General features: G+C 41.2%; 1 protein-coding gene across 3 annotated transcripts; it reads left to right on the forward strand.

Annotated features, from left to right (window-relative positions):
• Positions 1-51,063: 51,063 nt before the first annotated feature.
• Ppp4r1 (protein phosphatase 4 regulatory subunit 1) lies at positions 51,064-121,251 on the forward strand. Of its 3 annotated transcripts, XM_090353517.1 has the most exons (20): positions 51,064-51,315; positions 51,526-51,570; positions 71,342-71,426; positions 72,916-73,022; positions 75,969-76,111; positions 76,571-76,717; positions 80,990-81,097; positions 81,929-81,994; positions 83,053-83,211; positions 84,915-85,042; positions 93,683-94,209; positions 101,483-101,655; positions 103,105-103,200; positions 113,558-113,743; positions 114,246-114,407; positions 115,612-115,712; positions 117,635-117,755; positions 117,839-117,973; positions 119,224-119,365; positions 120,227-121,251. In XM_090353517.1, the coding sequence occupies exons 1-20, from the start codon at positions 51,309-51,311 to the stop codon at positions 120,388-120,390; spliced, it is 2,802 nt and encodes a 933-aa protein (XP_090209643.1). In that variant the 5' UTR covers positions 51,064-51,308; the 3' UTR covers positions 120,391-121,251. The 3 variants fall into 3 exon arrangements, with proteins under 3 accessions (XP_090209643.1, XP_090209645.1, XP_090209644.1); XM_090353519.1 differs by lacking the exons at positions 51,064-51,315; positions 51,526-51,570 and adding an exon at positions 64,540-64,646 and having other exon boundaries at positions 71,291-71,426; XM_090353518.1 differs by lacking the exons at positions 51,064-51,315; positions 51,526-51,570 and adding an exon at positions 64,540-64,646.
• The last annotated feature ends 645 nt before the right edge of the window (positions 121,252-121,896 follow it).

A 121,896-nucleotide genomic window follows, 5' to 3' on the forward strand; every position in this document is an offset into this window, starting at 1 on the left:
CCGGGGCCCTGGCCGCCCGGGACGCCCTGACTGTGTCCAGCTCTGGGCGGGTGAGCAGGGCGCGGAGCAGCGGAACGGCGGCTGGCAGGGATCCCGCCTGGCCCTGCCTGCAGGCGGGGCCTCCGGGCCGGCCCGCGGGTCCCTCCACACCTCCTGCTCCAGCTCCAGGCTCGCCCGGCCCTGCCGCCGCGTCCCGGGGCTCGGAGGCCGGCCGGCCACCAGGAGGCGGCAGGCAGCCGCGGACTTCTGGTCCCTGGGCCGCTGGGGAGGGTGGCGGGTGTGTGCAGGTTCACATGGGTTTGACCCTTGGCCTTGGCAGTTGACAGCCCTCCATTTGACAAGTAAGTTAGGGGAAGGTAAGAAGGTGTGGCTTTTATGGCCTGGACTCGGTTAAGGGAACAGGTTTCTTTCATGCATTATGTTCTAAACTCATCCATATCTTCAGATGCTAAGCTTCCTTTTTTTTTTTTTTTTTTTTTTTTTTTTGCCAGTCCTGGGATTGAGCTCAGGGCCTGAGCACTGTCCTTGGACTTTCTCAAGGCTAGAGCTCTACCACTTGAGCCTCAGCACCACTTCCAGCTTTTTCTATATATATAGTACCAAGGAATCGAACCTGGGATTTCGTGCATGCTAGGCAAGCACTCTACCACTAGGCCAAACTCCCGGCCTAAGCTTCCTTTTAAAGAAGCTTTTGTGGGGTTGGGAGAGGGAAATGGGGACAAAATCATAAGAAGGGGTATCAATGTGTGAGAAGTAATGCACCTTCTATCTGACGAATATAACTGTAATCCCTCTATACAATAAAAAAAAATAAAAAGAGGGGCAGGGAGTTTGGCCTAGTGGTAGAGTGCCTGCCTAGCATGCACGAAGACCTGGGTTCAATTCCTTGGTACCACATATACATAGAAAAAGCCAGAAATGGTGTTTATTCATGAAAAGTTGTCATGTTGTGAAGAAGTTTTTCACATTGCATTTCAAGTATTTTCTCAGGCCACTTACCTTCTAATAGCATGCTTAACATATTAAGTCTTAAGACTCTTGCAAGGATTGTAGTGGAGGCTATATTTGTATTTGTGTGTGTGTTTATGCACACTCGTGTGTATGCCCACATTACAAGAACTTATAAGTTGCATTCACTTGAAATTATTTCTGACCCATGAGGAAAATCACTAGGCTTTAAAGTGCATCTTAGGAGTAAAGAGTATGCAAAATGTTTCAAGTCTACTCCACAGACACTTGTGGAACCCTCTGTGAAAATGTGCCAACTTGAGATAATTACTATGATAGAATTGTTGTCTAGCTGGAGAAACCTTTATTAGGAGATTGACAGTGAAAGCATACTATCCTTGAGCCTAGTGCTAAACAGGAGCGGAAGATCTTGAGTTCAAGCCACAATACCAGCACACACACACACACACACACACACACTTTCTTTTTGTGCCAGTCCTGGAGCTTGAACTCACTGGATACTATCCCTGAGTATTTTTGTTCAAGGCTAGCACACTTCTGGCTATTTGCTAGTTAATTGGAGATGAGACACTGGACTATTTATGCTATTTTACTCTTATTTTTAAATTTCTGTTCAAGACTTTGTGAATGGAAGATTTACTCCTTTTTAAAATTTATGATTATATCAAGAAGATGTGAGAATTTATTAGGTGCTAGAAGCTCCAGAAGGAAGAGTTTTAGTTCTATTTGTCCTTAGCCATCAAAGAATGCTGTACAGGGGAATCCACACCTGGGAAACTTTGAACAGTCAGTTGCTAAGCTGCTGGGTCTGGGGACATGTCTATAAAAGGAAGGTTTCCTTGCTGGTGGAGGCCGTATAGGTCCTTAATCATCAGGATAGACAAGAGCCAGACTGCCTTGGCAAAGTCTTAGCCATCTCACTGTGAGTAGACTTTGCCAACTCACTTGGCTCTCCATGCCTCACTTGTGTAAATATTCCCTGCTTTATAGAGTTGTTCACTTGTTCCTAGAATTGTGCGAGTCATTTCCAGTAATACCTGGTAAATAGTAACTCTTAAGTCAAGGGTCCCTATAAGGAAAAGCAGAGAAAGGAATATTAATATTAACCATTATAGAATCAGTGTATGTACAATTGCTGCTCATTTTCATTGAACTTTTTTCCTGTTGAGTTTCGGTTCTTCAGTTTATTTAGGATAAATAAGGTAGCCAGACTAGTTGTTCCACCCTATAATCTGAGGTTCTTGGAGAGAACAAGATTGGGATACCTTGATATAAAAGTTCACAAAACTCTATCTCTACCAATAGCTATGCGTGGTGATATATTCCTGTTATATCATCTACAGAGGAAGCACAATGGCTGGTCACAGTTCATTCCCAGAATGAAGGGGAGGAGGAGGAGGATTGCAGCCAGGCTGGCCTAGGCAAAAAACAATATCCTGCCTGGAAAATTACCACAAAAGGATCCAAGAAGGATCCAAGAAGCACTCCTCATGTGGTAAAATGCCTGCCTTGCAAACTCGAGGCTCTGAGTACAATCTCCCATACCACCAACAGAGAAGCCAAAAATAAACCTTAAGGCCATTTTCAGATACAGTTTATTTGCATATTTTTAATTTTTAATTAGTATAATTTGCTTTCTCTCAGTTGCTGAAGTTTTACCTGGAACACATAGGAAGAAAGAACCTATATAGAACATTATAGAACATTTTCCATGTATGCGAAGAAAAAAGAATGAGGAAGAAATCTGGTTATTTGCCCACATGTGGGGTAAAATGGTAGTCATGAGAGGAAAAAGTTTGTTACAATCTGGAGAAGCTGGGAGAAGAGGCAGAGACTGTAAACAGTGACACTTTGACTTTCCTTTAATTACTAGACTTTTTCTGTCTCAGGAAGAACACAGATGGAAGCAAATCTGCCTCTAAAAGTAGTTGTACTTCAGCCTTAGATAGGAAGAAATTATTTCCTGATGGAGCTCTAGAACCTTGATTGTCTGGCCTTAATGTAGCACCTAGACTGTAACAGAAGAGGATGCGGGAGGGATCCTGGTTTTGAATAGGGAAGGTTTCCAGGCCTTAAGAAGAGTCCCAGGTGTTTTGTTTCAAATGCCAGGATCTTAACAGAGTTTGTAGAATGGGAAAAAGGGTTGACAAAAGATTGACTTGTAGCCAGGCACTGTGGCTCACACCTATAATTCTAACTACTCAGGAAGCTGAGATCTGAGGATCTCAGTTCAAAGTCAGCCTGGGCGCTAAGGTCCATGAGACTCGTATCTCCAATTAACCACTAGAAAACAAGAAGTGGCACTGTGGCTCCAGGGGTAGGGCAGTAGCCTTGAGCTGAAGAGCTTAGGGACAGTGCCCAGGCCCAGAGTTCAAGTCCCATGACTGACCAAAAAAAAAAAAAAAAAGACTGACTTGTTAGATACATTTGGAGAAAACAATTCCTTCCCATCTTTATGAGGGAAAAATAGGTATATTGTATAATACGTAAAAGTCCATATAAGAAAACAGAATCATGGGGCCGGGAGTTTGGCCTAGTGGTAGAGTGCTTGCCTAGTAGGCATGAAGACCTGGGTTCGATTCCTTGGTACCACATACATAGAAAAAAGCTGGAAGTGGTGCTGAGGCTCAAGTGGTAGATCTCTAGCCTTGAGCAAGTCCAAAGACAGTGTTCAGGCCCTGAACTCAAGCCCAAGACTGGCAAAAAAAAAAAGAAAGAAAAAAGAAAAAGAAAACAGAATCATTAGTTCATTTTAAAACCAGATTTGGAAGAACAATACAATAAGAGGTATTTCTAAAGTTTAGGAATGATATTTTAACATATACCTTTATTATTCTTTAAATAATGAAGGACATGCTGGGTGCCATGGTTCATGCCTATAATCCTAGCTACTCAGGAGGCTCAGATCTGAGGATCAAGGTTCAGACCCAGTTCAGGCACAAAAGGACCTGAGACTTATCTCCAATTAAGCACTAGAAAATGGGAAGTGGGGCTTGGCTCAAGGGTAGGGCAGTATCCTTGAGCTGAAGAACTCAGGGACAGTGCCCAGGCCAAGTTCAAGTCCCATGCCCCATGAAGAAGAAGAAAGACATTATAAGCATTTAGGCATTTTTTTTGAGAAATAAATTCTCTTGCAATGTAGAAAATATGCACCTTTTATTTGTGCTGACGTTATTAGATTTCTAAAGTGAGTGGGATAGGGTTTAAAGGTAAAGTAAAATTTGATGAGCAATGGCTATAAATAATTTTGTTGAAGGAATGTGATTAATACCTTTTGAAGAATGTCATTTTCAAACACTTGATAGATAATGGTGGCAGATTGAAAAGTGCTGTATGTATAGTCAGTGATAGTGTATGTTAATAAGTTAATTGATACTCAAGGACACAAAATTACTTCCTCAAGAAAGAAAAATGCCTGCTCACACCAGTAATCCTAGCTACTCAGGAGGCTGAGATCTAAGGATCACAGTTCAAAGCTATCGCAGGCACAAAAGTCCATGAGGACTCTTAACTCCAATTAATGACCAGAAAACTGGAAGTGGCACTGTGGCTCCAAGTGGTAGAGCACTGCTAGCCTTGAGCTGAATTGCTCTGGGACAGTGTCCAAGACTAGAGTTCAAGCCCCATGACCAACAACAAAAGAAATAAAACTCCTTAAATTCAGAAACAATTTTCACCTAGGCCTTTTGGTTTTAAATATCAAATGTTATTTCTTCAGGTGCTCAATTTAGAACACTGAGTTGTCCCAAGTTTTGCTGTATGAGGCAACTTATTTGAGGTCATGCCTAAAATAGCCTAAGTGCTAAGTCTAAGGTGCTGTATGCTTAGCCTGTTTCACCACAGACTTTATGTGTTGCTTTTATTTTTATTTATTTATTTTTGTCAATCCTGTGGTTTGAACTCTGGTCCTGGGTGCTATCCCTAAGCTCTTCAGCTCAAGGCTACCACCCTACCCCTGGAGCCATATCTCTACTTTCCCTTTTCTGGTGGTTAACTGGAGATAAGAGTCTCAGATCCTTTTGTACCCAAGCTGGCTTTGAACCTTGATCCTCAGATCTCAGCCTGTTGAGTAGCTAGGATTACAGGCATTGGCCACCAGGGCCAAGTGTGTTTTACTTTTAGTTACTCTTTGTTCACTTATGCTGTAACTAAGCTTAATGTTGAAGAGCTTTTGAAGTTATATGTGTTAGGAGAAAGGAGGAGAAATGTAGTGTACAGGCCAGACTTGATCTTCCAGAGGTGATGACAAATTATTGAAATATCGTAGCAAGGGGCATAGCCTTTCTGTTGGCTTAGAAACCATGCAAAGGGATGGGCTCAGGAATGGAGTTTCACGAGGTCTGAGAAAGGTCTAGAGGTTAATGAAAAAGCCATTCGGTCTAGGAAGGTGTAGGAGGGCACAATGGAATGTGTGTAGCCAGGCTGCCTGCATCAGGCAGTCTGCGCATATCTTTAGTGGCTTGCCTGATGTTTCTATGTACCTGGGAAAACAGGATGGGGATCAATTCTCTAGTTGGTGTGGAATATACCACACCATTGATTTTCTGTTGTGGAAGTCACACTGCTGCTTTTTTATCTGTTTGGCTTTTTTTTTTTTCCATTCCTGGGGCTTGACACTGTCCTTGGATACTTCTTGCTCAATGGTAGTGGTCTGCCACCTGAGCCAACCACAAGTAAAATTCAAAAAACATTGTTAACAAGAACAGAAAACCTTTAAGACAGTTTTGGTAATGAGACATATAAATTGACCTTTGAACACCTAGAGGAGTGAAGGTAAGCTTGGTGAAAGAGTGGTGGGTTACATGAAAATCTATCATGTGGCCTTTGTCGATCCCTTACCTGGATGTTAGTCTCCAGGACCTGCAGTGAGAATGGGGGGAGGGATTCTTCTAGGGAGCCAACAGCAGCCTCCTAGAGGGGTTTTGCCTTAAGGGAGAGATTAAGAAATCAGATTCTGGGCTAAGAGTTTGGCCTAGTGGTAGAGTGCTTGCCTAGTATGCACGAAGACCTGAGTTCAATTCCTTAGTACCACATACTTAGAAAAAGCCAGAAGTGGTGCTGAAGCTCAAGTGGTAGAGTTCTAGCCTTGAGAAAAATCCAAGGACAGTGCTCAGGCTCTGAGCTTAAGTCCAGGACTGGCAAAAAAAAAAAAAATGAATCCAGATTCTGAAAAAGACTGGTTTATTTTAGGTATGCTATCTGTCTAACTGCTCCCATTATGGGATGCTTGTTGAAGAGTGACAGTTTTACTTAGAAAGTCCAAACTGGCTGCAGAGAGAAAGAATGTTGCAAGGATAGAAAAGATTCAGGCTAGCCACTATAGACAAAGGAGGAGTTATACATAGGTGGCTTCTTCACTTGCCTGAGTGCTTGTAGAAATATATGGGTCCCCTAATATCAGGTGGTGGGGTCCTTCATCCCCAGTCCCTCTCGACTAGTAGGAGGGATGGGGAAAAACACACCCCGACCAGTCCAAGCCTCAAGAGGAGAGACCCACTGTCCTCCCACACTCAGCCTTCCTTCCCCAGAGCATGAACAGAGATGCCACAAGGCTTCATCAAGACAGGAAAATCTCTCTCTCCAAAAAAAACACCCTCCTTATATTTGGTGTGGGAGCCTATCAGCACAACAGGTGGGCAGGATAGAGGTCCGTGTGTTTACTCTTAATACAGGTCTCAGCAGAAAGTTATTAGACATGGCATTACTTGGCCCCTGACATCTCCCCCATTTTTATCTTAGAAAAAGGAAAAAACCTAGGATATGTGGGGCTACCATCATATCAGATCGGCTGTGCCTGTCTTTGGTGTCTCCAAGCTCACTAGTCTTCTTACCCATCATGGGATCTCCAAGTCCTTTTTACTTGGCTCCTGTCTTAGGTGGATAGGCTAACAGCTAGGACTTGCCCGTCTTTGACTACCAGCCATCCATTTAAGCAAGCTACACCTGAGAGGATGCATCTATTTCCATGGGAGCAGATGCCTGTCCCATTACCATTCACTTTCTGCATTGACTTTGTAGGCAAGCAATATAGGCATATTACAATTATAGCACACAAAAATAAATCCAAACTGATCAATCCTGCCCATCTTTGATCAAGTCCCAAAACAGTCTCAAGTATCCAATCACCCAAAGTTAGAATATTAACATGTATCTGATTAACAATAATTATTTGTGTGGCTTATTCAAAGCATTCTCTGCAGGAACCGCAGTAGCAAGGGCAATACTCACAGCAGTAACGGCAGCTAACGATGTGGCAATGGCCACCACCATGGCTAGGAAAATACCAAAGTCTCCTCTACTGATAAGCAGGAAAGCATTCTAATCAAGTCTGTACAGGCACTGGTATATACTGAGGGGCTCTGACTACAACAGCCAGAGAAAACAGGGAAACATTCCAACATTAAGAAAACAACATTATTGAAACCAATAGAAAAAACAAAAACTATCACACAAGCCATAGGGAATAGCAGAGCAATGGAAGAATTAGAAGAGTCTTCCAATCCCCCGCCCGCTTTTGTTTTAAACTACTGTTTCCCATGTCTCTAATTTATCCTATCTCACCTTCCAAAAATGACTCTGGTCCTTCATTTTAAGAGGGTTATGGGCGAAGATCCATTTTCTGTAACTTCTTCAAGCTGACTCAGGGGCGTTGTCTCTATATTTTGCCAGGGACCCTAAAAAGCTTTAGTCTGTTTTCAACTATGAGCAGTGGCTCCCTAATTTGCAATTCTGCACCCGAGCACAGGCTTTCTTTTTTTTTTTTTTTAAATTTTTTTTTTTTGGCCAGTCATGGGGCTTGAACTCAGGGCCTGAGCATTGTCCTTGGACTTTCTCAAGGCTAGAGCTCTACCGCTTGAGCCACAGCACCACTTCCAGCTTTTTCCTATGTATGTGGTACCAAGGAATCGAACCCGGGCCTTCATGCATGCTAGGCAAGCACTTTAACCACTAGGCCAAACTCCCAGCCCCCGAGCACAGGCTTTCTAAATCACTACCACTTAATTCTTTCTCTAGTATTTTTCCAAGCATCTCTGCGCTTCTTTTCACCTGTTCTTAAACTGTCTACTCCCGTATAAGTTGCCACATAGTTTAGACTTAGATTTACCCACATAGCATGCAAACTCTTTAACCTTGAACATGTTCACTCACACCTATTCACACACACATTCATACTCATGCAAAATATCAGTCGTTCTGGTCTGAACCCATTCGGTTCTACTCTAAAATATCAGTCATTCCGGTCTGAACCTATTCGTTTCTATTCTAAAATTGCCTCGCCCCCATACTGCTCTGACCAGAGACTCCCATGAGGTTCCTCCCTTCCGTGCCGAAGTGACCTGCACTTTAGAGGTGATCTGGGAATGATTATTGCCTCGCCCTCCGCAAGATTCCTCAGTTTCCCCACGGTGCCGAAGTGACCTGTGCTTCAGAGGCGGACTGGGAATGATCTATTAAAATCTTTTACTGTTAAAACACCTAGCTGCTTCTGCTGTGTTTGCCTCTGCTTTGACACAGCTGCAGCTTCTTTGTCTTTTTTCTCCTTAGCATTGGGAGGAGTTTGTGGTTTTTCTTTTCCTCAATTTTCTCCTTGTGGGTTGCTTTCTTTATGGGTTTCTCTTTTTATCTTTTGCCTTTTTTATGGGTTTTTCTTTTTCTTTGTGAGCAACTTTAGTTTGTATTTTCCTTTCAGGTTTCTCTGGTTTTTCAGTCTTTTGAGTTTTTCTTACTTCTTTGACTTTTTTATTGTGATTAATAGAAGGGTTACATTATATTCACCACATAAAACGTGCATAACTTCACAAACATTGATACCCTTTCTCATGACACGGTCCCCATTTCCCTCCCCCCACTTATCTTGATTTTCCTCCTTCCCTATCCAATTTCAAATAACCAATTAAGCACATATAAAATATATCAGATAACAAGGTGAAATATTGTAACAATGAGATAACCAAGGGATGGCAAAAGAGATGAGAGATTACATAGTACATAAAGAACAAGTCACTCATTATATGGCTTTTGTTTCCTTATCCTGGAGGTCCTTACATTTAGTGTCATACTATTTGGCCTAATGTCTCTAGATTTTGTTCTATTTTAAATCTCTGCTAGGAGAGCCCAAGGTTTCTGCTGATTATGACAAATGAGGGAGACTATGGGGCCAATGTTCCTTTGAGTCTGGCTTACTTCACTTAAAATGATTTTTTCTAAGTCTTTCCATTTCCTTACAAATGGGGCCATGTCATTCTTTCTGACAGCAGCATAGAATTCCATTGTGTACAAATACCACATCTTGTTGATCTTCTTTGACTTTTGTAGGTAGTTGCTTGTATTTTCCTTTCAGGTTTCTCTGGTTTTTCAGTCTTTGAGGAGTTTTTCTTACTTCTTTGACTTTTGCAGGTAGTTGCTTCCCTTTCTCGTTTACCACTTTTTCTTTGTCTTTTTCTTTTTCCCTGTAAGCAATTTCAGTCTGCATTTTCCCTTCAGGTTTCCCTGGCCTTTCAGTCCCTCCTTTTTCTTTTTCTTTGTGCCTTTCAGGTTCTCTGGTTTTTCAGTCTTTCCTCCATGTATCTCTCACTTGGTTCAACTCACAGTCGTGCCCCACGTTGAGTGCCAGTATATTGGGGTCCTTCGTCCCCAGTCCCTCTCGACTAGTCGGAGGGATGGGGAAAAACACACCCCAACCAGTCAAAGCCAGGAGAGGAGAGACCCACTGTCCTCCCGCACTCAGCCTTCCTTCCCTGGAGCACGAACAGAGATGTCACGCAGCTTCATCAAGGCAGGAAAATCTCTCTCTCCAAAAAAATAAAAATAAAAAACCCTCTTTATATTCAGTGCAGGAGCCTATCAGCACAACAGGTGGGTGGGATAAAGAGGTCCACGTGTTTACCCCTACTACAGGTCTCAGCAGAGTGATAAACAATAACACATCTGTAATCAATGGTAATTAAGTCTTGCACCCTGCCTCTTGCGCCTTGCCTTGTCTCAGCAGAAAGTTATTAGACATAGTGTTCCTCAGCCCCCGACAATCAGGGTCAAATATTCCATGGAAGGTCCACATGGACTCATTAGCCAATTAATATTGAGGCCAAATTTATTATATAAGCATGTAAGCTTATGAGGCTAAAGACTGGGCTCAAATCTGAGTGGTTTTAGGTTGTGTCCTGAGGAATTTTAGACTGTACTGTATCACCTTCATGATGAGCAACCAACCAATGGAGCTGACACTAGAGTTACCACAGGCACAGAGGGAAAAGCAGCAAGAGGGGTCATCACCATCCCTTGCCCTATCTGGCCTGGTGGGCTAGGCCAGAGGAAGCGTGCTTGGAACTTGGTGCCAAGGGTTTTCTAGCCTATAATGAAGGGGACTCCAAGCCCCCAACTGTGGGAAATGATCACTCATCCAGGAAGAAGGACCAGTTGGCCTCTAAAGTGCTGACTGAGCACTCCTGACTAGGAAAAAGTCATTTCAGTGGTTGTCTGGGTGGGCCTGAGACTGGCTTAACGTCCTTGGGGTAGCTCAAATCCCCATGGGGGAAAAGCAGAAGCACCTGATCCAAGTCATGGCACCAATGAAAGCATCAGGCCAGAAAACTTTCATGATTTAATTCATTATTTTTTTAAATGGGTAGTTCCATTTCCTGCTAACAATGGGCCCCTGCCCTGTATCAATTCTGTCTGATTCCTTCCCTCTCCTTCCTTCCACACACTTGTGTCTCTGTCACTTTATTCTATGACCTCAGCCTTTCTTTCAGCACCAACCATCACTAAATGGCACAGGGATATGTGTACAGGCCAGCAATGAGACTTGAACTCTGGATCAGCAACTTTTGCTCTCATCGGTCAGACTACAACTTGAGATAAACCTCGAATTCCAGCTTTTTGCTAGTGTTAGTAGTATATATTTCTAGCTGTACCTCCACACAGACTTGAAGTCCATGCTGCCCTTCACGAATAAAAGAGAACTCTCCCGGGATAAGTCCACACACTCCCTGCCCAAATATAGCTGCACACACAGAATGCCTTCTGCCTTTAACCCTAATGTTATAAGGATGCCCCTGAAAAGGGATAGGCACCATTTCCCTTCTCCCATGGGGGAAGGTGGCCTTGTCAGTCTAAACTACTTTTCCTAGACATGATTATGTCCGTGTGGTCTTCTGGGATAAGTACTTTCAGCTAGTTAATTGGAGATAAGTCGCACAGATTTGTGTGATGGCTTTAGATCTTAAGCATCAGATCTCAGCCTTTTGAGTTAGCTAGGATTACAGGCATGCACACCCAGCATCAAGTTTGATACCCACACCATTTTTTTTTTTTTTTGCTAATCCTGGGGCTTGAACTCAGGGCCTGATCACTGTCCTTGGACACTTTTTGCTCAAGGTTAGCACTCTGCCACTTGAGCCACAGCACCACTTCTGGCTTTTTCTGGTATTAAGTAATCAAACCCAGGGCTTCATGTATGCTAGGAAAGCACTCTACTACTAGGCTACACTCCCAGCCTGGCACATGCAACAGTAAGGTCTTTAAAGTAGAATCCTTTGGACAAGCATTTGTGGGACATTTACTCACAGATGGTCCCTGCGTTTCAAGCTATGGGATACTTACAAAGAGAAAAATGGCAAGAAATTACAGATTATGATTGGCTTTGTGAGTCTAGAAACTACATTAGACAAAAAGTGGATCAGAAAAGTCTTTTCTAGCATACTTGATGGTTGTACTCAGAGAAAAATAATCTTGGATGATTGGTTATGTCCCATCCCCCTTCCAACAGTTGGCTATTTATGATTGACTGAGACTCAGCTATTTATTACAAGAATACATTGCTGTTGTTTAGGCTCAATTTAGGTTACAATTCACTATTTGCTAAAAGAAATGAATAACAAAAGTCCCCCAAAACCCTTTAGGCCAACTATAATATGAAAAAAGTAAGATACCTAGATCATCTAGTAGTTGCTATGAGTCAAACAGATTTAATCAGGCAATTCACAAGAAGTACATACATACAGAAAGAATGGGGAGCCAGGTGCAGTGGCTACTGCTTGTGATCCTAGCTACTTAGGAGGGTGAGATCTGAGGATTGCAGTTCAAAGCCAGTTCGGGCACTGAGGTCTGTGAGGCAATATTTTTTTTGCAAGTCCTGGGGCTTGAACTCAGGGCTTGAGTGCTGCCCTTTGGCTCTCAAGGCTAGAGCTCTACCACTTGAGCCATGTCCAGCTTTTTTTAGATGTGTGATAAGTGAGGACTCAATCTTGGGTCCTCGTGCACGCTAGGCAAGCACTCTACCACTAGGCCAAGCTCCTGGCCTCCATGAGACTCTTCTCTCCAATTAACCACCAGAAAAGCAGAAGTGATATTGTGGTTCAAAGTGGTAAAGCACTATTCTTGAGTTGAAGAGGTTGGGGACAGTGCCCAGGCACTGAGTTCAAACCCCATGACCAACCAACAAACAACAGCAACAAAAATTAGCATCAAGAATAACCAAATTTAGGTTGCTATAATCACATATTGTTATTGGTACAGATACAATGTCTCCTGTTGGCCAGTAACGTATAGGGCATTAAAAAATTATAACCCAACATTTTGATAGATCATCTAGGAGTGAGAAATTTTAACTCCCTAAATAATAAGTTAACTGACCACAAGAGGTCATTTCTAGGAAACACGTCTTCCATTCAACTATATTATCATTCTTAGGGCATTTATCAGGGCAGTATTATCATTTCTTAGAGTACTGCTAATACTGTAGAGTTTATACATTAATAATTACAACAATGTTTGTAATTGTGTGTTTTATGTTTCAGCTTGGCTAGCCTACAGATCTGTGCTAATAGATATTTATCATGAATGTGTTGTACCCGAATTCTGAAGACCCCCAAAAGGACCACCAGAGACCGAAGTCAAAGCAAAGCAGCAAGGTTCATTTATTGCGAGTTTGAACTCGGTCCTCCGAGCACTCATTGCTGGTGACACTAAGAGGCTTTGAGCAGAGATTACATACAGCTTTTATCGAACCACTGGTCGCTTCAGGGTTGGCCAGAGCTCAGGTGTCTAACCGCGGGGCGATGAACCATTGCCACCTGGGCTTCAAGTCCTGGTTAATAAGTGTTTTCTGTGGTTTTTTTGATTCCCAGAACAAGGCCTGGGAGAGGGAGGTCATTTCACCAACAAGTATTTTTCCATTCTTCAAATGTTTCTGTGAAGATTATGTAGCCAAGATTAACATTTATATCAGTAAATTCTGAGAAAAGCAGAATGTTGGCAAAATGTGGTAGGGCTCATGCAATCAGTGGAAGGAGTTCAATGAAAAGATGTGACCCACAGAGAGGATTCTGCTAGCAGAATCCATCCTCACACTCTAACTGCAATGCCAATATTTCCTTGGATTCTTCTGCCTAGTCTTGCCAGCCTCTACAATAGTATGAGGTAATTCCATAAAATCCTCTAGCTACCCATGTAGTGACCCATCCATCTATCTCCTGTCTCCTGTCTCCTTCATATTTCTCAGAAGAATGCTGACAAATACAATATTAAAATACTTTTTGTCTTGTCTCACATCCAGCATGCACATCTAGAAACCCTGAGTTTATTCCCTAAATAATAATAAGACCCCAATCTGTGCCAGACTGAAGGCCAGCTGATAAGGATTTTTTGGAAGTCACAAGAAACACTGGCATTAGGAAGTCCCAGTCTGAGTGTACTGTCAACCACAACCTTTTTAGGAAACATTTCTCTTACTGTGCCCCAATGTGAGAATTCATAGGTATGGTTTGTTTCATTTTTTAATTTTCCTTTTCTTTTTTGTGCTGGTACTGGAACTCAAGGCCTTGGGCTCTTTGCTTGGCTTTTTCAGCTCAAGCCTAACAATCAATCACTTGAACCACACCTCCACTTTCAGCTTTTTGATGATTTGTTGGACATAAGAGCCTTGTGGACTTATCTGCCTAGGCAGGATTTCAACCTTGTTCCTCAGAACTCAGCCTCTTGAACAGTAAGCATTGCAGTGGTGAACCACTGGTGCCTGCCGTGAGCCATAATCAGGTTGTGAAGGAGAAAGACAACTAAAAAATAACTACAGATGAGCCAGGAGAGTAGCCTAATGGTAGAGTGCTCGCCTAGCATGCATGAAGCCCTCAGTTCCACATACACAGAAAAATCTGGAAGTGACACTGTGGCTCAAGTGGCACAATATTAGCCTTGAGTAAAACCTGTTCAAGGGCAGTGCCCAGCCCCTGAGGTCAAGCCCCAGGACTGGCAAAAAAAAAAAAATCTACAGACGATAGATCCAGGTAAAAGTCAGAAAAAAAATGTGATCCATAAGAAGTAGCAGAACTGTGGGCGGGGAGTTTGGCCTAGTGATAGCGTGCTTGCCTAGCATGCATGAAGACCTGGTTCGATTCCTCAGTACTACATACATAGAAAAAAGCCAGAAGTGGTGCTGAGGCTCAAGTGGTAGAGCTCTAGCCTTGAGAAAGTCCAAGGACAGTGCTCAGGCCCTGAGTTCAAGCCCAGGACTGGAAAAAAAAAAAGAAAGAAAGAAAGGAAGGAAGGAAGGAAGAAAGAAAGAGAAGTGGCAGAACTAGAAAGCCAAGCTGATGGAAAAGCAGAGATGTGAGAACAAAAGATTGTGGTTGAGAACAGGTCAGTGAGACCTCTGCATAAAGCCAACCCCTGGGGAAGAGATCCATTTTGGGGAGGCCATACCTGAGCATGCTGCCATTATCTAACCTGTCTCAAAGGCATAGGCAGGCATCTGGGTTCATACCTGTAATGCTAGCTACTCAGAGGGCTGAGATCTGAGGATCCAAGTTCACAGCCAGCACAATGGAGAAGTCTATGAGACTCTGTCTCCAATTAGCCAACAATAAACCTGAAGTGGAGCTATGGCTCAAGTGGTAGAGAGCTAGCCCTAAGCAAAATAGCTCAGGGACAGTGCCCAAGTCCTGAGTTCAAGTACTATTATGGGGTCAACAACACCAACAAAAATGGAGCACAGCAAGGGGTAACGGTGTCTCAAAAGAAATGTATTCATTACCTGACTATGTAACCGCTCTGCACATCACCTTTATAATAACATTTATTTTTGCCAGTCCTGGGGCTTGAACTCAGGGCCTGAGCACTATATTTTGGCTTTCTCAAGGCTAGAGCTCTACCACTTGAGCCACAGCACCATTTCGGGCTTTTTCTATGTATGTGGTACCGAGAACCAAACCCAGATCTTTGTACATGCTGGGCAAGCATTCTACCACTAGGCCTAACTCCCGGTCCTAATAACATTTTTTTTTTAAGTTTAAAAATGTATGGTCCAGAAAAATAAAACAAAAAAGGCCTTACTTCTTCCTTGTCCAGAGGAACAAAGAGGAAAAACTGAATTCAGTCTAAGACTAGGAAACAAGCCTAACACCTAAGAGAAAAAAATCCACAAAGATTTGTGGATTAACCAATTCCCGGTCTGTTAGAACTGTGAGTCTGCAAGTTAGCTACATTGACCATGGAGCTGTACTGGGACAATGAGTAGATACTCAGTAAATGTCAGGGACATTCTCCCCCTCCCTGAATTCTTAGTGTAAGAATGTGCCTGCATCTTGTAATTAGGTCACTAAGCAACACATGCCTGCTTGCATTGATATGCAAACATCCTACCACCTGGCCTCTACCCTGAGCAAACACCCTACTACCGGACCCCCTACCCTGAGCAATTCCTATACCCCAATCCCCTCCTACCTCTCCTGAAGAGGCATATAAACCCCTGTGTGAAAAATAAAATTTGCAGCTTGAGCAGAATGCTTGTCTTGCTGCCTTCTTCGTGTCTTCTGTCCCTCTCATTCCTCCCTCTAGGTTCTTGGCCCTAGTTGACGTCCGCTGGAAAGGACAAATGATGCCCAACATGAGGCCCGGGAGCCCGCAAGGCTGAGGAACACTGTCTTCCAGGAAAACTTGGATCCAAGTGATTGTGTGACCGGCTCGGAGCTGAGGAGTGAAGACGGCGCAAGGTAAGTGACTGGCCATGGACAGGCATCATTGTCACAGGAATTGTTCATCTCAGGTTTAAAAGAGGCCCTCAAGACATGAGGAACTCGGGTTAAAAGGAAAGATTTAAAGGCATTTTTTGATCATGTGAAAGAATTATGTCCTTGGTTCCCCAAGGAGGGAACGATTAATGAGATTAAGTGGCAGAGAGTTGGAGATTGTTTATTAAGAAGATTCATGTTTTTATAAGAATTTTCATGTAATTATTGCAATTGTGGTCAAATAAGGAACATTTTCTGCTTGAAACTATAAATAGTGCATGCTTGGCCATGTACACTGTAAATAGCCTTTACCAAATGTGTTTGACAAGAAATTGTTTTTATGTGGATAAAATGATCATTGAGCTTAAAGATTGCTTTTTTACAATTCCCCTACACCCTGATAATATTTTGTTGGCGGCTCAGGACAGGCCAGATCTACAAAATTGTTTTGTGGAACTTTCTAAAGCCTCTCTTAACCTTGGTTTGCAAATAACGCCTGATAAAATCCAGTTACAAGACCCCTTTACCTATTTGGGTTTAAAATTACAGCAGGAATTAGTTTTAAACACCTCACATTCAATTTCATGTCGCTCTATATCTTTAGATATTCAATGGCTCGGGCCTTATTTAAAATTGCCTAATAATATCCTATTGCCCCTCAATGATATTCAGATACGGATGCTGTGACATTCTATGATGACTGCATTAGTTATGAAAAAATTGGCATAGAACTGCTCCCCCAATTCTAGGGGCCACAGTCTAATCACATGGGGAGCAGTGGCCTATTGGCGGGAAAAACAATTAGAGCTACTAAAATTAATAAGGATCAGCAAATACAAGTTTCAAATACAGGTTTCTTCATGATCTCTCTGCAGTAAATATGCTCATGGGAGCCACCCAACCAGGGCTCCCAAGACTTTCATCAATTCCTAATAATTTGTATATTTATGCTATTGAGATAAAAGATTGCTTTTTTCTAGAAACAGTGGTTTTCCCTTAACAACCTTTTTTGGAAAAGATGCCCAGGTTTAAAGCAAAGGCCTCGGAGGTAAGTAAGAGTCGGCCGACCACCCTGTATGTCTGCCTAAAAAGTGCACTGTGGGCCAAAAAGCTGGATGCAGCAAGCTCTGTAAGGCCTGGGTGGTCAAGGGACACCTTGACCCCCTTCTGGATTTCTTGTCAGTAACAGGGCATGCCTGAGTCTCACTGGCAAGACATGTCTAAGTAAGTTGTTTGGTGAGAATGTTCATCTGAGTTTGTGTTGTTGTGTTAAGTGTATCCAATTGAGTCCCATTTTCTGTTGTAAGTCAATGTCTGGTTCTGTTTGAGAGTAGGTTAGGATGGCCTCCACCGGCCAGCTACCAAGGAATGGAAATTTCCATAGGGGAGGCGCGCCCCCTGAATTCCCGATTTCAGGGCCCTACGGTCTTTCTGTCACTCTGGTAGTTTAAGGCCAGGCATGCCATCAGAAGTTTAGGAGTTACTTAAAAGTCTCTGCTTCTCTGTCTTGTTCGTGTTACATATTTTTCCTTGTCCAGTTTTGTCTTTAAAATTGGTACCAGTTCTAAATATGGATCCTTATGGTTTTTCTGTATGTACTCAAGCACACATCCTTGTTATCTATTTCAATATTTCTGGGAAGTAAAAGTTTTGGCCCCGCTCGAGCCTGGTATGGCCCCTCCCAATCGGCTGCAGTTGAGATGAGCACGCCCAATATTAATTTTGCTTGTTTTTAAGATCTTTGAGTATGAATGTGTATAATTGGATGTGAGTGAAATTGTTCAAGGTTAAATTATCAGCATGCTATGTAAAACAATGGATAAATTTATACTTAAACACAAAGGTAATTGGGTAATTCTAAGTTTAAACTTCAAGAAAAGTATTAGGTTTAAATGTTTCCTATGTCTCAAAGGATTATTGCATTGTTTTAAAGAGAAATTGCTAAAAAGTATTTTTCTAAAGATCCTGAAATCTGCATTTTAAAAATCTGGTATTGCAATGCATACAGCTGTTTACATTGTAAACATTGTATCCTGTTTAGCTCAGAAGTATTAGGGAATTTGGAATTTATTACCTTAAAAGTTAAAGTTTGGAGACATGTATTAGAGATTTAAATGTAAATTGGTTTATTAATGTCAGAAACTTTGCCTATCTGTCTTTTCTTGCAGACTGACACTAGAATCTGATGGTAAAATGTGGATAATGTGATTAGTATTTTAAAGGAATGTTTAAAGGTTTATCTCCATGTAATTGGGTGTATTTTAAAAAAGGAAGGAAACTAAGTCCAGACTTAGACTTTTGGTGCACTGATGTCTGTAGTTCTTGCATTAGGGAAAAACTGTTATTTGAGTTTAAACTGTTGTTGGAATTCTAGGCAGTAATCTAAACTGCAGGAAAAAACAAAAAGCCTCTTCTAAAGGCAAAGGTAGTGCCTTGAGCCCTAGGGGGCCTGGAGACAAAAGGAGTTTCTTGGGCCCTTAAAGGTTTTTCAAATGCAAATAAAGGCTAAAGTGTTAATTGTTTAAGCAAATATCAGTAAAATTTTAAAAAACATTGGAAATGGGTTTCTGAACAAAATTTGAAAGTGAAGTTGCCCTAAATGTTTGTTTCCAGAGAGAGAAAGAAAAAAAAGGAAAATTAGGACTACCAAAATGATTGCTTAATTGCTATTTAGCCTGCTCTTGTAAAGTCTCCTTATAGCAATTTCCAGCTGGCCCATGGAGAAGGACAGCAATCTTTATTCAGATGTAACTTTGGCTCTTACCAGGTTCCAGGTAAGATCATGCTTAGAGATTATTTCTGTGTTGACCACCTTGTTGCTTTAATTGGAGTTACATGGCCTTTTGTAGGACTCATTGATCTGAAAGCTGCAGTTTCGAGCCAGCAAAGCAAAGTCCCTGTGAGACTGTGGTGTCTAATCTGCCAGCAGAATGCTGGGGCAGAGTTGCTTTGGAGCTGAAAGTGGCAGAGTGCTAGCCTTGAGCTGGAGAGCTGAGGGACAGCACCCAGGCCCCCGAGTTCAAATCCAGCAACCAACAAAGTGAAATGCCAATGGGATGTTCATCCCTGTGTGGAGAGACATCACTGGGACAAAAGAAATAAAGCATCCAGATGCAGAAAGCCTCTGCTTGGATGGCAGAGATGGTGTCAGATCCTAGAGTCACTTGTGCTTGGCCATTCAATATTTAATCAGAGCCGGGAGGTCATAGAATAGTTTGTAAGCATGTTTTACTAATGCCCATGTCTTTCATAACTGGGCAGGAATTTGTCAATCATCTGTGATAGTGGGTAGTTTAAAGTTCTAACTGAGTGAATTTTGATTTGACACCAGCCACAAATTCAGGAAAGTTTGTGGATCTGAGGCTTGTGTCTCTGTTGATCTGTTTAGATCTGGCAACTTAAGTATAGTTAGAGTCGCGGGGATTAAGTTCCCCAGACAATCAGGAAAATGCCTTTGCAAATGGGTGCTAAGTAAGCTACACTGTTGTAGCCAAAGAAAAAGTTTGTGCAGTTGTTAAATGTTTTATATGATCTCCAATTTGGAGTAAATTATCACTCCTGATATATAATCTTGGCAACCTCTTGGTAAAATAGGCTAAGTTTTTAGGGTCCCTAGGTAGGACAGACAACGCCCCTGAGTCAGCTTGAAGAAGTTACAGAAGTGAATCTCCGCCCATCAATCCCCTTTAGATGAAGGGACCAAAAAGTCATTTTTGAAAAATTAAGACAGGATAAGTTAGAGGCATGGAAAAAATAGTAACAGATGTGCAAGGGTGGAGACTGCACTTGTGGGGAATGGCTTCAAGTCTTCTGTGCCTGTCTAGAGAATCCTAGCCTTGTTTAATCTGGTTACTAAAAGTTGTCACCCTGGTATTACTTTGGATTCTCAACCCTATACTGTCTTAAAAACTAATGGGTAGTCAGCCTGACAAAATGAGTGTGCTCAGGAATCATTGGGAGAATTCACCGAAGAAAGGCCTTAGGTTAAGCTTCTTTAACCAGTTTGTGCAGAAATTTGCAGGCAACCCAGCAGGAGGTGTGACATTCCATTGGAGTTGCTGAGAGATGAAGCTGCTGCCACACATTCTGCCCTGCCTGATTCCACCACCACCTCACAACCATTTCCTGAGAGGACTGGAACCAAAAACTCTTGGTGATGGGACGTTCTGTGCTAAATTCAAAGTCCCCTAGGTGGTTGCAGCCATTATGGTGACTCTGGATGGGTGAATTTTCCATCCAGTGCTGAACAGCCTACATGTGGGAGACGCTAAATGGGTATGAGGACCATGAGGCCCCCAGAGGCACCGTAATCCCCACCTGAGGGATACGCACCTGCAGTTGACAGGTGTAGGCATCTGCGTGAGGTGCAGCTAAGACTGCAAGGAGACGGCCTAAACGCCCATCAGTCTCGGGGTCTCCTGTGGGACACCCCAGATAGCATGGAGGTTGGCACCTATTAAAACTCTCCCCCCGCAAAAAAATGCTTGGCCTCAGCAGAAAGACAGACACATCAGTTAGTGTGTCTCGCTTCTTGCTCAACATGGTCTCCTTTCTAGGGGTCAGGGCCTCTGTCCCCCCTCTCAGATTAATGCCTACCATAATTAAGATACTGCCTAAATCCTTGCCCCTCACTTATTTTAAGATGAAGGGAGGACAAGTAAATTTTGTTGAGCAATAAATGGGTGGATGAATAAAATCTGTCGAAGACATGACATGAATTAAAGGAGAAAATGAAAAGGAGCAAAAGAGAGAGAAGCAGTGCTGAGGAGACAAACAGGGATGCTTGGGTAGGGCAGTGAGTGGTCACCACTTCTGCTCCAGGACATCTGCATCTGTCATCTGCTCTCCTTCCTCTCCCCAGAGCCAGTCCCCTTCTCCACTCAAACCAAGTCACAGCAGTTTCCTCCTGCTCAGGAATCTTGACTATTTTCCTAGTCCAGATTAGGTTATTCTCAAGCTGAGTGTGGTGGCTCACACATGTAATGCTAGCTACTTAGGAGGCTGAGATCTGAGGATCAAGGTTCAAAGCCAGCCTGGGCATTAATGTCTGTGAGACTTTTATCTCCGATTAACCATCAGAAAACTGGAAGTGGTGCTATGGGGCAGCAAGGGGTAGGGAAATAGCATACAGCTGAAAAGCTCAGGGACAACATCCAGGACCAGAGTTCAAGTCCCACGACTGACAAATATATGTGTGTGTGTGTGTGTGTGTGTGTGTGTGTATGTATATATATTACAATTTATGTCCTTCCTTAACCTTTCCTTCAACAAACTAGAACTTGAGATTGATTATTTATGTCCTTCCTTAACCTTTCCTTCAACAAACTAGAACTTGAGATTGATTTAACCAACAAAAGCATGTGGCTGCTCTATCTTCAATCTCTCTACTCCTGGAATTTCCTGTATTGTCTTTTACAAAGGTCAAGACACCTTTGGCGATGCTGCTTTTTGATTCTGGACACTTGAAATGGGCCCCTTTCCAGGCGTAGATCGTAATTCCCCTATGGTGGATCTTTCTTATTCTGACAGGATCTTCTGGGTAGGGGGTAGGGTTCCCTACAATATAGGAAACTTTAAATTGCATTCTCTGTATCACTGAAAAATGTTGTTGGGATTTTGATGGGTATAATTTGAAAATAACTTTGGGTAGCATTACAATTTACATGATGTTAATCTTTCCAATCCAGGAGTGTAAACGGCTCAGGAAGAATTCTTGGGACTCTAATCTCCAATTAACCACTAAAAAAAAAAATGAGAAGTGAAGCTGAAACTTACATGATAGAATGTTAGCCTTGACCAAAACACCTCAGGGACAGTGAAACATCTCAGGGACAGTACCCAGGCAATTGAGTTCTAGCTCCAGAAATGGAAGACAGAGAACAGGGATGTGGGGGAAGGGGAGAGAGAGAGAATGACAGAGAGACAGAAGAGAACTAAATATTCACTTGCCTTGTGTGATCATGCAGAGTTCTAAGGCTGTAAATGCTAGGAAAGAGTGTGACTGACACAATGGAGAAGAAACCTGCCTGCCCTCCAACAGAGCTTAAGTAAAGTTCTAGTCCTTCACATACATTTTGTTGGTGGTGGTGGTTTTTAGAGGTTTGAACTCTAGGCCTAGGCACTGTACCTGAACTCTTGAGCTCAAGGCTGCCACCCAACCCCTGGGCCTGGGCCTTGTCCTTTAGCCGTTCAGCTTAAGGCTATCACCCTACCCTTGAGCCACAGCCCCACTTTCCTTTTTCTAAAGTTAATTGGAGATGAGTCTCTCATTTTAGTGCCCAGGCTGGCTTTGAACTGCAATCTTCAGATCTCAGCCTCCTGACTAGTTAGGATTATAGGCATGGGCCACCCCATCAGGCCACAAACTATCTTTATCCACCCATCTATTCAGACATCTCTTGAATTTACAGGTTTCTGCCTAGAGCTTGAGCTCTCTATTCAAGTTTCTTTGACATCTCTAAACTCAGAGTAGGTTGGGTGATGGCACAGCATCACTACCACAATATTGCTCAGAAATTCAGGAGCTCTGAGCCATCACTCTCCATGGCACTGACTCAGTCTTTCTTGTTCTGACTAGATTTCCCAAGGATATGCACTGGTCACTAATTTCTGGTCTTTGGAACACTGTATATTGCCATTATTTACCAGCCCTTATCTTAGCATTAAAAATCTATGTAATTTCTTTTCCATGAATGTCATTATATTTCAAGGAATTTTGAAGCAAAAGAATGCTCAGAGCCAGAGTGACTGCCTGTGGCTCAGAGCTCTGCAGTGCCCTCACCTTGACATTGTAACTGTCCCCAAACTTCAGCTATCCTTGCTTAGACTCTAAACTATGGTGAGAGAGGCCAGGGTTCCTGTGCTCCTGTTATTTAAGATTGTTGCAAGACATGAGAAGGAAATTATAATTTTTTTCAACTGATTATTAGATCTTGGAACTTTCTTTTTTCCTCCCCCAGTCCTGGCTTGAACTCAGGGCCTGAGCATTGTCCTCGGATTTCCTCAAGGCTTAAGAGCAAAACCATTTGAGCCACAGAACCACTTGCAATTTTTTTCTATATATGGGTTACCAAGGAATTAAATACTCTCCAAAATCTGAATGCTACCTGAGAGATAGCCACATCTCAAGCCAGGGTGTCAAGAAAGGTTTGGGGGTGAGATTGGCAGAGATTATAGACAGGGTCCCTCAGCTCTGACAGTCAAATATAATGTGACACCTGTCCAGGGCTCAGATGAAGCCAATGAGAAAAACTGTGTAATGTAATTCTTGCTGCTGACAAACCCACCATGCCTAGTACAGTGTTGGTGTCAAATGTTTGGATCCTTCAGGCAAATTCACCAGAGGGAGCAGAGGGTAAGTATATAATAAGGGCAGAGAGGAGACAAAGGCTCTCAGACCCAAAGCCTTCCCAGAAGGCCTGCTGTCTAGCTCCCTCCCCTGTCTCCCAGGTGATTGGAAAACACACAGGAGAAACTCTGTGACTCACAGGCTGCGTATTTGCATGGCTCATCAGTTTCTTCTAGAAGAGTGCTCATCACCCTGCACTGAGGTCTAGTCTTAGAAAAAGAAGCCCCTTCAGCAAAGCTGTTGTGCTGTGGCTCCCTGCTTGGCTCAGCCCGAGCAGAAGCGAGCTTTACCACATCTCAGGTCCAGGCAACAGCCAGTCCTCCATGTCACACTCCTTTGGCAACTTCTGGGGTTCTGCCATGTCTCCTTTCCAGACCCCCAGTTGCCTGTGTGACCCTCCTCTACTGTCTGCCAGAGACACTTTTGTGCTTCCTGGTTTGTGTCTATGGCCTGCTCCCCACCACTCACCCTGCCCAGACCCTGTGCTGCTAGCCTGCTTGGTGTGGAAGATTTCAGAGATGATCACCTCCCACAGCGAGGGAAAGTGTCCATTACAAGCATGGAGGGAGGGATCAGAAGCATGGCCTAACACTAGAGTGCTTGTCTAGCATGCAGGAAGCCCTAGACTTTATTCCTCAGTATGACAAATACAGAAAATGGTGGGAGTGGTACTGCGGCTCAAGTGGTAGAGACCTGGATTTGAGATACCCCAAGAACAGCCCTGAGTTCAAGCCCCAGGACACAGGGGAAAAAGGGATGTAGGGAGAGGAAGCAGCAGGAGCACTGTAAGGTTGGGTGTCTGCCTGAGATCTGGATACCAGGAGCAGAGCACAGACACAGCATTACTCAGGTGGGAGGTGGGGAGGTGTTGATGACCCATGAGTGGTAGAAGCCTCCCCACAAGTGTCAGATCATGAGGGTGAGAGATACAAGCGTGAGTCACACATGTGTGAGCTACACAATCAGGAGCCACACAGGGGTTTCTAGGGTCACTATGCCTCGCCTCCTGGTGTCTTGCTTCCAATGAGTCATTTTACAAGTCTCATCTCTGCAGGTCTACAGAGACAAAAGTTATGATCAGAGTCATAAAAACCAGGGTCCAGGAGCCTAGCCTGCCAGGTCTTGCTGGGCGTGACAGTGACACATTTGTTCTCAAGGGGCCTGCTTGGCTGGCAGATGCTCTGCCTTAGGGGAAGAAAATGGAAACACACCCTGCCCATGTGGTCTGCTCTGGGGTCTCCCCGTCCCCGATCTCTTGAGTACAGGCACCCTCCGTGGCACAGATGCTTCTGTGGCACAAATGCTTCCATGGCTCTGGGTGCTGAGCATCCAGGGGTCTTGAAGAGACAGGACAGACACCTTACCTGCTGCGCCCAGCCTCCAGCTCTCCTGTGTGAGGTAAGGGAGAGCCACACAACTCGAATGGTGATCATGCATTCACGGACACACACTTCTGCTTCCTTCAAAGAATCTCTCATGTCCTTCACATAACCAGGTCCTTGGATCCTGGAGCAGGAGCCTCCCCTCCCCCCAGACTGCAGAAAACCCCTTCCAAGACCTCTCCCTCTCTCATCTGCAGTCTGATATTCTTCCTTGGGCTCCAAAGTCCGCAGGCCTGGAACATTCCCCAATCTCCCTCCTCAGCCTGGAACCCCCATCTCCTTTTCTCAGGGTCCTTTAATGGGGAAAGACAGGGATCGTCAACCAGCTTCCTTCTGCTTGTGTCCCCCTTTCCTCCTGCTCCATATCTTCTTCCCTGGGGATGCCTGTGCCTGAGAGGCAGCAATGAGGCTGCCTTACCATACACTTCCAGGGCTGAGTCTCAAATACTTTTCTTAAAACCAGGAACTGCCAGGGGTTACATTCATTCAAAACAGCAATCAAGTCTCAGATAAGTTGGAGAAGCGATTGACATAGCCCAAAGTCATCATGATAACAGCTTACTTCCTTGTGTACTCAGTAGTGCAGGTACAAGGTCACTCTGACCCCATACTCATTCCCCAACAGGTACAGAGCACCCACCGGCCCTTTCCTGGCAAGGAATGTGGCCAGTAGATGTCACTATTGTTGGAAGGGGCTGAGGAATGTTCTATACCCATAGGATGACTGTGACAGGGTGACTGTCCAGATTGGTGGGGCAGGCAGGAGTGTGAGCTCAATGGAGGTGTCACTCCTGTGCGGGGAGCTCTCAAGCTCATGTGCTATGCCAGACACTCCTCATCCTCCTCCGTGGACACTGGGCTCGCACACACCTGTCTCATCTGCACATCAAGCCATCAGTGGTAAATAAGCACAGACTGGGAGGGGTGAAGGCCACTGGTGAGGTCCTGAGAGGCCATTTGCGATTTGAGTTGAAGGCCTCCTTGTCCCCAGGAAGGGGTCTAAGAAGCCCCTTCTGATGACTGCTAGTGTCACCCCTCGTTATCATGCAGTAGGCACAGCCTGAAGGTCTCGTCGGGATGCAGACGTGAGATTCAGTTCAGAGCATGTGCTGGGCCACGGTATTCTCACAGTGGACTCCATGTCTGTGTCAAATTCTCTGTCAAGTTTACCAGCCTATATCCATCTGTATTTGGTCATGTGGTTTAGATAGTTCATTCCTGTTCCCATCCCCCTAGTGAAGACCAGAACATTCTCACCCCAGACCAGTATGCCCAGAATAAACCAACAGCATCTCAAGAAAAACATGTTTGGGGCCTGGAGCATGGCCTAGTGGTAGAGTGCCTGCCTAGCATACCTGAAGCCCTGGTTTGGGATTCCTCAGGACCACATACACAGAAAAAGCTGGTCGTGGTGCTGTGGCTCAAGTGGTACAACACTAGCTGTGGTAGATGTCATATCTGTTTATTTCAAATTTTGACTTGCTTGTTCTAAATGTGCTAATCGCCACATATCCTTTGATTCTTATGTTTCTGTTTCTAACAGCTGCTTCTTGGTGTGTGTGTGTGTGTGTGTGTGTGTGTGTGTGTGTGTGTGTGTGTGTCCTCAGCATTATTTGGGCCGCAGGACTTCTAAGTATAAAATCTTCAATCCATCTTCTTTCTCTCCTGACCATTGAACATATTCTCTGTACCTTAAAGATCCTAAATTATAGATCACAGCAGAACAGAGAACAAGACTAAGAAGTAATCAAAAATTGCTAGACAGGGGCCGGGAGTTTGGCCTAGTGGTAGAGTGCTTGCCTAGCATGCACGAAGACCCAGGTTCGATTCCTTGGTACCACATACTTAGAAAAAGCCGGAAGTGGTGCTGACGCTTAAGTGGTAGAGCTCTAGTCTTGAGAAAAATCCAAGGACAATGCTCAGGCCCTGAGCTTAAGCCCAGGACTGGCAAAAAAAATTGCTAGACACTCAACAGTTAAAGACAAAATTGCATAGATACCATGTCTTCTCCACCTTAACATATACAAGCAATGCAAGATATTCAAATGGAAAAAGAAAGAAATTACACAAGGAAATCAAAGTTTTTAAAGCTTGAGTGGAAATATTCTAACAAATATGTTAAAATGTAAAAAGCATAAAGAAAATGTTATGAGGTGCAAAAGCAGAAGATTAAGAACAAGAACCTTTCTTACTGCTTTTCCCTCAAGCTTCATTATGAGAGTCGGATCTTCTCACCAACCCCATCTGAGGATGCAGAAAGTTCTACTGCCATAGAAAAGGACCAGTATCTAGAAAGTTAAATATTTTAGCGTCAATGGTGGAGTCCCAGGAAAGAACTTTCCCTCTCTGATGCCTTGATAACATGATTTCCAGGCACAGCAGGCTTCTGGTAATGCAGAGAGCTTTCTGTGAGCCCTGGCCTCCTGAAAACAAGTCCAAAAACCATCAAGGGACTGTTCTTGACTCAGGCTTCATGCACTGAGTTGCAGGAGCTTCCAATCCAGTGAGCCCCAAGCAAGCAGCAAGTCTTGCTTTTGGGTGCTTCTTTCTCCATCACCTCTGGCCTGATGTCTGCTGCCAACTAACTGCAGGCTGCACTCAACTCCTATGAACCTTGTAGTTTCTCATTCTAGTTCATTACCCTCCCCAGGCCTCTGAATTTCTTTCCTATAAGGGAAGAACCCATACTACTTACATAATGAGAATAGTGCTGGAAGGTAGGAAATTAGTTATGACCTATCTCTAGGGAAGTTATGATCAATTCTACACAAAGAATTTGTTGGGTTCTTCAGCAACACACAGCAATGACAAAATGCATGACAGTTTTTGTGGTCCAGATATATATGATCCCTGTCTGTCTTTATAGCTATCTGCTTTTCTGTATTTATGTGTCTGTCTCTACCTCTCTGTGTCTGTGTGCCTGTTCGCCTGTCAGTCGATCTGTCAGTTTCTCTGTCTCTCTCTTTCTCACTATGTTATCAACCTAAGCTATTGGTGATGCCTTTCAACTCCTTTATTTTTATTTATCCATTTATTTTTGATATAGTTCCTAGGCTGTAACTCGGCTGGGTACCTATCCCTGAACTTTTTGCTCAAGAATAGCACTCTATCACTTATCCATAGCTCTATTTCTGGCTTTTAGGTGGTTGATTGGAAACAGAATTCATAGCCTTTCTTGCCCAAACTGACTTCAAAGCTTGTCCTCAGATCTCAGTCTCCCGAGTAGCTAGGAAAGTGGCTTTCTGTTTTGAAGAGGATCCCATAGGCAGAGAAGATTGAGAACTTTCCTATGGTCTCTGTGATATCACTAGCTTTCTCTGGGCCTTTCTGTACTTTTCTGTTTTTATTCCTCTTTCTAGAACATTGACTCAGATCTGTAATGTGTGCTTTCAGTGTCACTTGCATAAACTTGTAATATGATCTTTGGTATTTGGGAATTGCATTTCTGGGTGTTTGGGATCACATTTTTTTTTCAATGGGTTGGGGATAAATGAAGGCTCGTAGGAGTGCTAGGCAAGCGCTTTTCCACAGCCCACATCCTAGTCTCAGATTCTTTCTGAAACCATTTTTCTACATTTTAGCAAGGCAAAGTCTCTTGTAGAAGGCCATCAGTAGACCCTGCCACTTGGAGCTACATTCTTCCCACTTCTCATAGGTAGTCTTTGCAATGCCTGTTTCCACTCCAGGCAGGACAAGGATAGGTATGTCCATTTTCCTTTGGGCAGTGATGAGACCTGGAGCATCCAATGCTGGCTTGGGGCTTGGTGCCCAATGTCCACCCTTATGCTGTTACACCTTGAACATGCGGCCTTTATGTCCTGCTGGCCCTCTTAGGTCCTTTCCCTGGTTGTTTTGATCCTTTGATCCTTCGAGATGATCTGCACCAGCTCCTTTCTTCCTGAAGTGTTCAGTCTTCATGGGATAAAGATGGTTCTTTCCAAGCTATCTTTTTTTTCTTTTGTATTTTGTTGTCAGGGTGATGTATAGAGAGGTTATAGTTACATTCATCAGGTAGTGGGTACGTTACTTATTTAACACTGATACCCCTTCCTATGTTTTTCTCCCATGTTTCCTCTCCCTACCCCCTCCCTATCCTAGCTATTTTTAGTCCCAGCTTCACAGTAGTCTTTTACTGTGGAGAGATAACAGTATCATTTTACATAGCAAAAGGATACACAACACACCCTCCTCTAATCCCAAGAAAGGGAGGAGCCAGCCAGGTGCCCAGTGCCAAGCCAGGCATGCTCTGGGATCCAGGATCCAGTGGTGGTGACATAGCCTGGACCCTTGTCCATGGCCCTGAGGTTCAAAGCATAGGAGAAAGGAAGACACAGACTCCCAGGTAGCTTCCTGCTGTGAGAGGACTGAGTGGGATGGAGTGTTCTGGACACGGGAACCAGCATGAGGAAGGGGGGCCTGCAAATGGCTCCTTCTTGGCAGAGGAAAGAGGCCTCTCCACTGTTCAGTTGGAAGTAGATCCTATTGGCTCCAAGTTGAATGACACCTACTCTCAAACAATCATGATTATCTCCAGGGCCACCTTATTAAGGCCCCTGGCCTGCCCCTCAATCTAAATGTGATAGTGATTACAGCCTACAAAGCATCTACCATGTCTGAGACAGCAAATTCTCTCTCAATTTCATTCACTTCTAATCCCTCTAGGGTCTACATCTTCCTGAAAGAAAGTCAAGAATATCAATGTGACTGTCCTACAGATTCCCAGACTTCATCTACCTCATCCTGTGTCTTACCCTCGGGACTCCTCACTCTCCCCAGTCAGAGGTTCCATTCTTGCCTGGAAGCTGGGCAGTTTTCCATCTTTCCTTTCAAGTCTGGCCCTAAGCACTGCCTTCAATCTGCACCGTGTTCTAACCTTTACCACCCACAAGAAGGTTGGCTTCAGGAGGGAAGGGAAGGTCCATGGGGAATCACTCAGGTCTGTGTGTCCTGGCTGACAGAGGACACCAAGAAAATGCTACGCTGCCCTACTTACCATGATGCTCTGGCATATCCATCTTCATTCCAGAGGCAGGATCACGCTGAAGACACAAGACTCTCCCTGCCTGTTCTAGGGAGGCACAGAGGAGCGGTTACTTGTCTCCCTGATACTCAGCTCTGGCTGTTGCCTGTGGTGGTCTCAGGTATGCTGGAAGTCAAGGAGATGATTTGGTTGGCAGAAGCCAAGGTGATTCTGGAATTCCCTGGAGACAATTGGAGGTCTAGTCCACTGACCTGTGGCAGATAGCAACATCAAGAGAAGCCAGCACACTGAAAGAGAGCCCCAGCCTGGAGCCTGGTCTAGGATTTTCAGAAACCATGTGTAGGAGTTGGGTTTCCCGGGCTCCTTGAATGGACCTTGCATGGAGAAGGCTAGCAATGGAAAGGAGGACCATGGTAAAGGTAGGAAGTTCCCTTCTCCTGGTCTTCAGAGGATTTTTCCTATGAGGCTCCTGTTGAGCTCCAGGACAGAGCTGGGTGATCCATCTGACTGCATGCTGCTGTGAGTGCATTGCAGTGAGGAGAGGACCCTGCTGCTGCTGCTATTAGGCCCACACTTGTTCTGCCCCAGTGGCTTGGATTGGGAGCAGCCACTGCTACTGAGGCCAGTGTTCTGGGCCTGACAGCTTCAATGATGGGCCAGCTTGCTGGAGGGAACTCCCCAAGGCCACACATTAGCTCCTTCTCCCCAGTACCCTGTGACCCCTATACTCCATTCTACAGTCTTGGTCTATCACTAGTCCCCCATTGCTCTCAGTCATGTGAGGGATCACAGACATATGAAAGAAGAGGAAACTCCTAACCCTGTCTGGCTCCAGGCTCTTTCCTGGCACCTACCCATCAGGACCCAGGGATGTTCACAGTACCTCGGTGCTTCTTGGTAGGAAAGCTTTGATTGGCAATTTGGGTCTGGGACTCCAGTGCCAAGTGAGTGGCTGGGAGGTGACCTGGCTTCCTTGCTGAGCTACTCTGGGCCCCTGAACCAGGCAAGAAAATTTTCTTTGGGATGATACTGTCATAGCAGCAGCTCGACTGTAGCTGCTTTAGCTCAGTGTTCTGACAGCTCTGGATGTGCCCCGGGATGATAGGCACAGTGACTGCCCTGAGGTCTGGAATGTGCTAGAGCTCAGGACTCAGCTTGGGACCTTCTCTCTTAGACCCAGATGCCAGCTAGGCTGAGGCTACTCACACCCAGGAAGTCCCTAAAAGGCATGTCAAGCATGAAATCTGACAGGAATGTTTCCAAGGGAATGGGATGGGATCGGCTGATGAGCAAAGGCCTAGGGTCCCTCCTCCCAGGGCTTTGTAGCCAATCTCCATCCTCACAGGCCTTTCCGTGTTAGAATAGCTTGAGGAACCTATTGCCACCTCTGTCCAGAGTCCCTTCTCTGCTCTTGGGATTCTAACGTGCATCTGGTCACATTCCAGACTGGCATTTTCACATCCCAAGTTATATAGTCTCCTAAGGCCACCTTGTTTACAGGCTTTGCCATACTCTGGGTCTGGTGGGTTCCATGCCTCCTGTCCCTCTGACAGCTTCTCAGGACAAGGAATTTCCAGAATCAGAAGCCCATGTCTATGGGGTTATTTCACACAGGGGAACAAGAGGTGAGAAGGGCAGGCAGACATCTCTTCTCTCCTCTCACAAACACCGTTGGTATCTTTAGGGCATCATCTCTCATCATCTCCTCAGCCTGCCTCTGCCCTCTCTTGGTCTTCTTCTCCTTGGGGGCACACTTGCCAGGCTCCTGTCATGATTGAAAGGAGAGCTACTGAGGCATGTGTCCTCTCAACCTTTGTCCCTGACCTTGAAAATGGAGATCCCTGGTTCTTTGTGCCAAAGCTCCTGCCATCTGGCTGTTTAGCACTAGTTCAGACTCTGCCCCAGTAGATCTGTGGGATCCTAGGGTGGTGCTCTGGTCTCTCTCTGCCTGCTTCCTCATCTGCAAGATGTTCATGAGACTACACCTGCCTCAGGAGGGATGCAGGGTCTCCTCTCACCATTTGTACTAATCTGAGTCAACACTAAAGCTTCCTAAGAACTCCTGGACCTCCTCATCTCCTGGATGCCAGCCCTCCAAAATCCTCATCTCTCCACAGATGAGACAAAAATGCTGAGGTAGAGGGAGGGAAGATGGTGTGTCCAGTTCACTGCAGGTTATCATGGAAAAGAGATCTTAAGCCTCTGGGCAGGGCCCAGTCAGCTAGCCCTGGCTGTCAGGATCCTGAGAGGAGAGGCGCCTCAGAGAGAGAGGACCATGGTCTTTCAGACATTCTCCTGGCCACAAAGGTACTGGAATTATTTTCCTGGGAAGGAATCATGACCATTAGTAATCTTTCTCCCTCAACCAAATCGCTCACCCCCCACCTCCCTGCCAAAAGATATCTGCCTCTGTGTATCTGGTAATGGAGACTTTCCAATGGCATATTCCTGCAGACCAATATCCAGATTTTGTTGTTGTTTTTGTTTTTGTTTTCTTTGGTTGTTCGTGAGACATGAACTCTGGGCCTGGGCACTGTCCCTGAGCTCTTCAGCTCAAGGCTAGCACTTGAGGTACAATGCCACTTCCCAATATCCAGGTTTATGAAGCTGTGCACTCTGCTTCCTTTTTCCATGGAAGTATACACACATGCTCAGTGATTTTGCCCCTTTTTCTTGGTACATTGTTTTGGTTCTGATAACATCACTTGAGTACCATCTACAGTTTCAAGTTTCATGGATCTCTGAATGGCTTTGAACGGCGGTCCTCAGATCTCATCCTTCTGATTATTGAGGGTTCCAGGCTTTGAGCCATCAGGGCTCAACCACTCATATTTGAAGCATCTGTGCTGTGCATAGTTCCAGCTATGTGGTATTATCTCATTTTTTTTCTCTGACTACCAGCAGCCATGTGCTCTAGGCAAGAGCATGAGTCACCCAATGCCTGAGATGAGCATCTTGGACCTGGAAGGTTGGATCCAAACCTTGGCTTCTAGGGCAGAACTAAAATATCCCAATTCAGAGCAGGCCTTGTTTCTTGGTTGTGCAGCTAACAAACTAGGCCAAGGAGTTCCAGGCTTCCCGGAAACAGTCCAGCATGGTTTGTGGAAAGGCATGCACATACCCTAGGGCCTATATAAAATTCTGGTGTATAGTCAATCCCTGAAGGTAGCAGAAATCCTCAATCCTGGAGTTCAGCTGTTTCCCTGGAGTTCAGCCTGTTTTCCCTTACACCATCCCATTGCCAAAGACTTTCTATTATTCAAAGTGCCCTCACCTGTATCTGTGGCACACAACTCCTCTCTTCCCTCATCCAGATAGGGAAGGAATGACATTTCTCCAAACCATTCAGGATGGAACTGATCTCTGCTGTACCTCCCTAGTCATCTTTCCTGTGCCCTTTCCCTAACCTGGAACAGCAGCACTTTGGTCCTGAAAGTAGTAGAGTGTGGGAGAAATGAGGCAAGGGGTAAGATGGCTCCAAGTCACACTGCAGACTGGTGCTCCCTCAGGCATGATCACTGGAGCCAAGCTGGGGAGACGGCTCCAAGTTATGCCTGGATGCTACTGTTTCTTCAGGTCTTGGCACCAAAGCCAATGTGGGAGATGGCTCAAAACTATTGCTGGAGGCCCGTGTCCCTTTGTGTCTGAGCACCAAAGTCCAAGTTGGTGATGGTTCCAAATCAGAACTGGGTACCGTTACACCCAAAGTAAGTAGCACCAGAGCTGAGGTGAGAAATGGCTCTACCACTTGATAGCAGCATTCCACATTAGAGTAGGGGCTGGATTTGGCTGTTGCTTTGTGACTGAGGATGGTTCCTCCCGCTGGTTTAGGTGCAGTGTCAGTGATGGAGCTAAATGCAGCTCTGGACTTGGATTTAGAAGAAGCACTGAGGCTGGTGGTAGATCTGCAAGAGGAGACAAAGTCATCTACATTATTGCTTTATTCTGAGTCTTTGAAAAGACAGAAAAGACCCTTTTCCCTGTGATATCCCAACCTGTATCCATCCACCAATCTTATTCTTCAACTTCTCTGCACCCTCTGTGCAGGCTCTGCACCCTCTGTGCAGGCTCCTCCTCTCTCCTTGCACAAGGCCAATTTTGGAGCCTCCTTCCTCTGGTAGGTCACACTATTTACACTCTATTTTCTCTGTGTTTCAGCTGCAGATTCCACACCTGGCTGGGCTCTTGGGCCTCCAACTTGACCCAGGTCAAGTTGTAAACTGTTGTGACTTCCTGTCCCTGCACTAAAAGGCTGCATTAGGTATATGCCTAACTGTGCCTGTGGGCCAGGGGGTGGGGAAGGGTCATCTCTCTTTTCCAGAACACATCTGACAAGCAGAGATATGAGCCTATGTCTGGGAGACTAGAGATCCTTATTCCATCCTTCTCCATCATTCATCTGTTGCCTCGTGTTGGGGTGTCACTATCCAGGACATCTGTGCTGGGACAGCCCTGTGGTGAAGAGTGCAAAAGATGGGTTGGTCCTGAGCAGAGAGGAGCTTCAGTGAGAAGGCCACGTCTAAGGCCTTCAGGGCATGCTGCAGATCTCTCCTACTTCAGAGTGAGAGGAGCTGGCTATGTGCACACAGGCCCCTGCAGCTGATGAAGCCTGCAATGGAAGCTGTCAGAATGGAAGACAGAATGGGAGCTGCTGCTGGTTTGGGGCCCATGTTGAGATCCAGACATGAAAGAACTGGCTTTGCCTGGTTGGACAACTGGGTGAGATGGTGACAGTAGACACAGAGGGCAGTGGACCTATTTAAAAGGACTGGACTGGGCACAGGTTGGCTCTGAACAGGATGGCAGTGCACCTGGTCTAAGGTCAGTGAGTTGTCCAGTTCCCACATCACAGGAGGTGCCTCCAGTTACCAGGAGTCCACAGAGGCGCCCTGAATGTCAGGTGTCACGCTTGTGGCAGGTGAGGCTCAGGTGAAACTGGAGGGTGGTCTTATAAGTTTGTGCCCAAGTCTACTGGCCAGAGGCTCTGAGAGGGCAGTTCTTTGATGAGCAATGGAAACAGCTGAGTAGATGCTCTTGGCAATCTAAAGATCCCCTACTCCTTGTGAGGGGGGTTAAGCTGGTTCCATGTCTGATATTCAATCTTAAGTTAGGGTCATTTCCATAGTCGGTTTATGACATATATACTGGTGGCCAAGTAGCCATTAGTCCTATGGGAGGGCAGAGGCATAGTCAGCTATGCTCTTGATCAGTCCCTGGGTCAAGAAAAGGGAAATCCGGAGAGGCAGGCCCAGATGAGGGGTTGTTAGGGTGAGGTCATGGCCTAATTTGGACAGGGACATTTATAATAGACATGTCTTCCTGCCAAAGAGAAGGGACAGCTGAAGTCCACTGTGACTGCACTGACCACCCCTGACATGTGCAGCTGTGCCCTTGAGATGACCTAGCTTTAGTTCCTATGATATATAAAATCCGATACCAAACAATCCCACCATGAGAAAGAATCAGAACTAACCAAGACACAATCTCAGGGAGGGGGAGGAAAAAGGGAGTGCTGAAGAAGGTCCTGTGAGGAGTTCAGGAACTCTGGTGACCAATCTGCCAGATCTGGGTGGATTCTGTGCTTATACAGGCTCTGTCTTACAGAAGTAATTCCAGATTTGCACTAGAGATAACTATACTACCCTCACTGTGGTGTGAGTGAGCTTTGAGGAGGAAAGTTTCATGTTTTATTACAGATGGTGCTATTCCAGGTGACAGTAAACAGATGCCTGCTGCTGCATGCATATATGAATAAATGAATGAATGAATGGATGAGTGGATGGATGCATGAATGGGAGAACGGAGAAACTCAAGTCTTTGTGGAATCAGTTTTCCATCTGTAAAATTAAAGCATCCACCTCCTACTGCTCTTGGAAAGTTCACATTGATTTATTTTTCCATTGATTATGCAAATAATAAGTGCCTCTTGTTTGCCAGACTGCTCTGTACACTTGAGGATATGTCACTGATACATGTGCATAGACTCCATTCATGAAGAGCTGACCAGAGCAGGGGTTAAATAAAGGAATACAGTTCAGCTGGGACAGACACTGGGATCACCATTCACATAAAGTTTGTGTTCAAAAGTCAGAACCAGCCCATGTGGGTCCCCTCTTGAGGAGGGGAGGTGGAGCCTAGGTATGAACAGCCATGCTACCCATGATTCCCTTGGCCTTCCTACCACTGGTTCTCAAGTTCCCCATCTTCCTAATCATCCCTTGCTTCCTTTGATCTTCAGGGAAAAGAACATGGCTTATCCTCTCCAGCTAACCAGAGGGGATTAAGATTTGAATTTACACAGAAACTGGGCTATGTCCCCACAGGGCACTGATTTTTCTCAGCAAGACTTGCAGCTTCTAATCCAGCAGCCATGGATACAGGGCAGCTGAGCCCTAAACCCAAGCTTTCTTCCTTGGCCATAGCCCTCTTCCAATAGCCTTCCTCCCATCCCAGACTCCATCCACACATGAACAGAGGAGCTTCTATGGTGGGGGGGGAGGTTAAAACAAATAATAAAGAAGCATGTTTATTCATTGAAAACAAAAACAAAGTACAGGACCAAGAGTTTGGCCTAGTGGTAGAGTGTTTGCCTAGAATGTATGAGACCCAGGTTTGATTCCTCAGTAGCATATATATATATAGAAAGGCCGGAAGTAGTGCTGTGGCTCAAGTGGTAGAGCACTAGCCTAGAAGAAAGCCCAAGACAGTGCTCAGGCCCTGAGTTCAGTCCCTGGGACTGGAAAAAAAACAAAGCAAAAAACCAAGTACATATTCTCTGTAGTGAGGAGTTCCAGAGATTGGAATCCACTAAAGGCTTACTGACTTTTACTATTTTTTGTTGTTGTTTTTTATTCTAGTACTGGAGTTTGAACTCATTTCCTAGGGCATGTCCCTTAAATTTTGCTCAAGGCTGGTGCTTTACCACTTAAGTCAAATCTCCACTTTTGAATTTTTGGTGGGAGAAAGTGGAGACAAAAGTCTCATGGTCTTTCTCACTTGGGCTGGCTTGGAACTACTGTTGTCAAATTTCAACTACCGGAGTAACTAGGAACCAGGCATGAGCCACCAACACCTGATTCTTCTTTTATTAATTTTATAAAAATGTACATCACATTGTATATATTTGTTCATATTGCTAACCACTCTCCTCCCCAAGGCTTTTCATGGGACTTAAGTTTCTTTAGCTTTCTACAAAACTCCCCACTGACACTTTCTTTTTTTTTCTTTTTTAATTTTTTAAAATAATTTTTATTATGATTAATAGAAGTGTTACATTATATTCACCAGATAGAAGGTGCATTACTTCACAAACATTGATACCCTTTCTCATGACATGGTCCCCATTTCCCTCCCACTCTTCCCCCGCTTATTTTGATTTCCCCTCTTCCCTATCCAATTTCAAATAACCAATTAAGCACATATAAAATATATCAGATAACAAGGTGAAATATTGTAACAATATGAGATAACCAAGGGATGGCAAAAGAGATGAGAGATAACATAGTACATTAAGAACAACAGTCACTCATATGGCTTTTGTTTCCTTATCTGGAGGTCCTTTCATTTAGTGTTATACTATTTGGCCTAATGTCTCTAGATTTTGTTCTATTGTAAATCTCTGCTAGGAGAGCCTAAGGTTTCTGCTGATTATGACAAATGAGGGAGACTATTGGGCCTATCTTCCTTTGAGTCTGGCTTACTTCACTTAATATGATTTTTTCTAAGTCTTTCCATTTCCTTACAAATGGGGCGATGTCGTTCTTTCCGACAGTACCATAGAATTCCATTGTGTATAAATACCACATCTTGTTGATCCATTCATCAACTGAGGGACATCTGGTTTGGTTCCATATCTTTACTATGATAAATAGTGCTGCAATGAACATCATTGTGCTAGTGGATTTAGTATGCCCTTGTTTTTGGACAGTTGGGTAAATGCCAAGTAGTGGAATTTCTGGGTCAAAGGGGAGCTAGCTCTATGTTTAATCTTTTGAGGAACTGCCATATTGCTTTCCATAGTGGTTGAACGACTTTGTACTCCCACCAACAGTGTAGTAGTGATCCCTCCCGGCCACATCCCCTCCAGCATCTGTTATTAGATTTCTTGATCCTGGCCATTCTAACTGGAGTGAGGTGGAATCTCAAAAGTTGTTTTGATTTGCATTTCTTTTATGACCAGAGATGTGGAGCATTTCTTCATGTGTCTATAGGCCATTTTTATTTCTTCTTCAGAGAAGACTCTAAGTCTTTGGCCCATCTTTTAATGGGATGGTTGTTACTTTGGAGATTAGTTTTGAAGTGATTCAATTTTTTGAACTGTTGATATAGTTTAGATATGAGGCCTTTGTCCATTGTATGGTTAGTGAAGATCTTCTCCCATTCTGTAGGCTTCCTAATTAATTTACTAGCTATGTCCTTTGCCATACAGAAGCTCTGCAGTTTAATGCAGTCCCATTTATCCAGCCTTTCTCTGATTTGTTGTGTTTCTTGGTCCTTATTGAGAAAGTTTCGACCTGTGCCAAGGAAGCCTAATGTATCTCCTATTCCTTCTTGTAAAGTTTTCAGTGCCCACTAACACTTTCTTATTGGTGATTTCTTATATGGTGATTCCTATGTGTGGTGCTAAAACTCAAGAGGTAGGGCTATAGCCTTGAAATAAAGAGCTCAGGACAGCACCCAGGCCCAGGGTCTAAGACTCATGACTGACAAAAAAAAAAAAAAATGTGTGCGTGTTGTACGTACAACTGAGTCTGTGTATATTAGCACAGATAAATTTAAAAAGATGAGAAATGAGCTATTTAATATTCAACGCACATAAGGTTAGTTACTTCTGTCTTTGTTATTGTTCATGTACCCACTTTACCCACTTTAAATGTCTGTAGCTGCTTTAAAATAAACCACCTACTCCTAAACTTCTGTGTGTGTGTGTGTGTGTGTGTGTGTGTGTGTGTGTGTGTGTGTGTACCAGTACTGTGTCTTGAACTCAGGGCCTCATACTCTCACTTGGGATTTTTACTCAAGGCTAATGCGCTAACCCTTGAGCTATATATTCACTTCCAGCTTTCTGCTAGTTAACAGAGACAAGAATCTCATGAAATTTCATGCCCAGGGAAGTTAGAAAGAATAGGAGGGAAGGAAAAGGGAGGGAAGGAGGGAGAAGGATGGACAGGGACAGAGACAGAGATTTTCTACCATTGGTTACTGGCTTATAAATCCCTTCCAGGCAGATCACAGAACTCTAATATTCTTCTGCTTTTGGCTGGCCATAATTTTCCCGATCTACCTTTTCTGATCATATCATAACATCCTTTGAATTCTTGAGGAGTCCTACCCTATGCCCCATAGGAAGAAACACCTCCCAGAGTCTCCAAGGAGAATCTGACCTTTCCTGTTTGTTAACCTGAGACTGGTTTACCCCTAATCTACCAGAAGTCTGCATAATAAAGTCTCCTTAAGAAACCCAAAAGAGCCAGCTGCTAGGGGGAGGGTGTTGGTACTGGGCCTTGAATTAAGGGCCTCACACTCTGGCTGAACTTTTTCACTCAAGAGTGGTGCTCTGCCACTTGAGCCACATCTCCAGTTCCAAGCACCATTCTTTTTTTATTTGTAATTAATAGAAGGGTTACATGATATTTGCCAGATAGATGGTGCAATAATTCCCATACATTGATACCCTTTCACATGTCTTGGTCCCCATTTCCCTTCCCCCCACCCCCAGCACCATTCTTTTTTTTTTTTAATTTTGTGTTGGTACTGGAGCTTGAACTCCAGATCTGGGTGCTGTCCCTTAGCATTTCTGTGCAAGGCTGATGCTTTATCACAGCTACACTTCCAGATTCTTTGCTAGTTATTTAGAGATAAGAGTCTCAGGGACTTTCCTGTTTGGACTGGCTTCAGCTACCATCCTCAGACTTCCCAGTAGCTAGGATTACAGGGATAAGCTACTGTCACTTGTCCATGAGAACTGGTCTAGGAGTTCTCAGTGACTTCTCTGACCCATTTAGAAAAATCTGAGATCTGGCCAAGTGCCGGGGGCTCATATCTGTAATCCTACCTACTCAGGAGGCTGAGATCTGAGGACAGTGATTCAAGGCCAGCCTAGGCATGAAAGTCAGTGAGATTCTTAACACCAATTAACCACCTGAAAAGTGGCACTGTGGCTCAAGTGGTAGAGTGGTAGCCTTGAGCAGAGAAGCTCAGGGACAGCATCCAGGCCCAGAGTTCAAACCCCACAACTGACAAAAACAACAATAACAACAGCAACAACAATAACTACAAAACACAGAAATGTCTGGGATCTGTGATTCATAAACCCGTATACGTTTCTGATGCAGCTGCAGTCGTCTGAGGATACGGGGGCTGCATGTGAGCTCGTAATCTTTTGGGGACAAATCCAAAAGATTGCGCCTCAGAGTCTTGTTTGTTGGGAAAGATAGAAGGATATTTTGTACAACTTGATAACACTTTCCTTGGTGAGTACAGTTACAAGCTGCATTTCAAGGCTGACAGGATTCAGCCAGCCAAGACTGTGGGCGAATTCCCTGTCTCTCTTTTTATTCTCTTTGTCTCTTTGAAGAGAGTTACTTTACTGTCAGTAACATTGACCCCAGGAGGTTTCAGGAAGATCTCATGAGAAAGCTACAGTACAAGGCGGCCAATGCTAATAGGCTCATTCATCACTGACTGGCTAATAGGTTCACAGACACTATAGTTGAGCTGACCTTGGGACTGGGCCCAGAGGGTGGGGACCTAGAAGCAAGCTCTGAGCCACTTGTCTCTGAGGCACTGTGTTTTTATAAATCCACTATATGTAATGAGCAGATTAGCAAGTACTAAATCTTCTCTCCTAAGTTTCATTCCCCTCACACAGTGTGGACACAACAAACTGACAGTAGCCACTGGAAGCATCACATGCTACCCCGCCCAGGGGGAGCTTTTCCTACTTGCTCACTTTTTTTCCTTAAATGAAACACATAGAAGGCACTGACTATTCTTCTCATGAACAAATGAATGGCAATGGTCTGCTTCATTGAATAGCCTACTTCAAAATGAAGGCTTATTTGTCCTTCAGAGTCTCCAGTGAATACTGGTGCTTTTAAACCAGAGCAGTAACTCTAAACCCTAGGGGCAGGGCAGGCTTCTCCGATGGGGGTCCTAGAGTTTCTGAATCTGAGATCAGAGATCTGCAAAGACCTGAGATACAGCATTGGAGGTGGTGCTGACTTACAAAGTCCTAGAGACTGGCCTGGAGTTTGGCTTAGTGGTATAGTGCTTGCCTAGCATGCAGGAAGACCGGGTATCGATTCCTTAGTACCACGTACAGAGAAAAGAAGCCAGCAGTGGTGCTGTGGCTCAAGTGGTAGAGCTCTGTACTTGAGAAAGCCCAAGGACTGCTCAGGGACTGATAATATTAAGGTGGTTCTTAAATTGGAGAACATTTCTTCATGAGCCAGATAATATCAGCACTGATGATGCATTTGTATGGGTCATCATATTCACAATTTTCACAGTTTATCAAATCTGGCACAAAGTGTAAAATGTACATTTGCTACTGAGTCATGGTGTGCTATTGGCATGTTTTTTGTAGGCATGAAACAATCCTATTTTCTAGGTGTGCAAATGCTTTAAAATATGTAGTAGGGCTGGGAGTTTGGCCTAGTGGTATGCATGCATGAAGACACGGATTCAATTCCTCGGTACCACATATACAGAAAAAAGCCTAAGTGGTGCTGAGGCTCAAACGATAGAACTCTAGCCTTGAGAAAGCTCAAGGACAGTGCTCAGGCCCTGAGCTCAGGCCAGGACTGGGAATAAATAAATAAATAAATAAATTGTAGTAAAACAATGGAAACATTGATATTAACACGTGTACAATTATTTTCTCATCTATTATACTCACAAGATATCTGAATACAGGAAGAGTCTAAGATACTTTCTACCAACAGAAGCAGAAAGACAAACCTCCCCCAGAGATTGCTACTACACTGTTGGTGGGAGTGTAAACTCATTCAACCACTATTGAAAGTAGTATGGCGGTTCCTCAAAAGACTAAACATAGAACTCCCCTATGTCCCAGCAATTCCACTCCTTGGCATTTACCAAATGTCCAGAAACAAGGACATACTAAATCCACTAGCACAGCAATGTTCTTTGCAGCACTATTTAACATAGCAAAGATATGGAACCAACCCAGTTGCCCCTCAGCAGATTATTGGATCAAGAAGATGTGGTACTACATGGAATTCTATGCTTCCATCAGAAAGAATGACATTGCCCCATTTGGAAAGTCTTGGAAAAAAATTATATTAAGTGAAGTAAGCCAGACCCAAAGGTACACAGGCTCTATGGTTTCCCTCATTTGTAATAATTAGTACACATCTAGGACTCTCCCAGCAGAGGATTACAATAGCTCAAAACCTAGATACATAAGGTCATTTAGGATGAGACTAAATGAAAGGATCTCTAGGATATGGAAACCAGAGCTTAACAGATCTTTCTACCTTGCAAGGTAAATACACTTATTGTTGTTGTTTTTTTTAAATAAGGATCTGACAATAGGAAAATCTATTGACTAATTGATTCTCCACACAGTGAATGGCCTTGTATTCTGTACACATGAGAAATTACATCCTCCAGAAAACTGGTTTATTGTATATGAACAAAAAACACACATGAACAAAGATAAAAAGTATTAAAAGGGATAAATAATAGTTGTCATAGCAAACTAATAGTCCATTATTTTCTACTAATACTACTTATATAGCTAATCAGAACATGAAGTTTTTAAGAATTTTACAAACAATATATTAAAATAGCAAGGTAATTTACTATCATGACTTTTTTTGCCAGTCCTGGGCTTGAGCTCAGGGCCTGAGCCCTGTCCTTGGACTTTCTCAAGGCTAGAGCTCTACCACTTGAGTCTCAGCACCACTTCCAGCTTTTTTCATGCATGTGGTACCAAGGAATCGAACCCGGGTCTTCGTGCATACTAGGCAAGCACTCTACCACTAGGCCAAACGCCTGGCCCCACTATCATGATTTTTGTGAGATAAATGTATAATTATAACGTCCACTTGTATTCACTTCTTGTTTTTCTTTTTTTTTTTTTTTTTTTTTTTGCCAGTCCCAGGCTTGAGCTCAGGATATGAGCACTGTTCTTGGGCCTTCTCAAGGCTAGAGCTCTACCACTTGAGCCAAAGCACCACTTCTGGCTTTTTCTATGTATGTAGTACTGAAGAGTCAAATCTGGGTCTTCATGCATGCTAGGCAAGTACTCTACAACTAGGCTAAACTCCCGGCCTGAATTCACTTTTTACACTTAGTTGAGCTGTGATTTTTATATGTCTCCACTGGTATGAAATTCCTGCTTTTATCTCTCCTGATTCCACCTACTAAATTGCTGTAATAAAAAATAAAACTATCTGGGTGCTGATGGCTCACATCTATAATCCTAGCTACTCTGAGGATCATGCTTCAAAGCCAGCCAGCCAGCTGGGGCCCAAAAGTCCACGAGACAGACTCTTATCTCCAATTAACCACCAGAAAATTAGAAGTGGCCCTGTGGCTCAAAGTAGTAGAGCACTAGCCTTTGAGCTGAAGAGCTTACGGACAACACCCAGGCCCTGAGTTCAAGCCCCACAACTGAAAAAAAAATCTAACCAAGATTGGGTGCTGGTACCTCATGCCTGCAACACTAGCTACTCTGGAGGCTGAGCTCCAAGAATCTTGGTTGGTTCTAAGCCAGCAAGAGCAGAAAGGTTTGTGAGATTTGTGAGATTCTAATCTCTAGTTAGCCACCAAAAAGCCAGAAGTGGAGCTGAGGCTTAAGAGTGCCAGTCTTCACATAGCCAGTTGACAAGAAATGGCAAATAAGCGACACACTAAGGAAATGGTAAATAAGTAACACACTAAAGAAAATGATAAAATTTATGTCTTATGCTCAGTTTCATTAGATGGAAATCATTGGCACTGCTGAATAGTAGTTTTCATGAAAAACATTGGCTGATTACAGTTAGCAAAAAAAAAAAAAAAAAAGAGCCAGTCTTGCTGGGCATGATGGCTCACGCCTGTAATCCTAACTACTCAGGAGGATAAGATCTGAGGATCGGCATTCAAAGCCAGTCTGGGCACTAAAGTCCATGAGACTCTTATCTCCAATAAACCACTAGAAAACCAGAAGTGGCACTGTGGCTCAAGAAGTTGGGCAGAAGACTTGAGCTGAAGAGCTCAGGGACAGTCCTCAGGCCCAGAGTTCAAGTCCCATGACCAACAAAAAAAGAAAAAGAAGAGAGAGTACCAGCCTGGAAAGAAAAAAGCTAAGAGATGGTGTCCAGCCTTGAGCTCAAGCCCCATGACCACCACCACCACCACCATCAGAACCAGAGGCTGATGTGGTAGCACATACCTATAATCTTGGCACAAAAGAAAAGTATGAGACTGAACCAGGTACTGATGCAAACTCTCTTTTCTGTGGGGAAGATTCTGTGGGGGAGTTAGACTCAGGGCCTGTCAGATACTGTACCACTTAAACTATCTATCTATCTATCTATCTATCTATCTATCTATCTATCTATCTATTTATCTAGTTTTGAACTCAAGGTCTCACACTTGTTTAGCTAGTTGATTTAAAATGTGAGAATGCTAACATGCCTTGAGGCTGACTTATTGCTGATTATTCTGGAAATAGGGTCAAGTGAACTTTTCTATCCAAGCTGCTTTAGAACTGTGGTCTACTAAATCTCAGTCTCCTGAGCAGATAGTACTGCAGTTGTGAGCCATTGGTATCTGGTTTATCGTGTTTTTTATTTTATTTTATTTTTCGAACTCAGGGCCTGAGCACTGTCCTTGGGCTTTCTCAAGGCTAAAACTCTACCACTTGTGCCTCAGTACCACTTCTGGCTTTTTTCTATGCATGTGGTGCCGAGGAATTGAAACCTGGTCTTCGTGCATGCTAGGCAAGCACTCTACCACCAGGCCAAACTCCCAGCCACTAGTTTGTTTTATAGACAGTCTTACCCCAACTTTGTTCATACTGGTCAGACCACTGTTTTCCCATCTCTATTTCCTGAGTAGCTGGGACTGTAGAAATGTCCTACTAATCCCAGCCTATATTTATTTCTTGACTTAAATGCTTTACATGTAGGTCTTTGTATTTTACACATACATAATTATATCATTGAGAGTAACTTTGAGAGGCACATTTCATATAGGAGAAGTGAATAAATTAGAACCCATATACATTGCTCATGGGAATGCAAAACTGCATTGCTTTGGATTATAGTTGACAGTTTCTCAAAGTATCATGGAGTTATCATATGACCAAACATTCCCATTTCTTGGTATCAATGCAAGAGAACTGAAAGCATATATCTACACCAAAAGCTTGTAGATATTATTCATAACAGCTGATATGTGAGAACAATTCAATTTTCTTATGTTTCCTTCTTTTTTTTTGTCAGTCATGGGGCTTGGTGTGGCGATGTTCCTGAGCTCTTCAGCTCAAGGCTACTGACCTAGCTCTTGAATCACAGTGCCACATCCATGGATGTCCCATGGAGAGTCCCATGGACTTTAGTGCCCAGGCTGACTTTGAACCACGATCCTCAGATCTCAGCCTCCTGAGTAGCTAGGATTACAGGTGTGAGCCACCATGCCCAGCAACAATCCAAATTTCTATCAGCCTACAAATGGATAGATAAAATCTAATATAGCTATATAATAGACTATTATTTATCAATATAAAAGGGAAATACTGAACATGCTATAACATATGTGACCCTTGAAAACATATATGCTAAGTGAAAGAAGTCCTTCATTTAAAAACATGCATTATTTGAATCTATTTGCAGAATAAGAAGCTTAGGCCAGGAGTTTGACCTAGTAGTAAGTGCTTGTCTAGCACTTGTCTAGACCTGGGTTCGATTCCTTGGTATCATGTACATAGAAAAAGCCAGAAGTGGTTCTTTGGCTCGGGTGGTAGAGCTCTAGCCTTGAGAAAGCCCAAGGACAGTGCTCAGGCCCTGAGTTCAAGCTCTGGGACCGGCAAAAATAAAATAGCTTTATTGAGATATAGCTCAAGGGGGCCGGGAGTTTGGCTTAGGGGTAGAGTGCTTGCCTAGCATGCACGAAGACCCGGGTTTGATTCCTCGGTACCCCACATACATATCAAAAAGCCAGAAGTGGTGCTGAGGCTCAAGTGGTAGAGTGCTAGCCTTGAGAAAGTCCAAGGACAGTGCTCAAGCCCTGAGCTCAAGCCCAGGACTGGCAAAAAAAAAAAAAAAAAAAAGAGATATAGCTCAAATGCACAATTCACTAGTTTTTAGTATATTTACAAGAGTTGTGCAATCATATTTGAGAATATTTTATTCCTAGTGCACGTAAAATCTCTATTTAAGCCAGGGCTCCAGTGGTTTATGCTTTTAATCCTGGCATCTGAAGATCACAGATTCATGCCAGCCTGGGCAGGAAAATCCATAATACTCCTACCTCCAATTAGTTAGGGGGGAAAAAAATAAACCTGAAAACAGAATTCTGATTCCAGGGGTAGAGTACCAGCTTTCTGTAGGATAGCCAATGGCTCACACCTATAATCCTAGCAACTCAGTAGTTTGAAAACAGAGTATCATCAAAGCCATCCCAGCAGGAAAATTTGTGAGACTACCTCCAATTAACCTGTAAAAAGGCAGGAAGTGGAGCTGTGACTTAAATAGCAGTGCACTAGCCTTGAACGGGTCTTTGTGCATGCTAGGCAAGCACTCTACCACTAGGCCAAACTCCCAGCCAATAAAGCTATTTTGTAATATACACATGTATCAAACTGTGAAGCTTAAAAAAAGCAAAGTGATATTAGTTTTCCTCAGTATAATCTGTATATGAGTCCTTTTGGTGATTTTACTCAATACAATTTTCTGGATTTCACAAGAAAATGCGTTATCATTGAAAGGCCAGAGATGTATAAATGTTATAAAGACATTGAGTCTTCCAAATTGTTTCAAATAGCAAAAATAAAATAAGCCTCCTAAAATACAAAAAGATGCTTTGAGGGCAAAGTGACCATAGCACTATATTGGCTGGGCAGGCTTTTTGGTTTCAGAAAGGAAAGAAGTAGGGGCAAACAGTGGCCAAATGCTGTGTGCACATTTTCTGTATTTTCATAGAACTGTTATGAACAAAATGTTATACAAGATAATTTTTTGGGTTTTGTTTTTTTGTGTGTGTGCGCCAGTAGCAGGGCTTGAACTCAGGGCCTCTTATTCTTAAGGCAGGTGCTTTATATCTCCAATTCTGGCTTCTGGTGTTAACTAGCTAATTGGAGAAAAGTGTTTTTTTATTTCTGTCCAGTCTAGCTTCAAGTATTGCAGGTGTGAGTCAATGGTGCACAGCTGTTTTTACATTCTTGAATAGATTGAAAAAGGCAAATAGGAAAGTTAGTAGTGTGGCTTTCAGGCGAATATCTTGGGTAGGATTTTTGGATGGAGCAGAGTAAAAGAGTAATGACTTTATTCCTGTAATTGGAAACACTAATTACTAATTATGCCCAGTGTGATTAGGGATGACGTTGGTGTCACTGAGGATGACCCTATGTGAGGTAGGACTAGCTTTCTTTGACATCTGCGAGGGTGGCTATGGGACAATTTGATGGAAAAGTAACAAACATGATTATCTACAAATTCTACCATTCTGAAGAGAATCAGGATTCTAGTATTTGAATTCTAACGTCCCTATTTTTTGTTGAGCTTTGTTGATATACTTGATTTCTGGTTTTATTTTAGCAATGGTAATGTCCACCTCTACTTCATGAGACTATTAGTAATTAAATTACAAAGCACACGGGGAAAGGAATACAACATAGTTTTTTTCAATGTCCTGTAAATCTGTAATAATTTTGAAAGTAAAACCTAAAATATGTATCAGCTTGGATATTAACTGTATTTTTATGCTAAAATTCTTCTATGTGAAATGTACTGTATATGAACTATATTATCTCATCATGCTAAAATTCTTACCAAAGAAGGAATCAAGGACAGTAGTGACAAAGAGTTAACTGAAATGAAACTTGAATAGAAACAAATTCTCCAGGCCTGTAATCCTAGCTACAGAGGCTGGGCACTAAAGTCTGTGAGACCCTTATTTCCAATTAACAACTAGAAAATGGGAAGTAGCGCTGTGGCTTAAGGGGTAGGGCAGTAGCCTTGAGCTGAAGAGCTGAGGGGCAATGCCTAGGCCCAGAATTGAACTCAGCCTTGAGCTCTTCGATATTTAGAAGACAAAAACCTTTCATTTCATATGTAGTTTACTACATCTCATAAACTTTCCTGCCTGGGTTGGCTTTGAACCATGATCCTCAGATCTCAGCCTCTTGAATAGCTAGGATTACATGTGTGAGCCACTCATGTGGCTATGAGGTCTACAGACATGACCTGAGGAGTTATAAACCTGTGAAAATTCTTCACAGATTAGTCTGCCATTTTTTTAAAGCAGAGAACAAGACTTAAGGTAGCTTTCAATGGAATTGGCAATGGAGAGATGAACAAACAAGTCAAGATCGGGTCTGGAAGGGCTTTTAGGAAATCCTAGAAGCTGTGTGAGCACCTTAGTCACTGGCCAAGTGAAGAAGAAAGCAGTGTGGAAGGAATGATGAAAAAACACAGGGAGAAGGGGAATCTGCCTGCTCACATCTGTCTGGGCATGAGTCACTGTCTAGGATTACATTCCTCAGCCACTGGCACCCAGGTCAAATCAGCTCTACCATTTGGATTCCACTTTCTTAGCACACACTCCACAATATATCTCAGCAGATTCTTTTGTGGTGGCCTCATACTTCCTAAGCAAGTGCTCTATTTCTAAGCAAGATCTCTATACCTTTGTATGCAAGTTATTTTTGAGGTAAGGTCTCCCTTCCTGATGGGGGTAAACTTCGAAGAAGCCTGATTTAGGCTTCTGATCACAGCTGGGATAACAGGCTTTTGCACTACCATGCCTAGCTTCTTTCCCTTGAGAAGGGAGTCTCACATCAAATCGTGTCAATTTCCCAAGGATTCCAATGTGAGCAAGTGGTATCTGAAATTCATACAATTTAACAAAATGTAGACAGGACTTTTAGATTAAAAAACAAAAAAGTTCAGGGCCAGGTTTTAAAAAAGAAAGAGTTCAGGGCTGAGAGTTTGGCCTAATGGTAGAGTGCTTGCCTAGCATGTATGGAGACCAGGTGTTCAATTCCTGGGTACCACGTACATAGAAAAAAGCTGGAAGGGGTGCTGTGGCTCAAGTGGTAGAGCTCTAGCCTTGAGAAAGCCCCCGGACAGTGCTCAGGTCCTGAGTCCAAGCCCCAGGACTGGCCAAAAAAAAAAAAAAAAAAAGTTCATTATACTCTACTAGGAATAGTCACTAAGCTCTAAACACTGGGGTGAGAAAAAAAAAATTCATTTTCTTTTTTTCAGGACTGAGGCTTGAAAACCAGGGCCAAATTCTCTTCCACTGAGCCACATCTGATTTTTTTTTTTTTTTTTTGCTTTTAGTTTCTTACCTCATATGTAGCTGGGATTAGAGCACCACCACACCTGATCCCACTCAAGTCTTCTAACTAAGGATTCTGACCAGGCATTTGTTGATTTCAGGATTTTTATTAGTTAAATTCATGGGATAGTGTCCTGCAAATGCATAGTATCAGATGAGTTTCCTCTTTTTATTGTTACTTGCAACTTATTTGTGTTTTGAGTGTTTGAAGAGCTAAATATATTAATTTCCAAGTGTCATTTGTCATTTGGAGAACTTTCATAATTTCTAGCCTTCATATTTATATAATTAATCAGATGGTATTTTTTTTTTAAAGTTTGACTTGTGACACTTTTGTACTTGATAGATTTCAGTAGCAGAGCTAGATAAGAATCTGTAGCTCGGCCAGGAGTTTGGCCTAGTGGTGGAGTGCTTGCCTAGCATGCATGAAGACCCAGGTTCGATTCCTCGGTACCATGTACATAGAAAAAAGCTAGAAATGGTGCTGAGGCTCAAGTGGTAGAGCTCTAGCCTTGAGAAAGTCCAAGGACAGTGCTCAGGCCCTGAGCTCAAGACCAGGACTGGCAAAAAAAAAAAAAAAAAAAAGAATCTGTAGCTCCTACTTTGCACTGACCATTCGACAAAAACGGTCTCCGGGCATCCACAGGCAACACTAAAAGCGAAAATAGAGTATAGGTACATAGACCAATGATCACTGTTTTGTCTAAATATAGTTTTTATAAGGTGAGAATAAAAGTGCATTTTATATAGACAGAACCATTTATCTTCACAAAGCAGACGGCACAAGAAAATTAAATGTAAAATCATGAGTAAAGTCACCCTTATCCACCCAGAGCTTTACAGAGTCAGGGGCTCCTGCTCTCATCTGGCTTTTCACTTCCCACTTGTAAAATTCTAGCTCCTGAGGAGTCTGTGGTCTGAAGATCAAGGGCTCAATGCCAGACCAATTGGGGAAGTCCCTGAGACTTTTATTATTATTCTGGCCAATCCTGAGGGCTTGAGCTCAGGGCCTGAGCACTGTCCTTGGACTTTCTCAAGGCTAGAGCTCTACCACTTGAGCCTCAGCACCACTTCCGGCTTTTTTTTTTTCTATGTATGTGGTACCGAGGAATCGAACCCGGGACTTCGTGCATGCTAGGCAAGCACTTTAACCACTAGGCCACACTCCCGGCCCTTAATGAGACTTTTATGTCCAATCAACCACCAAAAAGCCCCAAGTGGCGCCGCGGCTCACGTGATAGACGGCTAGCCTGGCGCAGACCAGCTAAGGCAGCATGCCCAGGCCGAGTTCGAGCCCCCTGCCCCGCTCCCACATCTGTGGTACAAACTTCAGTGGAGAAGAGTGCTGCCAAAATTACTGGACAAAGGAAGGAAAGGGAGGGACGAGGCGAGCCCTGGGCGCAGCACCCTCGAGTCACCGGGCTCGTCCTAGCCATCAGGTCCGGCTCCATTCTCGCGTCGTCTACCTTCGGGCCCGGACGTCGTCCTTCTCCTCGCCGGGCGGAGGGCAGGATTGGCCCGGTACGGGCGGCCACGGATGGCCGGAGGAGCCGGCGAGGCTCCGCCACTCCACGGCCGCCCAGCCCGAGCCGGGGCTTTGTTCGCCTGGGCTCCGCGCGGCCGGGGCGGGCGGAGGCGGCGCTTCCTCCCTCCGGAGGCGGGAGCTCCGGCCGCCGCCCGCCGGCGACGCCCGAGCAGGTCTGGGAGGGGCGCGGAGCGCGGCCCAGCAGGCGGCAGCCGCCCGGACGGTGGGCGAGGCCGGTGACCCAATAGAGCCGCAGTCCGCGGGGGACCCCACCCGGCCGGGCTCCCGCACTCGCCGCTAGTCCGGGCCGGCCAGCTCGCGCGCCGGGGCCGTACGCTCGGCGACAGGGCGGCTCTGGCCGAGGGAGTGGACGCGCCGCGGGGCCGGGCGCGGAAGGCGGAAGGTGGGCGCGGCGGGCGTCCCGGAGCCGCCGCCACCGCGGCCGCCGCAGGCCCGGACTACCGACGCGCCCCGCGCGCGCCCCCGCCGGTCCTCCTCGCCGGCCCGCGCGCCTTCGCAGCTCCCGGCTCGCGCCGCCCGCGTAGCCGGATCCGGGGAGGCGAGGAGGCGGGGGCGACACAAGATGGCGGGTACGTGGCCCCTGGTTCGCGGGCGGCGCTGGCGGCGGCGGCGGCGGCGGCGTCTCCCCGCGCCCGTCCGCCCTCCGCGCAGCCCGGGAGGCGGCCAGGCGAGGCCGGAGCGGGGGCCCGGCGGGGCGGGGGCCGGGGGAGGGCGGCGGGGGGGGGGGGCGCCGCGCCGGGCCTCGGCGCTGACCGGCCTTTCTTCTCTCTCCGGCGCAGACCTGTCGCTGCTCCAGGAGGATCTGCAGGAGGACGCGGACGGACGTGAGTGGCCCGGCCCGGCCGTCGCGGGTGGCTGTGGGGAGCGGCGCGGGGCGACCGGAGGCGGGCTGGACGGACTCGGGGACTCGCCGCGGAGCGGGAGCCGGCCCGCGTGGCCCGACCGCGGCCTCCACCCCGCAGGGGCCCGCGGCCGCCGGCGGCTGTTGGGGTCGCCGCGGCCGGCGGGGCTGAGGTGGGAGTGGAGACGCGCGGTGTGTGGTGCCGTGTGTTTCCCGCAGCCCTCGGCCCTGAGCCGGAGGCCGGCCTTCCTGCCCCGCTCCCGGGGCCGGCGCCGCGGCCATGCTCCGGCGTCCGTCCGAGGATCGAGGCGGCCCGGCCCGGCCTCGGAGGGAGTTGACATCACCTGGGGTTTCACCCTGGGCTCTGGGGAGCTCTGCCCACCCCACCCCCCGGGACTTGTAAATTACGGGGAGGTTGGAAGGTGTGGCCGCCGGGACTCGGCTCAGCGAGCGTATTTTCTTTCTTGCAGAACACTGAAAACTTGCTAAGATCGCAGCTTCCTTTGAGATACTGACGTTTTTTGCTTTTTTTTTTTAAAGAGTTAATTCATTTAAAAAAAAAAATCCGGCTTTGTATGGTTTCCATCTCGCTTGACAACTTGGGTTGATGACAGAAAAGGAGTGAATCAGCTGTATAGGGAAAGTTTATACGTTGTATTTCATTTGGAATAATTTCTGTTCATGCGAAAGTAGTGACCTCTGTGTTTTACCCACGTGCATCTTAGGAGAAAAGAGTGTGTAAAACATTCTCTACTCCATGGACCCTTCAAGAAGCCAATACATTGTGCTGAGTTGAGATGCTTACCGTCGTGGAATTGCTGTGTAGTTGGGGAAAGATTGCTTGACAGTGGCCTAATACCTGTGTAAATAATTCAGAGATAGCCAGGTTTAAAATGGTTCTTCTAAATAAGTGTAGTTAGCCCTTCACATCTAATGTAGTTCCCCTGGCCCCAATTAAACTCAAATTTTACTAATTTTAAAGAGTTGTAAAAAGGGGTTTCAATTCACCAAGTCAGTTTGCAAGTACAATGCATGTTGGTCAGTGTCATCCCTCTCATGATTTCCCCCTTCTCTTCCAGCTCCACCCATCTCTTCCGTTTTCCCAGTTGAGTTTTCACGTAGGGATCTTGAATTACTGCCTTTTCCCTTCCTCTTCACAAACTTCTAACTCCACCTCCTTGACTTCACTCCCCTACGCCATAAATTTCAGCTTCTGGGTATTCGTTTTCCAAAATTTTTAAAGTCCTAGTTGTTTTGAGCGAAGTAAGGGAGATTTTCTAATTTAGGATTCTTGAAAGAGTCTTTTTCAGAATATATTATTATAAAGGTGATGAATGGGGGTTACAGTTACATAAGTAAGGTCATGAGTACATTTCTCTTTGAACACTGTTACCCGCCCCCATTCTCCACTTTCCTCACCCCTCCCTTCTCCCCTCCAGGTTATAATGTTCATTTACAACATAGTGTCTAGTGAGAATCATTGTTGCAGTCCTTCATACTTTATCCTGTTTCTTTGATTCCCTTTCCCTTCAGTAAATCAGATAAATTTATACAAGACAAAGGGTGCAGAAAACTAAGACAAAAAAAATAGAAATAACTGCAAACAACATAATAAGAACTAGTTCTTGGAATTCAGTCTGATACACTTCATTATATATGGTCCTTTGCACTTAGGGATTGGGCTATTGTGATCCCCTAGACATGTTCTAGTTATTAAAAATGAGGGAAGCCAGAGCCCGGAGTTTGGCCTAGTGGGAGAGTACTTGCCTACCACAAAGCCCTGGGTTCCATTCCTCTGTACCACATACACAGAAAAAAGCTGGAGGTGGTGCTGTGACTTGGGTGGAGGAACACTAGCCTTGAGAAAGCCCGAGGACAGTGCCCACACCCTGAGTTCAAGGCCCAGGATTGGCAAAAAAAAAAAAAAAAAAGAGGGAAACCATGCAACCTACATTTCTTTGGGCCAGGCTTGCTTTACTTAATACATTTTTTCCAGGTTTTCCATTTCCTTACAAATGGGGCAATGCCATTCTTTTTGAAGGAGGCATAGAACTCTCCATTGTGTGTATATACCACATTTTCTTGATCCGTTTGTTTACTGAGGGGCATCTGGGTTGGGTCCATATCTTAACTACAGTACATAATGCTGCAGTGAACATAATTGTGCTGGTAATTTTAGTATGGCCTTGTTTGTGGTCATTTGGGTAAATGCCCAGGAGTGGGATTGGTGTTTCATAGGGGAGTTCTCTATGTTTAGTCTTTTGAGAAACCTCCATACTGCTTCCAGAACGGGGGGGGGGTTATACTCCAATGGTGTAGTAGTTCCCTTCTGACTACATTCTTATCAGCATCTATTGTTACTAGATTTCTTGATCATAGCCATTCTAACAGGAGTAAAGTGGAATCTCAATGTTGTCTTGATTTGCATTTCTTTTGTGTCCAGAGATACTGAGCATTTCTTCATGTATCTATTGGCCATTCTTATTTCCTCTTCTGAGAAGTCTCTAAGTATTTTTTTAAGCAAATGAATTATATTCAAACTTTTTCTAGAGAGGTAAGGTTTTTGGGAGTAGTGCAGATAATTTTCATAGACAGTTATCTTTATGGAATTAATAATACTTGAGTAGAGAAGGACTTTTTTTTTTTTTACCAGTCCTGGGGCTTGAACTCAGGGCCTGAGCACTGTCCTTGGGTTTTCTCAAGGCTACAGCTCTACCACTTGAGCCATAGCATCTTTTCCAGCTTTTTTCTATGTATGTGGTACAAAGGAATCGAACCCGAGTCTTCGTGCATGCTAGTCAAGCACTCTACCACTAGACCAAATTCCCAGCCCCTAGAAGGACTTTTTTTTTTACATTGCATTTCCTGTTTTTGTTGTTTTTCCTTTTTCTTTCTTTTTTTTTTTTTTTTTTTGCCAGTCCTGGGGACTGAACTCAGGGCTTGAGTACTGTCCTTGTGCTTTTCTCAAAGCTAGTGTGCTACCACTTGAACCACAGTACCACTTTTGTTTTTTTCTATGTTTTTTTCTAAGGTTACTTACCTGCCTACTAGCATGCTTAGCATCTTAGTTTCAGATCTCTTGCAAGGTTTGGGTCAGAGAGGTGGCTGTTTTTTAATTTTTGTTTGGTTCTATTTCTTTGGTTGGTCTGGGTGCTCATCTTCAGCTCTAGGCTAGTGCTCTTACCACTTCAAGCCACAGTGCCATAGTGTGTGTGTATGTGTGTGTGTGTCTAGGGCTTGAACTCAAGGTCTGAGTGCTGTATCTGAGCTTTTTCGCTTAAGAGTAACACTCTGCCCCTTGAGCTATAGTGCTACTTAAGGCTTTTTCATAGTTGTTTTTTTTTTTTTTTTTTTTTTGCCAGCCTCAGCTAGAGCTCTACCACTTGAACCACAGCACCACTTCCAGCTTTTTCTTTGTATGTTGTACTAAGGAATTGAACCCAGGTCTTCATGCATGCTAGGCAAGCACTGTACCACTAGATCAAACTCCCAGCCCCCAAAATGTGATATTTTGTTTTTTTAACTTTTTGTCTATCAGTATTCATTCATTTTCTTTCTTTCTTTCTTTCGTCAACGAGTCATGGGGCTTGAACTCTGGGCCTGGGCACTGTCCCTGAGCTCTTCAGCTTGAAGCTAGTGCTCTATCACTTGAACCTCAGCACCACTTCATAGTTTTGGAGATAGGAGTCTCATGGACTTTCCTGTCTGACTTTGAATCCCTATAATCAGATCTCAGCCTCCTGAGTAGCTAGGATTATAGACATAGGCCACTAGCACCCGGCTGTTTATGCTCTTAATCCTGTTTTGAGATTCATGTTTTAAGAAGATTCACTTCTTGAGGACTTATGACTATTTTAAAAATATTTGAGTATGTATTAGGTGCAAAGCACCCAGAAGGAAGAAATGCAGTTCATTTGTCCTTGAGCCACTAGGGAATAGTATTGGGGTAGGGAGGGAAGGCACACCTGAGAAACTAAATAATGAGCTGCCAAGCCCCTTGTTCTGGGGATATGGGTGTAGAAGGATTTCCTTGCTGGTGGAGGCTGTTTAATATCTTAGCTATCAGCACAGACAGAAGTCAGATTGACTTATTGCAGTCTTGACACTGTCACTTTGGATAGACTTTGCCAACTCATTTGACCTCTCTATGCCTAATTTAGACCTTTTTAAAATGATAAATGCTCCCTACTTTATAGAGTTGTTCCTAGACTAATATGAGTATGTGTGAAGCACTTGTTAAATAGCAATTTTTATGTTTAAATAGCACAGATCCCTTAAAGGAGAAGCAGAGAAAGGATTACTAATACTGACCATTACAGAATGTATGAGTATAAAATTGTTGCTAATGCGTTCATTGAACTTTCTTTTTCTTTTAAAGTCTGTTCCTTCTTCAGTTTTATTTAGGATAAACCTTAAGGTAGCCAAACAAAGATGCTTACACTTGTACTCCTTGGCTTTTGGAAGGGTTGGGTTGGGACATCTTTGCTCAGGGCTAGTCTGGGGATAAAAGTTCATGGACTCTTATCCCTGCCAGTGTCTGAGTGCAGTGACGAACTCCTGTACACCAACTTCTGGTGCACACCAACTACAGGGAAAGAAAGCACAGCGCCTGGGCATTTTGGCATATGGCTGTCATTCATGGTAGGATGATTACATCCCAGGCAAGACCTTCCTTGGAAAATAACCAAAGCAAAAATGGTCTAAGAGGTGCTGTTCAAGTAGTTAAAGTTCTGTCTTGGAAGCATTAGGCCTGGAGTTCAAATCTCTAGTACCACCAAAACACACACAAAAAACAACTATTCCTCAAGTCCTTTGTAGACAGTTTATTTACATATTTATAGTTTGATTGAAGACTTAGTATTAACTGCTAATTATCCTCAGTTGCTAAAGTTTTACCAGGAATATTCAGGAACAGATTTTTTTTTTCCTTTTTAAATTGTTATTATAAAGGGGATGTACAGAGTGTGAGAGTTAGTTAAGTCAGATAATGGGTGCATTTCTTTTCAGACAATATCATACAGGATCTTTAAAAAAATGTGTTACTATAAGTTGATGTACAGAGGAGTTACAGTTACTAAGTTAGGTAAAGAGTGTATTTCTTTTTGGACAATATCACCCCTTCCCTTGCTCTTTCCAAGTTTTCTCTTCCATTACCACCCACACATTGTATAGTTTATTTTCTGCATAGTTTACACACACACTGAATCTTTATGGAACATTTGCCATGTATGTGGAGGGGAAAATAATGAGAAAGAAACCTGGTTCTGGTGCCCACATACAGTGCAAGATGGTGGCCAGGGAATGAAAAGGCTTGTCACAATCTGGAGAAGTCAGAGAGAGAAGAAGGACAGGGACTGTAGACAGAGGTGTTCTGGCTGCCCTTACATCTAAACTTTTTCTGTCTCAGGCAAAACAAATGGTAGCCAGTCTGTCGCCAGAAGTAATTGTACCACAAATGCTCCCATAAGATCCACAATAGGGCTTAGGTAGCCCTTGGACAGGGAGAAGTCATTTGCTGATGAAGCTCTAGAACCATGGTGCTGCCTATACTTAATGGAGAGCCTAGAATATGACAGAAGAGAGAGTAAAGTTATTGGTAGATAATATGTGGCTGTGGAGACCAGTAGAAGATGTGGGTGGGGTCCAGCCTTTGGACAGGGAAGGCTGTCAGATTTTAAGAAGAATCCAGGTCTTTTTGTTGTTGTTATTTCCAGTGCCTATGTATGAACAGTGTGTAGCATATGGGAAAGGTTTGTAAGACAACTTGGCTGATAACTTTGGAGAAAAATCTTCCTTCTGTCTAATAAGTGAAAAATAATATAGTTGAAAAGGCTGTAAGGATAAATACAGTTATTTTTAGGCAATTTTAAAATTTAGTTTAGAAGACTGATACAGTAAATTTTAGAAATACTTTGAGACTACATTAAAAAATATACTCTGAATTTAAAAGTGAAGGCAGAGCAGTGATTCCGTTTGAATAGATGTCTCAGCAAATTTCATAGTTGGATAAAAACCCTTTCATGTTTTATGACAATTCTGTTCCTTGAGTAATGGAAGATAAAACAAAATTATAGATGAATTTTTGATTATTTTTAGGTAATTTTAAAGTTTAGAAGACTGCTAGAATAAACTTTAGAAATACTTTGAGACTACATTATAAAATATACTCTAAATTTGAAAGTTAAGGCAAACCAGTGATTCCATTTGAATAGATGTCTCAGCAAATTTCATAGTTGGATAAAAACCCTTTTATGTTTTAAGACAATTCTGTTCTTTGAGTAATGGGAGATAATACAAAATCATAGATGATTTTTTTGAGAAATATTTCAAATTCTTTTGTCATATACAAAAACCTTTGATTTATGCTGAAGTTATTAGATTTCTGAACTGAATCAGATGGGACTTAAATGTATAATAAGATTCAATGAGCGAATGGCTATAAAATAATTTTTACAACTTACCAGAGTAACATTTTCAAAGGATGTTATACAACACTTGATAGATTTTGGTGGCAGATTGTAAAGTTCTGTGTGTATGTGTGTAGGCTGTGATAAGTCAATTGATGCCTAAAGGATACCAGCTTTGTTTCTTCAAATCCAACTCCTTAGTTCAGAAAGAATTTTCACCTAGGCCTTCTGATTTTAAATATTTAATGTTAAATGATATTTCCTCAGTTTCTCAACTTTATTATATTGAGCAGACTAGACTTGATATATTAAGTGATTGTGACGAGTTAATCTAAGGTGCTGTGTGTTTAACCCAGGTGGAGTGGGCTTTGGGTGTAATTTTAGTTTCATTTAGACTTCGTTCACTTATGTTTCCTTTGTAATTAAGCACACTGTTGAGCTTTTGATGTGCTTCAGTCAGCTGAAGTGGGATTATACTCCACCACTGATTTTTCCATTGTTGGAATTTAAAAATCATTGCACACTGTTTTTTGGGCTTACTGTCAATGTTGAAATTGAGTACAGAAATGAAAGCTCCAGAACCGAGTAAGAGTGATTGCCCTGGGTGCTTTCCGTTCAGTTGGCAAGACTTCTAGCTGCTTTTGAAAAACAGTTCTAAAAAGCTTTCTATGTAGTCTTTGCCACTGGGAGAGGTGAGAAATAGGAAATTAGGGTTGTGTCCAGTGACAGATGGAATAATTCACACAGTCTAGTACAATGCCCTTGATAGATGACACTTACGTGTTAGAAATATTTGAAGAGTGGAGCATGGTGGTACAGTCCTTAATCTTAGTGAGGTGAGAGGAGGAAGGAGATTCTGGAATCTAGAGATTCAGTCCAGTTACAAAAAAAAAAAAGCAAAAAATAACAAAAGCAAAAATGAAATTTGATAATAAGTTATGGGATATTCTAGGAAGGAGTGGTTTTTTTTGTTTGAATTATTTTATTTTATTTTTTATTGTCTGGTAATATATAGGGGGTTACAGTTACATTCACCAGATAGTAGGTGCATTATTTCTCACATGTTGATACCCCTTCTCATGTTTTTGTCCCCATTTGCCTCCCCCACCCCCTCCCAATTGGAAGGAGTGTTTTAATGATATTTACATATGTTTAGAATCAGTTGATGACACTGTGACTGCCAGCTTCTCAACAATAACTTTTATTTTTATTTATTTATTTATTTTTTTTAAAGAAGAGAGGAAGCCAGGTCCTTGGGCTCACGCCTGTAATCCTAGCTATGCAGGAGGTTGAGATGTGAGGATCATGGTTCAAAGCCAACCCAGGCAGGAAAGTGTGAGACTGTTATCTCCACTCAAAAACTGGAAGTGGTGCTGTGGCTAAAAGTGATAGAGTGCTAGCTTTGAGCAAAAGAACTCAGGAACAGAGCCCAAGCCCCAAGTTAAGCCCCATGGCTGATAGTCCTTTGTACCTGTGACTGAGTTTGTAGCTACTTGGGGGAAAAGTTTGCTTATTAAACTATTCTTAAGTCTACATTTGTATTGTATATTTACTTATTTCCTAATTTATAGTATTGGAATTACAGATTTTTCTCTCTCTAGAAATATTTTTTTGTTGTTGTTTTTTGTTTTTTTTTGCCAGTCCTGGCCTTCAGCTCAGGGCCTGAGCACTTTCCTTGGACTTTCTCAAGGCTAGAGCTCTACCACTTGAGCCTCAGCACCACTTCCACCTTTTTTCTATGTATGTGGTACCGAGGAATCGAACCCAGGTCTTTGGGCATGCAAGGCAAGCACTCTACCACTAGGCCAAACTCCCGCGCCCTCTAGAAATATATATTTTTTTCCTTTGTATTGTCCTGGGGCTTAAACTCAATGTCTAGGTATTGTCTCTAAGCTTTTTTTGCTGAAAGCTAGTGTTCAACCACTGGAGCCACATCTCCACGCCTTTTTTTTGTTTGTTTGTTTTGTGGTGGGTCATGGGGCACCAAACTCAGAACTCAGCCTGCTTGAGTTCTTGAGCTCAAGGCTACTGTCCTACCCTTGAGCCAAGCCCCATTTCCCATTTTCTAGAGGTTAATAGGAGATAAGAGTCTCAGGTCCTTTTGTGCCAGGGGTGGCTTCGAACCTTGATCCTCAGATCTCAGCCTCCTGAGTAGTTAGGATTACAGGTGTGAACCACCAGAACCCTGTAGTCAAGAGTTTTTGTTATCATATCCCAGTTGGGTTGGCAGTCCCTAAATTTGAGTTAGGGTTAAGTTTTGATTTTGAGTTGTATGTAAGAATAAATCTAATTTAATGTTTTGGGCACAAGAGTAAGTGCCATACCTTGCCATGGTGGTTAAAATGCCTATCTTTCTCATCACATGGGCCAAGGGGTCTAGAGCCTGCTCACTTTTTAGCACATATCTTTTAGTTTGAGACAGATCACCTTATAGCCATTCCCTGCTGCCTCCTACCTTCTATGTGAGCTCCCTAGAATTAGGAGCAAACATTTGCTGTCATGATAGCAGTTTGGTTGTATTTGAGCACTTCTCATGCCATAATTCTGGAAGGTACTATAGTGTGGTTTTGTGGGAAAGGAACTTTAGATTTCTGTTCATATTCTGGCCCTGCCATTTAAACTCTTGATAATTTTGAGCAAGTTACTTAACTTTTTTCCAGCCTGTTTGTTTTTAAGACAGATTATCACTGTGTAGCCTAGGCTTCATATGAACTCTGGATCCTCCTGCCTCAGCCTTCTGATTACTAGGATTATAAGTGTAAACCCCTGTAAACCCAGCTCAAGCTTCTGCTAGAAATAAAGCTTTTGCTGACGTTCCATGTACAATATCTTGTAAAGATAAGTATATTCTTTCTCTTGGATATGTATTTTGCTGTAAAATGGCTGCTTAATTCCTTGAGAAAATGCAAGTCTTTTCTAGGGTCTTTGTACCATGTACACATACTAGTAGCAGGGTGAGAGCTAGCTAGGCCTATGTCTTTTCTTGCCAGCCCTTTATAAATAGTCTTAACTTTGACTTGCTGGTTTGAATCTACTTGTGGTCTGAATTTGCCTTTTTGTTGTTTTATTTTATCTCACCTATCTTTTGTGGAGGAGGATTCATTCACATCTTTAACTCATTTTTTTGAGAGGTTTTTATATATTCTGAAACAAGTCCTTTCAGATAGGTGCTTTGCATATGTTTTCCAGTATCTGTATCTTGTCCATTTTCTTCATTGTATGTTTAGGGGAGAAGTTTTGAATTTTGGCGTTTAACTATTTCCCTTGATCAGGCTGAGAAAGTTATTGAGCTTGTTGGAAATTAGGAATGGGTGTTAGATGTTGTCAGAGACTTTTCTGTCTTTATTAAAAGGACTAAACATATCTTTTCTATTTGAGTTTTTCAGTATATTGTTCTTTTGCTTTCTTGAATAAGCATTATTTGTTTGGGGCAAAATTTTGAACTTAGACAAAAGCTACTGCCATATGTTGCCTCTCAGCTTTGAGAAATGGAGGTCAGCTGAGTGCTGCTTGCAGGAAGAGGATGCTCCACAGTGCCACCACTGAGGTTTGAATTCAGTTTCAAACTCACTTTGGATATAGACCTCATGTATATTGATTTTGTACAAATAGTGCACTTTGTTCATCACTTCAGTTGATGAGGATTGGTAGCAATTTGGACCTGAGGGAGCTTTTGGACTACCTATGGAAAAATTAGTAAGCAGTCATTGGGTTAGTAAGCCTGGAAGGAAAAAGGTTTCTCAGGGAAGGGAACAAACAGCAGGACTATGATACGTAGTATCCATACTCTGCAAAGGCTTTCGAATAGGCTTCAGCCTTCGCGATCAAGTTGTATTGAGAAAGTAATGATTTTACCTCATTTAGAAATAAACATACTACCGCCTTTTTTTTCTTTTTTCTTTTTTTTTTTTTTTTGCCAGTCCTGGGCTTGGGCTCAGGGCCTGAGCACTGTCCTTGGACTTTCTCAAGGCTAGAGCTCTACCACTTGAGCCTCAGCACCACTTCTGGCTTTTTTCTATGTATGTGGTACCAAGGAATTGAACCCGGGTCTTCGTGCATGCTAGGCAAGCACTTTTAACCACTAGGCCAAACTCCAGGCCCACCACTGCCTTTTTATACAGTCTTCTCTCTTTACCTAGTGGGTGTTTTTTTCCTAAGACTGCCTTTGGGCCCCAAAATCTAATCTCAGATACTCACAACCCTTTTTATTAAATGACATGTTTGCATACACTTTGAATCATTGCTAGATTAGTTGCTTTTACTATCTAGTACAGTGTAAATGCTGTCTAGTTGTTGTTAGATTCCATTATTCAAGGAGTAATGGTGAGAACCAAAGTTCTTATACACAGTACAGAAGTAGGCTATAAAAAAATAGTTTTGAACTGGGTTAAATACGCTAATGTGTAGAGCCCACGGACATTGGAGGCCAACTGTATTATATATGATTCTTATTGGCCAGATATGTTGGTGACATTTATAATCCCAGCATTCAGGAGGCTAAGGCAAGAGGATCATGAATTTGAGGCCATAGCAAGTTTTAGTTGAACTTAGACTAAATAGACTCTGTTTCTAAAAACAAAATTACTGTCTTATATATACTTATAAAATTTAGCAAGCTATAGGACAATTTTACACTTACTCATAAAAATTGTTTTTGAAGGGCTTAGTGGCTTTTAGTACTTATATTTGAAAGTTTCCTGATAAACATTAGTTTTTTTACAAAGTCTAATTCAAACATGACATATTTGTTGCTTACAGCTCTCTTTGTGAGTACAGTAGTACATGCTCTTCAGATTTGTTTCTTTTTCCATTAATTTTCTATTTGAGGACAAAAAAGGTAGGATTAAAAACTAAGAGTGGGGAAGTGGTATTGTTTCTCAAGGGGTAGGGCAGTAGTCTTGAGCTGAAGAGCTCAGAGACAGTGTCCAAGCCCAGAGTTCAAGCCCATGACTGACCAAAAAAAAAAAAAAAAAGCAGAAAAACAAAACCCTAAGAGTAGGGCAGGAGCTGGAGGTTCACGCCTAGGTAGGTACTCAGGAGGCTGAGATTTAAGGATCGTGTTTGGAAGCCAGCCAGAGCAGGAAGGTCCATGAAACTCTTATCACCAGAACACTGGAAGTAGAGCTGTGGCTCAAAGTGGTAAAGTTGCTAGCTTTGAGCAAAAGGAGCTCAAGGACAGTGTCTGGACCTTGAGTTCAAGCCCCATGATGGACTCCCCCAAAAAGTAAAAAACTTGGTTTTCAATAATTGAAACTGTGCAAGAAAATAGTAGTGATTGGAGAGTCAGGAGGAGGAGCTGATTTTATATGGTTAACTTAGACAGTTAGGTTTTTACAATAATACCAGAATGGCAGTTCAGTGATATATTTCCATACAGGCAAAGGAAAATTAGGCACATTTGTACCGTGATAGATAAGACACAGTTTACCAAAGAGAGGGAGAGGTATCTATTTTGTGCTCCTTCATCAGAATACCCACATGTGGGGAATTCTTAAAAAATAGGAATTTATAGATATTAGCCATGCACTAGCCGATCAGTCCTGTAATCCCACTCTGGAGCCTGAGATGTGAGGATTATTTGGAAGCAGGAAAATCCTGAGACTCCTTATCTACAGTTGGTTGCTAAAAATGCTAGGAAGTTCAGGAACAGCACTCAGGCACCAGGACCAGCTTGTGCACATGTTTGCACGCACGCGCACACACACGCGCACACACACACGGATATTGCTAGTTATGCCTTCCCTTAGGATATATATGATACTGAGGTTTTTTTTTTTCCCCCAAGCTGTAGTAGTTTCTGTAAATACTATTTGTGAGTTTTTCCTTGTAACCTGTGACAAGCATTAGCAGTATGGCTGAGTAAGACTTAAAGTTGAAATCCATAGTCTGTCAATGTAATCACAGATTGGTAAGGAAGTAGTTGTGCTGACACTAATCCCAGCACTCAGATTGAGATAGAAGGATCCTGAATTCATGGCCAGTGCCACGTACAGAAACTCTGGCTTATAGAAACTAAAGAGAAAGAAGTTGGTGAGAAAATATTAGAAATAGCTTGACATGACCAGAATGACTCAGTGGCTAGTAGTTCTAGGAAATAGAAGTGAATTAGAAGTGAACCTTGTCACCAGTGTCTGTGCCAACGTGAAACACACCACTTTGTAGAAGTGTTGCCAACCAGGATTGATACAGTAGTAACAAAAAATGCAACAAAATGTATTTGGTTACATTGTAGGATTACATTTTTTCAATATAGTTGTAAAACAGTGAGTTTATTTATTAAAAATAGAAGTTCCTAGACTCCCTCTGGAGATACATAGTTACTCTCTAAGTGTGAGATTTAGGACTCTACATTTTAGCTAGTGTTCCAAGCTTGTCTTAAACATAGTAATGTGTAACACCAGCCACCTCAAGTCTTGACCACAATTCCTTATCTTGTATAGATAACCATCACTATTATTAATCTCTGTCTTTAAGATGAACTTGAGTGAGGCTCTATGAAACAGTTTGGTCATAGTCATAGAATTCTAGAGCCTGCATAAAGGTGCCTTAAGAAGCCATGCTAGCTCAACAGTCTTAACATTATCAAGGAGAAAACTGAGCCCCAATGAGTGTCCCAGTGGTTTTTACAGCCTCTCAATTCATAATGAATAAGGTAATTTTCTATGAATTGAAGATAAGAAGTTCTGTAATTTTTTTCTGGGCTATGTAATTATATATGTGGTTAGGTGTTAGTTTTAGTCCTATTTGACTTTTAATTTGCCTTTTAATTGGAATTACAAACTGAGACCAATAGCCCTTAAAGTACTTCATGATCAGATTTAACTCTCTTATTGTGCTTTTTTTCGGGGGGAGGTACAGGGTGTCATGGGGCTTGAACTCTGGGCCTGGGCGCTGTCCCTGAGCTCTTTAGTTCAAGGCTATCACCCTACCTCTGGAGCCATAGCCCCACTTCCCATTTCTAGCAGTTAATTGGAGATAAAAGTCTCGTGAGCTTTAGTGCTCGGGCTGGCTTTGAACCACAATCCTCAGATCTCAGCCTCCTGAGTAACTAGGATTACGGGCGTGAGCCACAGTGCCCAGCTTCTTCTTGTGCTATTTTTCTATCTGTTATCTCATATCTTCTTTATACTCTTTTTCTTTATTCTTTTGAGTTGAATACTTATGGCCTTTATTGATTTATTTTTATGTCCTTGGTGATTTAGAAAAATAGTGGCTGCTTTAGAGTTTATAATTTTTATGTATCTACTTTTGTATCTCTTCACACAGTATAAGGAATTTACAAGGATAAAACTTTATATCTTTGTTGCTTTGTGATGATTGTCATTTTCCTACTTCATATGTTATGAATTAGACAGTACATTTTCTGTTTTTGGTTTTTTTTTTTTTTTGCCAGTCCTGGGCTTGACCTCAGGGCCTGAGCACTGTCCTTGGACTTTCTCAAGGCTAGAGCTCTACCACTTGAGCCTCAGCACCACTTCCGGCTTTTTTCTATGTATGTGGTACTGAGGAATCGAACCCAGGTCTTCGTGCATGCTAGGCAAACACTCTACCACTAGGCCAAACTCCCAGCCCTAGACAGTACATTTTCTCACAACACAATAAATACTTAATTCTATATATATTTTTTTGTCAGTTGTGGGACTTGAACTCTGGGCCTGGACGTTGTCCCTGAGCTCTTCAGCCCCACCCCTTGAGTCACAGCTCCACTTCTAGTTTTCTGGTGGTTAATTGGAGATAAGAGTCTCACAGAGTTTAGTGCCCAGGCTGGCTTTGAACCATGACCCTTAGATCTCAGCTTCCTGAATAGCTAGGATTGCAGGCATGAGCCACTGCGCCTGGCTTGAATTCTGTTTTAAAAGGTTAAAAAAATGGGGCCGGGAGTTTGGCCTAGTGGTAGAATGCTTGCCTAGCATGTACAAAGACCTGGGTTCGATTCCTCCAGAAGTGGTGGTGAGGCTCAAGTGTTAGAGCTGTAGCCTTGAAAGAGTCCAAGGACAGTGCTTGGGCCCTGAGCTCAAGCCCAGGACTGCCCCCCCCCCCAAAAAAAGCCCATATTCTTGATATTTCTAACAATCTTTGTATGTTTTGTTTTTTTTTAATTTTTTTCTGTTATAAAAGTGATATACCAGAGGGGTTACAGTTATAAAGCTCAGGTAATGAATGCATTTCTTTTTAGACAGTATCACCTCTTTCCCTTACTCTGCCCTAGTTTTTCCCTTTGTTTTGTTTTCTAAAACCAGATTCCCATGTGGTATAATTTTCTTTTTTAGGGGTTGGGGAGTACTTTAATATTAATTTTCTGTTGCTCCTGATGTCAGCTTTTGCATATCTTAAGAAAAGCCTTGGGCCGGGAATTTAGCTTAGTACTAGTAGTAGAGTGCTTGCCTAGCATGCACAAAGACTGTGGTTCAATTCCTCGGTACCATATCTAAAGGGAAAAAAAAAAAACTGGAAGTATGCTGTGGCTTAAGTGGTAGAACTCTAGCCTTGAAAAAGCACAAGGACAGTGCTCCGGCCCTGAGTTCAAGGCCCAGGACTGCCCCCCCCCCCCCCCCCCAAAAAAAAAGAAGAAGAAAGGAAAGAAACATCTCAGTTTTTAAGATTGGTAGGTAGGTTGACTACTTTGAATTTGTTGTACTGTCTTTGATATTGGCTTAAAGACTCTTTTATTTTTATTGTTCTCTGTATAAGCTGAGTTTTTCTGGGGTGAAGGAGATTTTTCTTTTATTGTCAGGATAATGTATAGAGGGGTTATTGTTCTGTTCATTAGGTAGTAGGTGCATTACTTCTCATACATTGATACCCCTTCTCATGTTTCTGTCCCCATTTCCCTCCTCCCCCCTCCCAATCATTTTGTTTTCCTCCCTTCCCTTTCCTGTTTCAAATAAACAAATAAATGTATATATAATATACCAGGTAACAAAGTCAGATACAGTAACAATATGAGATTAACTATAAGGGCAAAAAAAAGAAGAAAAATAGCATAGTACATTAAGAACAATCACACAAGATAAAGCTCTTGTTTCCATATCCTAGAGTTCATTTCACTTTTTTTTTTTTTTTTTTTTTTTTTGCCAGTCCTGGGCTTGAGCTCAGGGCCTGAGCACTGTCCTTGGACTTTCTCAAGGCTAGAGCTCTACCACTTGAGCCTCAGCACCACTTCTGGCTTTTTTTCTATATGTGGTACCGAGGAATCGAACCCGGGTCTTCATGTATGTTAGGCAAGCACTTTAACCACTAGGCCAAACTCCCGGCCCCTAATTTCACATTTTTATTACTAGCTGTACTTGTTGGTATATTTTCGTTGCTCGTGGGATTTACTGAATCATTTGATTAATAGTTTTCACCAAGTTTGGAAACATTCTGTTCAATATTTCTTTTAATTTTCTCCCCTCCTTTCCTTCCTTTCCTTCTTTTATGTGAGTCCGGGGGCCTGAACACAGGAATACAGGCCCTGGGTGCTGTCCCTGAATTATTTTTGCTCAAGGCTAGTGTTCTGCCACTTGACCCACAGCTCTGCTTTTGGTATTTTCATGGTTACAGACATGTCTTAGACTTTTTGCCCAGGTTGGCCTTCTGAGTAGCTAGAATTACAGGCATGAAGCACAGATGCCCCACTTCTTCAATATATTTCTTTTTCTTCTTCTTCTTCTTCTTTTTTTTTTTTTTTTTTTTTTTTTTTGGCCAGTCCTGGGGCTTGAACTCAGGGCCTGAGCACTGTCCTTGGGCCTTCTCAATTAGTACTCTACCACTTAAATCTATAGCACCACGCCTGGCCTTTTCTATGTATGTGGTACCAGGGAATCAATTCCAGGGTTTCATGCATGCTAGTCAAGCACTACATTCCCGGCCGTCAATATTTCTTATACTTCCTTTTCTTGAAGTTGTCCTTTCGGTTAAATAGTGTCCTTTCGGTTAAATAGTGCCCTGTCGCCATCTGTGTTTTTGTTTCATTTAGGATATTTTCCTCATGCTATAGCATTAGGATTACTGATACTTTCTTCTGTATTGCTAATTTACTCTTAATTTCATCCATGTGGCATTTTCATCTCATTATTTTTAGGTGCTTTGTTTGTAGTGGTACTTTGGTTTGAACTCAGGTTTGCACATTTGCTAGACAAGTACTTGAACCATACCTTTCCCCCTCTTTTTTTGTGCTGGTCCTTGAACTTTATTCATGGCCTGGATGTTGATCTTGAGGTGTTTTTTGTTTTTGTCAGTTATGGAGCTTGAACTTTGGGCCTGGGCACTATCCCTGAGCTCTTTAGCTCTAGGCTACCGCCCTACCCCTTGAGCCACAGTGCCACATCTGTTCCTAAGCTTTTTAAGTCTACTAGTCTACCACTTGAGCCATAGCTCACTTTTTTTTTTTGATGGCTAATTTAAGGTCTTGTGGACTTTCCTTTCAATGCTCGCTTTGAATCTTGAGTCTTAGATCTCAGCTCCTGAGTAGCTACAATTATAGGAGTAAGCCCTGTTCATTATAAAAACAAGATCAATTAATGATTTTAAAATGCATTTCATGTTTCTACTTACTATGTCCATGTTTTCTTCTACCTTCCTGAACATATGAAAGAGTATTTCATTGTCTTTCTCATCTGATTCATCTTTATTACTTCCAGATCTGTTTCTTTTTAAGTTTTTATTCTTTGTCTTTCCTGCTTTTGGCATGTCTAGACTTTAAAAATTGAATCCTATACTTTTTATTTTATTGATTGCCAAGTAATTTCTTTCTTTCTTATTTTGGCCAGTCCTGGTGCTTGAACTCAGGACCTGGGCACTGTCCTTGGACTTTCTCAAGGCCAATGCTCTACCACTTGAGCCACAGCACCACTTCCTGCTTTTTCTGTATATGTGGTACTGAGAAATGGGACCCAGGTTTTCCTGTATGCTAGGCAAGCACTTGACCAGCTGGCCATGTATCTGGCCTTTACATTAATTTTTATACTCTTGGATGTTATTCTGAGATGTAGATCAGTTACTAGAAAACAGTCCATCATTTGTAGATAGCCTGATTCCTTGTTAGAGAAACTAGGGCTGCCATTAGTGTAAGACTTAATTATTTGACAAATGCAAGGACAAACCTCTTCAAGTACTGTTTTTTGTTCTTTTTTTATTGTGAATGGTGGAGAAATAAACTACTTCTGGTCCTTTGTGATCATCAGAGTTCTGTTCATGTAAACTTTTAGAGAACTTTCCCAGGATTCTCACAAATATACAGTTCTAATACTTAAAGAGGTAAAGAAAGGGAATTTTTATGTAGTAAAAGATAATAGTGCTGCATGCCTGTAATCCCAGCACTCAAGACTAAGGCAGGAAGTTTGAGAGTTTGAGACTAGCCAAGGTTAAATAGGAAGACCTTGTTTTAAAAGAAAAAAAAAAAAAGGAGGAGGAAGAAAAAGAGGAGGTGAAGGGACCTTGTACAAACTCATTGAAGCTTTTCCTTTCTGAATCTGTCCTCTCTTTGTTTTTCTGCCCTGCAAGTTTTCACTGCCTTGGCTTCCTGACTTCTACTGGGATATGAGGGGATCCCTCTTTTTAGGTAGTCAATTAGGGCATATTATTTGTTTCCTCTGTCAAGTACCATTGTCCAGTTTCTGAAACCATTATTGTATGTGGTCTTTTTTTTTGTTTCCTTCTATCTTTTCATTCCTAAGGTATGAAGGTAAATTTGCTCCTTGATATTTCATCTTTATCAGCAGCGGAATAGCATTTTTAGTTTTAAATTCGGTGCTTTATTTTAGCAAGTCAAATATTTAAAAGTAACCATGTTGCATTTTGTAGGATTTCTGATAGTGTAGTGTTTAGAGTAAAACAGCTGTTTAGTCAATTCTTTTGCCACCCACTTAACCTTAAAAATAAACATTTTTAAATATCAAAGCAATAGCATTGGAAATTTGATCAGAAAATGTGTTGTTTTTCTCCTAAGGAAAGTGGGTTTTAAAGATAAAGTCTTTGAGTGAAGAACAAATTCATTTTTTTTTTTGCCAGTCCTGGGCTTGAGCTCAGGGCCTGAGCACTGTCCTTGGACTTTCTCAAGGTTAGAGCTCTACCACTTGAGCCTCAGCACCACTTCCAGCTTTTTCTATGTATGTGGTACTGAGGAATCGAACCCAGGTCTTCGTGCATGCTAGGCAAGCACTCTACCACTAGGCCAAACTCCCAGCCCCAAATTCATTTTTTTAATATAAAGTGTTTACTTTGTGCGAGGCAACATTCCTGGAGATTAAGTGAAATTTCAACCCAGATCTTAATGTGGATTACTAGATTATTGACTTATGAGGTAGTGACATACACTGATTGGGAAAAGTCTGCCAGAAACACAGAGTATGAATAAGAAAAAGGTAGCTTAGGGATTAAAGGGCCTTAGGTTCTGGGCTCTTTTTCTCCTGGTGTTACGAGTGTTCTGTCAGTTATATTTGCTTATTTCTAGAACTTCTACTTATACTTACTTGTCTGTTCCAAATATTTCTGCTCTTTTAGATATTGGAAACAAAATCTTCCCCAAGGCTGTATGCTCAATAAGTGAATCCACTGGATTCTCACACAGCCACAAGCTAGAAATAGTATAAAACAAAAGTTGGACACCTTGTTTTATATGTAATATGTAGTATCTTCTTTTACATTTTCCTTGATCTCTTCAGTTAATATGATTTTACTTCACTTTCATACCAGGAAAATTGCCACGGCACAGGAGTCCACATTCAGTATCAGTCTTCTGATCTTCCCAGCCTTCATAAGCAGTAGATGCTCTTTAGTCACACCTTCCAACTGTGTTCACTTACTCCCTTCGAAATGATGGTGTCCTGGTTAGGTTTTTACCAATTCTTTCTTGGTCTTCTCTTCATCTTCCTACAATTCAAGCATATTCCTGGTCTTTTGTAGTTGGCGCATGATTCCATATTTTAAAATAGATTTTCTCTACAGAGATTTTGTTCTAAGGCCAGATACATTAGTCATTATAGTTTCCCCAGCATCTAGCCTAGTAATTGGCACAAGTATATTGGACAAATGTAAATACTAGTAATTTTCAGCTTTTCCTCTAGTAAGTGAAGTCAGAAACTATTTCATTTGCTTCTTCTTCTACATTGAGTTTCTTCAGTCTTTAGCTTTTTTGCTTAGAGGCAGTGATAACATTTGTAGCAAGAAGAAACCTTTCCTGGCATCTAAGTTGAGCTTAAGATTCTCTTGCAGTTGTTTGCATCTTTCTAGAAACATTTATGCTGCTTTCAACAGGCAAGGAATTCTTTTTTAGCTTCAGAGTGTTATAAGGAGTATTTCTGGTGTCTCTGATAGTTGGTGTGGATGACTACAGCTCAGAGTCTGATGTGATTATTATACCTTCAGCCCTGGACTTCATCTCACAAGATGAAATGTTGACGCCACTGGGAAGATTGGACAAGTATGCTGCAAGTGAGAACGTATTTAACAGGTATTTATACATTCTTTTCATTACTGTGAATGAGAAAGTGGAAAGAGGGATATTCTCTAGAGAGAATAACATCAGCTTAAAGAAGATACTAATGTGCGTACATTTTATTACTAATCACAACATGACCCGATTGTAGATACTGATTCCTTGATCCTAATAAGTACATATGACTAACTGCTTTTTTGGCAAAAAATAACCCCTTGCCTTTCTTGCTGTTGAGCACAATTTTGATTTCCATGTACATTGTTTATTAGCAAGCAGAATAGTGCTATTCTATTCTCCCCATCTGTTCTCTGCTGGCCACTGTAGACTAAAGATCTTTTAAAAGGTTTTGTCTGATTTTTTTTGTGTGTGTCGGTCCTGGGACTTGAACTCTGGCCTTGGGTATTGTCCCTGAGCTCTTCAGCTCAAGGCTAGCCCTACCTCTTGAGCTGCAGTGCCACTTCCAGTATTCTGGTGATTAATTGGAAATAAGAATCTCATGGACTTTTTAGTGCCCTGGCTGGCTTTAAACAGTGATCCTCAGATCTCAGTCTCCTGAGTAGGTAGAATTACAGGTGTGAGTCACTGCTCCTGGCTCAAGATTTTTTGAGTTGTTATATAAAACTCCTGTTAGCGAAGATAACATTTTTTGCACAAGTAAGAATGAATATATGTTCCCAATTTTAGAATAATTAAAGGAAAACTGAAATGAATTGCCAGTGATTTTAAGATTTGCCAAATCTGTTTAGATGAAGATAAAAATATTTCGATAGTACTCATTCTCATTAACGGAGTTAATACTAGCATTTTGCCTTTTTGAAAGTTACAGGTTTGATATAAAAAATTGTCCGTAAAAATAATACGGATGCTGCCGGATGCTGCCGAGCTCAGTGGCTCATGCCTGTAATCCTAGCTACTCATGAGGCTGAGATCTGAGGATCAAGGTTCAAAGCCAACCTGGGACAAAAGGACCAGAGACTCTTTATCTCCAGTTAATCTCTAGAAAATGGGAAATGGAGCTTGGCTCAAGGGTAGGGTGGTAGCCTTGAGCTGAAGAACTCAGGCCCAGGCTGAGTTCAAGCCCCATATGACCCACCAAAAAAAAAAAAAAAGTATGGATGCTAACTGTAAAAAATATTTGCCATACTGCCAGATGTCTGATGGACTCAATCACATTCCATATTGTTATCACATCCTATTTACTTGTGGAATCAGAATTCAGAAGGGCTCAATGTTGAGCCCAAACTGACTCAGCTATTGACTACAAATGACAGCCAGCACATGGAATCCTATCAGATTGTGATTTGCAAACTGATTTAAATCAGTTGGATTACGTCATTATCAAAATAGCCCCCAAATATCTCTAGTTTAAATCACCTCTAGAAATGTGTGTGCAGTTGGACTTGGTACAATAAATAACACTTGTTATTTCTTCATCACATATATATGTATATATATATATATATATTTGCCATAGAATATAATCTAATTTTCCTTTTTTGTGTAGACAAATGGTGGCCCGGAGTTTGCTGGATACATTGAGGGAAGTCTGCGATGATGAAAGAGATTGTATTGCTGTTTTGGAAAGAATTAGCAGATTAGCTGATGATTCAGGTATGTTTATGTAGAGAAAGTGAATTTACTCCTTCTGGGAAGATACCTTTTACCAAATTTGTGGCATTCGTTTGTTTTGTGCTAGTACCAGGACTTGGCTGGTGTTCTCCTACTTTAGCCACAGTTTCACTTGCAGCTTTTTGTTTTTTTGAGCTCAAACTTGAATATTTATTTATTTTTTAATTTTTTAAAATTGTAATTAATAGAAGGGTTACATTATATTCACCAGATAGAAGGTACATTACTTCACAAATATTGATACCCTTTCTCATGACATGGTCCCCATTTCCCCCCCTCCCTCCCCCTGCTCATCTTGATTTCCCCCCTTCCCTATCCAATTTCAAATAACCTACTTGCAGTTTTTTTGATGGTTATTTGGAGATGAGAGTCTCATGCACTTTCCTGTCAGTGCTGGCTTTGAACAGCAATCCTTAGATCTCAGTCTCCTGAGTAGCTGGGATCACAAGTTTGGGTCACCAGTGCCTGCCAAAAAAATTGTGTTTTAAAACTAATGGAAAAATTAGTGTGATATAAAATTTCTTGGAAATATTTTTGAAGGACCAGTCATGGTAGCATATGCCTAGCATTAGTGATGCTGATGCAAAAAGATTGGGAATTTGAGACCAGCCTAGGCTACAGACTAAAACCCTATATTAAAAATAAAGGGAGGGAAGAAGGGAGGAAAGGAAAATTTGAATAATTATTAAGCTTACTAATAACAAAAAAAGAAAATTGTTACTAAAACCCAACAGTTTTAAGCAAGCCCATTTGGCAGAAAATTCTCCCTAAAGTAAATCTAAGAACACTCAGGCTAATACTTTAGGTTAATTATTTTATTTATTTATTATTTTTTTTTGATCATGGGACTTGAACTCTGGGCCTGAGTATCATCTCTGAGCTCTTCAGCTCAAAGGTACCACCCTACCCCTTGAGCCACAGTGCTACTTCTGGACTTTCTAGTGGTTAATTGGAGATAAGAGTCTCAGGAGGAATTTCTTGCCTGGGCTCGCTTTGAACTATGATCCTTAGATCTCAGCCTCTTGGGTAGCTAGGATTACAGATGTAAGCCACCAGCAGCACCTGACTCTTAAGCATATTTTGTTTTTGTTTTTTTGCCATTTTTATTGTAATTAATAGAAGGGTTACATTATATTCACCAGCTACCCCTTCTCATGTTTTTGTCCCCATTCTTAAGCATATTTTTATATTTGATTATACATATAATCCCAAATAAACTTCAAGATCTTTTTTTTTGTTGTTGTTAGTCCCGGGGCTTGAACTCAGGGCCTGGACACAGTTCTTGGACACTTTTTGCTAGCACTTTGCCACCTGATCCATGGCACTACCATCCTTTTCTTCTGAGTATGTGGTACTGAGGAATTGAACCTAGGGCTTCATACATGCTACGCAAGCATTCTACTACTAGGGTATACTCCTGGCCAAGATCTCTTTTTTAAAAAGCCATTATTTAAATACATTTTTAATCTCTGGCAAACTTTTTGGCATGTCATCAAGTCTCATCTTTTAATTTTTACGTGAACTTGTCTTATGGTAAGTTAGTCTTCTCATGGGAATAAGTTAATTATTTATACAAGCTGGTTTAAAATTTAACAGTATAAAGAACATTAGTAAGCTTACTAATAATCCATCTTTGTGTACATATTTCTTGTATATCCTTGTTCTAGAATGGTTTTAGGAGAGTATCATCAAGTATAGTTTTTATTTGTATTTTTGAGTTATGCTAAAAAGTTTAATTTTATTGCCATTTGTGTTAGATTTGAAAAAAAAACTGTAAGTTTAGAAGCTTGACAATTTCAACATGGTAGCCTGTTTTCATTAACTGAGACAAATTTACCAAGTATCTTAGGTCTAGAAGCAGTCGAGGCTAGATTGTATTATGCTAGAGAGTAAATAGAAGGAACTGTCTTGAAAAAGAAGAATGACAGACAGGTAGACTAATTGGAAGGTTGCACGAGAAGCTGTTCCAGACTTGACTCAGTTGCTGTAAGAGCCAAGACCCTGAGATTTCTTCATCTGATTTAATATCCAATTAGGTTAGCTGACTGCTGTAGGAAGCTAGTCATTAACACTTTCAATACTACTCCATTTTTTTCTTCTGAGAAATCTGCAAGTCTAGTTTTGTGTTTTTGTATAATCCTGTTTCTTCCTGCTTTAAAAGTCCCTATTCTTTGCTGTTCTGCAGTTTCATTGTGTGCTTAGATTCATATTTACCTTACTCAGGATTTGTCCTATTTCTTGTTTTTGAGGATTCTCATCTTTCTATCAAGATGGGGTATATTTTCAATTTCCTCCATCTTAAAAACTGTTCAAGAGTCTTACTGTTGAATGTTTTGCTGTTAGCTTTGTTTTTATTTTCAGGAATTTTAGATGCTTTGTTTTCAGATCTTGTTTTTCTTGTCCTAATGTTGTATTCAATTACTTTTCTTTTTATTATATCTTTAATAGAATGTTTTATTCAATTACTTTTCCTTTTATTATTAATAGAATGAGTAAAACCTCCACAGATTGTCTGCAGTAGCTGAAGTGCTAGGCATTCTGATCCTTCTTTTAAGCCCTAACCTTTCTGTTGTTAAGGGATCTTTTTCTTGTCCATTTCCAAGTGTGAGTTCATTAATGGACTTCATAGAATTTTTGATGCTTTGGTTTGGAGCCTGGCTCAAGTGGTAAAGTGGCTGTCTAGTGAGCACAAGGCCTTGAGTTTAGACCACAGTACTGAAAAGAAAAAAAAAAACAAGTATTCATTGCAAGAAATTAGACTGAGGGCATATCATATTGTAACATTGGAAGTAATTTGCTTCTCTCACTCACTGTAAGTTCTTTCTGTGCTGAGGATAACATTTCAAAGTCTTCTAAATAGTCTCAAACCAGATAAAAATGTGCGTAACTATGAGAGAACGTGTGCTCACATTGCTGTTATTTTAATAGAACCGACTGTGAGAGCAGAACTGATGGAACAGGTGCCTCATATCGCACTATTTTGTCAAGAAAACCGGCCTTCAATACCATATGCTTTTTCCAAATACTTACTACCTATTGTGGTTAGATATCTTGCAGATCAAAACAATCAGGTAAGATTTCCATTTACTACTTCTTAAAAGCAGTTTTAAATAGCAGAATGTATATAAAATGACCTAACTTGATTCATCTCTCTTGAATATTTTTTGGCTTAACTTTATTATTCTCTTTTTCAAAACTGACGGATCATGTGAGATATATTAAGATTATCTTTAATAGGATTTATAAGTGACCTAAGTGGGTTCTCTCACTTGGCACCCTGTTAGGCATCCCTCAGAAAGTTACTTTGTGGGCCATGTTTACAAAGATGCCTTTTATGTTCCACTTCATCTGTTACAACATAGAAAGTTTTGTACTTGTAGTAATTGAATAAAATAGTCACAGTATTTATTTGCCAGTTACATTTTTTTTAAGTTGAGAAATCTTGTGTAGTTTATAAATCCAGTGATAGTTTTATTGCTGTGAATGTACTTTGTTTATATTGTTGTTTGTTCAATCCTTTTCTCCTTTAGGTGAGGAAAACAAGTCAGGCAGCTTTGCTGGCTCTGTTGGAACAGGAGCTGATTGAAAGATTTGATGTAGAGACCAAAGTATGCCCCGTCCTCATAGAGCTGACTGCCCCAGATAGTAATGATGATGTGAAAACGGAAGCTGTGGCTGTGAGTAGAATGGCATTTCTCTTCTTAGGCAAATCTGACTTATATAATTCTATTAAAGTAGCCATAAATTATTAAATAGATAAGGACCTCCAAGAGAAAAGGTGTCCACATACTTAAGACAGTTCGAAGTAACTATAAACCTTTACTATGTTAATATGAAAAATAAGATGGTTACTACCAGTGCATTTAAATGAAAAACAACAGCCATATGGATGGATAAATAAAATGGTTATTACCAGTGCATTTAAATTTAAAACATCCGGGGCCAGGAGGCTAGCCTAGTGGTCAGGCGTTTAGCCTAGTGGTAGGTAGAGTGCTTGCCTCGCATTCATGAAGACCCAGGTTTGATTCCTTGGTACCACATACATAGAAAAAGCCAAAAGTGGTACTGTGGCTCAGGTGGTAGAGCTCTAGCCTTAAGAAAGCCCAAGGAGGCCCGGAGTTTGGCCTAGTGGTAAGAGTGCTTGCCTAGCATGCACGAAGACCCAGGTTCAATTCCTCAGTACCACATATATATATATATATATATATATATATATATATAAAAACTGAAAATGGTGCTGTGGTGCCAGTGGTAGAATGCTAGCCTTGAGAAAGCTTAAGGACAGTGCTCCGACCCTGAGTTCAAGGCCCAGGAATGGCAAAAAAAGAAAGAAAGAAAGAAAGAAAGAAAGAAAGAGAAAGAAAGAAAGAAAGAAAGAGAGAAAGAAAGCAAGCCCAAGGACAATGCTCAGCCCCTGAGCTCAAGCTAGGACTGGTAAAAAAAAAAATTATCTGCCATATTGAAGGAAGAAACATGTAAGCAGTTGCTGTTGGACACTTTTCTAGACATTGTATAAGGACAGTGATAAAAAGCAATACTTTGTACTTGGTTCTTCATTGATATTTACAGCACCACATATGTTACATGATGATTTCTTTAACAAAATCAAGTTTTTGAGTTTTTCTTGATGTGGCTAACAAATTTTATTATTTGAAATAATAGAACATGTGTTAGAAATTAGTAAAATATATTGTGATTCAATTTTTACTACCTGCGTTCAGGTAATAAAAATTTTTATAGTAAAATAGAAAAGTCATCAGTTTTCTCTTTATACATAATGTAATGTAATTGTGTCTAATTGAACCCAAAAGTTTATACATCTTCTAAATTGCCAAAGGTAGAAATAAATTATTCTAGTTCAATGATTCTAGCCTCTTTCCTTGAACAGTTTGTTTACTTGATGACTTTATTTTTTTAAAATACCCAATTATCAGTCAATAATAAAATTGAATGCTTTTTTATGGAAATGAAATTTGTATAACAATCATTTTAAAGTGAACAGTGATATTTAGCACATCACTTCTACTTAGCTCAAAACATTTGTAAGTTATAAAAATCCCTTGACAAGCCCCACACAGGTGACTCATCCCTGTAATCCTAGCTACTGAGGAGGCTGAGATCTGAGGATCTAGGTTCAAAGATAGCCCAGGTACTAAAGTCTACGAGACTGTTATCTCTAATTAACCACTAAAGAACCGGAAGTGGTGCTGTAGCTCCAGGGGTAGGGCAGTAGCCTTGAGCTGAAGAGCTCAGGGACAGCTCCCAGGCCCAGAGTTCAAGCCCCATGAGCGACACACACAAAAAAGAAATCCCTTGACAAAATTTGTTTGGGTATGACTCTTGATTTCATATTAAACAGGGTCTAACCTGCTGTGTCATTACTTATGATGGGATTTAAAATTAATAAAAATATTTAGAAAAATAAAATAATTATTACAAACAATATATTTTTAGTCGAACCTTTGTGGCTCTCACAGTTGGTTTCTGTTTACTCTAGGCAAACTTGTTCCATTAATTTCATTTGTCTTAGATTAGTGATCCAGTGGAACTTTGGATTTTTTGGTAATGTTTATTGGAAAAACAAAGCTAGTGTTGGTACTGGGAGATGTTTTGCCCCTCTAGTTCTAGTGTTGGAATCTGAGTAGGGATTGTGCTAAGCCTACAGATGAATTTGAAGAGAATTACCAGCCTAGCTAGCCACAAACCTGATCGATTCCTCCCTTTACCTAAGGATTTGGTTATGTTGTCTCTTTTGTATTTTTCAGGAGAAAAAATTTGTATGTATTTTGCTAGACTTCATGGGTGTGTTTGTGTTTGTGTGTTTTGCTGCACATGGCCATTCTGAGATTTGACTTGTTTAGGACCTCTTACTTGTTAGGTAGATACTCTTCCATGTGAAACTAGTTTTCTTTTGCTATTTTTCTTTTTTTTTGGTCAGTACTGGGGGCTTGAATTCAGGGCCTGAGCACTGTCCTTGGGCTTTCTCAAGGCTAGAGCTCTACCACTTGAACCACAGCATCACTTTCAGGTTTTTTTTTTTTTTTCTATGTATGCAGCAGATACTGAGGAATGTAACCCAGGTCTTCCTACATGCTAGGCAAGCCATCTTCCACTAGGCCAAATGCTGGCCCTGCTTTTGTTGTTTTTTTTAGGTAGGATCTTGTTCTTTTAGATGGGGCTGGCCTCAGCCCATGATTCACCTCTTTAGACCTATGTGGCTGCATTACAGATGTGTGCTGCCACCCCCATTTTCCAGATTTAACTATAGTCTTGCTAACCTTATTGCCAGGGCAAGCTTCAAAAGAAAATTCTCTTGGTCTCTGTCTCTTTAGTAACTAGGACTGCAAGTGTATACTACCTTGCCCAATCCAGATTTTCATGATTTTTTTTTTTTTTTAATTTACTGGTCTTGGTGCTTGAACTCTGGGCCTGGGTGCTATTCCCGAGCTTCTTTTGCTCAAGGCTAGTTCTCTACCACTTGAGCCACAGTGACACTTGTGGCTTTTTCTGAGCAGTTTATTGTAGATAAGAGTCTCTTCCTACTTGGGCTTGCTTCCAACTCTGATTCTCAGATCTCAGCCTCCTGAGGAGCTAAGATTTACTAGTGGGAGCCACCGGTGCCCAGTACTGCTCAGAGCAATTTTTTTTTTTACATCATAGTGAATAGTGCTTTGTCTTTTTAAAAAGCTTTCTAGTTGGTTGTTGCTAATTTATAGAAATAAATTAGTACTCTGTTTATCCCCAACCTTAAATTCATTTACTTGTTTTGGTGGCTTCTTTGTATGTAGATTTTTAGGATATCTAAATAGACAATAATGGATATCTAGTAGATATAACATTATGTTATACAAGACATAACATAATGTTATATCTAATAGATAATAATATTAAGGAATGGTTTCTTCCTTCCCATTTTGAATGTCTTTTTACCTTGTCATATTTTTATAGTCTAGGACTAGATATTAATGGGTAAATGACAGAGCAGATACTTTTTCTCTATTAACTATGGGTTGAATGTACTTCTATAATGGAGAGTTTTGAAATGAAGTTAATCTGCACTTTACTTGGCATATTGTATTAACTGAAACATTGGCTTTTGGAATTCTGTTCCAAAATTGAGACTTTGTATAACTAAAACATAGTTCTCATACTTGATGTTCAGTAAGCATGTGATTTAAAAGTTGAGGATTTGACAGTAAAGAAAACTAGATCAGATCCTTAGGGAAAACTTTCCATTTTTACAGTCACTGTGCTTTTTTTTTTTTTTTTTAGGTCAGTCCTGGGGCTTGAACTCAGAGCCTGGGTTCTGTCCTTGGGCTTTCTCAGGGCTAGCATCTACCACTTGAGCTATAGCACCACTTTGGGCTTTTTCTGTGTATGTGGTACTGAGGAATGGAACCCAGGGCTTCATTCATGCTAGGCAAGCATCTGCCACGCTCCAGGTCCCTTACCATGTTCCTTAATAGGATAAATGTATACTTTTTTTTAAAGCTTTTAAATTATCTGGAAAATATTTTTTTGTTGTTGTTGTTTTTGTTTTTTGTCAGTCATGGGGCTGGTACTCTGTCCCTGAGCCCTGAAGAGATCAAGGCTACCGTCCTACCCCTTGAACCACAGGGCCACTTGCAGTTTTCTGGTAGTTAATTGGAGATAAGAGTCTCAGGTCCTTTTGTGCCCTGGCTGGCTTTGAACTGTGACCCTCAGATCTCATCAGCCTCCTGAGGAGCTAGGATTTCAGGTGTGACTCACCAGCTCTGAAAAATGCTTTAAGTAAATGAGTAATAGGGGAAAGATGTAAGTTCAATAGAGTTGTGGTTTATTGTACATTTAGTATATATTGGTCAATTTGTATTTTCTTAAATTATAGACCTTTATTGCTACCATATTTAACTAGGAAAATTTCTTACCTTAAAGATATTTTTAGTTATTTTTTTCTTATTTTATTGTAGATAATGTGCAGGATGGCTCCCATGGTCGGGAAAGATATTACAGAACGTCTTATCCTCCCTCGATTTTGCGAGATGTGCTGTGATTGTAGAATGTTTCATGTTCGAAAGGTATGATTAATGCAATAAGTATGTGCAATTTAATAAGATTTGTTTTGATTTGCTTTTTTTGGTGCTAATCCTGGGGCTTGAACTCAGGGCCTGGGCACTATCTCTGAGTTTTTGTGCCCAAGGATACTGTTTTATTACTAGAGCCACAGCTCTACTTCTAGCTTCTTTGCTGTTTTGTAAAGTTTTACCAATTTTCCTGCTCAGGCTGTCTTCCAATTATGATCTCTAGATCTCAGCCTCCTCAGTAGCTTGGATTACAGATATACTAGGCCACTGGTACCTGGCTAAGATTGGAATTTTTTTTTCATTTTTTAAAAATGCATTTTTTAAAATACAAGTAAAATGTTTGTTAAACATGACATTTGAAATACGATGTAAAAATCAATGTTAATAAATGCTTTAATAAAAAAATTTAAAAATGCAATTTTTATGTGTGTTACTAGAAATTGAATCCATGGCTTTATTCATGCTAGTTAGAGAAGCATTCTGCCATTGTGCCAAATCCCTAGCCCAGTGTAGATTTTTTTTTCTTTTTTCTTTTTTTGGTGAGTCATGGGGCTTGAACTCGGCCTGGGCACTGTCCCTGAGCTTTTCATTGCAAGGCTACTGCCCTACTCTTGAGCCATGTCCCACTTCCCGTTTTGTAGAGGTTAATTGGAGATTCGAGTCTCGGGTCCTTTTGTGCCCAGGCTGGCTTTGAACCTTGATTCTCAGATTTCACCCTTCTGAGTAGCTAGGATTACAGGCATGAGCCACCGCGCCTGCTGTAGATTGTTTTTAAGGGATTCTATAGTTAATATTTTAAATTGTCAATTACACTTTCGTTTTTAGGTCTGTGCTGCCAATTTTGGAGACATTTGCAGTGTAGTTGGCCAGCAAGCTACTGAGGAAATGTTGGTAGGTATCATAGGTATAACCAATTAGGCAACATATTACAAAGTAGCTTGTAAAGTTTAAAATGTCATCAGTTACCCTATATTTTATTGGCATAGTTCTGGAAGTATAAAGTAGAATATTAATGGTTTTGCTTATTGTACAAGTTCACAGAGTTTTTGGAAACATACAAAATTTTACATAGAGCTCTTGGATAACATTTTTCAACTTTAAAGTTGAAACTGAACTTTATAAGAAGAACGTGACACTCATTTGTAGACTGTCAATTGTGAATTAGAGATGATTCATTAAAAATCACTAAACCGGGCCGGGAGTTTGGCCTAGTGGTAGAGTGCTTGCCTAGCATGCACAAAGACTGGGGTTCAATTCCTCGGTACCACATACATAGAAAAGCCACAAGTGGTGCTATGGCTCAAGTGGTAGAGCACTAGCCTTGAGGAAAAGCCCAAGGACAGTGTTCAGGCCCTGAGTTCAAGGCCCAGGACTGGCAAAAAAAAAAATCACTAAACCTTAGCCCTTGGCTCTGGTGGCTCATGCCTGTAATCCTAGCTACTCAGGAGGCTCAAAGCCAGCCTGGGCACTAAAGTTTGTTCGATTCATCTCCAATTAACTGCCAGAAAATTGGAATTGACACTGTGGCTCAAGTGATAAGAGTGATGGCCTTGAGCTGAAGAACTCAAGAACAGTGCCCAGGGCCAGAGTTCAAGCCCTATGACTGATAAAAGAAAAAAAAAAATGACTGAGTGTTTCGCCTAGTAGTAGAGTGCCTGCCTAGCATGCAGGAAGACCCGGGTTCAATTCCTCAGTACCACATACATAGAAAAAAGCCAGAAATGGTGCTGTGGTTCAAGTGGTAGAGCTCTAGCCTTGAGAAAGCCCAAGGATAGTGCTCAAGCCCTGAGCTCAAGCCCCAGGTCTGGCAAAAAAAAAAATAATAATAATAATCACTGAAGATTAGATTTAAGTAGGTTCTCCAGATTTAAAAGAAAGGAAATGGTTCAAACAGAGCAAATGAAAGACATAAAACTGTGGGACCATCGTCTGTTTTCCTCCCTGTATAGCTGCCCAGGTTTTTCCAGCTGTGTTCTGACAATGTGTGGGGAGTCCGGAAGGCTTGTGCCGAGTGCTTCATGGCAGTTTCATGTGCAACATGTCAGGAGATCCGAAGGACCAAGCTCTCAGCACTGTTTATTAACTTGATCAGTGATCCCTCACGTTGGGTAAGGTTTTTTATAAATTGTACATTTAAATCTATTTTAAGGTAGGTATGATTTTGTACTTTAAGAGACAGTGTTTGTTATTTATTTAGTCATTCATTCTTTCAAAGTTATACAGCGGAAAGGCTGACATCAAAGATTTTTAAATTCTCGTCTGAGAATGTAGCTCAGTGGTAGAGTACTTGGCTATCACGCTCAAGGCCCTGGATTCCATTGCCGCTCCCCCATAAGAATGTGTAGTTTGGGGGTAGGGAAATCCTTGAGTTTTTGTTCCCTCTTCCTCATCCTTATTCCTTCCCCTTTCCTTCCCTCTCATTCTACCTCCTCACCTTTTCTCTCCTATGCTCTCCTTTTCTCCATATCTCTCCTCTTCTCTCCCTCCTCCTTCCTTGTCCCTCTCTCTCACACACACATTAACACACACTTTCCCTTATGATACGTGTGGTTCTAGCTTTTTTAAAAAGCCAGTTGAAGACCTGGTAGGTAAATGCTAGTAGATACATATTACATTTATTTGTCTGTAAAATTCAGTTATACTCATTTATCTGTAAAATATCTAAAATTCACACATCTTTTATTAAAATTTGCAGAAGGAATTAGTTATTATATCCTTAGAGAACTTGATCTATGGCACATTTGGGTTTAATAATATGCCAGTGTTTCTGTCTTTGATGCCTTTATCAGGCTATGTCTATACTTACTTCCTCCCATAAAACGCTTTTCAAATGTCTTATTTTTAGAAATCTTGATCTTGAAAATAATACAGAAATCCACTATAAAATGGAATTCTTCCCACCTTCCTCCACATTTGCTATTTTGATATGTGCTGAAGGCCTCTGTGAGATAATGTTCCCTGTCTGTCAATTGGACTGTGTGCAGTGCAGTTCTGATACAGTGCTGATACATCCATTGCCTCCTTGTTTTTAACAAATTTCTCTTCCTTCCTCAGAACTTTAAATGTATCTGTCACATTTTGTTGATTTTATTCCTTTTTTTTTTTTTTTTTTTTTTTTTTTTTTTTGGTCAGTCATGGGGCTGGAACTCTGGGTGCTGTCCCTGAACTCTTCAGCTCAAGGCTACCACACCTACCTCTTGAGCCACATTTCCACTTCAGGTTTTCTAGTGGTTAATTGGAGATAAGAGTCCTTTTGTGCCCAGGCTGGCTTTGAACCTTGATCCTCAGATCTCAGCCTCCTGAGTAGCTAGGATCACAGGCGTGAGCCACCGTGCCTGCCTTCCTTTTTATTTTATTTGATGTTATTGGCTCTCTTCATTGTTTTTATTCTTGGGACTACAGCAAGATTCTAAAAACTTGTTGATTGCAGATGTTTCATAGGGTCTCATATTCAGATTATCGTGGTTTGAATATTCCAGCCACAATAAAAAAATAATTGAAAGGTAAAAGGAGAAAATAGTTTATAAAGATTTTTAAAGCTAGGTGAAGAATAATAATTTGGAATCTGTATTTCTTTTATCAAAAGCCTTATCCCAAACATGCTTGGGTTTGGTATGACAGGCATTAGCCATCACACACTTGCTTGTTCATTGAGATGAAGTCTTGCTAGTAACGTTCTTTGCTGGAACCGGCTTCAACTATGATCCTTATAGGTATCAGCTACAATGTCCAACCTCACATTTATTAAGACAACAACAACAAAAATCTTGGTGCATATCTTTTATTGCTGTATTTTTTTTTTTCTTCATAGGTTCGCCAAGCAGCTTTTCAGTCTCTGGGACCTTTCATATCTACTTTTGCTAATCCATCTAGCTCAGGCCAATATTTTAAAGAAGAAAGCAAAAGTTCAGAAGATAGGACAGTAGAAGACCAAAATAGGTATAATTTTATAACTTTGTTTTCCAATTTTACCATTTATGGACATCAGTTCCACTATTTTACCTCAGTATTCTCTTTGGAGAGATAATTTGCTCTTGAAAGTAAAAACTTGTTAAATTTGTCTAGCATTTTGTTTTGGACAAGAATGGTCACATTTAGGATAGTATGCTCATAAACTAAAGTTTTATTTTAAATATAGTTTAGTTACTTATTAAATGATAAAATGCATGTAACACTTAGCACATGCCTAGCTAGCATATAGGCTTGAATACTATTTTTAATAAAATTATTAACCTAATAAACTGTTGGTATTTACAATATGAGAGGTGTTAGAGATGATGATTGTGATCAGTATTTAAGGAGTAAAACCTAATCTAAGAATGTATTTGGCTAGAACTGAGCGCAGTGGCTCATGCCTGTAATCCTAGCTACTCAGGAGGCTGAGATCTGAGGATCACAGTTCAAAACCAGCCTGGGCCCTAAAGACCATGAGACTTTTATGGTCTTAACATCTAGAAAACCAGTGCTAAGGCTCAAGGGGTAAGTGTGATAGTCTTGAGCTGAAGAGCTCAGGGATAGTGCCCATATCCAGAGTCCAAGCCCCATGAGTGACAAAAAAGAAAAAAAAAAGAAAGAAAGAAAATGTATTTGGCTGGGTACCAGTGACGTAAGCCTATAATCATAGCTACTCGGGAGGCTGAAACCTGAGAATTGCTGTTTGAAACCAGACCAAGCAGAAAAGCCTGTGAAACTTACTTCCCCCAGCGAAAAGCTGAAAGTGATGATGTGGTTCAAATGGTAGATTGAACCCCCTCCAGTACCCCCCCATGCTTATCCCCCACCCCCAAAAAACAGTATGTAGTCCATTTTGGACTATTTTCCTTGCAGTCAGAAGTGTTTCTTGATTTCTCTGATATGATAATTGTAACCTCCAAACTGAGCATTCTAATGATAAGCCACAAAGATGTTTGCTAAAATGCAAGTTTTACGGTAATCAGTTTTCAAAGTTATCTTAAGATAAGTGATTTTTGTTTTTTAAAATTTGCATTGCTGGGTGCTGGTGGCTAATGCCTGTAATCCTAACTACTCAGGAGGTTGAGATCTAGCCCATGCAGGAAAAATCCATGAGACTTTTATCTCAGATTAACCACTAGAAAACTAGAAGTGGGGCTGTGGTCAAAGTGGTAGAATGCTAGCCTTGAGCAAAAGAGTGGAAGGACAGCGCCAAGGCCCTGAGTTCAAACCCCATGACCAGCCCCTCCCCTCAAAATTTGCATTAAAAACTTGAATTTTCATCCTTAGAAATTATAATCATATATTTAGAGGAAAAACTATTTAGATCTAATTTGGAGCACAGGAAATGTGCATAAATAAACTTCTGTAATTATTCATGGGAGATAGTTTGAGCACATGGTTTTGGAATGGTCTTTACTGTAATGCTTGAGTTACCGTAGTTTCTTGTCCCTCCCTTATGATGATGCTAATGAACATTTTCTTCTGTAGGTCTTGGTACTGTGCTATTTGCTTTCTTGGTGTTTTGATTTGGCAGTTCTTCCTTTCTTCTCTGCTGCCTTGTTTTACCTTTTTGCCCGTTCTCCTACTCTCCTGCTGAATAGCCAAACAAACCTGAGGTACTGTTTTTTGTAAAGGAAGAAAAATCACTTTAACCTTGTCTTCCCAGAACTCTGTCAGTTCTTTTGACAGGAATTTGGCAAAAATGATGAGGGGGGTGGAAATGTTATGTTTTTCACTTTTAAAGTTAGTGTACTTTTTTTGTTGTTTTTACTGTCAACTTCTCTGAAGACGTAAATAACTTTTACTTTGCAATTTGGAAAGTGTGTATTTAGAAAATTGTGAATTACAAGGTATTAATGTCAGGTAGGGGACTGCACCCTTTGGAGGGGAAAAGGCAGATAGTAAAATTTTCATTGTTACTACAAAGGGTCTGCCTTTGTAGTGTGGGAACAGCCATTAGGTTGTAAAGGATGGCTTGGCTGTGTTCCAAGAAAACTTTATTGATAAAAAGTTTGTATGCCTACTAAGGCCAAGCTTGCTGACTGGCAGTATATGGCACTATGGAAAAGCTATTTAAAGATAATTTAATTCCTTTAGTGTTTTTCATTGTAATGAGGTATACCTTGTTTGTACCCCTTGTTGTTAAGTCAATGTTTGTAGTGTTGGATTTTCATTATAGTACTATACTTTATTGACTTGTTAATGGTATGGTGAAGAGAAAGAGTTTCTGGATAAGAAAGAAATTGTCATTAAGTATTATAAAAAGCTTTTAAATACTTTTAACTGTCTAGCTTGATAAAGAGCTAGTCCTATATATTGGTAAAATTCAGAACGATTGGCTTGGTTAGCCTTCCAGAAATACTATACTGGCTTTTGGTTTTAGGGTGTCATAAAACTGTCTGATTGTTGACAATGATTTATTGATTGATTGTGCAAAAAGTAACTGAGCACCTACTATGAACCACATGCTGTAAATAGAACTTGGTTCTTGTACTCAAGCTTTTCTAGAATTAAGATTTCTCAAACCCAATACCTTATAATATAAGCTGTTGATACTGGTTTTGCTCCATTACTTAGTATAGTGTTTCACCTGAGGCTGAAAGTCATATAGTCCTCAAGAATGTGTTTATTGATTGTTAATCTCTGACGATTATCAGCTTTGTCTTTCAGATACCCTAAGTCACTTTATTAATGCTTCTTTGCAAGTGCTGATAAAGGCTACTTACCCAAGCAGAGTAAAACAGTTAGGTTTTTAAAGTGTAAGCGTTCTCTTTTATCTTTCTTGAAAGTTACATTGACTACCCTGTGCTGGTTTGGTTCTCTTTGCCTCTTGTTGCTTTCTTTTAGAAAGACATCACGTTCAGTCTGTACCCTCTTAACAACATGACAGTGTGTTCATTACCTTCCAGAATCCTTCTTTTGACTTATCCAGGAAACTTGGAACTTATTTCCTTGGTTGTCAATGATTTTAGATCATTATTATTATTATTATTTAAATTTTATTATCTCATAGTAGTTGTACAAAAGAATTGCCACTTTTAGCAAAGCAGTTTATTGGATGCAGTGCATCTTGATCTGTGTCACTCCTTTCAGCGTTCTCAGCCACCCCTCCCACCATCCCTCACTTTTCTTAATTTTATAGTATATGCATTGACTTGTTGACTACATCCTGCCCCTTCTCTTTGTTTGCTCCTTTGCCCGGGGTCTCATTCTCCCCCTTTCAGGCATTCATTTCCTAGTGTTTATATTGTTGAACTTTGACTTTGCCTTTCTAAGCAATTACACCATTGGAGTTCTCCCTTGAATCTACCATATTTCAGTTAATACATTTGTATACACTTGCTTACCACCAAACATACTCAGTTAGACGTTTATATACTACTTCTGTCTTAAAAAGTGGGAATATGTTCAACCTTTGTCTCTTGAGGCCTGATTTACTTCACATAATTTTTTTTCAGGTTCTTCCAGATATAATATTCTTTCTAATGAATGAGTAAAATTCCCTTGTATATGTGCTCCTGTGTGTGTGTATACATATCACATTTTCTTGATCCATTTGTCTGTTGAGGGGCATCTGTATGATTCCATACCTTGGCTATGGTGAATAGTGCTGTAGTAAACATGGTTGTGCTGATGGCTTTACTGTATCCTGGGACAGGTGCCCAGGATTAGAACTGCTGAGTAGACCTAGGGTAGTTCTATGGCTTTTTTTTTTTTTTTGGAGGAATCACTGTACTGCTTTCTAGACTGCTTGAATAGGTTTACATTCCTTCTAGCAGTGCATTAGGGTTCCTTTTTGGTCACATCTTCACTAGCGTATTAATTTTTTTTTTTTTTTGTCCATTGTGGGCCTTTAACTCTGGGCCTGGGCTTTAAGCTCTTCAGATAATTTTAGATAAGAGTCACCTGGGCTGGCTTTAAACTTTGATTCTCAGATCTCAGCCTCCTGAGTAGCTAGGATTATAGGAGTAAGCCATCAGCGCTCGGCTATCATACAATTTTATTTATTTATTTTTTTTGCCAGTCCTGGGGCTTGAGCTCTAGGCCTGAGCACTGTCCTTGCACTTTCCTCAAGGCTAGCATTCCACCACTTGAGCCACAGCACCATTTCTGGCTTTTTCTATGTATGTGGTACTGAGGAATTGAACCTGGGTCTTCGTGCATGCTAGGCAAGCACTCTACCACTAGCCCAAACTTCCAGCCTCTTATTTTCTCTTTTTCATTAGTGATAGTAATCATACAAATTAATAAGTTTCAATTTATACATGTATATATATTATTATATTCACCATCCACTGTTCTCTCTTGTCCTTCTTCTGCCATTCCTCATACTAATTTTTTTTATTTTTTGTCTATCCTGGGGCTTAAACTCTGGGCCTGGACGCTGCCCTTGAGGGCTTCAGCTCAAGGCTACCACCCTATCATTGGAGCCACAGTGCCACTTCCACTTTTCTAGTGGTTAATTGGAGATAAGAGTGTCATGGACTGCAGTGCTGGGCTGCTTTTGAACCTCGATCCTCAGATCTCAGTATCCTGAGTAGCTAGGATTACAGGCATGAGCCACCACACCTGGCTATCATACTAAGCTTTAATCCTGTCTTTTAAGTTATATCTTGGTATATGTCATGCAGTAGGCTGTAGACCCATATCATTTCATCTTTGTTTCTGGTGGCTTCTTCACGGGGTCTCTGTAACATGATTGATGTCCTGAATGAGTTATTTTTTTAATTGTAATTAATAGAGGAGTTACAGTTATATTCGCCAGATAGGAGCATTACTTTACACACATTGATACCCCTTCTCAAAATGTTTTTGAGTTATTTTAAAAACCATAGATCTCAGAAACCTTAAGTAACTTGGGCTAGGTTTTGTTCATTGAGCTTAATACCAGCTATACAAGTAAATGCTGTTGCCATAAATTTGAAGGGACTTCATTGCCAAAACTCCATTTAATTAATTCATAGTACAGTACTTGGAAGGTGTGTCCTTCCAAGGTGAGTTTTCTCTGCTTTTCCTTCTTAGAATTCACTCCTTTTTGGGGGAAGTGGGAGAGTGGTCGGTTCTGGGGTTTGACCTCAGGGCCTATGTTCTGTCCCTAAGATTTTTTTCCTCAAGGCTAGTGCTCTGCTGTTTGAGCCACAACACCACTTCTAGATTTTTCTGAGTAGTTTATTGGAGATAAAAGTGTCTTGCTTTGGGCTAGCTGTCAGTCATGATCCTCATATCTCAAAGACTCTTGAGTAGCCGGAATTTCAAATGTGAGCCTTCAGCGTCCAGGGAACCCAGTGCTTTTTTTTTCTTGTTGAGGTAGTGTATAGAGGGTTTACAGTTACGTTCGCCAGATAGTAGGTGCATTACTTCTCACACCTTGATACCTCTTCTCCTGTTTTCGTCCCCATTTCCTTCCCCCCACCCCCTCCCAATCATCTTTTTTCCTCCCCTTCCCTTTCCTATTTCAAATAAACAAATAAATGTATATACAATATACCAAGTGACAAAGTCAGATACACTAACACTATGAGATTAACCAAAGGGCAACAAAAGAGAAGAGAAATAACATAGTACATTAAGAACAACAATCACACATTATATAGCTCTTGTTTCCATATCCTAGAGATCCTTTCATTTGGTCTCATCCTATATGACCTATGAATCTAGATTTTGAGCTATTGTAATCCTCTGCTAGGAGAGCCCTAGATGTGTACTAATTATTACAAATGAGGGAAACCATGGAGCCTATGTTCCTTTAGGTCTGGCTTACTTTATTTAATAGGATTTTTTTCCCCAAGTCTTCCTGTTTCCTTACAAATGGGGCAGTGTCATTCTTTTTGATGGCAGCATAGAATTCCATTGTGTATAAATGCCACATCTTCTTGATCCAATCATCTACTGAAGGGCATCTTGGGTTGGTACCATATCTTTGCTATGGTAAATAGTGCTGCAATGAACATCGCTGTGCTAGTGGATTTAGTATGTCCTCATTTCTGGATGTTTGGGTAAATGCCAAAGAGTGGAATTGCTGGGTCATAGGGGAGATCAATGTTTAGTCTTTTGAGGAACTGCCATAACTGCTTTCCATAGTGATTGAATGAGTTTGCACTCCCACCAACAGTGGAGTTGTGATCCCTCCTGGCCACATCCCCTCCAGCATCTGTTGCTATTAAATTTCTTGATGATGGCCATTCTAACTAGAGTGAGGTAGAATCTCAAAGTTGTTTTGATTGGCATTTCTTTTATGGCCAGAGATGTTGAGCATTTCTTCATGTGTCTATAGGCCATTCTTATTTCCTCTTCAGAGAAGACTCTCTTTAAGTCTTTGGCCCATCTTTTAATGGGATGATTGTTTCTTTGAAGATTTGTTTTTGAGAGATTCATTTTTTTTTAGCTGTAGATATATTTTAGATATGAGGCCTTTGTCTGTTGTATTGTTAGTGAAGATCTTCTCCCACTGTGTGGGCTTTCTATTTAACTTGCTTGCTATGTCCTTTGCCATATAGAAGCTCTGCAGTTTAGTGCAGTCCTGTTTGTCCAAACTTTCTTTAATTTATTGTTTCTGGAACCCCGTGTTTTTGTTTGTTTGTTTGTTTGTTGTTTTTGCCAGTCCTGGGCCTTGAAATCAGGACCTAAGTATTGTCCTTGGGCTTTCTCAAGGCTAGAGCTCCACCACTTGAGCCACAGCACCAATTTATTTATTTAATTTTTTTCTAAATATGTGGTACCAAGAAATCTAACCCAGGTCTTCATGCATGCTAGGCAAGCACTCTACCACTACTCCAGCCCCAACCTAAAGGTGCTGTTTGAGAGAATTTTTTTTACCTACTCTCTAATGTCTCCTGTTTCAGAATCTCTTAGAAGTATTGTGCAGATCACAGTTTTCCCCAGTTTCCAAATCATGTTGGTTTTGTGCAATAGCATTCAGAAGTCTGACCATTGGGAATATTAGAATCTTGATGTTTAGCCAATTGGTCTTGCTCTGACAATTACCCAGTCCAGAAAAAAAATAGTAATTTACAGCATTTAGTGTGTAAATAGGTTAAATCCACACATAAGTAATCCCTCCTGGAACTTAATTTCACAGCAACCTTTTTCTCTATCTTGTAGTTTCTCTTTTTTTTTTTTTTTGCCAGTCCTGGGTTTGAGCTCAGGGCCTGAGCACTGTCCTTGGACTTTCTCAAGGCTAGAGCTCTACCACTTGAGCCTCAGCACCGAGGAATCAAACCCGGGTCTTCATGCATGCTAGGCAAGCACTTTAACCACTAGGCCAAACTCCCAGCCCCTGTAGTTTCTCTTAATGACAAAAAAAACATACTGTGAAATTAAAGTTTAAACTTACTAGTAAGTTTATATTTGTTAGACAAAATTTAACAAAATGATTTTATTGGTAGGAATGTTACAATTCAGTCATAATGCTAAGGTGCTTCAAGTGCCCTCTGGCTTTGAATGACCTTTTAACTAGGGTGTGTGTGTGTGTGTGTTTTAAAAGTTTTCTTAAATGTATCACCTGATAATATACCATATACTAGAAGTAGATTCAATTCATCCAAACATGAATGTATTACCATTTTCATTAAACTGCTTTTGATGATCTCTCATTTGTCTGGAATTTCTACAGCCAGTCTTAGCCTTCAGCTTGTTGTAGGTACTGATTTTAGAATGATCTTGCAAAAAGAATATATTTCTGTTGCCCATCATTTCCTTCTCCTAGTGCTGTTGAAATCGTTGTTGCTTAGAATGGCTATCCTTTTATTAGTTCTTCTCTTTGTATGCTATTTCTTTGAATACTTTTCCTTCCCTTGGCCTCCTAAACATGGTTCTTCTAAATAGAATTCATGTCATTTCCTCTAAGGCCTGTGGACAAGTTTTTTTACTCACTACTCTGGGAATGATTGACTTATTTTTCATGTCTTTTGTTTGCCTCTAATTATAATCTCATTTGCATTGAAATCCTCAAACCTAATATCACTTCCTGGTTCCTAGTAGATGCTCACTAAGTGCTTGTTAAATTTCATTGAGTTTAATTGACAGATAAACAGTAGACTTATGTTAATGGGCAGCTTCTATCAATGGACTTTAATTAGGAATGTGTACCATTTACCAGCTAAATTATTCCTTTTGAGGAACTTTTCTGGGAATAGGGATGAAATTGCAGAAGAAGAAATCTTCTATTTTCTCTTGAGCAGATTTGTAATACATTTTGTGAGATAATAGAGTTTTTTTTCCTTTCCTCTTTTTTTTATAAGCATAGAATCCTTCTCAGCTTTTACCTTAAAGCATAGTGGCAATACAAATCCTAAAAATCAAATAATTTTAAACAAATGTATGTATCTTAAAAGGCATTGTAGGAATTTATTTTTTCCTACTGTTACTGAAATTATCACATTGTTACATTTTCCAACTAATAATATTGCTTGCATGTATATGTAGCATTTATGCTCAGCTGGTGTTTATATCTCTGAACACAGAATAACTGACGGAAAAAGAAGCATTAGGAGTAATATGCATAAACTATTCAAGTTGTATGGATAATTTTTAGTACTTAGCGTGTCTAAACGCTGTATGTAATGTCTTTCATTGATTTTTTCAGTAATTTTTTTATTCTTTTATTTTTCCAAATAAAACAATAAGGATCTGCAGTCAAGATGTCCCAGGGGAAGGACAGGTCAAGCCAGAAGCTGTTACTCCAGATCTCAGTGCGTCCAGTTCCAGTGATCAACTGGAAAACATGCCGGAAGATGGTGCTGCAGAAGCATTCAAGAGCTCTTCAGGTGAAACAAGCATTCCAGTGGATGGCGCTTTACTTTGTACTTTGTCTTCAGAATCTCATCAGGAAGCAACAAGTCATGAGAATGATAAAAAACCTGGAAACTACCAACCTTCATTCCATCCAGAGCTTGGCACCAGTTCACAAGATTCCACTCCCTTAGATCAGGAATTATACAACTCTTTCCATTTCTGGAGGACTCCTCTTCCTGCAATTGATCTGGATAGAGAACTCCAGGAGGACTCTGGGAGAAGTCTCAGCCCAGAGAGAACAGAGGAAGCACTGGAAGTTCCCATGTCAGGCTCTCCAAACATCACCATGGCCACTAGGAAGGAACTAGAAGAAATGATAGAAAACCTGGAGCCCCACCTTGACGATCCAGATGTTAAAGGTATGGAAGAGATAGGCGAGTTTGTTCTTTATTCTAAAATTGATTGAAAAAAAAAATTGGCATTAAAAAAATTTTGTCCCCAGAAAAGTTGCCTTTTCTTTTTTCTTTTTCTTAAAGGGTTGGCAAGATCAGTCTTTACTTTTAGGGAAATTTATTGAAGATTGGTCACTGTAGGAATTCCTGTCTTCCTGATGATTCTGTTCCTAGTCGCTGAAAATATACTTTTTTAAAACAAACAAAACAAAAGACAAAAAATAAATTTTGAAAACTCAGAACTGTCAAGTCTTTTTTTTTTTTTCGGGCATGGGGCTTGAACTGTGGGCCTGGGCACTGTCCTTGAGCTCTTCATCTCAAGGCTATCACCCTACCACATCACCACTTCTGGTTTTCTGGTGGTTAATTGGAGATGGAGTCTCACCAACTTTAGTGCCCAGGCTGGCTTTGAACCATGATCCTCAAATCTCAACCTCATGAGTAGATAGGATTATAGGCATGAGCCACCAGTACCTAGCTTGTCAAGTCTTTTTTTAATTACCTAGACATTTTATCTCATTTATTCTAAAACAGAAAATTTCTTTCTTTCTTTCGCCAGTCCTAGGGCTTGAACTCAGGGCCTGGGCACTGTCCGTGAGCATTTTCAAGGCTAAAGCTCTGTCTTGAGCCACAACACCACTTCCAGCTTTTCTGTGTATTTGGTACCAAAGAATTGAACCTGGGTCTTTGTGCATGCTAGGCAAGCACTCTACCACTAGGTTATACTCCTGGCCCCCAAAATGGAAAATTTCTAAACTATTAATTAGTTCACTTTTAACTAATTAATCTTATTTTGCCAGTACTGGCGCTTAAACTCAGGGCCTGAGCACTGTCCTTGGGCTTTCTCAAGGCTAGCACTCTTCCACTTGAGCCATAGCACCACTTTTGAGTTTTTCTGTGTATGTGGTATTAGGCTATGCTCCTGGCCTTTTTGTGTGTGTGTGTGTGTGTGTGTGTGTGTGTTGTTTTGGGTTTTGTAAGTCATGAGGCTGTGGACCTGAGTGCTATCCCTGCTAGTGCTCTACCACTAGAGTCACAGTGCCACTTTTCATTTTCTGGTGATTAATGGGAGATAAGAGTCTCACAGACTTTTGTGCCCAGGCTGGCTTTGAACCACAGTTCTCAAATCTCAGCCTCCTGAATAGCTAGGGTTACAAGCATGAGCCACCAGGGCCCGGCTTTCCTTTATTTTATGAATTTTTTTTTCCCCTCACTGTACATTATTTTTATTTGTTTGGTTTTGGTGGTACTGAGATTTGAATTCAGGGCTTACACTTGAGAGTGCCACAAGCACTCTTTTCTGCAGGTTATTATTATTTTTCTAATTATTTTTTTGCCAGTTCTGGGGCTTGAACTCAGAACCTGAATACTGTCTTTGGCCTTTCTCAAGGCTATCTGCAGGTTATTTTTGAGACAGAACCTCACTTTCTATAATCCACCTGCTTCCTGTCAATCTTAAGATCACAGTACATGTACTATACCTTGCTTAGAAGTGAAATTTCAGGGACTTGGCTGCTGTATTGACCTCAAATTTCAGTTCTCCTGATTTCAGCCTCAACTTGCCATCTAGATGATGATGATTATTATTATTTTGATTATTGGCTTGAACTGGTTTTCTAGTGATTAATTGGAGATAATAGTCTCACAGACTTTAGAGCCCAGGTTGGCTTTGAACCGAGATCCTCAAATCTCAAGTAGCTAGGATTACAATCATGAGCCACCAAGTGTCCAGCTTAGGTTTTTTTTTTTTTGCCAGTCATGGGGCTTGAACTCAGGGCCTGAGCACTGTCTTCGGACTTTTTTTTTCTTAAGGCTATAGCTCAACCACTTGAGCCACAGCACCACTTCCAGCTTTTGTCTATGTATGTGTACCAAGGAATTGAACCCAGGACTTCATGCATGCTAGGCAAGCACTCTACCACTAGTCCAAACTCCTGGCCCTATTATTATTATTTTTTAATATTTTATTAACACTGATTTTTATATCATATTTCAGATACCATGTTTAACAAACAAGTATTCAAGAAGGGAATCTATATGCAATCACTGGCATATAGATTTTAGAACATAATTATGACATAGTTTGTATGTCATAGATATATATCTATATAACATTATGTCTGTAGAGCATATATCTCATCATAGATTTTTATGTCTATGTAGTTATGTTTATATCTCCAGGACTATGTCCAAAATCTTGGGTACCCAATATTGAGTCATCTCTCTTGTACTGTTTGGATCTAATATCCACATATCAAGGATACTATGCGTCTTTTGTTCATTTGGACCTGACTTATCTCGTGCTCTAGTTTCATTAGGTTAGATTATTGTTTAGATAAATTTTTTTTAATGAAACTTTACAGCTTTACTCTCTTCATTCCTCAGTTGTGGAATTTTTCTCCTTTCACCTAGTTTGTGTATCTTTCATGACAATACGGTTATAGAGGCAAGCACTGAGGATTTTATCTTGTTTGGCAAGCTAGAATCCTAACTGAAATCTGCTTTAAAGTTTTGCTGCTTCTCTTTCATTTTCTCCTATCCTTTGAATGAGAAATGAGCACAGAGAATTACCATCAATGATGTCCACAGTTACCATCAAGCAGTCTTCACAACTTTGAGCTTTTGTTTAAGTTTTATTACTTACCAACTTAAGTTTTATTAAGTCTGGCATACTTTAATAACTTCATTTTCTTTTTTTCTTCTCTTTTCTTTTTTTTGGTCGGTCGTGGTACTTGAACTCTGGGTCTAGGTGTTGTCCCTAAGTTCTTCAGCTCAAGGCTACCACCGTACCCCTTGAGCCACAGCTCTACTTCCGGTATTCTAGTGGTTAGAGATAAGAGTCTCATGGACTTTAGTGCCCAGACTGGCTTTGAACTGTGATTCTTAGATCTCAGCCTCCTGAGTAGCTAGGATTACAGACAAGAGGCACCACGCCCAGCTTAATAGCTGCATTTTTATTTTTACTTTTTGTCAATCTTGGGGCTTGAACTCAGGGCCTAGGTGTTGTCTTTGGGCACTCTTTGCTCAAGGCTAGTATTCTATTACTCGAGTCAGAGTACCATTTCTAGCTTTTTCTATGTCTGGTACTGAGAAATCGAACCTGGGTCTTCATGTATCCTAGGCAAGAACTCTACCATTAGGCCAAGCTCCTGGCCTCTGCTAGCTAGTTTTTAAGCCTACTCTGAGGTTCTTATAATATCTGCTAGTTCTGTTCCACATATAAGGCTTGACAGCTGAATTTTAATGTGAATATACTGTCTTATGTTTTAGCTTTTTTGTAGTTTAGTACTTACGGTAGTTTAAATGTGTCACATTATTCTGTCAATGATACCTTGAGCAGCTATCCATTGATGCAAGGCATTTATTCATTGAGCAGTACTTGTGGAGCAGCTGCTGTGAACCAGGTACTAAATATACACAACAGGAACCAGGTGACACTCTCAGCCTTCAAGAGCACTTACAGTGTGATACTTGGATACTAAGTGGCACATGAGACAGTAGGGTCTGCCATAAGCAGAAGGAAGTAATGGCACTGTTCGGTTTGCTTCTTAGACTGCATGGTTCTAAAGCATTTGATATTGAAATATGAACTCATACATGTTTAAATTAACAGATTAAACAACTATTCTAATTTTCCTTTGTGTTAGGAGGTATTTTGAATTGCGAGGGGTAAACATGAAGTTTGGATTCATTTTCCTTTTCCCATTCTAGCATTATGGGGCTATCAAAAAGTGTCTATATTTTTCAAAGGCAAAACTTTCAAAAATAATACTAAAAATTAACATCTGACAGATGTATACTAAAATTACATTGCCTTATAAATTTTTTCTTGATAGTAAAATAGGAAAGGATGGAGACTCACAGGCTGAGTTGAACTGTCTATCTAAAGAAGTAGTTTTAGGGGCCGGGAATTTAGCCTAGTGGTAGAGTGCTTGCCTAGCATGCATGAAGATTGGGGTTCAATTTCTCAGTACCACATGCATACAAAAAAGCCAGATGCGGTGCTGAGGCTCAAGTGGTAAAGCCCTAGGTTTGAGAAAGCCATAGCACAGTGCTCAGGCCCTGAGTTCAAGGCCCAGAACTGGCAAAAAAATAAATAAAGTGATTTTAAGGGGCTGGAAGTTTTTCCTAGTGGTTAGTGGTAACAGTGCTTGCCTAGCAGCATGCATGAAGACCCAGGTTTGATTTCTCGGTACCACATACACAGAAAAGGCCAGAAGTAGTATTGTGGCTCAAGTGGTAGAGCTCTAGCTTTGAGAAAGCCCAAGGACAGTGCTCAGGCCCTGAGTTCAAGCCTCAAGACTGGCAAAAAATTAGTAAATAATAAGTGGTTTTAGGGCACATCATCAAAACTGGTTTATTTAGCCTTTGTATCTCCTTTTCTAGTTGCTGTGTGAGGTGTTATAGGAAATGATAACAAGACTTAAGATGTTTTATTTCTCCCAAGTCAGCATTTGCTTCAGTCTTTCAAAGTTTTACCTTTCTTTGAGCATGGATTTTTTTTTCCCTCTTGTGAGTTTTAGTCATGAATATTAACTGTGTTTTAATAGGCTACAATGAAATACTGTTCTTGGGGTGGGGGTGGTAGGGAAAGTCTTGTCATTTGTAGAATACAATTGATCTTATAGATCCTTTGTATAGCAATCTCTTGCCTAGATCCAACATAGAAAAACACAGGTAGAATTATATGCTTTCCTGAAAGACTTTCTGAGGGAATTTGAGGTCTTTCTTCTTTGTTAGTGGTTTTAAATTCTGACCTTTACAGTGACCAGATTCAACACTGATCCAAGGCCCATTGACGTAGGGTCAGTACTGAGCAGAGTTCCCAATTACCAGCTTAGTCCAGCACAGGGAGATTCATAGATTCATGCATGTGCACTGCTCTTGAAAAAAAAAAAAAGTAAATTCTTTCCAGTCAAGTCCAGGTAAAGAAAGAGGCCTTTTTAACAGTCCTCGTTAGAAAAATGGTATCAATACTAGGAATTTCCTAACAATGTGAGAGTTGGAAGATTGTGAAGTTATGAGATTTCCAAGTAGCTCCATTTCTGAATGGACTGTATTTCATCATAAAATTTGTGGTTAAATAAGCAAGATTTATTTGGCAGGCTCATGTCCCCTAAACAATTGAGTTGCCTGATTTTTCTCTCTGAACATTTTTCCATGTATCGGTGGAATTAAACACAGTGAATTAGAATAGTGAGGTTGATAGTAATGACACTGTATCTGATACTCGCTGAACTTAGGGGAGAAATCAGCTGTCCCATAGTAACACCTGGGTCTCCAAATACCAGCAACATATTGCTCACAAATACATTACTGTATAACTTGAGTCCCAGAGTTCCATTTTCTATATTAACAAAAAGGCAGATTTTGACAGAGATATGTGTATTCTGTTTTATACAACTCTCCTGATAGTACTTTATATCCTGCTGAAATTTCAGTAGTAACTTCTGTTTATAAGACTGCTTCCTTTCTCTGACTAGAGAATTTTCAGGGTCAAGTGTCCTAATGATTCCGCCTGGGTCCTGGATGGTTTCTCCATTTTATATCAGTTTTCTAAAGAAAGCATGTTCATAACAGTTCATGAAAATTTTTATGAAACATATAGATTTCAAATAAGGATTCATATGAACAAAAGTAAAGTGTTTAGTCCACCTTGAGTTGTGACATTAGACATCTTCTGTGAAAGGCACAGAATTGCTATCATAGCTCAGAGCATCTGAGACCCCCTTCATGTGCATACACTGCTGTAGCACAGAACATTTTCTGGATAGTCTGCTTTGAGTACTGTTTGCTTTGGTTGGGAAACTTGAAAGATCCCAAAATGGAGAGCTAAAGTGATCTAAATAGTTGTAGCTGAACTTCTGAAAACAGTTAAAGATATTCCACAAGCACTTTTCTTATTTAAGAGTGACCTACTAGAACAGGATCTCCTCATGTGAGTACTTTGCATGCCTGTGCCAAGTACTATACTTAGAAATTCTGTAAATGCTGCAACATATTAATAAGTTACCTTAAACCTTTACTGATTATTTTGTTTTAAGAAATTTAAATTTAATATTGTTATATTTTGCATATCTGTATGAATTCTCACTTGGAATAAGTGCTAAGTAATATTTTATATGAAATAGTTTCTGAGGGGTAGGAAGAATGCTTTTTTTAAATGTATTTAGCTAGTGCCAGTACTAGGGCTCCAACTCAGGACAAGGCCACGCCCCTTTAGCTTTTTTACTGAAGGTTGATGTTCTATAATTGAACCAAAGCTCTACTCAGAGTTTTTTTTTTTCTGCTGGTTAACTGGACCTTCCTGCTGTGGCTGGCTTTAACTGTGATCCTCAGATCTCAGCCTTCTGAGTAGCTAGGATCACAGCTACCAGTGCCTGGCAGAATTTTTGTTTTATTTTCTTTTGGTTTTGAATTTCCTTTATAAGGAAGAGTCAATACTGATATCCAGATTTAGCAACCACCACACAGTAAGTTGTCCTTTTGATTCCTGAAAGCAAGTTATTACTTACACAGGATCCCTGTGTTTCAGGAAAGTGTACTAATTTCATTTTCAAAAAGGATTAGGTCACGGGCCGGGAGTTTGGCCTAGTGGTAGAGTGCTTGCCTAGCATGCACGAAGACCCGGGTTCGATTTCTTGGTACCACATGCATAGAAAAAAGCTGGAAGTGGTGCTGAGGCTCAAGTGGTAGAGCTCTAACCTTGAGAAAGTCCAAGGACAGTGGTCAGGCCCTGAGCTAAAGCCCACGACTGGCAAAAAAAGAAAAAGGATTAGGTCAGAATAAAATAAATAGTATAAAACAAGTTGCCACAAAATTTTTATAATTCCATTGTTTTATGTTGGCAGGATTTGTGTGACTGTTCTTCTGATAAAATAGCTTAGTAAGTAAGCCTTATTAGTTTGACTCATAAACTACCAAAATGTAGTAAACTTACACTGAAATTGACCCCTTTTAATAAACTGGAGATGCCTCTCACATCTAGATAGCATTTATCCTTTCCATACTAATGCAGAATAATGTACATTAGTGGATGACCACTTTTAATCTCATGAAAACATACTGTTCTACTTTTACTCTTGAAGGACTAATGATTTCCCCACATTAGAAATTGTTTTCAGCTTTTGATGGCAGGGTCAACACAAAATGTGCACATCACTCAGACAGGTCATGCCATTGAGACCCTGTGGTTATTTCACTCACCCCATCTGTTTGGTTTTTTTTTTTTTGCCCACAGCACAGGTGGAAGTATTGTCTGCTGCGCTGCGGGCTTCTAGTTTGGATGCTCACGAGGAGATCATTGATACAGAGCAAACACAGGAGCTACCAGAAGAGCAGGGTATAAAAGAGCTACCCAATTGTAACCTAAGTCAAGAAGATTCTGTGCCTTTAATCAGCGAGTCTGTTGAGGTAATGAGCTCAGTAGTTCTTACTGAATGAGAGCAGTGTGGACTAGCAGTCTGTTGTTGGGAGACAATTTGTGTTTATCGCTTTCTGCTTAGAATCTCTTGGTTTTTCAGCTCTTTTTTTTTTTTACATAAAGTAGAAGTAATTATTCTCACAACATCCTGTCCTTGTGGCATTAGTCATGAAATGCCTAGAGAAGTAAATCCCGTAAGTCCTGTCTATATGACCATTTTAGTAGACTCAAATGTTAATGTAGCTCACTGCAGTGAAATAGTCTTACTGGAAACAAAGCCCTTTATCAAGAATTATTAACTCTTCCCTTTTCTTTTTGGAGAGGTGCTTTGTTTCTGATCGGACCATTTCACTGCAGCAAGCAACACAGTATTCTGAGCAGAAGAACGGGACTTGAGGCCATGTTGCGGAGGGCCAGTGGCATTATCTGGACTCGAGTGTGAGGGTGGGTACTGTTACTAGCATCATCTTTGCTGCACTCCTGTAGCTGTGCATAGATGACCCTTCCCTGACTCTACACATACCCTTCAAGCCAACACCATCTAGTTATCTGTATTTCTCCTTTGTTTGGGTCAATGTAGAGAAGGAATCCACAACTCAGAATCCATATCCTAATGACTTGACTGATATGCCCACAAAAGAATGTTACTTACACATCAGGGATGGCAAGAAAGTTCTTGGAGCTATAGTGTATTTCTGGTGTAGTTTAAAAAAAAAAACTGTTCAATACTAGTTCTTTGGAGTGAAACTGACCATTTGAAAGTTTATATTTTAGTTATGTTGTGTGTGTGTGTGTGTGCGTTTTGTTTTTTATGTTGGGAGGGTGGCTATTAAAAGCAGATACTTGCGGAATTAGAAAACAATGGCGAAGGATTGAAATAGAAGTTATATATGGCACCCAGTGGCCTCTAAAGCAATCAACTAAGCAAGTCTCGCAATTCTGTTTCATAAATGAATTAATTTGGACTGGTGCTGGAGGCTCATACCTGTGATCTGAGAATCAAGGTTTAAAGCCAGCCAGGCTGGAAAGTCCCTGGGATTCTTATCTCCAGTTAACCAGAAGTGGAGCTTTGAGCGAAAAGCTAAGAGACAGTGCCCAGCCCTGAGTTTAAGCCTCAGAACTGGCATTAAAAAAATGCATTAATTCGAAATTCTGACCCCTTTCAAAATTGCTTTTAAATTATTTCAATTTTTCTGAAAATGTTTTTCATACATTTAGTTAAGTGGTCAGCAGATTTGATGTGAAACAGGGGATCTTAGGAGGTCTTAGGCAATCTTATAACTTTTTAAAACACCTGAAAATTATATATACATATATTTTTATGTGTGTTTGTATGTGTTTATTTTTACATTCTTGAAGGTAAGTAACCTGTGAAATTGTTTAGATAAGGAAAACTTTGAGGCAGGCAAGTTCATTCAGCAGACTTTTTCTCCTGACAGAATGTAGAAGCTACTCCTCACTACGTCCCTGGCAGCACAGAGGTGAACGGCAGCAGTGACTTCAGCCCTGACCAGGAAAGAAGGCCTAAAGTGCAGGTGAGTGGCCAGAATGCTGGCTTTTGTGTCTGAGTGCCTCAGAAGCTGCTTTTGACAGGCAAATTCTCCTGTATAATGTTTTAGAACACGTCCAGTGTGTTTTATTTGCTACTGAAGAAAAATCAGATCACATGGAGAATAGCAGAAAGCACAGATCTTCCCCTAACAGTTACTACCAAGCTTGCTCATTTTTGTGGGCATTTAAAAATATGCATGTAGGTGCCAGGAGTGTGGCCTAGTGGTAGAGTGCTTGCCTAGCATGCATGAAAGACCCAGGTGAGAGAGAGAGAGAGAGGGAGGGAGGGAGGGAGGGAGGAAGGAAGGAAGGAAGGAAGGAAGGAAGGAAGGAAGGAAGGAAGGAAGGAAGGAAGGAAGGACGAAACAGAGGCAGGCTTAAGAGGAACTATAGCTTAAGTGGCAGAAAGCTAACCTTGAGAAAAAAAGCTCAGCAACAGTTCCCAGATTCTGGTACATAACTTGGTATTATACCTGGGTTCCCCCCCCCCAACAGTTTAATTTCTACATCAGAGCAGTTTTTATAATGCAGCTCTTGGCAATTTAGGCATGAGGAAATATCAAGGTTCCATGGGGTAATTATATTTGTCTTGAGGGATAAAAAAGGGATACACGCTTTTTTTTTTTTTTTGCCAGTCCTGAGCTTGAGTTCAGTGGCTGTGCACTGTCCTTGGACTTTTCTCAAGGCTAGAGCTCTACCACTTGAGCCTCAGCATCACTTCTGGCTTTTTCTATGTATGTGATACCACGGAATTGAACCCAGATCTTCGTGCATGCTAGGCAAGCACTCTACCACCATGCCATGCTCCCGGCCCCAGTGAGAAATACTTTTAAGTCAGTGCACATAGGATTATTTTTTGTGGTACTGGGGTTTAAATTCAGGATCACACTCTCAGTAGGCAGGCACTCTGCCACTTGAACCACAGCACCACTTCCAGTTTTTTGGTAGTTAATTGGGGATGAGTCTCACAGATTTCTGTGCCTGTGCTGGCTTTGAACCTCGATCCTCAGATGTCAGCCTCTTGAATAGCTAGGATTATATGCATGAGCCACCGGCACCTGGCTATGCTGGTCATTTTTACAGATGGAGTCTCCATGAACTCTTCTGCTTGCTCTTTTGAAGTGCCACCTTCTGGATCTCAGCCTCCTTCATAGTTACTATAGGAAGCTCAAATGAGTTATTGTTGTTTATGTCGATTATGGGGCTTGAACTCAGGGCTTGGGCTCAGTCCCTGAGCTCTCTTTGCTCAAGGCTAGTGCTCTACAGCTTTGAGCCGCAGTACCATTTCTGGTTTTCTGGTGGTTAATTGGAGATGAATATCACAGACCTTCCTTTGAACTGTGATTCTGATCCATTAGTGTCCAGCTTTTGACTTTATTATTTTTTTTAATATGTAGTATAATTAAATACAGTCAGTGAATTTCTTTGTCTCTTCTGCTTGTCTATTTTGCCTCTCCTGACATAGTTTTATTTTGTTTTTTTGCTTTTTTTAATTTCCTTCCAGGGATCTGTTGCACGTAAAATTAATAAGACTATGTATTATTCCTTTTTCTCATATGCTGCCCATAGTTGTGTGTACTTCATTTTTCTTTGAGATAGCACATTCTTCATTTTTCTTTCTGACAGTGGAAATTCCCTTACCATCTATAGATTTTTTTTTAGTAGTTTGGAAACTTTACCTGTCAGTATTTTAAACAACCTGGAATTATCTCAGTGCAGCAGGACAAGAGAATAGATAGCCATATTTGGTTTTGGTTTTGGTTTTAGTTTTTTTATTCCAAATAACATGTCTCCCAACGGGCATTTTCTACATTGTTTTTTCTCTCTTCAGTTTCCTTTGGAAACAACCAGATAATATAATAGTCTCCAAGAAAATGTGTTTTGGGTTTTTCCTGGCCATATTGGAGGTTACAAAACCATGATGTTTTCCTACTTCCTATAAGGAAGGCCATTTTTTCTCTAAGTTCTGCCACACAGGTAAAAGTTTCCAAAGGGCACGTAAAGAACTTACTTCAAATCACCACTTTGCCTCTTCTTCTGTCTTAGCTAGTTGCATATTCCCATCTAAGGAATCAGCAATTTAACCAAATGTTTGTATTTTACCAATGTAAGTCACTTAAGTTTGTTTGTTTTTGGTTGGTTGTGGACTTAAACTCTGGGCCTGGGCACTGTCCCTGAGCTCTTCAGCTCAAGGCTACTGCCCTATCCCCTTGAGCCACATCACCTCTTCTGCTTTTTTGGTGATTACTTAGTGCTTGGGTTGGCTTTGAACTGCGATTATCAGATCTCAGCCTCCTGAGAAGCTAGGATTATAAGCGTGAGTCATCGCGTCTGGCTTCTGGTGTGTGTGTGTGTATGTTTTTTTTTTTTTAATGTGTAATTTTTTTTGTGGGTTCTTTTGAATGGCTCTGTACTCTCACTTGGTTTTGTAGTTTTGTTTTTTTTTTTTAATTCGCCTTGCTGACACTTATGTTTGGTTTTTTTTGTTGTTTTGTTTTTTTTGTTTTTGTCATTCCTTGGCACATGTCTTCGTGCATGCTAGGCAAGCACTCCACCACTAGGTTAAACTCCTGGCCCCTGAAACTCCTTTTTTAATAAAAGATATATTTTTAGTGTGTGTGTGTGTGTGTGTGTGTGTGTGTGTGTGTGTGTGTGTGTATGCACAGAGTCCTGGGGCTTGAACTCAGACCCTAGGGACTGTCCTTGAGCTTTTTCAAAGCTGGCGCTCTACCACTTGAGCCCTACCATCTCTTCTGGCTTTTTCTGTGTCTGTGGTACCATGTATTCGAATCCAGGGCTTTGTGCACACTAGGCAAGCTCTCTACCACTAGGCCATCCTCTCTACCAACAAAAGATTTTTTTACAAGACTGAACAAAACTATTTTATTTGAAATCCTTCTACTTGATTAGTACACTGCTACTTTGAAATATTTTGTAAGTGCCCTGAAGAGATATGTGTATTATGGGCTGAGAGTTTATGAACCACTCCCAAATTCATATGTTGAAGCTGTAGCCCCATGTGATGGAATTAGAAGCTCAGTCTTCAGGAGGCAATTAGATTTAGAGGCGATCGTGGAGATAGGACTCCATGATGGAATTTGTGTCTTCTAGAGTTCACTTGTTTTTTCTTTTTTTAACTTTATTGTTCTTATAGAGGTAATATACAGAGGGATTACATTTTACATGTGTCATTTCCTTTTATGTAATGTCATCTGTTCCCTCATTCTCTCACATTCCCTCTCTCTCACCCACAATTTGTATATTCACTTTCACCAACGTCTAGTACACTCCATCCACTACTACACTTTTGTACCCTTTTCCCTTGAATTCTGTGCCATTCCCCAACCCTCCCACAAATATGTGTATATATAAGATCTATATATAAAATAAAGAATACAAACTCATCAGCAAATAATATATATATTAAGAAAAAGTTTTTTGTTTACATATGTTTGGAGTTTGTTTCAGTATATATACTATTTTATATCCATATGAAAAGGAACTTGGGTATTGTCCCTTTGTGATTCTCTCCAAAGTCTATCCTCTTTTGATCTCATTATATGTTTATGATCTCATTATTTTGTTTAATTTGTCATGTCCCAACATATTCTAGATCTAACTTCTGTTTTATCAGGGAGAACATTTGCTGTTTGTCTTTTATCTTGGCTTATCTCACTTAACACTATTGGTTCTACAAATGACATTTTCTTTCTAATGGCTGTGTAAGATTCTATTGTATATAGGTACTATATTTTTTTTCATGGGTCTTGAACTCCTCCTGGGTACTGTCCTGGAGCTCTTAAGCTCAAGGCTACCTCCCTTCCCCTGGGCCTGGGCACTGTCCCTGAGTTCTTCAGCTCAAGGGTACTGCCCTCCCTTGGGCCAAGCTCCACTTCCTGATTTTCTAGAGGTTAATTGGAGATAAGAATCTCAGGTCCTTTTGTGCCCTGGCTGGCATTGAACCTTGATTCTCAGATCTCAGCCTCCTGAGAAGCTAGGATTACAGGCATGAGCCACAGGGTGGCTAAGTACCACATTTTTTTATCCACTCATGTATTGTGCAGCATCTGGGTTGTTTCCACTATTGGGCATAGTGCAGCATTGGATCTGGATGTGCAGGTGTCCTTGTCAGAATCTGGTCGTACTGCTCAGGGTAGATGCCTATGAGTGGCATGGCTGGGTTATTGGGTAGGGTCTATGTTTAGTTTTTGTTGTTGTTGTTTGCCAGTCCTGGGCTTGAGCTCAGGGCCTAATCACTGTCTTTGGACTTTCCAAGGCTAGAGCTCTACCACTTGAGCTTCAGCACCACTTCTGTTTTTTTTCTATGTATGTGGTACCAAGGAATCGAACCCCGGTCTTTGTGCATGCTAGGCCAGCACTCTACCACTAGGCCATACTCCCAGCCCTATGTTTAGTTTTTTTTGAGGGATCTCCAGACTACTTTCCAGAGTGGTTGTATTAGTTTACATTCCCACCCACAGTGAACTGTAGGATTCCTTTCCCCACATTTCCGCCAGCATTTGTTGTTCAAATTCAAAATGTTGGCCAACTATCTGCAATGAGATGGAATCTCGGGGTTGTTGTTTTGATTTGCATTTCCTTTACTACAGTGAAGAATGATGAACATTTTCTCATGTGTTTTTTTTGCCATTCTTACCTCCTCTTCTGATAAGCCTATCCATAGTGTCTGTACCCATTTAGTAATTGGTGTATTAAGTTTAGGAGGAGTTAGTTTTTTGAACTCCTTGTATATATTGGTTATTTGGCCTTTGCCTGATGTAAAGAAATTTTCCCAGTTGGTTGGCTGTCTTTCTAGTGGAGTTATTATGTCGTTAGATGTGCCAGCACTTTTTGTTTTGCCTGGGAGTGTGACCTAGTGGTAGAGTGTGTGCCTAGCATACACAGAGCCCTGGATTCAATTCCTTGGTACCACATACACGGAAAAGCCCGAAGTGATGCTGTGGCACCAAGAGGTACAGCTCTAGCCTTGAGAAAGCCAGAGGAGAGTGCTCAGGTCCTGAGTTGAAGCCCCAGGACTGGAAAAATAAAACAAAAAAGCCAACAAAGACCTTTTTTGTTTTAATGTAGTCCTACTTGTCTCTCCTATCTGTTGTGTCTATTCAGGAAGTTCCTGCCTATACCTATAAGTTCTCATATTTCTCCTATTCTCTCTTGCAGTTTCAGAGTTCGGTCTGACATAGAGGCCTTTTTGATCCACTTTGAATTGATATCAGTGAATTGTGACAAGCACTTTTAGTTTTCTGCATAGGGCTGCCCGGTTTTCCTGACACCAATTGTTGAAGACACTGTTTTTTTCCACTTCGTGTCTTTGGCTCCTTTGTCAAGTAACAGATGACTGTAGATAGGTGATTTTATTTCTGGTTCTTCTAATTTGTTCCATTGATTCTCAGGTTTGTGCCAATAACAAGCTATTTTATTTTGGCTCTGTGGTTAAAGTTTGAAATCTGGTATTGTGATACTACCTGCATTGCTTTTGTTTGCCTAGAATTGCTTTGGCTATTCTGTCTTTTGTTGTTCTATGTGAATTTTTGGATTGGTTTCTCTATTTCAGTGAAGAACTTCACGGAACTTTGAGGGAGATTGCATTTAATTTGTATATTATTTTTTGGCAGTATGGCCTTTTCACAATATTGATAGTATTTACCGATGAACATGGAAGGTCTTTCCATTTTGTGGTATCCTTTTTAATTTCATTGTTTAGATTTTTTTTTCTGTCAGTCGAGGGGCTTGAACTCTGGGTTGTTGTCCCTGAGCTTATCAGCTCCAGGCTACCGCCCTACCCTTGAGCCAAGCCCCACTTCCCATTTTCTTGATGTTAATTGGAGATAAAAGTCTTTTTGTGCCCAGGCTGGCTTTGAACCTTGATCCTCAGATCTCAGCCTCCTGATTAGCTAGGATTACAAGCATAAGCCACCATTCCCTGCGTTCTTTAGATTTTTATAGTTTTCACTATAAAGGTCTTTTATATCTTTGTTTAGGTTGTTCCTAGATTTCTTGGAGTTTTTGCTGTTGTTGAGGCTATTCCAAATGGGGCTCTTTTCATAATTTCCCTTTCTGCTTGTCCATTGTTGACATACATAAAGGCTACAGATTTTTGTGGGTTAATTTTGCCTCCTGTTACTTTGCCAGGTGGTTGATAAGCTCTAGGAGTTAGGGGGTAGATTTTTTTTGGTCATTTAGTTATAAAATCATGTCATCTGCAAGTAGGAATTTCTTCTTTCCCTATGTGACTCCCTTTTATGTCCTTTTCTTGTTGAATAGGAGTGGTGAGAGTGGACATCTCTGCTTTGTTCCTGATTTTAAGAGAACTGCTTTTAGATTTTCCACATTTAGTATGATGATGGCTGTTGGTTCTATCATATAGCCTTTTATTCCCAGTTTCTCGAAAGCTTTTAACATGAATAAATATATTTTGTTCAAGGCTTTTTCTGAAACTAATGAGATGGTCATTTGGTTCCTGTCCTTGGAGGTTGACTTGATGAATTACATTCGTGTATGTTAAGCCACCAGCCTTACATCTGTCTGTGGGATGAAGCCTACTTCGTTATAATCATGATTTTTAAAAAATTGCTTCTGGATTCTGTTGACTAATTTTGTTGAAGAGCTTTTTGCATCTGTGTTTATCAGAGAAATTGGTTTGTAGTTCTCTTTTTTTGTTGGATCCTTACCTGATTTTTGAGATGAGTGTGATATTGGCTTCACAGGTTAAGTTTGGAATTTCTCCCTGTGTTTCTGCTTCTGAGAAAAGCTTAAGAAGTAATGACATTAGTCCATCTTTAAAATTCTTACAGAATTCAATGGTGAATCCATCCAGGCTTTTCCTTTTGATGGAAGACTTCTGATTACTGCTATCTCCTTGCACATTATGTGCTTGCTTGGCTGGTTTATATCTTATTGCTTCAGTATAGGCAGTTTGAATGTTTCTAAAAATTCATCTGCTAGGTTTTCCTAGGTATAGGTTTTGAAAGTGGTCCTTTATAATATTTGAATTTGTTGGATATTTGTTGTAATGTTTCCTGAGGCATCTCTGATCTTGATTTAAATTTCCTTTTTTTCTTGTTAATTTTATAAGTGATCTGTCAATTTTATTTTTTTTTAAAAAAACAGCTTTTTAAAATTGATTTTATGTATAGTTGCTTTAGCTTGTATTGTGTTGATTTCTGCCCTAATCTTTGCCATCTCTCTGTATAGTAGTTTTGTTTGTTTTGTTCTTGATTTCCTAGCGATTTTATTTGCATCATGAGGCTATTTATTTGAGCTGTTTGTTTTCTTTATGCACTTAGAGCTATAAACTTTCCCCTTGGCACTGCTTTTGCTATATCAAAGATGTCCCTTTGTGTGATGTGTTTCCGTTTTCATTGAATTATGAGAACGTTCGTTAGCCTCTATAGGTTTGAGTGATTTGTGTACTATGTTTTTTTGTTGAGAACTAGTTTGATTCCACTGTGGTCAGATAGGATGCAATAAACCAATCCTCTTGTATTTGCATAGGTTCTTTGTGTGTACTATGATATGACCTATTTTGGAGAATGTTCCATTGGCTGCAGAGAAGAATGTATATTGGGTCATTGTTGGGTGGAAAACTCAGTAGATGTCTATTAAGTCCATTTGGGTTACGGTGTCATTCAGTTCAGAGGACTCTGCTTATCTTTTGTTTGGTTGACCTGCCCATTGTCTCCACTATCATTGTATTTGGGTCCGTCCTGTTCCATAAGTCTAAAAGTATTCGTTTAACCTATTTAAGTGCTCCATTAGTTGGTGCATAAATATTAATGACTGTGATTTCCTCTTATGGACTGGTCCCTTTATTAATATGTAATGACCTTCCTTGTATGTTTGTACTGATTTTAATGAAGTCTTATTTTATCAATAAGCTACTCCTGCCCTCTTGCAGGGTACATTAGTATGAAAGATATTTCTCCATCCCTTCACTCAGAGGTTGCTTTTATCTTTTTCTTTTGATTAGGAAATTGAGTATGTTAAATACAGTGGTGAGTCATGTTTCCTGCCGTTTTCTTGATTTTCTATATTTTGCTTCTTTCCTTTTCCTGTGCCTACTAAATTAGGCTTCTGGTGATTTTTGTCTCATGTGTTTCCTTAGTTTTGTTTTCTTCAGATTGTATACTTCCTTTTAGTATTCTCTCTCTCTCTCTCTCTTTCTCTCTCTCTCTCTCTCTCTCTCTCTCTCTCTCTCTTTCTCTCTTTCTCTCTCTCTCTCTCTCTCTCTCCTTTTTTGCCAGTCCTGGGGCTTCAACCTCAGGGGCTGGGCACTGTCCTTGAGCTTTTGCAAGACTAGAGCTATACCCCTTGAGCCGCAGTACCACTTCTGGCTTTTTCTGTGTATGTGGTACAAGGAATTGAAATCAGGGTTTTGTGTATGCTAGTCAAGCACTCAACCACTAGGCCATACTCCTGGCCCATCCCTTTAGTATTCTTTGTAGTGCTGGTTTAATTAATTCCTTTAATTTTTGTCATAGAAAGTTTCAGTTTTATAATCAAATGTAAATAACAGCTTCATTGGATACACCAGTTTGAATTGACAGTTGTTGATCCTCAGGAATTGGATTATACCATTCCAGGTTATCTTTGCATTGAGAATTTTTGTGGGGAGAACTGCACTAATTCTGTTTTTTGCATTGCAGTATAGCAGAACTATGATGTGTCTAGAAGTGTTTCTTCTTGGATCTTGTCTACTAAGGGTTTTGTATGCTTCTGTCAGGTGAATGACAGTCTCTTAAGATTGGGAAGTTCTCTATTATTTTACTGAATAGGTTCTAGATGCCTTTAATACAGAATGCTTCCCCCCCTCATCCATCTTAACTCTGCATAAATTTCATCTCTTCATTGTGTCTTCCCTTTCTGGATTTACTTTTGTTGGTTCTAAGTGTTTTTTCCATACGTTTGGCTCTTTGAGCTCTTCTGTTTTATCCTTGATTCCTGATACTCTGCTTTTCACTTCACTTACTCTGTTATGTAGGCATCCACTGTGGTTTGCAATGTGGAAATTAAACCTTTTATCCTTTTGAGATTAGTTCTCATCGTGTTAATTTTGCCTTTTAATGAGGTATATATTGTTGGGGGGAGTTGTTTTTTGTTTTTGTTTTTTCCAGTCCTGTGCTTGGGCTCAGGGCCTGAGCACTGTCCTTGGGTTTTCTCAAGGCTAGAGCTCCACCATTTGAGCCACAGCACCACTTCTGGCTTTTTCCTATGTATAGGGTACTGAAGAATCAAACTCTACCACTAGGCCAAACTCCTGGCCCCTAGTTTTTTTTTTGTTTTTATCTAGATGTCTTTTTTGCGAGTCCTGGATCTTCTTTACCCTTGACGTTGTTTTTACATATCCTCTTTTATTTCATTGGCCTATCATTTCTTTAGTGGTTCTGTTGTCCTCCATCTCTTCTTCACTTTAACTGAAGTCCTTCCCCATTGCTGGTTTTCAGATTTGGCTTGTCGTATTGATTATTTATGACTCTTGTAACCTATCATTGTGATTTATACATTTGGGTTCAAGGATTGTCAGGGCCATGGCCCAAGCTTGAACAACTCACGCCCCATAGATGGAGGCCCAGGCTTGGAACTTTGTGGCGTTCTCTCCTTTTCCTTGTGTGTGTACAAGTGATGAGGTGTTTTTTGTTGTTTTGTTTTTGTTTTACCATTCCTGTGATTCTGTTTATATATTTGTTGTTGTTGATCCCTTGGGGAAAAGTGCGTGTCAGGACCCTAAATCTCCGTTTGATTAGAGAGCGATGGTAATTTCCTATTGCTTCGTCACCGTCTTCTTTCCTTGGAGTTCCCTTGCATTTGACTCTGAGGAAACAGCACGAGGATCATCATGTGTAAGCCAGGGAAGTGCCCAAGCCGGGGATCTGGATGGCCTAGCATGGTAACCTTGGACTTTCTGACCTCCAGATTAGTGAAATATAAATGACTACTGTAAAAATAAAACAAAAAAAATAGACACAGCATCTTGCCATGTAGCCCTGCGGCAGCCTCTTAGAGATGGGACTACAAGGGCACATAACCACATTCAGCTAGGAAAGAGTTTTCTTTTTTTCATCTGGGCACGTGGAAAGGTAATATAACTTTTATGTAATGGTTAATGTAAATGACTTTCAAGATCTTCACTGTTTTATGTTTTTACTTTTTCCCTGTCTTTTATTTATATATGTGTAGGTATATTTCTCTTAGTATAGTATGTTTTTTTAATCTTTAAGTTACTTAGAATCTTTGCAGGTTAAAATCCATGTATTTTAAAGTAGTTTTACCCAACTTATATGTAACCTGCTTAAATTGTGCCGCTGCTCTATCTTTCTCCACTAGGACATTGTGCCTCAGGCTTTGTTAGATCAATACCTGTCTATGACTGATCCTTCACGTGCACAGACGGTGGACACTGAAATTGCTAAGCATTGCGCATACAGCCTGCCAGGTGTCGCACTGACCTTGGGCAGGCAGAATTGGCACTGTTTGAGGGAGACTTATGAGACCTTGGCATCAGACATGCAGGTGAGTGAGCAGGAATGGAATTCCCTAACAATGTTAAAACAAGTTGAGACCACGGGGAGACGAAGCTATTTTTAACTGAAAGTTGCCTGTCAGCACAAGGCATTGCTGGTTAGGAGTTCTTTTCCAAAGTTGCATACAAAAGATTTTCATGTTGTATGCATATTGTTTTTGGGGGGATTTTGTCCCTGATAGGCAGTCCAGGAATATAATGGGAAGTCTGGTGAGGTTGATATGAGATTATCATCAGTACATATGGAAATGTATAAATAAATCAGGGACCTTGTGTTCAGAGAACTGCTATTAGATTATTTAGGATTCTTAAGCATATTCTTGCTAAATGGAAGGGGGACTAAGTTCTTCGTGAGGATTTGTAAAATATATCACTTGTTGAGGTATTTAAAATTTAGTCTTTCTTTATTCAGATTTAGTTTGGGGGGATTAGTACTACTCAATGTACTAAGCAATTTGAGTTTAGCTCCTTATGCAGTTATTGCTTTTACAGTGGAAAGTTCGAAGAACCTTGGCATTCTCCATCCATGAGCTTGCAGTTATTCTTGGAGATCAGTTGACAGCTGCAGATCTGGTTCCAATTTTTAATGGATTTTTGAAAGACCTTGATGAAGTCAGGATAGGTGTCCTTAAACACTTGCATGATTTTCTAAAGGTAACTTTAAATTCTTTTGTGCAACAGAATTCTACTCTAAACTTAAACCTTTGTGTGAGAGAGAAGTAAAGCAGAGGATGGGGAGCAGTGAACAAAGCATAGGCCTTCTGTTTGTTCTTTTATAAGGAAATAGTCATGAGTTGATGATAACATGTCATTTAAGAAATAGTCTGTTCAAGCCAAGTGTAGTGTAATCCTAGCTACTCAGGAGGCTAAGATCTGAGGATCAAGGTTCAAAGCCAGCCTGGACACAAAAGAACCTGAGACTCTCATCTCCAATTAACGTCGCTAGGGACAGCGCCCAGGCCAAGTTCAAGCCCCATGACCCACAAAAAAAAAAAAAAAAAGGTGTACACAATAGATATGTGTATAGTTTGTTTAATATCTAAATCAGGGTAGATATACTTTATTTCCTCAAACACATTTGAGTTGTTATTGATAATGATATACTATGACTCCAATGCTATTTCTTCTTGTCTTCATTCTTTCCTCCCTTGCAGTAATCTCTATTTTAAACTACATTAGTTGTCTCAGTTTTAAAACATTTAGTGAAGTAATGTCAGAATTACTCCCGGTAATATGGTTCCAGCATAAAGTCAGCTATAATATTCAAAATAGTCTTCTGCATGCCCTGTCCTTATTAGTATATGCCCTGTGGTGGTTCAGTAAGTAGACCAAGTTCAAGGATAGACATGCTTCCCTGTGTAATGGTTACCTAGTTCATGAAGTAGTTCTAGTCCATGTATTATCAAAGTTCAGGAGTTTTCCTCTTGTTGACTGTAATCCTGTTTCTAATCATAGGTACAGTGGTTATTAGGATGCATTTCTTTTTCATTTTTATTCAGCAAGCATGTATTAAGCACCTACTGTGTGCCATTTATCAGACTCTGGTGGGATCAGCAGCATAGTCACTGCTTTGTTTCCGGAAGTTAGTAACCAGAGCTCTGTCCTGTATGGGGCCCCATGTCCTGAGGCCACTAATAGGCAGAGATTTCCAAAGAAGATGGTGACTCTTGAGGGTAAATGGATTATGGAGAGAAAATGGAGTTTAATACCCATTTTGAACAATGCTGATACAACATTTCTTCTTCAGAATAATCACATTTCTTAAGCGTTTATTTTCAACCCAAAAATAAAAGTAAAAGCAAAGAAAATAACGTCTTGACATTATTCTGGTTAATTTTTGCTGTTTTTTTTACCTCAGCTTCTTCATATTGACAAAAGAAGAGAATATCTTTATCAGCTTCAGGAGTTTTTGGTGACAGATAATAGTAGAAATTGGCGCTTTCGAGCTGAACTGGCTGAGTAAGTGGTAGCTGTTTCTACTGTACGTTTTGATGGGTTTTTTTGGTTATTTCATTTGTGCCTTTCTCTGTTTCTGCATGTATTGTCTTTTGCAGGTCCAGGCTCTGTCTGGTATTCTGTGCCTTTAGTAGTTTCTTATAATGTCTGTCTTGCTATCCCCATCTTCCACAGTGTGGGTTGTGAAGAAAGTGTAGTTGGCATCAGCTGGCTGTGGCCCCCACTGCATGATGGTCTTCCATCATCACCCAAGGCCACATTACTGTTGCTGAGGGCATAGCTGGGGTGCCAGTCAGCACAGCCAAACACTCTCAGCTGTCTGTCCCTGTGTCCTGTGTACCGGTTGGCTGTATCAGTCAAGAGAGGTCTCTGTTGGCTCTGCCTTGGTCCTTAGGAAAGTATGGTTGGGCTTTCTCCGAGGTTCTGTTCTCTGCCTGACACTTTCTGCCCGTGTCTATGCTCAGTCATGGGTGGTCTCCTCCCCACAGAAGTAGGGACATCTGCTTGTGGTCAGAAGGGGGACTTGGCTCAAGAAGGTTTTCTGTCCATCTTGGGATAGAATGTTTTTTCTGTTCTTGCTCGTTACAGGATCTGACTGAGCTTTGGTCCCTTCTATCAGCAGGCTAGTCTTTATTTTTGGAAGAGAAAGCATCTAGGGCTTTACAACTTTCACATCATTGTCTCCTCTCCTGCGGGCAGAAAGTACCCTGTGAAGGCAGTTACTCATGAAGGCAGTTATGCCTGAGGCTCATGCTTGCTTATTGATAACAAATAACCCCATTTGCCCTAGGTGCTGGACTCCTATGTCGTGTGTGTGTGTGTGTGTGTGTGTGTGTGTGTGTGTGTGTGTGTGTGTGTGTGTGTGTGTGTGTGTGTGTGTATTTTCCCCAACCTCCTGTAAGAGGCACTGCTTTGTTTACTTGGATGTGTCTTGCAGAGGGTCTTGTCCCTCTTTATAATGTCCCTCGGTGACATTCATGTTCGCAGTCTTTCCCCAGACATAGTAGGATAGTTCAGGGACTTCCTACTTCTTTATTCCTAGCAAACTACATCCTTCCATAAAGTTACATCAGACATCTGCAACTTTCTGACCTTAAAAAGTTTCTTCGGGTACCATGTGTGCTGTGGTCCTAGTAGAAATGCTTTATGCTGTCTCCATTCCTGTATACTTTAGTGTGTTGTTGTGATACTGTAACAAAGTACATGAAGCTATTTAATGTATAAAGGAAAAAGGTTATGTGACTCCTGATCTGGTAGCTGAAAAGTGGAAACGACACAGTATTGCTATTTGGCAACATTGCAACATGGTGGGAAGAAAGAAGAACTTGCTGCCATTGGTGTGCAAAGAACCAAAAGATCCAGAATGGTCAGACTCACAGTGTGTGCCTTTGGTGGAGGTTGAGGAGGTGTTGGGGATTGCACCACCACACTGCACACTAAGCTCCAGTGTGAATCTTTTATGAAACCCATTCATTATACTCCTTTAGAACTAATCCAGTCCCTTAGTTCCTAAATGCATCCATGGAAACAAGCCATTCACGAGGGTGAGGACTTCCTCACCTCTCACGAGCTCCCATCTCTTAGATGGTCCGGTCCAGTCCAGTCACACTGGGCACATGAACTTCATCCCAGCCCATAGCTTGGTGGATTCAGTCCCACAGCTCTTTCCTCCTGGCCTTCTGCAGGGAAGAGAGACTCTCTGAACTTGGATAGTATTTAGGTGCATTTCCAGATAGTCAGAGACTGAAGGTGATTATACACATGAGAGGCCTGCTTCCTTGCCATTCAGTGATTTTATTTCATAAGTATTTGGTATCCTATATTGCAAAGTGTGCACATGATTAACCTAGTTGTATTTATCTTATTTATTTTTGAATTTGGGGTGGATTTTCATTGCTTTTTTTTTTTGTCATTCATCTCGGTAGGCAGCTGATTTTACTTCTAGAACTATATAGTCCCAGAGATGTTTATGACTATTTACGCCCCATTGCTCTAAATCTGTGTGCAGACAAAGTTTCTTCAGTTCGTTGGATTTCCTACAAGTTGGTATGTTTTAAACTTTTTAAATCAGCAAACCATTGTATAGATGACAGAGAGCAGAGTTCTTCACTTCCTCCGTGCCCCCGCAGGTTGGGGGGATGGTGAAGAAGCTGCACGTGGCCACGCCCCCGAGCTTCGGAGCAGACCTCATCCGGGAGCTGGTGGAGAATTTTGGCAGGTGCCCCAAATGGTCTGGTCGGCAAGCTTTTGTCTTTGTCTGCCAGGTAAGAACTTAGGGCCTGACACATGCACTTGTGAAGGTGCTCCCGGACTTGTGCTCCTACCTTTCTCGTCCTCTTTATTGTTCAGGAATAGAACTTTATCGTACTGTCCATTTGCAGGATTAGCTCCTCCTCGTTGACATCTCTTACTCATCCCCAGTTAGCTGAGCATATACACATCATAACACTTACCACCAAGCAGCCAGAAACAGGTCACAAAAATAACTGACCACCAATCTTTACAGAGCAGCTGAAAAGCTGCATCTGAAAGCCAGCCGTCTGTGGCTTGTGCTATAATCACAGCTACTCCGTAGGCTGAGATTTGAGGGTTGCAGTTGGAGCCAGCTGGGGCAGGAAAGTACATGAGACTCGTAAGCTCCAATGAATTACCAAAAAGTCCAGAAGTAGTGCTGTGGCTCCAGTGGTAGAGCACTAGCCTTGAGCACAGATGCTCAGGGGCAATGCTAAGGGCCTGAGTTTAAGCCCCAGGATCAGCACACGCACATGCGCATACACACACATACACACACTGCCACTGTCACTTTAAAAACTTTTAAATTATTTTGTTACTAATTGACACTTAAAATTTTTACATAATTAGCAGGACCAGAAGTTTGGCCTATTGGTAGAGTGCTTGCCTAGCATGCATGAAGACCCGGGTTTGATTCCTTGGTAACACATACATAGAAAAAAGCTGGAAGTAGTGCTGAGGCTCAAGAGCTAGAGCTCTAGCCTTGAGAAAGTCCAAGGACAGTGCTCAGTCCCTGAGCTCAAGCCCAGGACTGGCAAAAAAAGTACATAATTAGGGTGCCATGCATGTAGAATTATATAGTGTTTGTATTAACATAAGCCTATCTCATCAAACATTTACCATTTCATTGTGATAGAAGCAGTCTAAATCTTCTAAGTGTTGGAGGCATGGCTCAAGTGGCAGAACAACTGCCTAGAAAGTGTGAGGCCCTGAGTTCAAAGTCATTCTTTAATTCTCAGTCTTTAAGCCTACAGCCTGTTCTCATATGTGCCTACTCTATATGTGCAGCAGGACACCAGCGCTTACTCCACTATCCAATAGTATCTTCATTCGCCCCTTCACTAACCTTCCCCATTCCAGGCCCATTATGTTTTAGAAAAATGTTAAGTACCTGGAATATGAGCTGTAAGGTAGTGACTAAACTTCCCCCTGTGAGTTAAGTTGTCAACGAAGAGTTTGGCAACTGACTTGACAGAGGTGAAGCAGCTGCTTTTTTCCCTAGACGGTCATCGAAGACGATTGCCTCCCCATGGACCAGTTTGCGGTGCATCTGATGCCACATTTACTCACCTTGGCCAATGACCGAGTTCCAAATGTGAGAGTGCTGCTTGCAAAAACATTAAGACAAACTCTCCTCGAGAAAGGTGGGTGCCTGCTTACAGACAGTACTCTGGCAGATTTGCAGTTGTTCAAGTTGACTCTTTCCAGAGGACACAGGAGATTGAAGACTCTCTTAATTAGGATTCTGCTATTTAGTGGCTCTTTTGAAAATCCTGTACATAACATTTTTTATAGCTTAAAAATTCTAGTATTAAAAATGGAGCCTTGCTCATGATGCAAGAACTCTTGCTTGCACCATTGCCAGGCACTGTGATGTATGAATAATGCCTCACTTTACCCTGTAGCTCCATTCATTCAGCAGAAGCCAGAGGCATCCATTCCATTTGTCTCACTGCCAGTACAAGCTTGGAAGCTTGAAATTCAGCTTATGTTTTGGTACTATAACTGCCATACCTATGTGCCTCATAATAAAATCAATCAAGTTCATAAACTCAAGAAGGTAGCCCAGAAGCCATCAAAGAATAATAAATGAATATTGCTGTCTTTTTTTCTTTTTTTGCCAGTCATGTACATTTTAAAAACAGTAAGAGCAAAGTGGCTAGAACAGATTGTTTTGGTGTTGAGAGAACATGCATGGTTGATGTTTGGGAGCATTTTTCCTTTTATATTAAGCTAATACATAGCTAAATGGTATTGTTTTAATTGGCTAGCTGCCATAGGAGATTTTGTGTGTCATAAAAACAATCAAGATAAACTTTGATTCTTTTTATCACTTCTGTTTCCCCCTGTAACAGTTCAATTTGAATTACTACTTCTGACTCAGCATAGCTTGTGATTATACTGTGGAAATTCTGTAGACAGTGACTAGGAGCTTTTCTTACTTGATTGATGTCTCCAGCACCAACTGAAGGCTCATTTTGTGCACTGCGCATGTGTCATTGCAGAATGTTTCCTGACCTCCGCTGGCTGTCACCAGGAAGCCGTGGAGCAGACTGTCATGGCTCTGCAGATGGACCGAGACAGCGATGTCAAATATTTCGCAAGCATCCATCCTGCCAACACCAAACTCTCGGAAGATGCCATGAGCACAGCTTCCTCAACCTACTAAAAACCACGAACCTTGGTGTCTGTGTCCATAATAGCCAAGGTTCCACCAGTGAATGCGGGTCTGGGACAGCTGTGGGGGAAGAAACTTCCTCCCATTGACTTATCATAGGTGCCAGTTGCCTACACCTGATACCAGGGGTTTTAAGAGTCAAGAGAAAGTACAGTAAACACTATTATCTTATCTTGACTGAAGGGAAAGTAATTTCTCAGAGGATTGTAATCGTCACCAAAGCCTTAACTCCTTCGTCTTCCTGACTGAATGAAACTTGAATTGGCAGAGCATATTCCTAATGGGATGAGGTTCCCAGAGACCTGCGTTGCTTTCTCCTGGTTTTATTTAATGACTGATAAATGACATTCTTTGGCCAGAAGGCGGATGTGCACCCGGACATGAAAGACCTTCAGTATTAGCCCTAATCGGTTCCTCTAGGTATAGAGGTTGGGCTCTGGGGCAGGCTAGCCCAGCCCTAAGTGTGAATAGTTCTTGACCTGTGTAAATGGCAAAAGAGATTTTTTTCTAAGGGCTTGATGCTAACACTAAAATAGAATCTGATTTTAACCCTTAAATGCAGCATATTGCTGTACACATTTACAGAATATTTGCTGAAAATCTGTCTTGATTTTTTTTTTTTTCATGCTGGTCATGACCTGAAGGAAATTTCTTAGCACACATGTGGTATGTCAGGAGTTTTTAACTTATCATGGTCAGCTCTGAGGTGCAACTTTTTCTTCCCATGCTGTACATACCTGTGACCCCTCTGGGAGTGTGCAGTCTTTAATCATGCTGTTAGAACTGTCATGGTACAAGTTCTCTTGTCCAAATAAAATTTATTAATAAGATCTATAAAGAGAGATATATACACTTTTGATTGTTTTCTAGATATCTATGGATAAATGAACTATGACCTGTATTAATGACTTAGTATAAAGTGGGGAAACTAGATTAAAATACTTCTTTTAACTAGTTCAGAAGTCTTTGTGGAATAAGCCTTTGTTCACTGGCTCAGTTCTGCTCTTGGCAGACAGCAGAGCCTCCTGGAGTTTTTACTGCAGCCCTGAGGACCAGTGGGACAATCTTGTGACAGATGACATGTCCTTAGTGTATAAGAATCTGAGGTTGATCCTAAAGCTCCTGAGCTACAGGAGCATCTCTTAGCCTCATCTGTATCTTTCTTTGCTGTTTCTCACAGGGTTGTTTGGCAGTCACACAGGTTGTATGAGAAGGCCCTTTAGTAAAGGGCTATCTGTGTGTGTGGAAATGGTAGTGACCTTCTACAAGCCCGAATACTCGTGTTTTGTAAGTTTTGATTTTACTTATTCGGCTGGCTACGATTCCTCATTACGTTCGAATATAAGTTCCCTGAACCTTAATCAGAAGATGAGACTCTGCTTGCTCCCCTTACAAACTGTTACAGATAAGCTTTCAGTTTGTTACTCTTACATTGTACTCAGATCCCCGGGAACTGTTCCTATGGAGGGAGAAGTACATCATCTGTCCAAAAGCTGC

Source organism: Megascapheus bottae, chromosome 19, assembly GCF_031878675.1.
Source record: "Megascapheus bottae isolate mThoBot1 chromosome 19, mThoBot2.hap1, whole genome shotgun sequence".
NCBI lineage: Eukaryota > Metazoa > Chordata > Mammalia > Rodentia > Geomyidae > Megascapheus > Megascapheus bottae.

What these genes read in the sequence shown, in the direction of transcription:
- Ppp4r1 (XM_090353517.1), top strand. An exon ending in ACAGTAGAAGACCAAAATAG is followed by an intron (nt 85,043 to 93,682) that starts GTATAATTTTAT and finishes TAAAACAATAAG; the next exon opens with GATCTGCAGTCAAGATGTCC. An exon ending in ACAAACTCTCCTCGAGAAAG is followed by an intron (nt 119,366 to 120,226) that starts GTGGGTGCCTGC and finishes GTGTCATTGCAG; the next exon opens with AATGTTTCCTGACCTCCGCT.